This window comes from Procambarus clarkii, chromosome 30 (genome assembly GCF_040958095.1).
Source record: "Procambarus clarkii isolate CNS0578487 chromosome 30, FALCON_Pclarkii_2.0, whole genome shotgun sequence".
In the NCBI taxonomy this organism is placed as follows: Eukaryota; Metazoa; Arthropoda; class Malacostraca; order Decapoda; family Cambaridae; genus Procambarus; species Procambarus clarkii.
This window is the reverse complement of record NC_091179.1, coordinates 44145604-44289782: the sequence shown is the minus strand read 5'-3', so window position 1 is coordinate 44289782 and position 144179 is coordinate 44145604.

Here is a 144179-nt window from a genome sequence, read left to right as displayed (position 1 = left end):
CATTAGATAATAACCTTAAATACTTCATTTTCAATCATCTATTTGTTTGTCGTTAAAATACTGAGTAAGATATTGAAAAGGGGAGAAGTACGGTTTTTATTGCATATATCGACGTTTCAGCCGGATTAGAGCGGTTTTACGTTTACATCTTCCCTCGTTAATATAAACGGAAAATCAAGAACATTTTAGTTATTTCTAATGAAAACACATTGTTTTTTATCATTTGTATTGGAAACAACATTGTCATATGTCTTTTCTTGGAACTAAATAATACGAAACCTCGCTCTATGATTTGAAGGTAAAATCCTCAAATATGGTAAAATAGTGACTTTTTCACGTTAATCATGTAGTTTGATATTACGCAAATATATTTATTTTTACCAATATTTCGATACTATTTCATGTAGTATCACGATATGTGATTTGGCCTTCAAATCTCAGAATTTCGCATAATATTGCATTTTAAGCAAGTTTTCTTGCATTTTGTTTCGTACGAAAAATCATCGAATTTTGCAATATTTTGACGTTTATCATCCCCTTTTCCTTTATTTGATTTAAACAAAATATCATCGAATTAGGCAATATTTTGCCGTTTTTCCACGTTTTTGTGAATTTTCAGTCTATGGGTATTAATTCATTATATATACGATAAAAATGATGCAAACACATAATTGATTAGATAATAACCTTAAATACTTCATTTTCAATCAACTATTTGTTTCTCGTTAAAATACTGAGTAAGATATTGAAAAGGGGAGAAGTTCTGTTTTTATTGCATATATCGACGTTTCAGCCGGAATAGAGCGATTTTCGTGTACATCTTCCATCGGTAATATAAACGGAAAATCAGGAACATTTTAGTTAATTCTAATGAAAACACTTTGATTTTTATCATTTGTATTGGAAACAACATTGTCATATGTCTTTTCTTGGATCAAAATAATACGAAACCTCGCTCTATGATTTGAAGGTAAAATCCTCAAATATGGTAAAATAGTGACTTTTTCACGTTAATCATGTAGTTTGATATTACGCAAATATATTCATTTTTACCAATATTTCGATACTATTTCATGTAGTATCACGATATGTGATTTGGCTTTCAAATCTCATAATTTCGCATAATATTGCATTTTAAGCAAGTTTTCTTGCATTTTGTTTCGTACGAAAAATCATCGAATTTAGCAATATTTTGACGTTTATCATCTCCTTTTCCTTCATGTGATTTAAACAAAATATCATCGAATTAGGCAATATTTTGCCGTTTTCCACGTTTTTGTGAATTTTCAGTCCATGGGTATTAATTCATATATATACGATAATAATGATGCAAACACATAATTGATTAGATAATAACCTTAAATACTTCATTACCAATCATCTATTTGTTTGTCGTTAAAATACTGAGTAAGATATTGAAAAGGGGAGAAGTTCGGTTTTTATTGCATATATCGACGTTTCAGCCGGATTAGAGCGGTTTTGCGTGTACATCTTCCCTCGTTAATATAAACGGAAAATCAAGAACATTTTAGTTATTTCTAATGAAAACTCATTGTTTTTTATCATTTGTATTGGAAACAACATTGTCATATGTCTTTTCTTGGATCTAAATAATACGAAACCTCGCTCTATGATTTGAAGTTAAAATCCTCAAATATGGTTATATAGTGACTTTTTTCACGTTTTTCATGTAGTTTGATATTACGTAAATATATTCATTTGTACCAATATTTCGATACTATTTCATGTAGTATCACGATATGTGATTTGGCCTTCAAATCTCAATATTTCGCATAATATTGCATTTTAAGCAAGTTTTCTTGCATTTTGTTTCGTACGAAAAATCGTCGAATTTAGCAATATTTTGACGTTTATCATCCCCTTTTCCTTTATTTGATTTAAACAAAATATCATCGAATTAGGCAATATTTTGCCGTTTTTCAACGTTTTTGTGAATTTTCTGTCTATGGGTATTAATTCATTATATATACGATAAAAATGATGCAAACACATAATTGATTAAATAATAACCTTAAATACTTCATTTTCAATCAATTATTTGTTTCTCGTTAAAATACTGAGTAAGATATTGAAAAGGGGAGAAGTTCGGTTTTTATTGCATATATCGACGTTTCAGCCGGATTAGAGCGGTTTTACGTGTACATCTTGCATCGGTAATATAAACGGAAAATCAGGAACATTTTAGTTAATTCTAATGAAAACACATTGATTTTTATCATTTGTATTGGAAACAACATTGTCATATGTCTTTTCTTGGATCTAAATAATAAGAAACCTCGCTCTATGATTTGAAGTTAAAATCCTCAAATATGGTTAAATAGTGACTTTTTTCACGTTTTTCATGTAGTTTGATATTACGTAAATATATTCATTTTTACCAATATTTCGATACTATTTCATGTAGTATCACGATACGTGATTTGGCCTTCAAATCTCAATATTTCGCATAATATTGCATTTTAAGCAAGTTTTCTTGCATTTTGTTTCGTACGAAAAATCATCGAATTTTGCAATATTTTGACGTTTATCATCCCCTTTTCCTTTATTTGATTTAAACAAAATATCATCGAATTAGGCAATATTTTGCCGTTTTTCCACGCTTTTGTGAATTTTCAGTCTATGGGTATTAATTTATTATATATACGATAAAAATGATGCAAACACATAATTGATTAGATAATAACCTTAAATACTTCATTTTCAATCAACTATTTGTTTCTCGTTAAAATACTGAGTAAGGTATTGAAAAGGGGAGAAGTTCTGTTTTTATTGCATATATCGACGTTTCAGCCGGAATAGAGCGATTTTCGTGTACATCTTCCATCGGTAATATAAACGAAAAATCTGGAACATTTTAGTTAATTCTAATGAAAACACTTTGATTTTTATCATTTGTATTGGAAACAACATTGTCATATGTCTTTTCTTGGATCAAAATAATACGAAACCTCGCTCTATGATTTGAAGTTAAAATCCTCAAATATGGTTTAATAGTGACTTTTTTCACGTTTTTCATGTAGTTTGATATTACGTAAATATATTCATTTTTATCAATATTTCGATACCATTTCATGTAGTATCACGATATGTGATTTGGCCTTGAAATCTCAGAATTTCGCATAATATTGCATTTTAAGCAAGTTTTCTTGCATTTTGTTTCGTACGAAAAATCATCGAATTTAGCAATATTTTGACGTTTATCATCTCCTTTTCCTTCATGTGATTTAAACAAAATATCATCGAATTAGGCAATATTTTGCCGTTTTCCACGTTTTTGTGAATTTTCAGTCCATGGGTATTAATTCATATATATACGATAATAATGATGCAAACACATAATTCTTTAGATAATAACCTTAAATACTTCATTTCCAATCATCTATTTGTTTGTCGTTAAAATACTGAGTAAGATATTGAAAAGGGGAGAAGTACGGTTTTTATTGCATATATCGACGTTTCAGCCGGATTAGAGCGGTTTTACGTTTACATCTTCCCTCGTTAATATAAACGGAAAATCAAGAACATTTTAGTTATTTCTAATGAAAACACATTGTTTTTTATCATTTGTATTGGAAACAACATTGTCATATGTCTTTTCTTGGAACTAAATAATACGAAACCTCGCTCTATGATTTGAAGGTAAAATCCTCAAATATGGTAAAATAGTGACTTTTTCACGTTAATCATGTAGTTTGATATTACGCAAATATATTTATTTTTACCAATATTTCGATACTATTTCATGTAGTATCACGATATGTGATTTGGCCTTCAAATCTCAGAATTTCGCATAATATTGCATTTTAAGCAAGTTTTCTTGCATTTTGTTTCGTACGAAAAATCATCGAATTTTGCAATATTTTGACGTTTATCATCCCCTTTTCCTTTATTTGATTTAAACAAAATATCATCGAATTAGGCAATATTTTGCCGTTTTTCCACGTTTTTGTGAATTTTCAGTCTATGGGTATTAATTCATTATATATACGATAAAAATGATGCAAACACATAATTGATTAGATAATAACCTTAAATACTTCATTTTCAATCAACTATTTGTTTCTCGTTAAAATACTGAGTAAGATATTGAAAAGGGGAGAAGTTCTGTTTTTATTGCATATATCGACGTTTCAGCCGGAATAGAGCGATTTTCGTGTACATCTTCCATCGGTAATATAAACGGAAAATCAGGAACATTTTAGTTAATTCTAATGAAAACACTTTGATTTTTATCATTTGTATTGGAAACAACATTGTCATATGTCTTTTCTTGGATAAAAATAATACGAAACCTCGCTCTATGATTTGAAGGTAAAATCCTCAAATATGGTAAAATAGTGACTTTTTCACGTTAATCATGTAGTTTGATATTACGCAAATATATTCATTTTTACCAATATTTCGATACTATTTCATGTAGTATCACGATATGTGATTTGGCTTTCAAATCTCAGAATTTCGCATAATATTGCATTTTAAGCAAGTTTTCTTGCATTTTGTTTCGTACGAAAAATGATCGAATTTAGCAATATTTTGACGTTTATCATCTCCTTTTCCTTCATGTGATTTAAACAAAATATCATCGAATTAGGCAATATTTTGCCGTTTTCCACGTTTTTGTGAATTTTCAGTCCATGGGTATTAATTCATATATATACGATAATAATGATGCAAACACATAATTGATTAGATAATAACCTTAAATACTTCATTACCAATCATCTATTTGTTTGTCGTTAAAATACTGAGTAAGATATTGAAAAGGGGAGAAGTTCGGTTTTTATTGCATATATCGACGTTTCAGCCGGATTAGAGCGGTTTTGCGTGTACATCTTCCCTCGTTAATATAAACGGAAAATCAAGAACATTTTAGTTATTTCTAATGAAAACACATTGATTTTTATCATTTGTATTGGAAACAACATTGTCATATGTCTTTTCTTAGAACTAAATAATACGAAACCTCGCTCTATGATTTGAAGGTAAAATCCTCAAATATGGTAAAATAGTGACTTTTTCACGTTAATCATGTAGTTTGATATTACGCAAATATATTCATTTTTACCAATATTTCGATACTATTTCATGTAGTATCACGAAATGTGATTTGGCCTTCAAATCTCAGAATTTCGCATAATATTTCATTTTAAGCAAGTTTTCTTGCATTTTGTTTCGTACGAAAAATCGTCGAATTTAGCAATATTTTGACGTTTATCATCCCCTTTTCCTTTATTTGATTTAAACAAAATATCATCGAATTAGGCAATATATTGCCGTTTTTCAACGTTTTTGTGAATTTTCTGTCTATGGGTATTAATTCATTATATATACGATAAAAATGATGCAAACACATAATTGATTAAATAATAACCTTAAATACTTCATTTTCAATCAATTATTTGTTTCTCGTTAAAATACTGAGTAAGATATTGAAAAGGGGAGAAGTTCGGTTTTTATTGCATATATCGACGTTTCAGCCGGATTAGAGCGGTTTTACGTGTACATCTTCCCTCGTTAATATAAACGGAAAATCAAGAACATTTTAGTTATTTCTAATGAAAACTCATTGTTTTTTATCATTTGTATTGGAAACAACATTGTCATATGTCTTTTCTTGGATCTAAATAATACGAAACCTCGCTCTATGATTTGAAGTTAAAATCCTCAAATATGGTTATATAGTGACTTTTTTCACGTTTTTCATGTAGTTTGATATTACGTAAATATATTCATTTGTACCAATATTTCGATACTATTTCATGTAGTATCACGATATGTGATTTGGCCTTCAAATCTCAATATTTCGCATAATATTGCATTTTAAGCAAGTTTTCTTGCATTTTGTTTCGTACGAAAAATCGTCGAATTTAGCAATATTTTGACGTTTATCATCCCCTTTTCCTTTATTTGATTTAAACAAAATATCATCGAATTAAGCAATATTTTGCCGTTTTTCAACGTTTTTGTGAATTTTCTGTCTATGGGTATTAATTCATTATATATACGATAAAAATGATGCAAACACATAATTGATTAAATAATAACCTTAAATACTTCATTTTCAATCAATTATTTGTTTCTCGTTAAAATACTGAGTAAGATATTGAAAAGGGGAGAAGTTCGGTTTTTATTGCATATATCGACGTTTCAGCCGGATTAGAGCGGTTTTACGTGTACATCTTGCATCGGTAATATAAACGGAAAATCAGGAACATTTTAGTTAATTCTAATGAAAACACATTAATTTTTATCATTTGTATTGGAAACAACATTGTCATATGTCTTTTCTTGGATCTAAATAATAAGAAACCTCGCTCTATGATTTGAAGTTAAAATCCTCAAATATGGTTAAATAGTGACTTTTTTCACGTTTTTCATGTAGTTTGATATTACGTAAATATATTCATTTTTACCAATATTTCGATACTATTTCATGTAGTATCACGATACGTGATTTGGCCTTCAAATCTCAATATTTCGCATAATATTGCATTTTAAGCAAGTTTTCTTGCATTTTGTTTCGTACGAAAAATCATCGAATTTTGCAATATTTTGACGTTTATCATCCCCTTTTCCTTTATTTGATTTAAACAAAATATCATCGAATTAGGCAATATTTTGCCCTTTTTCCACGTTTATGTGAATTTTCAGTCTATGGGTATTAATTTATTATATATACGATAAAAATGATGCAAACACATAATTGATTAGATAATAACCTTAAATACTTCATTTTCAATCAACTATTTGTTTCTCGTTAAAATACTGAGTAAGATATTGAAAAGGGGAGAAGTTCTGTTTTTATTGCATATATCGACGTTTCAGCCGGAATAGAGCGATTTTCGTGTACATCTTCCATCGGTAATATAAACGGAAAATCAGGAACATTTTAGTTAATTCTAATGAAAACACTTTGATTTTTATCATTTGTATTGGAAACAACATTGTCATATGTCTTTTCTTGGATCAAAATTAATACGAAACCTCGCTCTATGATTTGAAGTTAAAATCCACAAATATGGTTAAATAGTGACTTTTTTCACGTTTTTCATGTAGTTTGATATTACGTAAATATATTCATTTATATCAATATTTCGATACCATTTCATGTAGTATCACGATATGTGATTTGGCCTTGAAATCTCAGAATTTCGCATAATATTGCATTTTAAGCAAGTTTTCTTGCATTTTGTTTCGTACGAAAAATCATCGAATTTAGCAATATTTTGACGTTTATCATCTCCTTTTCCTTCACGTGATTTAAACAAAATATCATCGAATTAGGCAATATTTTGCCGGTTTCCACGTTTTTGTGAATTTTCAGTTCATGGGTATTAATTCATATATATACGATAATAATGATGCAAACACATAATTCATTAGATAATAACCTTAAATTCTTCATTTTCCATCATCTATTTGTTTGTCGTTAAAATACTGAGTAAGATATTGAAAAGGGGAGAAGTACGGTTTTTATTGCATATATCGACGTTTCAGCCGGATTAGAGCGGTTTTACGTATACATCTTCCCTCGTTAATATAAACGGAAAATCAAGAACATTTTAGTTATTTCTAATGAAAACACATTGTTTTTTATCATTTTTATTGGAAACAACATTGCCATATGTCTTTTCTTGGATCTAAATAATACGAAACCTCGCTCTATGATTTGAAGTTAAAATCCTCAAATATGGTTAAATAGTGACATTTTTCACGTTTTTCATGTAGTTTGATAATACGTAAATATATTCATTTTTACCAATATTTCGATACTATTTCATGTAGTATCACGATATGTGATTTGGACTTCAAATCTCAGAATTTCGCATAATATTGCATTTTAAGCAAGTTTTCTTGCATTTTGTTTCGTACGAAAAATCATCGAATTTTGCAATATTTTGACGTTTATCATCCCCTTTTCCTTTATTTGATTTAAACAAAATATCATCGAATTAGGCAATATTTTGCCGTTTTTCCACGTTTTTGTGAATTTTCAGTCTATGGGTATTAATTCATTATATATACGATAAAAATGATGCAAACACATAATTGATTAGATAATAACCTTAAATACTTCATTTTCAATCAACTATTTGTTTCTCGTTAAAATACTGAGTAAGATATTGAAAAGGGGAGAAGTTCTGTTTTTATTGCATCTATCGACGTTTCAGCCGGAATAGAGCGATTTTCGTGTACATCTTCCATCGGTAATATAAACGGAAAATCAGGAACATTTTAGTTAATTCTAATGAAAACACTTTGATTTTTATCATTTGTATTGGAAACAACATTGTCATATGTCTTTTCTTGGATCAAAATAATACGAAACCTCGCTCTATGATTTGAAGTTAAAAACCTCAAATATGGTTAAATAGTGACTTTTTTCACGTTTTTCATGTAGTTTGATATTACGTAAATATATTCATTTTTATCAATATTTCGATACCATTTCATGTAGTATCACGATATGTGATTTGGCCTTGAAATCTCAGAATTTCGCATAATATTGCATTTTAAGCAAGTTTTCTTGCATTTTGTTTCGTACGAAAAATCATCGAATTTAGCAATATTTTGTCGTTTATCATCTCCTTTCCCTTCATGTGATTTAAACAAAATATCATCGAATTAGGCAATATTTTGCCGTTTTCCAGGTTTTTGTGAATTTTCAGTCCATGGGTATTAATTCATATATATACGATAATAATGATGCAAACACATAATTGATTAGATAATAACCTTAAATACTTCATTTTCAATCATCTATTTGTTTGTCGTTAAAATACTGAGTAAGATATTGAAATTGGGAGAAGTTCGGTTTTTATTGCATATATCGACGTTTCAGCCAGATTAGAGCGGTTTTACGTGTACATCTTCCCTCGTTAATATAAACGGAAAATCAAGAACATTTTAGTTATTTCTAATGAAAACACATTGATTTTTATCATTTGTATTGGAAACAACATTGTCATATGTCTTTTCTTGGAACTAAATAATACGAAACCTCGCTCTATGATTTGAAGGTAAAATCCTCAAATAAAGTAAAATAGTGACTTTCTCACGTTAATCATGTAGTTTGATATTACGCAAATATATTCATTTTTACCAATATTTCGATACTATTTCATGTAGTATCACGATATGTGATTTGGCCTTCAAATCTCAGAATTTCGCATAATATTGCATTTTAAGCAAGTTTTCTTGCATTTTGTTTCGTACGAAAAATCATCGAATTTAGCAATATTTGACGTTTATCATCCCCTTTTCCTTTACTTGATTTAAACAAAATATCATCGAATAAGGCAATATTTTGCCGTTTTTCAACGTTTTTGTGAATTTTCAGTCTATGGAAATAGACTGAAATATACGATATTTTCAGTCTATGGAAATATACGATAAAAATGATGCAAACACATAATTGATTAAATAATTACCATAAATACTTCATTTTCAATCATCGATTTGTTTGTCGTTAAAATACTGAGTAAGATATTGAAAAGGGGAGAAGTTCGGTTTTTATTGCATATATCGACGTTTCAGCCGGATTAGAGCGGTTTTACGTGTACATCTTCCCTCGTTAATATAAACGGAAAATTAAGAACATTTTAGTTATTTCTAATGAAAACACATTGTTTTTTATCATTTGTATTGGAAACAACATTGTCATATGTCTTTTCTTGGAACTAAATAATACGAAACCGCGCTCTATGATTTGAAGGTAAAATCCTCAAATATGGTAAAATAGTTACTTTTTCACGTTAATCATGTAGTTTGATATAACGCAAATATATTCATTTTTACCAATATTTCGATACTATTTCATGTAGTATCACGATATGTGATTTGGCCTTCAAATCTCAGAATTTCGCATAATATTGCATTTTAAGCAAGTTTTCTTGCATTTTGTTTCGTACGAAAAATCATCGAATTTAGCAATATTTTGACGTTTATCATCCCCTTTTCCTTTATTTGATTTAAACAAAATATCATCGAATTAGGCAATATTTTGCCGTTTTCCACGTTTTTGTTAATTTTCCGTCCATGGGTATTAATTCATATATATACGATAAAAATGATGCAAACACATAATTGATTAGATAATAACCTTAAATACTTAATTTTCAATCAACTATTTGTTTCTCGTTAAAATACTGAGTAAGATATTGAAAAGGGGAGAAGTTCTGTTTTTATTGCATATATCGACGTTTCAGTCGGAATAGAGCGGTTTTACGTGTACATCTTCCATCGGTAATATAAACGAAAAATCAGGAACATTTTAGTTAATTCTAATGAAAACTAATTTATTTTTATCATTTGTATTGGAAACAACATTGTCATATGTCTTTTCTTGGATCTAAATAATACGAAACCTCGCTCTATGATTTGAAGTTAAAATCCTCAAATATGGTTAAATATTGACTTTTTTCACGTTTTTCATGTAGTTTGATAATACGTAAATATATTCATTTGTACCAATATTTCGATACTATTTCATGTAGTATCACGATATGTGATTTGGCCTTCATATCTCAGAATTTCGCATAATATTGCATTTTAAGCAAGTTTTCTTGCATTTTGTTTCGTACGAAAAATCATCGAATTTAGCAATATTTTGACGTTTATCATCCCCTTTTCCTTCATGTGATGTAAACAAAATATCATCGAATTATTCAATATTTTTCCGTTTTTTCACGTTTTTGTGAATTTTCAGTCTATGGGTATTAATTCATTATATATACGATAAAAATGATGCAAACACATAATTGATTAGATAATAACCTTAAATAATTCATTTTCAATCAACTATTTGTTTCTCGTTAAAATACTGAGAAAGATATTGAAAAGGGGAGAAGTTCGGTTTTTATTGCATATATCGACGTTTCAGCCGGATTAGAGCGGTTTTACGTGTTCATCTTCCCTCGTTAATATACACGGAAAATCAAGAACATTATAGTTAATTCTAATGAAAACACATTGATTTTTATCATTTGTATTGGAAACAACATTGTCATATGTCTTTTCTTAGAACTAAATAATACGAAACCTCGCTCTATGATTTGAAGGTAAAATCCTCAAATATGGTAAAATAGTGACTTTTTCACGTTAATCATGTAGTTTGATATTACGCAAATATATTCATTTTTACCAATATTTCGATACTATTTCATGTAGTATCACGATATGTGATTTGGCTTTCAAATCTCAGAATTTCGCATAATATTGCATTTTAAGCAAGTTTTCTTGCATTTTGTTTCGTACGAAAAATCATTCGAATTTAGCAATATTTTGACGTTTATCATCCCCCTTTTCCTTCATGTGATTTAAAAAAAATATCATCGAATTAGGCAATATTTTGCCGTTTTGCACGTTGTTGTGAATTTTCAGTCCATGGGTATTAATTCATATATATACGATAAAAATGATGCAAACACATAATTGATTAGATAATAACCTTAAATAGTTCATTTTCAATCATCTATTTGTTTCTCGTTAAAATACTGAGTAAGATATTGAAAAAGGGAGAAGTTCGGTTTTTATTGCATATATCGACGTTTCAGCCGGATTAGAGCGGTTTTACGTGTACATCTTCCCTCTTTAATATAAACGGAAAATCAAGAACATTTTAGTTATTTCTAATGAAAACACATTGTTTTTTATCATTTGTATTGGAAACAACATTGTCATATGTCTTTTCTTGGAACTAAATAATACGAAACCTCGCTCTATGATTTGAAGGTAAAATCCTCAAATATGGTAAAGTAGTGACTTTTTCACGTTAATCTTGTAGTTTGATATTACGCAAATATATTCATTTTTACCAATATTTCGATACTATTTCATGTAGTATCACGATATGTGATTTGGCCTTCAAATTTCAGAATTTCGCATAATATTGCATTTTAAGCATGTTTTCTTGCATTTTGTTTCGTACGAAAAATCATCGAATTTAGCAATATTTTGACGTTTATCATCCCCTTTTCCTTTTTTTGATTTAAACAAAATATCATCGAATTAGGCAATATTTTGCCTTTTTCCACGTTTTTGTGAATTTTCAGTCTATGGGTATTAATTCATTATATATACGATAAAAATGATGCAAACACATAATTGATTAGATAATAACCTTAAATACTTCATTTTCAATCAACTATTTGTTTCTCGTTAAAATACTGAGTAAGATATTGAAAAGGGGAGAAGTTCTGTTTTTATTGCATATATCGACGTTTCAGCCGGAATAGAGCGGTTTTACGTGTACATCTTCCATCAGTAATATAAACGGAAAATCAGGAACATTTTAGTTAATTCTAATAGAAACACATTGATTTTTATCATTTGTATTGGAAACAACATTGTCATATGTCTTTTTTTGGATCTAAATAATACGAAACCTCGCTCTATGATTCAAAGTTAAAATCCTCAAATATGGTTAAATAGTGACTTTTTTCACGATTTTCATGTAGTTTGATATTACGTAAATATATTCATTTTTACCAATATTTCGATACTATTTCATGTAGTATCACGATATGTGATTTGGCCTTGAAATCTCAGAATTTCGCATAATATTGCATTTTAAGCAAGTTTTCTTGCATTTTGTTTCGTACGAAAAATCATCGAATTTAGCAATATTTTGACGTTTATCATATCCTTTTCCTTCATGTGATTTAAACAAAATATCATCGAATTAGGCAATTTTTTGCCGTTTTCCACGTTTTTGTGAATTTTCAGTCCATGGGTTTTAATTCAAATATATACGATAAAATGATTCAAACACATAATTGATTTGATAATAACCTTAAATACTTCATTTTCAATCAACTATTTGTTTCTCGTTAAAATACTGAGCAAGATATTGAAAAGGGGAGAAGTTCTGTTTTTATTCCATATATCGACGTTTCAGCCGGAATAGAGCGGTTTTACGTGTACATCTTCCATCAGTAATATAAACGGAAAATCAGGAACATTTTAGTTAATTCTAATGAAAACACATTGATTTTTATCATTTGTATTGGAAACAACATTGTCATATGTCTTTTTTTGGATCTAAATAATACGAAACCTCGCTCTATGATTCAAAGTTAAAATCCTCAAATATGTTTGAATAGTGACTTTTTTCACGATTTTCATGTAGTTTGATATTACGTAAATATATTCATTTTTACCAATATTTCGATACTATTTCATGTAGTATCACGATATGTGATTTGGCCTTGAAATCTCAGAATTTCGCATAATATTGCATTTTAAGCAAGTTTTCTTGCATTTTGTTTCGTACGAAAAATCATCGAATTTAGCAATATTTTGACCTTTATCATATCCTTTTCCTTCATGTGATTTAAACAAAATATCATCGAATTAGGCAATATTTTGCCGTTTTGCACGTTTTTGTGAATTTTCCGTCCATGGATATTAATTCATATATATACGATAAAAATGATGCAAACACATAATTGATTAGATAATAACCTTAAATACTTCATTTTCAATCATCTATTTGTTTCTCGTTAAAATACTGAGTAAGATATTGAAAAGGGGAGAAGTTCGGTTTTTATTGCATATATCGACGTTTCAGCCGGATTAGAGCGGTTTTACGTGTACATCTTCCCTCGTTAATATAAACGGAAAATCAAGAACATTTTAGTTATTTCTAATGAAAACACATTGTTTTTTATCATTTGTATTGGAAACAACATTGTCATTTGTCTTTTCTTGGATCTAAATAATACGAAACCTCGCTCTATGATTCTAAGTTATAATCCTCAAATATGGTTAAATAGTGACTTTTTTCACGATTTTCATGTAGTTTGATATTACGTAAATATATTCATTTTTACCAATATTTCGATACTATTTCATGTAGTATCACGATATGTGATTTGGCCTTGAAATCTCAGAATTTCGCATAATATTGCATTTTAAGCAAGTTTTCTTGCATTTTGTTTCGTACGAAAAATCATCGAAATTAGCAATATTTTAACGTTTATCATCTCCTTTTCCTTCATGTGATTTAAACAAAATATCATCGAATTAGGCAATATTTTGCCGTTTTTCCACGTTTTTGTGAATTTTCAGTCTATGGATATTAATTCATTATATATACGATAAAAATGATGCAAACACATAATTGATTAGATAATAACCTTAAATACTTCATTTTCAATCAACTATTTCTTTCTCGTTAAAATACTGAGTAAGAAATTGAAAGGGGGAGAAGTTCTGATTTTATTGCATATATCGACGTTTCAGCCGGAATAGAGCGGTTTTCGTGTACATCTTCCATCGGTAATATAAACGGAAAATCAGGAACATTTTAGTTAATTCTAATGAAAACACATTGATTTTTATCATTTGTATTGGAAACAACATTGTCATATGTCTTTTCTTGGATCTAAATAATACGAAACCTCGCTCTATGATTTGAAGGTAAAATCCTCAAATATGGTAAAATAGTAACTTTTTCACGTTAATCATGTAGTTTGATATTACGCAAATATATTCATTTTTACCAATATTCCGATACTATTTCATGTAGTATCACGATATGTGATTTGCCCTTCATATCTCAGAATTTCGCGTAATATTGCATTTTAAGCAAGTTTTCTTGCATTTTGTTTCGTACGAAAAATCATCGAATTTAGCAATATTTTGACGTTTATCATCCCCTTTTCGTTCATGTGATTTAAACAAAATATCATCGAATTAGGCAATATTTTGCCGTTTTTCCACGTTTTTGTGAATTTTCAGTCCATGGGTATTAATTCGTATATATACGATGAAAATGATGCAAACACATAATTGATTAGATAATAACCTTAAATACTTCATTTTCAATCAAATATTTGTTTCTCGTTAAAATACTGAGTAAGATATTTAAAAGGGGAGAAGTTCTGTTTTTATTGCATATATCGACGTTTCAGCCGGAATAGAGCGATTTTCGTGTACATCTTCCATCGGTAATATAAACGGAAAACCAGGAACATTTTAGTTAATTCTAATGAAATCACTTTGATTTTTATCATTTGTATTGGAAACAACATTGTCATATGTCTTTTCTTGGATCCAAATAATACGAAACCTCGCTCTATGATTTGAAGTTAAAATCCTCAAATATGGTTAAATAGTGACTTTTTTCACGTTTTTCATGTAGTTTGATATTACGTAAATATATTCATTTTTACCAATATATCGATATTATTTCATGTATTATGACGATATGTGATTTGGCCTTGAAATCTCTGAATTTCGCATAATATAGCATTTTAAGCAAGTTTTCTTGCATTTTGTTTCGTACGAAAAATCATCGAATTTAGCAATATTTTGACGTTTATCATCCCCTTTTCCTTCATGTGATTTAAACAAAATATCATCGAATTAGGCAATATTTTGCCGTTTTCCACGATTCTGTAAATTTTCAGTCCATGGGTATTAATTCATATATATACGATAAATTTATGCAAAAACATAATTGATTAGATAATAACCTTAAATACTAAACTCTCAATCATCTATTTGTTTCTCGTTAAAATACTGAGTAAGATATTGAAAAGGGGAGAAGTTCGGTTTTTATTGCATATATCGACGTTTCAGCCTGATTAGAGCGGTTTTACGTGTACATCTTCCCTCGTTAATATAAACGGAAAATCAAGAACATTTTAGCTATTTCTAATGAAAACACATTGTTTTTTATCATTTGTATTGGAAACAACATTGTCATATGTCTTCTCTTGGATCTAAATAATACGAAACCTCGCTCTATGATTTGAAGTTAAAATCCTCAAATATGGTTATATAGTGACTTTTTTCACGTTTTTCATGTAGTTTGATATTACGTAAATATATTCATATTTACCAATATTTCGATACTATTTCATGTAGCATCACGATATGTGATTTGGCCTTCAAATCTCAGAATTTCGCATAATATTGCATTTTAAGCAAGTTTTCTTGCATTTTGTTTCGTACGAAAAATCATCGAATATAGCAATATTTTGACGTTTATCATCCCCTTTTCCTTCATTTGATTTAAACAAAATATCATCGAATTAGGCAATATTTTGCCGTTTTCCACGTTTTTGTGAATTTTCAGTCCATGGGTTTTAATTAATATATATACGATAAAAATGATGCAAACACATAATTGATTAGATAATAACCTTAAATACTTAATTTTCAATCAACTCTTTCTTTCTCGTTAAAATACTGAGTAAGATATTGAAAGGGGGAGAAGTTCTGATTTTATTGCATATATCGAGGTTTCAGCCGGAACAGAGCGGTTTTCGTGTACATCTTCCATCGGTAATATAAACGGAAAATCGGGAACATTTTAGTTAATTCTAATGAAAACACATTGATTTTTATAATTTGTATTGGAAACAACATTGTCATATGTCTTTTCTTGGATCTAAATAATACAAAACCTCGCTCTATGATTTGAAGTTAAAATCCTCATATATGGTTATATAGTGACTTTTTCACGTTATCATGTAGTTTGATAATACGTAAATATATTCATTTTTACCAATATTTCGATACTATTTCATGTAGTATCACGATATGTGATTTGGCCTTCAAATCTCAGAATTTCGCATAATATTGCATTTTAAGCAAGTTTTCTTGCATTTTGTTTCGTACGAAAAATCATCGAATTTAGCAATATTTTGACGTTTATCATCCCCTTTTCCTTCATGTGATTTAAACAAAATATCATCGAATTAGGCAATATTTTGCCGTTTTTCCACGTTTTTGTGAATTTTCAGTCCATGGGTATTAATTCATATATATACGATAAAAAAGATGCAAACACATAATTGATTAGATAATAACCTTAAATACTTCATTTTCAATCAACTATTTGTTTCTCGTTAAAATACTGAGTAAGATATTGAAAAGGGGAGAAGTTCTGTTTTTATTGCATATATCGACGTTTCTGCCGGAATAGAGAGATTTTCGTGTACATCTTCCATCGGTAATATAAACGGAAAACCAGGAACATTTTAGTTAATTCTAATGAAAACACTTTGATTTTTATCATTTGTATTGGAAACAACATTGTCATATGTCTTTTCTTGGATCTAAATAATACAAAACCTCGCTCTATGATTTGAAGTTAAAATCCTCATATATGGTTATATAGTGACTTTTTCACGTTAATCATGTAGTTTGATAATACGTAAATATATTCATTTTTACCAATATTTCGATACTATTTCATGTAGTATCACGATATGTGATTTGGCCTTCAAATCTCAGAATTTCGCATAATATTGCATTTTAAGCATGTTTTCTTGCATTTTGTTTCGTACGAAAAATCATCGAATTTAGCAATATTTTGACGTTTATCATCCCCTTTTCCTTCATGTGATTTCAACAAAATATCATCGAATTAGGCAATATTTTGCCGTTTTCCACTTTTTTGTGAATTTTCAGTCCATGGGTATTAATTCATATATATACGATAAAAATGATGCAAACACATAATTGATTAGATAATAACCTTAAATACTTCATTTTCAATCAACTATTTCTTTCTCGATAAAATACTGAGTAAGATATTGAAAGAGGGGAGAAGTTCTGATTTTATTGCATATATCGACGTTTCAGGCGGAACAGAGCGGTTTTCGTGTACATCTTCCATCGGTAATATAAACGGAAAATCAGGAACATTTTAGTTAATTCTAATGAAAACATATTGATTTTTATAATTTGTATTGGAAACAACATTGTCATATGTCTTTTCTTGGATCTAAATAATACGAAACCTCGCTCTATGATTTGAAGGTAAAATCCTCAAATATGGTAAAAAGTAACTTTTTCACGTTAATCATGTAGTTTGATATTACGCAAATATATTCATTTTTACCAATATTCCGATACTATTTCATGTAGTATCACGATATGTGATTTGCCCTTCAAATCTCAGAATTTCGCGTTATATTGCATTTTAAGCAAGTTTTCTTGCATTTTGTTTCGTACGAAAAATCATCGAATTTAGCAATATTTTGACGTTTATCATCCCCTTTTCCTTCATGTGATTTAAACAAAATATCATCGAATTAGGCAATATTTTGCCGTTTTCCACGTTTTTGTGAATTTTCAGTCCATGGGTATTAATTCATATATATACGATAAAAATGATGCAAACACATAATTGATTAGATAATAACCTTAAATACTTCATTTTCAATCATCTACTTGTTTCTCGTTAAAATACTAAGTAAGATATTGAAAAGGGGAGAAGTTCGGTTTTTATTGCATATATCGACGTTTCGGCCGGATTAGAGCGGTTTTACGTGTACATTTCCCTCGTTAATATAAACGGAAAATCAAGAACATTTTAATTATTTCTAATGAAAACACATTGTTTTTTATCATTTGTATTGGAAACAACATTGTCATATGTCTTTTCTTGGATCTATATAATACGATACCTCGCTCTATGATTTGAAGTTAAAATCCTCAAATATGGTTATATAGTGACTTTTTTCACGTTTTTCATGTAGTTTGATATTACGTAAATATATTCATTTTTACCAATATTTCGATACTATTTCATGTAGTATCACGATATGTGATTTGGCCTTCAAATCTCGGAATTTCGCATAATATTGCATTTTAAGTAAGTTTTCTTGCATTTTGTTTCGTACGAAAAATCATCGAATTTAGCAATATTTTTACGTTTATCATCTCCTTTTCCATCATGTGATTTAAACAAAATATCATCGAATTAGGCAATATTTTGTCGTTTTCCACGTTTTTGTGAATTTTCCGTTCATGGGTATTAATTCATATATATACGATAAAAATTATGCAAACACATAATTGATTAGATAATAACCTTAAATACTTCATTTTCAATCAACTATTTCTTTCTCGTTAAAATACTGAGTAAGATATTGAAAAGGGGAGAAGTTCTGTTTTAATTGCATATATCGACGTTTCAGCCGGAATAGAGCGATTTTCGTGTACATTTTCCATCGGTAATATAAACGGAAAATCAGGAACATTTTAGTTAATTCTAATGAAAACTCATTGATTTTTATCATTTGTATTGGAAACAACATTGTCATATGTCTTTTCTTGGATCTAAATAATACGAAACCTCGCTCTATGATTTGAAGTTAAAATCCTCAAATATGGTTATATAGTGACTTTTTCACGTTAATCATGTAGTTTGATAATACGTAAATATATTCATTTTTACCAATATTTCGATACTATTTCATGTAGTATCACGATATGTGATTTGGCCTTCAAATCTCAGAATTTCGCATAATATTGCATTTTAAGCAAGTTTTCTTGCATTTTGTTTCGTACGAAAAATCATCGAATATAGCAATATTTTTTCGTTAATCATCTCCTTTTCCTTCATGTGATTTAAACAAAATATCATCGAATTAGGCAATATTTTGTCGTTTTCCACGTTTTTGTGAATTTTCCGTCCATGGGTATTAATTCATATATATACGATAAAAATTATGCAAACACATAATTGATTAGATAATAACCTTAAATACTTCATTTTCAATCAACTATTTCTTTCTCGTTAAAATACTGAGTAAGATATTGAAAAGGGGAGAAGTTCTGTTTTAATTGCATATATCGACGTTTCAGCCGGAATAGAGCGATTTTCGTGTACATTTTCCATCGGTAAAATAAACGGAAAATCAGGAACATTTTAGTTAATTCTAATGAAAACTCATTGATTTTTATCATTTGTATTGGAAACAACATTGTCATATGTCTTTTCTTGGATCTAAATAATACGAAACCTCGCTCTATGATTTGAAGTTAAAATCCTCAAATATGGTTATATAGTGACTTTTTCACGTTAATCATGTAGTTTGATAATACGTAAATATATTCATTTTTACCAATATTTCGATACTATTTCATGTAGTATCACGATATGTGATTTGGCCTTGAAATCTCAGAATTTCGCATAATATTGCATTTTAAGCAAGTTTTCTTGCATTTTGTTTCGTACGAAAAATCATCGAATTTAGCAATATTTTGACGTTTATCATCCCCTTTTCCTTCATGTGATTTAAACAAAATATCATCGAATTAGGCAATATTTTGCCGTTTTCCACGTTTTTGTGAATTTTCAGTCCATGGGTATTAATTCATATATATACGATAAAAATGATGCAAACACATAATTGATTAGATAATAACCTTAAATACTTCATTTTCAATCATCTATTTGATTCTTGTTAAAATACTGAGTAAGATATTGAAAAGGGGAGAAGTTCGGTTTTTATTGCATATATCGACGTTTCAGCCGGATTAGAGCGGTTTTACGTGTACATCTTCCCTTGTTAATATAAACGGAAAATCAAGAACATTTTAGTTATTTCTAATGAAAACACATTGTTTTTTATCATTTGTATTGGAAACAACATTGTCATATGTCTTTTCTTATATCTAAATAATACGAAACCTCGCTCTATGATTTGAAGGTAAAATCCTCAAATATGGTAAAAAAGTAACTTTTTCACGTTAATCATGTAGTTTGATATTACGCAAATATATTCATTTTTACCAATATTCCGATACTATTTCATGTAGTATCACGATATGTGATTTGCCCTTCAAATCTCAGAATTTCGCGTTATATTGCATTTTAAGCAAGTTTTCTTGCATTTTGTTTCGTACGAAAAATCATCGAATTTAGCAATATTTTGACGTTTATCATCCCCTTTTCCTTCATGTGATTTAAACAAAATATCATCGAATTAGGCAATATTTTGCCGTTTTCCACGTTTTTGTGAATTTTCAGTCCATGGGTATTAATTCATATATATACGATAAAAATGATGCAAACACATAATTGATTAGATAATAACCTTAAATACTTCATTTTCAATCATCTACTTGTTTCTCGTTAAAATACTAAGTAAGATATTGAAAAGGGGAGAAGTTCGGTTTTTATTGCATATATCGACGTTTCGGCCGGATTAGAGCGGTTTTACGTGTACATCTTCCCTCGTTAATATAAACGGAAAATCAAGAACATTTTAGTTATTTCTAATGAAAACACATTGTTTTTTATCATTTGTATTGGAAACAACATTGTCATATGTCTTTTCTTGGATCTAAATAATACGATACCTCGCTCTATGATTTGAAGTTAAAATCCTCAAATATGGTTATTTAGTGACTTTTTCACGTTAATCATGTAGTTTGATAATACGTAAATATATTCATGTTTACCAATATTGCGATACTATTTCATGTAGTATCACGATATGTGATTTGGCCTTCAAATCTCAGAATTTCGCATAATATTGCATTTTAAGCAAGTTTTCTTGCATTTTGTTTCGTACGAAAAATCATCGAATATAGCAATATTTTTTCGTTAATCATCTCCTTTTCCTTCATGTGATTTAAACAAAATATCATCGAAATAGGCAATATTTTGCCGTTTTCCACGTTTTTGTGAATTTTCAGTCCATGGGTTTTAATTCATACATATACGATAAAAATGATGCAGACACATAATTGATTAGATAATAACCTTAAATACTTCATTTTCAATCAACTATTTCTTTCTCGTTAAAATACTGAGTAAGATATTGAAAGGGGGGAGAAGTTCTGATTTTATTGCATATATCGACGTTTCAGCCGGAACAGAGCGGGTTTCGTGTACATCTTCCATCGGTAATATAAACGGAAAATCAGGAACATTTTAGTTAATTCTAATGAAAACACATTGATTTTTATAATTTGTATTGGAAACAACATTGTCATATGTCTTTTCTTGGATCTAAATAATACGAAACCTCGCTCTATGATTTGAAGGTAAAATCCTCAAATATGGTAAAATAGTAACTTTTTCACGTTAATCATGTAGTTTGATATTACGCAAATATATTCATTTTTACCAATATTCCGATACTATTTCATGTAGTATCACGATATGTGATTTGCCCTTCAAATCTCAGAATTTCGCGTTATATTGCATTTTAAGCAAGTTTTCTTGCATTTTGTTTCGTACGAAAAATCATCGAATTTAGCAATATTTGACGTTATCATCCCCCTTTTCCTTCATGTGATTTAAACAAAATATCATCGAATTAGACAATATTTTGCCGTTTTTCCACGTTTTTGTTAATTTTCAGTCCATGGGTATTAATTCATATATATACGATAAAAATGATGCAAACACATAATTGATTAGATAATAACCTTAAATACTTCATTTTCAATCAACTATTTGTTTCTCGTTAAAATACTGAGTAAGATATTGAAAAGGGGAGAAGTTCTGTTTTTATTGCATATATCGACGTTTCTGCCGGAATAGAGAGATTTTCGTGTACATCTTCCATCGGTAATATAAACGGAAAACCAGGAACATTTTAGTTAATTCTAATGAAAACACTTTGAATTTTATCATTTGTATTGGAAACAACATTGTCATATGTCTTTTCCTGGATCCAAATAATACGAAACCTCGCTCTATGATTTAAAGTTAAAATCCTCATATGTGGTTAAATAGTGACTTTTTCACGTTTTTCATGTAGTTTGATATTACGTAAATATATTCATATTTACCATTATTTCGATACTATTTCATGTAGTATCACGATATGTGATTTGGCCTTGAAATCTCAGAATTTCGCATAATATTGCATTTTAAGCAAGTTTTCTTGCATTTTGTTTCGTACGAAAAATCATCGAATTTAGCAATATTTTGACGTTTATCATCCCCTTTTCCTTCATGTGATTTAAACAAAATATCATCGAATTAGGCAATATTTTGCCGTTTTCCACGTTTTTGTGAATTTTCAGTCCATGGGTATTAATTCATATATATACGATAAAAATGATGCAAACACATAATTGATTAGATAATAACCTTAAATACTTCATTTTCAATCATCTATTTGATTATCGTTAAAATACTGAGTAAGATATTGAAAAGGGGAGAAGTTCGGTTTTTATTGCATATATCGACGTTTCAGCCGGATTAGAGCGGTTTTACGTGTACATCTTCCCTTGTTAATATAAACGGAAAATCAAGAACATTTTAGTTATTTCTAATGAAAACACATTGTTTTTTATCATTTGTATTGGAAACAACATTGTCATATGTCTTTTCTTGGATCTAAATAATACGAAACCTCGCTCTATGATTTGAAGTTAAAATCCTCAAATATGGTTATATAGTGACTTTTTTCACGTTTTTCATGTAGTTTGATATTACGTAAATATATTCATTTTTACCAATATTTCGATACTATTTCATGTAGTATCACGATATGTGATTTGGCCTTCAAATCTCGGAATTTTGCATAATATTGCATTTTAAGCAAGTTTTCTTGCATTTTGTTTCGTACGAAAAATCATCGAAATTAGCAATATTTTTACGTTTATCATCTCCTTTTCCTTCATGTGATTGAAACAAAATATCATCGAATTAGGCAATATTTTGCCGTTTTCCACGTTTTTGTGAATTTTCCGTCCATGGGTATTAATTCATATATATACGATAAAAATGATGCAAACACATAATTGATTAGATAATAACCTTAAATACTTCATTTTCAATCAACTATTTTTTTCTCGTTAAAATACTGAGTAACATATTGAAAAGGGAGAAGTTCTGTTTTTATTGCATATATCGACGTTTCTGCCGGAATAGAGCGATTTTCGTGTACATCTTCCATCGGTAATATAAACGGAAAACCAGGAACATTTTAGTTAATTCTAATGAAAACACTTTGATTTTTATCATTTGTATTGGAAACAACATTGTCATATGTCTTTTCTTGGATCCAAATAATACGAAACCTCGCTCTATGATTTAAAGGTAAAATCCTCAAATATGGTTAAATAGTGACTTTTTTCACGTTTTTCACGTATTTTGATATTACGTAAATATATTCATTTTTACCATTATTTCGATACTATTTCATGTAGTATCACGATATGTGATTTGGCCTTGAAATCTCAGAATTTCGCATAATATTGCATTTTAAGCAAGTTTTCTTGCATTTTGTTTCGTACGAAAAATCATCGAATTTAGCAATATTTTGACGTTTATCATCCCCCTTTTCCTTCATGTGATTTAAACAAAATATCATCGAATTAGGCAATATTTTGCCGTTTTCCACGTTTTTGTGAATTTTCAGTCCATGGGTATTAATTCATATATATACGATAAAAATGATGCAAACACATAATTGATTAGATAATAACCTTAAATACTTCATTTTCAATCAACTATTTTTTTCTCGTTAAAATACTGAGTAACATATTGAAAAGAGAGAAGTTCTGTTTTTATTGCAAATATCGACGTTTCTGCCGGAATAGAGCGATTTTCGTGTACATCTTCCATCGGTAATATAAACGGAAAACAAGGAACATTTTAGTTAATTCTAATGAAAACACTTTGATTTTTATCATTTGTATTGGAAACAGCATTGTCATATGTCTTTTCCTGGATCCAAATAATACGAAACCTCGCTCTATGATTTAAAGTTAAAATCCTCATATGTGGTTAAATAGTGACTTTTTTCACGTTTTTCATGTAGTTTGATATTACGTAAATATATTCATATTTACCATTATTTCGATACTATTTCATGTAGTATCACGATATGTGATTTGGCCTTGAAATCTCAGAATTTCGCATAATATTGCATTTTAAGCAAGTTTTCTTGCATTTTGTTACAAACGAAAAATCATCGAATTTAGCAATATTTTGACGTTTATCATCCCCTTTTCCTTCATGTGATTTAAACAAAATATCATCGAATTAGGCAATATTTTGCCGTTTTCCACGTTTTTGTGAATTTTCAGTCCATGGGTATTAATTCATATATATACGATAAAAATGATGCAAACACATAATTGATTAGATAATAACCTTAAATACTTCATTTTCAACCATCTATTTGATTCTCGTTAAAATACTGAGTAAGATATTGAAAAGGGGAGAAGTTCGGTTTTTATTGCATATATCGACGTTTCAGCCGGATTAGAGCGGTTTTACGTGTACATCTTCCCTCGTTAATATAAACGGAAAATCAAGAACATTTTAGTTATTTCTAATGAAAACACATTGTTTTTTTATCATTTGTATTTTAAACAACATTGTCATATGTCTTTTCTTGGATCTAAATAATACGAAACCTCGCTCTATGATTTGAAGTTAAAATTCTCAAATATGGTTATATAGTGACTTTTTTCAATTTTTTCATGTAGTTTGATATTACGTAAATATATTCATTTTTACCAATATTTCGATACTATTTCATGTAGTATCACGATATGTGATTTGGCCTTCAAATCTCGGAATTTTGCATAATATTGCATTTTAAGCAAGTTTTCTTGCATTTTGTTTCGTTCGAAAAATCATCGAATTTAGCAATATTTTTACGTTTATCATCTCCTTTTCCTTCATGTGATTTAAACAAAATATTATCGAATTAGGCAATATTTTGCCGTTTTCCACGTTTTTGTGAATTTTCAGTCCATGGGTTTTAATTCATACATATACGATAAAAATGATGCAAACACATAATTGATTAGATAATAACCTTAAATACTTCATTTTCAATCAACTATTTCTTTCTCGTTAAAATACTGAGTAAGATATATAAAGGGGGGAGATGTTCTGATTTTTTGCATATATCGACGTTTCAGCCGGAATATAGCGGTTTTCGTGTACATCTTCCATCGGTAATATAAACGGAAAATCAGGAACATTTTAGTTAATTCTAATGAAAACACATTGATTTTTATAATTTGTATTGGAAACAACATTGTCATATGTCTTTTCTTGGATCTAAATAATACGAAACTTCGCTCTATGATTTGAAGGTAAAATCCTCAAATATGGTAAAATAGTGACTTTTTCACGTTAATCATGTAGTTTGATATTAGGCAAATATATTCATTTTTACCAATATTTCGATACTATTTCATGTAGTATCACGATATGTGATTTGCCCTTCAAATCTCAGAATTTCGCGTTATATTGCATTTTAAGCAAGTTTTCTTGCATTTTGTTTCGTACGAAAAATCATCGAATTTAGCAATATTTTGACGTTTATCATCCCCCTTTTCCTTCATGTGATTTAAACAAAATATCATCGAATTAGGCAATATTTTGCCGTTTTTCCACGTTTTTGTGAATTTTCAGTCCATGGGTATTAATTCATATATATACGATAATAATGATGCAAACACATAATTGATTAGATAATAACCTTAAATACTTCATTTTCAATCAACTATTTGTTTCTCGTTAAAATACTGAGTAAGATATTGAAAAGGGGAGAAGTTCTGTTTTTATTGCATATATCGACGTTTCAGCCGGATTAGAGTGGTTTTACGTGTACATCTTCCCTCGTTAATATAAACGGAAAATCAAGAACATTTTAGTTATTTCTAAAGAAAACACATTGTTTTTTATCATTTGTATTGGAAACAACATTGTCATATGTCTTTTCTTGGATCTAAATAATACGAAACCTCGCTCTATGATTTGAAGTTAAAATCCTCAAATATGGTTATATAGTGACTTTTTTCACGTTTTTCATGTAGTTTGATATTACGTAAATATATTCATTTTTACCAATATATCGATACTATTTCATGTAGTATCACGATATGTGATTTGGCCTTCAAATCTCGGAATTTTGCATAATATTGCATTTTAAGCAAGTTTTCTTGCATTTTGTTTCGTACGAAAAATCATCGAATTTAGCAATATTTTTACGTTTATCATCTCCTTTTCCTTCATGTGATTTAAACAATATATCATCGAATTAGGCAATATTTTGCCGTTTTCCACGTTTTTGTGAATTTTCCGTCCATGGGTATTAATTCATACATATACGATAAAAATGATGCAAACATAATTGATTAGATAATAACCTTAAATACTTCATTTTCAATCAACTATTTGTTTCTTGTTAAAATACTGAGTAAGATATTGAAAAGGGGAGAGGTTCTGTTTTTATTGCATATATCGACGTTTCAGCCGGAATAGAGCGATTTTCGTGTACATCTTCCATCGGTAATATAAACGGAAAACCAGGAACATTTTAGTTAATTCTAATGAAAACACTTTGATTTTTATCATTTGTATTGGAAACAACATTGTCATATGTCTTTTCTTGGATCCAAATAATACGAAACCTCGCTCTATGATTTAAAGTTAAAATCCTCAAATATAGTTAAATAGTGACTTTTTTTACGTTTTTCATGTAGTTTGATATTACGTAAATATATTCATTTTTACCATTATTTCGATACTATTTCATGTAGTATCACGATATGTGATTTGGCCTTGAAATCTCAGAATTTCGCATAATATTGCATTTTAAGCAAGTTTTCTTACATTTTGTTTCGTACGAAAAATCATCGAATTTAGCAAGATTTTGACGTTTATCATCCCCTTTTCCTTCATGTGATTTAAACAAAATATCATCGAATTAGGCAATATTTTGCCGTTTTCCACGTTTTTGTGAATTTTCAGTCCATGGGTATTAATTCATATATATACGATAAAAATGATGCAAACACATAATTGATTAGATAATAACCTTAAATACTTCATTTTCAATAATCTATTTGTTTCTCGTTAAAATACTGAGTAAGATATGGAAAAGGGGAGAAGTTCGGTTTTTATTGCATATATCGACGTTTCAGCCGGATTAGAGCGGTTTTACGTGTACATCTTCCCTCGTTAATATAAACGGAAAATCAAGAACATTTTAGTTATTTCTAATGAAAACACATTGTTTTTTATCATTTGTATTGGAAACAACATTGTCATATGTCTTTTCTTGGATCTAAATAATACGATACCTCGCTCTATGATTTGAAGTTAAAATCCTCAAATATGGTTATATAGTGACTTTTTTCACGTTTTTCATGTAGTTTGATATTACGTAAATATATTCATTTTTACCAATATTTCGATACTATTTCATGCAGTATCACGATATGTGATTTGGCCTTCAAATCTCGGAATTTCGCATAATATTGCATTTTAAGCAAGTTTTCTTGCATTTTGTTTCGTACGAAAAATCATTGAATTTAGCAATATTTTGACGTTTATCATCCCCTTTTCCTTCATGTGATTTAAACAAATCATCATCGAATTAGGCAATATTTTGCCGTTTTCCACGTTTTTGTGAATTTTCAGTCCATGGGTATTAATTCATATATATACGATAAAAATGATGCAAACACATAATTGATTAGATAATAACCTTAAATACTTCATTTTCAATCATCTATTTGTTTCTCGTTAAAATACTGAGTAAGATATGGAAAAGGGGAGAAGTTCGGTTTTTATTGCATATATCGACGTTTCAGCCGGATTAGAGCGGTTTTACGTGTACATCTTCCCTCGTTAATATAAACGGAAAATCAAGAACATTTTAGTTATTTCTAATGAAAACACATTGTTTTTTATCATTTGTATTGGAAACAACATTGTCATATGTCTTTTCTTGGATCTAAATAATACGATACCTCGCTCTATGATTTGAAGTTAAAATCCTCAAATATGGTTATATAGTGACTTTTTTCACGTTTTTCATGTAGTTTGATATTACGTAAATAAATTCATTTTACCAATATTTCGAAACTATTTCATGTAGTATCACGATATGTGATTTGGCCTTCAAATCTCAGAATTTCGCATAATATTGCATTTTAAGCAAGTTTTCTTGCATTTTGTTTCGTACGAAAAATCATCGAATATAGCAATATTTTTACGTTAATCATCTCCTTTCCCTTCATGTGATTTAAACAAAATATCATCGAATTAGGCAATATTTTGCCGTTTTCCACGTTTTTGTGAATTTTCAGTCCATGGGTTTTAATTCATACATATACGATAAAAATGATGCAAACACATAATTGATTAGATAATAACCTTAAATACTTCATTTTCAATCAACTATTTCTTTCTCGTTAAAATACTGAGTAAGATATATAAAGGGGGGAGATGTTCTGATTTTTTGCATATATCGACGTTTCAGCCGGAATATAGCGGTTTTCGTGTACATCTTCCATCGGTAATATAAACGGAAAATCAGGAACATTTTAGTTAATTCTAATGAAAACACATTGATTTTTATAATTTGTATTGGAAACAACATTGTCATATGTCTTTTCTTGGATCTAAATAATACGAAACCTCGCTCTATGATTTGAAGGTAAAATCCTCAAATATGGTAAAATAGTGACTTTTTCACGTTAATCATGTAGTTTGATATTACGCAAATATATTCATTTTTACCAATATTTCGATACTATTTCATGTAGTATCACGATATGTGATTTGCCCTTCAAATCTCAGAATTTCGCGTTATATTGCATTTTAAGCAAGTTTTCTTGCATTTTGTTTCGTACGAAAAATCATCGAATTTAGCAATATTTTGACGTTTATCATCCCCCTTTTCCTTCATGTGATTTAAACAAAATATCATCGAATTAGGCAATATTTTGCCGTTTTTCCACGTTTTTGTGAATTTTCAGTCCATGGGTATTAATTCATATATATACGATAAAAATGATGCAAACACATAATTGATTAGATAATAACCTTAAATACTTCATTTTCAATCAACTATTTGTTTCTCGTTAAAATACTGAGTAAGATATTGAAAAGGGGAGAAGTTCTGTTTTTATTGCATATATCGACGTTTCAGCCGGATTAGAGTGGTTTTACGTGAACATCTTCCCTCGTTAATATAAACGGAAAATCAAGAACATTTTAGTTATTTCTAAAGAAAACACATTGTTTTTTATCATTTGTATTGGAAACAACATTGTCATATGTCTTTTCTTGGATCTAAATAATACGAAACCTCGCTCTATGATTTGAAGTTAAAATCCTCAAATATGGTTATATAGTGACTTTTTTCACGTTTTTCATGTAGTTTGATATTACGTAAATATATTCATTTTTACCAATATATCGATACTATTTCATGTAGTATCACGATATGTGATTTGGCCTTCAAATCTCGGAATTTTGCATAATATTGCATTTTAAGCAAGTTTTCTTGCATTTTGTTTCGTACGAAAAATCATCGAATTTAGCAATATTTTTACGTTTATCATCTCCTTTTCCTTCATGTGATTTAAACAATATATCATCGAATTAGGCAATATTTTGCCGTTTTCCACGTTTTTGTGAATTTTCCGTCCATGGGTATTAATTCATACATATACGATAAAAATGATGCAAACATAATTGATTAGATAATAACCTTAAATACTTCATTTTCAATCAACTATTTGTTTCTTGTTAAAATACTGAGTAAGATATTGAAAAGGGGAGAGGTTCTGTTTTTATTGCATATATCGACGTTTCAGCCGGATTAGAGCGGTTTTACGTGTACATCTTCCCTCGTTAATATAAACGGAAAATCAAGAACATTTTAGTTATTTCTAATGAAAACACATTGTTTTTTATCATTTGTATTGGAAACAACATTGTCATATGTCTTTTCTTGGATCTAAATAATACGATACCTCGCTCTATGATTTGAAGTTAAAATCCTCAAATATGGTTATATAGTGACTTTTTTCACTTTTTTCATGTAGTTTGATATTACGTAAATATATTCATTTTTACCAATATTTCGATACTATTTCATGCAGTATCACGATATGTGATTTGGCCTTCAAATCTCGGAATTTCGCATAATATTGCATTTTAAGCAAGTTTTCTTGCATTTTGTTTCGTACGAAAAATCATCGAATTTAGCAATATTTTGACGTTTATCATCCCCTTTTCCTTCATGTGATTTAAACAAATCATCATCGAATTAGGCAATATTTTGCCGTTTTCCACGTTTTTGTGAATTTTCAGTCCATGGGTATTAATTCATATATATACGATAAAAATGATGCAAACACATAATTGATTAGATAATAACCTTAAATACTTCATTTTCAATCATCTATTTGATTCTCGTTAAAATACTGAGTAAGATATTGAAAAGGGGAGAAGTTCGGTTTTTATTGCATATATCGACGTTTCAGCCGGATTAGAGCGGTTTTACGTGTACATCTTCCCTCGTTAATATAAACGGAAAATCAAGAACATTTTAGTTATTTCTAATGAAAACACATTGTTTTTTATCATTTGTATTGGAAACAACATTGTCATATGTCTTTTCTTGGATCTAAATAATACGAAACCTCGCTCTATGATTTGAAGTTAAAATCCTCAAATATGGTTATATAGTGACTTTTTTCACGTTTTTCATGTAGTTTGATATTACGTAAATATATTCATTTTTACCAATATTTCGATACTATTTCATGTAGTATCACGATATGTGATTTGGCCTTCAAATCTCGGAATTTTGCATAATATTGCATTTTAAGCAAGTTTTCTTACATTTTGTTTCGTACGAAAAATCATCGAATTTAGCAAGATTTTGACGTTTATCATCCCCTTTTCCTTCATGTGATTTAAACAAAACATCATCGAATTAGGCAATATTTTGCCGTTTTCCACGTTTTTGTGAATTTTCAGTCCATGGGTATTAATTCATATATATACGATAAAAATGATGCAAACACATAATTGATTAGATAATAACCTTAAATACTTCATTTTCAATCATCTATTTGTTTCTCGTTAAAATACTGAGTAAGATATGGAAAAGGGGAGAAGTTCGGTTTTTATTGCATATATCGACGTTTCAGCCGGAATATAGCGGTTTTCGTGTACATCTTCCATCGGTAATATAAACGGAAAATCAGGAACATTTTAGTTAATTCTAATGAAAACACATTGATTATTATAATTTGTATTGGAAACAACATTGTCATATGTCTTTTCTTGGATCTAAATAATACGAAACCTCGCTCTATGATTTGAAGGTAAAATCCTCAAATATGGTAAAATAGTGACTTTTTCACGTTAATCATGTAGTTTGATATTACGCAAATATATTCATTTTTACCAATATTTCGATACTATTTCATGTAGTATCACGATATGTGATTTGCCCTTCAAATCTCAGAATTTCGCGTTATATTGCATTTTAAGCAAGTTTTCTTGCATTTTGTTTCGTACGAAAAATCATCGAATTTAGCAATATTTTGACGTTTATCATCCCCCTTTTCCTTCATGTGATTTAAACAAAATATCATCGAATTAGGCAATATTTTGCCGTTTTTCCACGTTTTTATGAATTTTCCGTCCATGGGTATTAATTCATACATATACGATAAAAATGATGCAAACATAATTGATTAGATAATAACCTTAAATACTTCATTTTCATTCAACTATTTGTTTCTTGTTAAAATACTGAGTAAGATATTGAAAAGGGGAGAGGTTCTGTTTTTATTGCATATATCGACGTTTCAGCCGGAATAGAGCGATTTTCGTGTACATCTTCCATCGGTAATATAAACGGAAAACCAGGAACATTTTAGTTAATTCTAATGAAAACACTTTGATTTTTATCATTTGTATTGGAAACAACATTGTCATATGTCTTTTCTTGGATCCAAATAATACGAAACCTTGCTCTATGATTTAAAGTTAAAATCCTCAAATATGGTTAAATAGTGACTTTTTTTACGTTTTTCATGTAGTTTGATATTACGTAAATATATTCATTTTTACCATTATTTCGATACTATTTCATGTAGTATCACGATATGTGATTTGGCCTTGAAATCTCAGAATTTCGCATAATATTGCATTTTAAGCAAGTTTTCTTACATTTTGTTTCGTACGAAAAATCATCGAATTTAGCAAGATTTTGACGTTTATCATCCCCTTTTCCTTCATGTGATTTAAACAAAATATCATCGAATTAGGCAATATTTTGCCGTTTTCCACGTTTTTGTGAATTTTCAGTCCAGGGGTATTAATTCATATATATACGATAAAAATGATGCAAACTCATAATTGATTAGATAATAACCTTAAATACTTCATTTTCAATAATCTATTTGTTTCTCGTTAAAATACTGAGTAAGATATGGAAAAGGGGAGAAGTTCGGTTTTTATTGCATATATCGACGTTTCAGCCGGATTAGAGCGGTTTTACGTGTACATCTTCCCTCGTTAATATAAACGGAAAATCAAGAACATTTTAGTTATTTCTAATGAAAACACATTGTTTTTTATCATTTGTATTGGAAACAACATTGTCATATGTCTTTTCTTGGATCTAAATAATACGATACCTCGCTCTATGATTTGAAGTTAAAATCCTCAAATATGGTTATATAGTGACTTTTTTCACGTTTTTCATGTAGTTTGATATTACGTAAATATATTCATTTTTACCAATATTTCGATACTATTTCATGCAGTATCACGATGTAACGGGGGGTAGGGGAAATAGCTCTATCTTGTCCATTATTCCACCCCCCAGTTAACTAACGAGGCCGGGGGAAACAGCTCTCTCTAGTCCGTTATCCCGTCCCCAGTTAGCTAACTATTCTAGAGCACCTCCAGAGTTCCTAAGGCAACCTCTCTCGTTCAACACCTTGTAACCTAGGTATTTGACTACCTAGGTGCTAAGACTACAAGGTGCCGTAACTGGATCAGCTACCCGGAACTTTAGAGAGAACTCTAGAATACAGAATCATTGCCACAAACGTATAAGAGAAAACGAAAGGAAAGAAATGAATAGTGAAGTAATTAGTGAGGGTTTGGGGTAAGAGGTAGGGAGGTGGGAGGAGCGAAGAGGGTCATTAGCTGAAAGTGAGAGTTTAGAGAAGGGTGGAGGGAGAGGTGTAGATAGGTAGAAGGAGAAGAGTAGATAGTAGAAGTAGAAGAGTAGATAGTAGAAGACGAAATGCTGCCACCATCCATTCATGATCATTACATACAAGACAAGGAATGGAACTTGCCTGTATCACAAAATTCTCCAAGGATGTTATCATGAGTTCATTATTAGTATGTTCCCTCTGTACCATGTATCAACTCCAAACAAGTACTCATTAATATCTTGAATCTAGTAACCACCGAGGCTTTCTCACCTCAACTCAAAGCTCTAGGGAACAAAGTTAAACACAATTTAAATAATAAATTCATAATTATATTTCACATGAAGTATCATAATGTAGCAATTCAATTAAAATGTTAAAGAGAGTCATTATCCAAGAATTCGAGAACCCTACAACTTGACTGCCCCTGATCATCACACAACATACGTAAACACGACCAAGTCACCTTAATGTTCACTCACCGAGGACTGAGTCTAAGTTGAATAGAGAAGGGGGGGGGGTCTGTAGTTGACAGAGACTCCCGCCCTTGCCGGCCGACAGCCTCCCTGATAGGGACGTCTCTGCTCTCGTCTGCTGTTCTGTCTGTTAATGCTTCATGCTGGATAGCTCTCCGAGTTTATATTGGGGAACCTAGTAGCTAACTCCGCCCACAAGTAGATAGCCTCCGGCACTACCAAGCCACTCCTTAACCGTCGGCATGTTTGAAGGCTACCCGGCTCCAATTAAGAGCTTAGCGGAAGCAAGGTGAAATTCTCATGATCTGACCTCAGGTCACTTGAGGTCATTAACGCTTTGAGGTGTGAGATCTCAGGCAGACAACTGGCGCCTCTCAGATCCTTGTCTGTGACTCATGTACTCTATATATATTTTAAATAAACTAACTCAAACACTTTTACAGTGTTACATCTCCCCTTCTCCCCGAAATAAAGTTTTTGCAACACTGCTAAAGCAAGCTAGCTGTGTGCAACAACTTTATTAACGAAAAAAAAATACATCCTAGCTAAACAAATATACATCATCCTACTCTAAAAAATGAAATATATAGACAGACGTCCATTGTCTCTGGCTGGGCGACGTCACTGCTTGGTCTTGTAGATAATCCTGTACCACATTTCTTCAACACAACTGCCTCCGTCGCTTCTCCGTCGTTAACGCACAACAACACTTGGTCAACCCGAAAGCCGTTACTACTTGAACTGAGCACAGGACCGTGGAATTCGGTTGTCCCAGCTGATCTGTAATTGGCCCTACGTCAGTCACCATGAGAGACGTATATTGGGGTTCTTCACAGCTATAGGGACTACAAGTTTCGAGACCTTCATATAGTTGCCAACAGTAGAAATCCCATCCTACTCTTCTTCCTCCCTGTTGCTCCAGCACGCCTCCTTCAGAGAGCTACTTCTGACAGCCACATCAAGTCCGCATGACACAGGAAGAATCACTCAACAGAGCTACCTGCTTGCAGGAGGGGCGGCCAGTTAAGGCAAACGATCCTGTCTTGCAATTACGCTCCATGCAATGATGCTGACACCAGCAAGGGACACGAGGCATCGTGTCTCACTCAGCTTGTCTTATGTTCTTCTTCTTCTTTCTTCTTTCTTCTTTCTTCTCTCTTCCTTCTTCTCTCTTCTTTCTTCTCTTCCTCCTCCCATGGGTCTTTGACAAGCGACCTGGGGTACATTGGGGTCCGTCCTGGGTAGACCGATGTTGGTGGGACAGACTGGAGTCGTTGTTGCTCCTCTTCCATCTTTACTGGGTCGTCTGGGGTCGTCTGCAGAACGACCTGGGGTCCACTGGGGGTCCGTTAGTCTTGGGGTCCACTGGGGTCCGTCCGTCTTGGGGTCCAATGGGTAGACCAATGTTGACCGACCGAGAGGGCTGCATCTTGGGGTCCCCTGGGGTGGTGATGGTGGTGGAGCCATGACCTCCAGGTAGTGGGCTGGTCGTGGTGGTGGTGATAAACGCCCCTGAGTGTGGTACACAGCAGCCGTCTCCCTCTTCTGTATATGCGTCGCGCCTCTCCTCTGGCTCCCACCTGTGAATTGAACATAAAGGCGACAATACCCGTGTTCCATGCTGTTGTGTGACCCTGTAGTTTGTATAGGGTTACACAGTTATATCATAACGCTCTCCTCCTGGCAACAACTACACTTCAATTTTTTTTTTTTTTTAATAATCCAATTAACTCTGAATGATTGACTTGGTGGAACATAAAATAGTAACAGAGTAAAGTTAGAGAAGAGAGAATAAGGGCATCACTACTTTTAACTTGTCACACACAAAAAAATCAATACTAATAGACAAACACTAGCCTCACTTAACTGTACCTTTCCTAATCTTAAGTACATAATTAACCGTTACTCCCACCCTTAACCTACAGCCACCTACGTGACCCAGAGTGTTTTCCTAGCTTCTCCGCCGGTCAACAACTCCAAACTGTTGCCACCCCTGTGACCAGACTATCTAACGTCGAGCGTCCCCAACGTGAAGTCTACTGACATACTAAGCCTCCCCCTAGCATGCTGTACAATACCAGTACACCTCGGGTTATTGCGTTCAAATGGAGTAAAACAGTCGATCGCAATAATCTGAGCAGAACCACCACTTAAAAACTACACCTGCCACTCCCCCACTGACCTGGAGACCAGCGGTGGCTGGGTGTCCCCGTGGGACATGCGAGGTCACCTGTCACACTCAGCTGACCTGCACTACCAACACCGCTAAGTTCCCAAATCGCCAAATCTTATTACTAACATAAATCACTATACACGCAAGTTCTGGTGAACATTCCCTGAACACCACAAAACTCACAAAATCACTAAACCACAACACTAGAGAATCACTATCTCCTAGCCTGAAAAAACTCGCTAAATCGCGAAAGTAAAACACCTGTCAAGATCTCCCTGATAGCGCCTGAGCGGCAAAAAGACACGTGGGACTGAACAATGTTCAAAAGAACACCAATACCTTAAACATTGTTCAACACCGCTGCCATCATTGTAACGGGGGGTAGGGGAAATAGCTCTATCTTGTCCATTATTCCACCCCCCAGTTAACTAACGAGGCCGGGGGAAACAGCTCTCTCTAGTCCGTTATCCCGTCCCCAGTTAGCTAACTATTCTAGAGCACCTCCAGAGTTCCTAAGGCAACCTCTCTCGTTCAACACCTTGTAACCTAGGTATTTGACTACCTAGGTGCTAAGACTACAAGGTGCCGTAACTGGATCAGCTACCCGGAACTTTAGAGAGAACTCTAGAATACAGAATCATTGCCACAAACGTATAAGAGAAAACGAAAGGAAAGAAATGAATAGTGAAGTAATTAGTGAGGGTTTGGGGTAAGAGGTAGGGAGGTGGGAGGAGCGAAGAGGGTCATTAGCTGAAAGTGAGAGTTTAGAGAAGGGTGGAGGGAGAGGTGTAGATAGGTAGAAGGAGAAGAGTAGATAGTAGAAGTAGAAGAGTAGATAGTAGAAGACGAAATGCTGCCACCATCCATTCATGATCATTACATACAAGACAAGGAATGGAACTTGCCTGTATCACAAAATTCTCCAAGGATGTTATCATGAGTTCATTATTAGTATGTTCCCTCTGTACCATGTATCAACTCCAAACAAGTACTCATTAATATCTTGAATCTAGTAACCACCGAGGCTTTCTCACCTCAACTCAAAGCTCTAGGGAACAAAGTTAAACACAATTTAAATAATAAATTCATAATTATATTTCACATGAAGTATCATAATGTAGCAATTCAATTAAAATGTTAAAGAGAGTCATTATCCAAGAATTCGAGAACCCTACAACTTGACTGCCCCTGATCATCACACAACATACGTAAACACGACCAAGTCACCTTAATGTTCACTCACCGAGGACTGAGTCTAAGTTGAATAGAGAAGGGGGGGGGGTCTGTAGTTGACAGAGACTCCCGCCCTTGCCGGCCGACAGCCTCCCTGATAGGGACGTCTCTGCTCTCGTCTGCTGTTCTGTCTGTTAATGCTTCATGCTGGATAGCTCTCCGAGTTTATATTGGGGAACCTAGTAGCTAACTCCGCCCACAAGTAGATAGCCTCCGGCACTACCAAGCCACTCCTTAACCGTCGGCATGTTTGAAGGCTACCCGGCTCCAATTAAGAGCTTAGCGGAAGCAAGGTGAAATTCTCATGATCTGACCTCAGGTCACTTGAGGTCATTAACGCTTTGAGGTGTGAGATCTCAGGCAGACAACTGGCGCCTCTCAGATCCTTGTCTGTGACTCATGTACTCTATATATATTTTAAATAAACTAACTCAAACACTTTTACAGTGTTACAACGATATGTGATTTGGCCTTCAAATCTCGGAATTTCCCATAATATTGCATTTTAAGCAAGTTTTCTTGCATTTTGTTTCGTACGAAAAATCATCGAATTTAGCAATATTTTGACGTTTATCATCCCCTTTTCCTTCATGTGATTTAAACAAATCATCATCGAATTAGGCAATATTTTGCCGTTTTCCACGTTTTTGTGAATTTTCAGTCAATGGGTATTAATTCATATATATACGATAAAAATGATGCAAACACATAATTGATTAGATAATAACCTTAAATACTTCATTTTCAATCATCTATTTGATTCTCGTTAAAATACTGAGTAAGATATTGAAAAGGGTTGAAGTTCGGTTTTTATTGAATATATCGACGTTTCAGCCGGATTAGAGCGGTTTTACGTGTACATCTTCCCTCGTTAATATAAACGGAAAATCAAGAACATTTTAGTTATTTCTAATGAAAACACATTGTTTTTTATCATTTGTATTGGAAACAACATTGTCATAAGTCTTTTCTTGGATCTAAATAATACGAAACCTCGCTCTATGACTTGAAGGTAAAATCCTCAAATATGGTAAAATAGAAACTTTTTCACGTTAATCATGTAGTTTGATATTACGCAAATATATTCATTTTTACCAATATTCCGATACTATTTCATGTAGTATCACGATATGTGATTTGCCCTTCAAATCTCAGAATTTCGCGTTATATTGCATTTTAAGCAAGTTTTCTTGCATTTTGTTTCGTACGAAAAATCATCGAATTTAGCAATATTTTGACGTTTATCATCCCCTTTTCCTTCATGTGATTTAAACAAAATATCATCGAATTAGGCAATATTTTGCCGTTTTTCCACGTTTTTGTGAATTTTCAGTCCATGGGTATTAATTCATATATATACGATAAAAATGATGCAAACACATAATTGATTAGATAATAACCTTAAATACTTCATTTTCAATCAACTATTTGTTTCTCGTTAAAATACTGAGTAAGATATTGAAAAGGGGAGAAGTTCTGTTTTTATTGCATATATCGACGTTTCTGCCGGAATAGAGAGATTTTCGTGTACATCTTCCATCGGTAATATAAACGGAAAACCAGGAACATTTTAGTTAATTCTAATGAAAACACTTTGATTTTTATCATTTGTATTGGAAACAACATTGTCATATGTCTTTTCTTGGATCCAAATAATACGAAACCTCGCTCTATGATTTAAAGTTAAAATCCTCAAATATGGTTAAATAGTGAATTTTTTCACGTTTTTCATGTAGTTTGATATTACGTAAATATATTCATTTTTACCATTATTTCGATACTATTTCATGTAGTATCACGATATGTGATTTGGCCTTGAAATCTCAGAATTTCGCATAATATTGCATTTTAAGCAAGTTTTCTTGCATTTTGTTTCGTACGAAAAATCTTCGAATTTAGCAATATTTTGACGTTTATCATCCCCTTTTCCTTCATGTGATTTAAACAAAATATCATCGAATTAGGCAATATTTTGCCGTTTTCCACGTTTTTGTGAATTTTCAGTCCATGGGTATTAATTCATATATATACGATAAAAATGATGCAAACACATAATTGATTAGATAATAACCTTAAATACTTCATTTTCAATCATCTATTTGTTTCTCGTTAAAATACTGAGTAAGATATTGAAAAGGGGAGAAGTTCGGTTTTTATTGCATATATCGACGTTTCAGCCGGATTAGAGCGGTTTTACGTGTACATCTTCCCTCGTTAATATAAACGGAAAATCAAGAACATTTTAGTTATTTCTAATGAAAACACATTGTTTTTTATCATTTGTATTGGAAACAACATTGTCATATGTCTTTTCTTGGATCTAAATAATACGAAACCTCGCTCTATGATTTGAAGTTAAAATCCTCAAATATGGTTATATAGTGACTTTTTCACGTTAATCATGTAGTTTGATATTACGTAAATATATTCATTTTTACCAATATTTCGATACTATTTCATGTAGTATCACGATATGTGATTTGGCCTTCAAATCTCAGAATTTCGCATAATATTGCATTTTAAGCAAGTTTTCTTGCATTTTGTTTCGTACGAAAAATCATCGAATATAGCAATATTTTTTCGTTAATCATCTCCTTTTCCTTCATGTGATTTAAACAAAATATCATCGAATTAGGCAATATTTTGCCGTTTTCCACGTTTATGTGAATTTTCAGTCCATGGGTTTTAATTCATACATATACGATACAAATGATGCAGACAAATAATTGATTAGATAATAACCTTAAATACTTCATTTTCAAACAATTATTTCTTTCTCGTTAAAATACTGAGTAAGATATTGAAAGGGGGGAGAAGTTCTGATTTTATTGCATATATCGACGTTTCAGCCGGAATAGAGCGGTTTTCGTGTACATCTTCCATCGGTAATATAAACGGAAAATCAGGAACATTTTAGTTAATTCTAATGAAAACACATTGATTTTTATAATTTGTATTGGAAACAACATTGTCATATGTCTTTTCTTGGATCTAAATAATACGAAACCTCGCTCTATGATTTGAAGGTAAAATCCTCAAATATGTTAAATAGTAACTTTTTCACGTTAATCATGTAGTTTGATATTACGCAAATATATTCATTTTTACCAATATTCCGATACTATTTCATGTAGTATCACGATATGTGATTTGCCCTTCAAATCTCAGAATTTCGCGTTATATTGCATTTTAAGCAAGTTTTCTTGCATTTTGTTTCGTACGAAAAATCATCGATTTTAGCAATATTTTGACGTTTATCATCCCCTTTTCCTTCATGTGATTTAAACAAAATATCATCGAATTAGGCAATATTTTGCCGTTTTTCCACGTTTTTGTGAATTTTCAGTCCATGGGTATTAATTCATATATATACGATAAAAATGATGCAAACACATAATTGATTAGATAATAACCTTAAATACTTCATTTTCAATCAACTATTTGTTTCTCGTTAAAATACTGAGTAAGATATTAAAAAGGGGAGAAGTTCGGTTTATATTGCATATATCGACGTTTCTCCCGGAATAGAGAGATTTTCGTGTACATCTTCCATCGGTAATATAAACGGAAAACCAGGAACATTTTAGTTAATTCTAATGAAAACACTTTGATTTTTATCATTTGTATTGGAAACAACATTGTCATATGTCTTTTCTTCGATCTAAATAATACGAAACCTCGCTCTATGATTTGAAGTTAAAATCCTCAAATATGGTTATATAGTGACTTTTTCACGTTAATCATGTAGTTTGATATTACGTAAATATATTCATTTTTACCAATATTTCGATACTATTTCATGTAGTATCACGATATGTGATTTGGCCTTCATATCTCACAATTTCGCATAATATTGCATTTTAAGCAAGTTTTCTTGCATTTTGTTTCGTAAGAAAAATCATCGAATATAGCAATATTTTTTCGCTAATCATCTCCTTTTCCTTCATGTGATTTAAACAAAATATCATCGAATTAGGCAATATTTTGCCGTTTTCCACGTTTTTGTGAATTTTCAGTCCATGGGTTTTAATTCATACATATACGATAAAAATGATGCAGACACATATTTGATTAGATAATAACCTTAAATACTTCATTTTCAATCAACTATTTCTTTCTCGTTAAAATACTGAGTAAGATATTGAAAGGGGGGAGAAGTTCTGATTTTATTGCATATATCGACGTTTCAGCCGGAACAGAGCGGGTTTCGTGTACATCTTCCATCGGTAATATAAACGGAAAATCAGGAACATTTTAGTTAATTCTAATGAAAACACATTGATTTTTATAATTTGTATTGGAAACAACATTGTAATATGTCTTTTCTTGGATCTAAATAATACGAAACTTCGCTCTATGATTTGAAGTTAAAATCCTCAAATATGGTTATATAGTGACTTTTTTCACGTTTTTCATGTAGTTTGATATTACGTAAATATATTCATTTTACCAATATTTCGATACTATTTCATGTAGTATCATGATATGTGATTTGGCCTCCAAATCTCGGAATTTCGCATAATATTGCATTTTAAGCAAGTTTTCTTGCATTTCGTTTCGTACGAAAAATCATCGAATTTAGCAATATTTTTACGTTTATCATCTCCTTTTCCTTCATGTGATTTAAACAAAATATCATCGAATTAGGCAATATTTTGCCGTTTTCCAAGTTTTTGTGAATTTTCCGTCCATGGGTATTAATTCATATATATACGATAAAAATGATGCAAACACATAATTGATTAGATAATAACCTTAAATACTTCATTTTCAATCAACTATTTCTTTCTCGTTAAAATACAGAGTAAGATATTGAAAAGGGGAGAAGTTCTGTTTTAATTGCATATATCGACGTTTCAGCCGGAATAGAGCGATTTTCGTGTACATTTTCCATCGGTAATATAAACGGAAAATCAGGAACATTTTAGTTAATTCTAATGAAAACTCATTGATTTTTATCATTTGTATTGGAAACAACATTGTCATATGTCTTTTCTTGGATCTAAATAATACGAAACCTCGCTCTATGATTTGAAGGTAAAATCCTCAAATATGGTAAAATAGTAACTTTTTCACGTTAATCATGTAGTTTGATATTACGTAAATATATTCATTTTTACAATTATTTCGATACTATTTCATGTAGTATCACGATATGTGATTTGCCCTTCAAATCTCAGAATTTCGCGTTATATTGCATTTTAAGCAAGTTTTCTTGCATTTTGTTTCGTACGAAAAATCATCGAATTTAGCAATATTTTGACGTTTATCATCCCCTTTTCCTTCATGTGATTTAAACAAAATATCATCGAATTAGGCAATATTTTGCCGTTTTTCCACGTTTTTGTGAATTTTCAGTCCATGGGTATTAATTCATATATATACGATAAAAATGATGCAAACACATAATTGATTAGATAATAACCTTAAATACTTCATTTTCAATCAACTATTTGTTTCTCGTTAAAATACTGAGTAAGATATTGAAAAGGGGAGAAGTTCTGTTTTTATTGCATATATCGACGTTTCTGCCGGAAAAGAGAGATTTTCGTGTACATCTTCCATCGGTAATATAAACGGAAAACCAGGAACATTTTAGTTATTTCTAATGAAAACACATTGTTTTTTATCATTTGTATTGGAAACAACATTGTCATATGTCTTTTCTTGGATCCAAATAATACGAAACCTCGCTCTATGATTTAAAGTTAAAATCCTCAAATATGGTTAAATAGTGACTTTTTTCACGTTTTTCATGTAGTTTGATATTACGTAAATATATTCATTTTTACCATTATTTCGATACTATTTCATGTAGTATCACGATATGTGATTTGGCCTTCATATCTCAGAATTTCGCATAATATTGCATTTTAAGCAAGTTTTCTTGCATTTTGTTTCGTACGAAAAATCATCGAATATAGCAATATTTTTTCGTTAATCATCTCCTTTTCCTTCATGTGATTTAAACAAAATATCATCGAATTAGGCAATATTTTGCCGTTTTCCACGTTTTTGTGAATTTTCAGTCCATGGGTTTTAATTCATACATATACGATAAAAATGATGCAGACACATAATTGATTAGATAATAACCTTAAATACTTCATTTTCAATCAACTATTTCTTTCTCGTTAAAATACTGAGTAAGATATTGAAAGGGGGGAGAAGTTCTGATTTTATTGCATATATCGACGTTTCAGCCGGAATAGAGCGGTTTTCGTGTACATCTTCCATCGGTAATATAAACGGAAAATCAGGAACATTTTAGTTAATTCTAATGAAAACACACTGATTTTTATAATTTGTATTGGAAACAACATTGTCATATGTCTTTTCTTGGATCTAAATAATACGAAACCTCGCTCTATGATTTGAAGGTAAAATCCTCAAATATGGTAAAATAGTAACTTTTTCACGTTAATCATGTAGTTTGATATTACGTAAATATGTTCATTTTTACAATTATGTCGATACTATTTCATGTAGTATCACGATATGTGATTTGCCCTTAAAATCTCAGAATTTCGCGTTATATTGCATTTTAAGCAAGTTTTCTTGCATTTTGTTTCGTACGAAAAATCATCGAATTTAGCAATATTTTGACGTTTATCATCCCCTTTTCCTTCATGTGATTTAAACAAAATATCATCGAATTAGGCAATATTTTGCCGTTTTTCCACGTTCTTGTGAATTTTCAGTCCATGGGTATTAATTCATATATATACGATAAAAATGATGCAAACACATAATTGATTAGATAATAACCTTAAATACTTCATTTTCAATCAACTATTTGTTTCTCGTTAAAATACTGAGTAAGATATTGAAAAGGGGAGAAGTTCTGTTTTTATTGCATATATCGACGTTTCTGCCGGAAAAGAGAGATTTTCGTGTACATCTTCCATCGGTAATATAAACGGAAAACCAGGAACATTTTAGTTAATTCTAATGAAAACACTTTGATTTTTATCATTTGTATTGGAAACAACATTGTCATATGTCTTTTCTTGGATCCAAATAATACGAAACCTCGCTCTATGATTTAAAGTTAAAATCCTCAAATATGGTTAAAAAGTGACTTTTTTCACGTTTTTCATGTAGTTTGATATTACGTAAATATATTCATTTTTACCATTATTTCGATACTATTTCATGTAGTATCACGATATGTGATTTGGCCTTGAAATCTCAGAATTTCGCATAATATTGCATTTTAAGCAAGTTTTCTTGCATTTTCATTCGTACGAAAAATCATCGAATTTAGCAATATTTTGACGTTTATCATCCCCTTTTCCTTCATGTGATTTAAACAAAATATCATCGAATTAGGCAATATTTTGCCGTTTTCCACGTTTTTGTGAATTTTCAGTCCATGGGTATTAATTCATATATATACGATAAAAATGGTGCAAACACATAATTGATTAGATAATAACCTTAAATACTTCATTTTCAATCATCTATTTGTTTCTCGTTAAAATACTGAGTAAGATATTGAAAAGGGGAGAAGTTTGGTTTTTATTGCATATATCGACGTTTCAGCCGGATTAGAGCGGTTTTACGTGTACATCTTCCCTCGTTAATATAAACGGAAAATCAAGAACATTTTAGTTATTTCTAATGAAAACACATTGTTTTTTATTATTTGTATTGGAAACAACATTGTCATATGTCTTTTCTTGGATCTAAATAATACGAAACCTCGCTCTATGATTTGAAGTTAAAATCCTCAAATATGGTTATATAGTGACTTTTTTCACGTTTTTCATGTAGTTTGATATTACGTAAATATATTCATTTTACCAATATTTCGATACTATTTCATTTAGTATCATGATATGTGATTTGGCCTTCAAATCTCGGAATTTCGCATAATATTGCATTTTAAGCAAGTTTTCTTGCATTTTGTTTCGTACGAAAAATCATCGAATTTAGCAATATTTTTACGTTTATCATCTCCTTTTCCTTCATGTGATTTAAACAAAATATCATCGAATTAGGCAATATTTTGCCGTTTTCCAAGTTTTTGTGAATTTTCCGTCCATGGGTATTAATTCATATATATACGATAAAAATGATGCAAACACATAATTGATTAGATAATAACCTTAAATACTTCATTTTCAATCAACTATTTCTTTCTCGTTAAAATACTGAGTAAGATATTGAAAAGGGGAGAAGTTCTGTTTTAATTGCATATATCGACGTTTCAGCCGGAATAGAGCGATTTTCGTGTACATTTTCCATCGGTAATATAAACGGAAAATCAGGAACATTTTAGTTAATTCTAATGAAAACTCATTGATTTTTATCATTTGTATTGGAAACAACATTGTCATATGTCTTTTCTTGGATCTAAATAATACGAAACCTCGCTCTATGATTTGAAGGTAAAATCCTCAAATATGGTAAAATAGTAACTTTTTCACGTTAATCATGTAGTTTGATATTACGTAAATATATTCATTTTTACAATTATTTCGATACTATTTCATGTAGTATCACGATATGTGATTTGCATTCAAATCTCAGAATTTCGCGTTATATTGCATTTTAAGCAAGTTTTCTTGCATTTTGTTTCGTACGAAAAATCATCGAATTTAGCAATATTTTGACGTTTATCATCCCCTTTTCCTTCATGTGATTTAAACAAAATATCATCGAATTAGGCAATATTTTGCCGTTTTTCCACGTTTTTGTGAATTTTCAGTCCATGGGTATTAATTCATATATATACGATAAAAATGATGCAAACACATAATTGATTAGATAATAACCTTAAATACTTCATTTTCAATCAACTATTTCTTTCTCGTTAAAATACTGAGTAAGATATTGAAAAGGGGAGAAGTTCTGTTTTAATTGCATATATCGACGTTTCAGCCGGAATAGAGCGATTTTCGTGTACATTTTCCATCGGTAATATAAACGGAAAATCAGGAACATTTTAGTTAATTCTAATGAAAACTCATTGATTTTTATCATTTGTATTGGAAACAACATTGTCATATGTCTTTTCTTCGATCTAAATAATACGAAACCTCGCTCTAAGATTTGAAGTTAAAATCCTCAAATATGGTTATATAGTGACTTTTTCACGTTAATCATGTAGTTTGATATTACGTAAATATATTAATTTTTACCAATATTTCGATACTATTTCATGTAGTATCACGATATGTGATTTGGCCTTCATATCTCAGAATTTCGCATAATCTTGCATTTTAAGCAAGTTTTCTTGCATTTTGTTTCGTAAGAAAAATCGTCGAATATAGCAATATTTTGACGTTTATCATCCCCTTTTCCTTCATGTGATTTAAACAAAATATCATCGAATTAGGCAATATTTTGCCGTTTTCCACGTTTTTGTGAATTTTCAGTCCATGGGTATTAATTCATATATATACGATAAAAATGATGCAAACACATAATTGATTAGATAATAACCTTAAATACTTAATTTTCAATCATCTATTTGTTTCTCGTTAAAATACTGAGTAAGATATTGAAAAGGGGAGAAGTTCGGTTTTTATTGCATATATCGACGTTTCAGCCGGATTAGAGCGGTTTTACGTGTACATCTTCCCTCGTTAATATAAACGGAAAATCAAGAACATTTTAGTTATTTCTAATGAAAACACATTGTTTTTTATCATTTGTATTGGAAACAACATTGTCATATGTCTTTTCTTGGATCTAAATAATACGAAACCTCGCTCTATGATTTGAAGTTAAAATCCTCAAATATGGTTATATAGTGACTTTTTCACGTTAATCATGTAGTTTGATATTATGTAAATATATTCATTTTTACCAATATTTCGATACTATTTCATGTAGTATCACGATATGTGATTTGGCCTTCAAATCTCAGAATTTCGCATAATATTGCATTTTAAGCAAGTTTTCTTGCATTTTGTTTCGTACGAAAAATCATCGAATATAGCAATATTTTTTCGTTAATCATCTCCTTTTCCTTCATGTGATTTAAACAAAATATCATCGAATTAGGCAATATTTTGCCGTTTTCCACGTTTTTGTGAATTTTCAGTCCATGGGTTTTAATTCATACATATACGATACAAATGATGCAGACAAATAATTGATTAGATAATAACCTTAAATACTTCATTTTCAAACAATTATTTCTTTCTCGTTAAAATACTGAGTAAGATATTGAAAGGGGGGAGAAGTTCTGATTTTATTGCATATATCGACGTTTCAGCCGGAATAGAGCGGTTTTCGTGTACATCTTCCATCGGTAATATAAACGGAAAATCAGGAACATTTTAGTTAATTCTAATGAAAACACATTGATTTTTATAATTTGTATTGGAAACAACATTGTCATATGTCTTTTCTTGGATCTAAATAATACGAAACCTCGCTCTATGATTTGAAGGTAAAATCCTCAAATATGGTAAAATAGTAACTTTTTCACGTTAATCATGTAGTTTGATATTACGCAAATATATTCATTTTTACCAATATTCCGATACTATTTCATGTAGTATCACGATATGTGATTTGCCCTTCAAATCTCAGAATTTCGCGTTATATTGCATTTTAAGCAAGTTTTCTTGCATTTTGTTTCGTACGAAAAATCATCGATTTTAGCCAAATTTTGACGTTTATCATCCCTTTTCTTTCATGTGATTTAAACAAAATATCATCGAATTAGGCAATATTTTGCCGTTTTTCCACGTTTTTGTGAATTTTCAGTCCATGGGTATTAATTCATATATATACGATAAAAATGATGCAAACACATAATTGATTAGATAATAACCTTAAATACTTCATTTTCAATCAACTATTTGTTTCTCGTTAAAATACTGAGTAAGATATTAAAAAGGGGAGAAGTTCTGTTTATATTGCATATATCGACGTTTCTCCCGGAATAGAGAGATTTTCGTGTACATCTTCCATCGGTAATATAAACGGAAAACCAGGAACATTTTAGTTAATTCTAATGAAAACACTTTGATTTTTATCATTTGTATTGGAAACAACATTGTCATATGTCTTTTCTTCGATCTAAATAATACGAAACCTCGCTCTATGATTTGAAGTTAAAATCCTCAAATATGGTTATATAGTGACTTTTTCACGTTAATCATGTAGTTTGATATTACGTAAATATATTCATTTTTACCAATATTTCGATACTATTTCATGTAGTATCACGATATGTGATTTGGCCTTCATATCTCAGAATTTCGCATAATATTGCATTTTAAGCAAGTTTTCTTGCATTTTGTTTCGTAAGAAAAATCATCGAATATAGCAATATTTTTTCGCTAATCATCTCCTTTTCCTTCATGTGATTTAAACAAAATATCATCGAATTAGGCAATATTTTGCCGTTTTCCACGTTTTTGTGAATTTTCAGTCGATGGGTTTTAATTCATACATATACGATAAAAATGATGCAGACACATAATTGATTAGATAATAACCTTAAATACTTCATTTTCAATCAACTATTTCTTTCTCGTTAAAATACTGAGTAAGATATTGAAAGGGGGGAGAAGTTCTGATTTTATTGCATATATCGACGTTTCAGCCGGAACAGAGCGGGTTTCGTGTACATCTTTCATCGGTAATATAAACGGAAAATCAGGAACATTTTAGTTAATTCTAATGAAAACACATTGATTTTTATAATTTGTATTGGAAACAACATTGTCATATGTCTTTTCTTGGATCTAAATAATACGAAACCTCGCTCTATGATTTGAAGTTAAAATCCTCAAATATGGTTATATAGTGACTTTTTTCACGTTTTTCATGTAGTTTGATATTACGTAAATATATTCATTTTACCAATATTTCGATACTATTTCATGTAGTATCATGATATGTGATTTGGCCTTCAAATCTCGGAATTTCGCATAATATTGCATTTTAAGCAAGTTTTCTTGCATTTCGTTTCGTACGAAAAATCATCGAATTTAGCAATATTTTTACGTTTATCATCTCCTTTTCCTTCATGTGATTTAAACAAAATATCATCGAATTAGGCAATATTTTGCCGTTTTCCAAGTTTTTGTGAATTGTCCGTCCATGGGTATTAATTCATATATATACGATAAAAATGATGCAAACACATAATTGATTAGATAATAACCTTAAATACTTCATTTTCAATCAACTATTTCTTTCTCGTTAAAATACTGAGTAAGATATTGAAAAGGGGAGAAGTTCTGTTTTAATTGCATATATCGACGTTTCAGCCGGAATAGAGCGATTTTCGTGTACATTTTCCATCGGTAATATAAACGGAAAATCAGGAACATTTTAGTTAATTCTAATGAAAACTCATTGATTTTAATCATTTGTATTGGAAACAACATTGTCATATGTCTTTTCTTGGATCTAAATAATACGAAACCTCGCTCTATGATTTGAAGGTAAAATCCTCAAATATGGTAAAATAGTAACTTTTTCACGTTAATCATGTAGTTTGATATTACGTAAATATATTCATTTTTACAATTATTTCGATACTATTTCCTGTAGTATCACGATATGTGATTTGCCCTTCAAATCTCAGAATTTCGCGTTATATTGCATTTTAAGCAAGTTTTCTTGCATTTTGTTTCGTACGAAAAATCATCGAATTTAGCAATATTTTGACGTTTATCATCCCCTTTTCCTTCATGTGATTTAAACAAAATATCATCGAATTAGGCAATATTTTGCCGTTTTTCCACGTTTTTGTGAATTTTCAGTCCATGGGTATTGTTTCATATATATACGATAAAAATGATGCAAACACATAATTGATTAGATAATAACCTTAAATACTTCATTTTCAATCAACTATTTGTTTCTCGTTAAAATACTGAGTAAGATATTGAAAAGGGGAGAAGTTCTGTTTTTATTGCATATATCGACGTTTCTGCCGGAAAAGAGAGATTTTCGTGTACATCTTCCATCGGTAATATAAACGGAAAACCAGGAACATTTTAGTTAATTCTAATGAAAACACTTTGATTTTTATCATTTGTATTGGAAACAACATTGTCATATGTCTTTTCTTGGATCCAAATAATACGAAACCTCGCTCTATGATTTAAAGTTAAAATCCTCAAATATGGTTAAAAAGTGACTTTTTTCACGTTTTTCATGTAGTTTGATATTACGTAAATATATTCATTTTTACCATTATTTCGATACTATTTCATGTAGTATCACGATATGTGATTTGGCCTTGAAATCTCAGAATTTCGCATAATATTGCATTTTAAGCAAGTTTTCTTGCATTTTGTTTCGTACGAAAAATCATCGAATTTAGCAATATTTTGACGTTTATCATCCCCTTTTCCTTCATGTGATTTAAACAAAATATCATCGAATTAGGCAATATTTTGCCGTTTTTCCACGTTTTTGTGAATTTTCAGTCCATGGGTATTAATTCATATATATATGATAAAAATGGTGCAAACACATAATTGATTAGATAATAACCTTAAATACTTCATTTTCAATCATCTATTTGTTTCTCGTTAAAATGCTGAGTAAGATATTGAAAAGGGGAGAAGTTTGGTTTTTATTGCATATATCGACGTTTCAGCCGGATTAGAGCGGTTTTACGTGTACATCTTCCCTCGTTAATATAAACGGAAAATCAAGAACATTTTAGTTATTTCTAATGAAAACACATTGTTTTTTATCATTTGTATTGGAAACAACATTGTCATATGTCTTTTCTTGGATCCAAATAATACGAAACCTCGCTCTATGATTTAAAGTTAAAATCCTCAAATATGGTTAAATAGTGACTTTTTTCACGTTTTTCATGTAGTTTGATATTACGTAAATATATTCATTTTTACCATTATTTCGATACTATTTCATGTAGTATCACGATATGTGATTTGGCCTTGAAATCTCAGAATTTCGCATAATATTGCATTTTAAGCAAGTTTTCTTGCATTTTGTTTCGTACGAAAAATCTTCGAATTTAGCAATATTTTGACGTTTATCATCCCCTTTTCCTTCATGTGATTTAAACAAAATATCATCGAATTAGGCAATATTTTGCCGTTTTCCACGTTTTTGTGAATTTTCAGTCCATGGGTATTAATTCATATATATACGATAAAAATGATGCAAACACATAATTGATTAGATAATAACCTTAAATACTTCATTTTCAATCATCTATTTGTTTCTCGTTAAAATACTGAGTAAGATATTGAAAAGGGGAGAAGTTCGGTTTTTATTGCATATATCGACGTTTCAGCCGGATTAGAGCGGTTTTACGTGTACATGTTCCCTCGTTAATATAAACGGAAAATCAAGAACATTTTAGTTATTTCTAATGAAAACACATTGTTTTTTATCATTTGTATTGGAAACAACATTGTCATATGTCTTTTCTTGGATCTAAATAATACGAAACCTCGCTCTATGATTTGAAGTTAAAATTCTCAAATATGGTTATATAGTGACTTTTTCACGTTAATCATGTAGTTTGATATTACGTAAATATATTCATTTTTACCAATATTTCAAAACTATTTCATGTAGTATCACGATATGTGATTTGGCCTTCATATCTCAGAATTTCGCATAATATTGCATTTTAAGCAAGTTTTCTTGCATTTTGTTTCGTACGAAAAATCATCGAATATAGCAATATTTTTTCGTTAATCATCTCCTCTTCCTTCATGTGATTTAAACAAAATATCATCGAATTAGGCAATATTTTGCCGTTTTCCACGTTTTTGTGAATTTTCAGTCCATGGGTTTTAATTCATACATATACGATAAAAATGATGCAGACACATAATTGATTAGATAATAACCTTAAATACTTCATTTTCAATCAACTATTTCTTTCTCGTTAAAATACTGAGTAAGATATTGAAAGGGGGGAGAAGTTCTGATTTTATTGCATATATCGACGTTTCAGCCGGAATAGAGCGGTTTTCGTGTACATCTTCCATCGGTAATATAAACGGAAAATCAGGAACATTTTAGTTAATTCTAATGAAAACACACTGATTTTTATAATTTGTATTGGAAACAACATTGTCATATGTCTTTTCTTGGATCTAAATAATACGAAACCTCGCTCTATGATTTGAATGTAAAATCCTCAAATATGGTAAAATTGTAACTTTTTCACGTTAATCATGTAGTTTGATATTACGCAAATATATTCATTTTTACCAATATTCCGATACTATTTCATGTAGTATCACGATATGTGATTGGCCCTTCAAATTTCAGAATTTCGCGTTATATTGCATTTTAAGCAAGTTTTCTTGCATTTTGTTTCGTACGAAAAATCATCGATTTTAGCAATATTTTGACGTTTATCATCCCCTTTTCCTTCATGTGATTTAAACAAAATATCATCGAATTAGGCAATATTTTGCCGTTTTTCCACGTTTTTGTGAATTTTCAGTCCATGGGTATTAATTCATATATATACGATAAAAATGATGCAAACACATAATTGATTAAATAATAACCTTAAATACTTCATTTTCAATCAACTATTTGTTTCTCGTTAAAATACTGAGTAAGATATTAAAAAGGGGAGAAGTTCTGTTTTTATTGCATATATCGACGTTTCTCCCGGAATAGAGAGATTTTCGTGTACATCTTCCATCGGTAATATAAACGGAAAACCAGGAACATTTTAGTTAATTCTAATGAAAACACTTTGATTTTTATCATTTGTATTGGAAACAACATTGTCATATGTCTTTTCTTCGATCTAAATAATACGAAACCTCGCTCTATGATTTGAAGTTAAAATCCTCAAATATGGTTATATAGTGACTTTTTCACGTTAATCATGTAGTTTGATATTACGTAAATATATTCATTTTTACCAATATTTCGATACTATTTCATGTAGTATCACGATATGTGATTTGGCCTTCATATCTCAGAATTTCGCATAATATTGCATTTTAAGCAAGTTTTCTTGCATTTTGTTTCGTAAGAAAAATCATCGAATATAGCAATATTTTTTCGCTAATCATCTCCTTTTCCTTCATGTGATTTAAACAAAATATCATCGAATTAGGCAATATTTTGGCGTTTTCCACGTTTTTGTGAATTTTCAGTCCATGGGTTTTAATTCATACATATACGATAAAAATGATGCAGACACATAATTGATTAGATAATAACCTTAAATACTTCATTTTCAATCAACTATTTCTTTCTCGTTAAAATACTGAGTAAGATATTGAAAGGGGGGAGAAGTTCTGATTTTATTGCATATATCGACGTTTCAGCCGGAATAGAGCGGTTTTCGTGTACATCTTCCATCGGTAATATAAACGGAAAATCAGGAACATTTTAGTTAATTGTAATGAAAACACATTGATTTTTATAATTTGTATTGGAAACAACATTGTCATATGTCTTTTCTTGGATCTAAATAATACGAAACCTCGCTCTATGATTTGAAGGTAAAATCCTCAAATATGGTAAAATAGTAACTTTTTCACGTTAATCATGTAGTTTGATATTACGTAAATATATTCATTTTTACAATTATTTCGATACTATTTCATGTAGTATCACGATATGTGATTTGCCCTTAAAATCTCAGAATTTCGCGTTACATTGCATTTTAAGCAAGTTTTCTTGCATTTTGTTTCGTACGAAAAATCATCGAATTTAGCAATATTTTGACGTTTATCATCCCCTTTTCCTTCATGTGATTTAAACAAAATATCATCGAATTAGGCAATATTTTGCCGTTTTTCCACGTTCTTGTGAATTTTCAGTCCATGGGTATTAATTCATATATATACGATAAAAATGATGCAAACACATAATTGATTAGATAATAACCTTAAATACTTCATTTTCAATCAACTATTTGTTTCTCGTTAAAATACTGAGTAAGATATTGAAAAGGGGAGAAGTTCTGTTTTTATTGCATATATCGACGTTTCTGCCGGAAAAGAGAGATTTTCGTGTACATCTTCCATCGGTAATATAAACGGAAAACCAGGAACATTTTAGTTAATTCTAATGAAAACACTTTGATTTTTATCATTTGTATTGGAAACAACATTGTCATATGTCTTTTCTTGGATCCAAATAATACGAAACCTCGCTCTATGATTTAAAGTTAAAATCCCCAAATATGGTTAAAAAGTGACTTTTTTCACGTTTTTCATGTAGTTTGATATTACGTAAATATATTCATTTTTACCATTATTTCGATACTATTTCATGTAGTATCACGATATGTGATTTGGCCTTGAAATCTCAGAATTTCGCATAATATTGCATTTTAAGCAAGTTTTCTTGCATTTTGTTTCGTAAGAAAAATCATCGAATATAGCAATATTTTTTCGCTAATCATCTCCTTTTCCTTCATGTGATTTAAACAAAATATCATCGAATTAGGCAATATTTTGGCGTTTTCCACGTTTTTGTGAATTTTCAGTCCATGGGTTTTAATTCATACATATACGATAAAAATGATGCAGACACATAATTTATTAGATAATAACCTTAAATACTTCATTTTCAATCAACTATTTCTTTCTCGTTAAAATACTGAGTAAGATATTGAAAGGGGGGAGAAGTTCTGATTTTATTGCATATATCGACGTTTCAGCCGGAATAGAGCGGTTTTCGTGTACATCTTCCATCGGTAATATAAACGGAAAATCAGGAACATTTTAGTTAATTGTAATGAAAACACATTGATTTTTATAATTTGTATTGGAAACAACATTGTCATATGTCTTTTCTTGGATCTAAATAATACGAAACCTCGCTCTATGATTTGAAGGTAAAATCCTCAAATATGGTAAAATAGTAACTTTTTCACGTTAATCATGTAGTTTGATATTACGTAAATATATTCATTTTTACAATTATTTCGATACTATTTCATGTAGTATCACGATATGTGATTTGCCCTTAAAATCTCAGAATTTCGCGTTATATTGCATTTTAAGCAAGTTTTCTTGCATTTTGTTTCGTACGAAAAATCATCGAATTTAGCAATATTTTGACGTTTATCATCCCCTTTTCCTTCATGTGATTTAAACAAAATATCATCGAATTAGGCAATATTTTGCCGTTTTTCCACGTTCTTGTGAATTTTCAGTCCATGGGTATTAATTCATATATATACGATAAAAATGATGCAAACACATAATTGATTAGATAATAACCTTAAATACTTCATTTTCAATCAACTATTTGTTTCTCGTTAAAATACTGAGTAAGATATTGAAAAGGGGAGAAGTTCTGTTTTTATTGCATATATCGACGTTTCTGCCGGAAAAGAGAGATTTTCGTGTACATCTTCCATCGGTAATATAAACGGAAAACCAGGAACATTTTAGTTAATTCTAATGAAAACACTTTGATTTTTATCATTTGTATTGGAAACAACATTGTCATATGTCTTTTCTTGGATCCAAATAATACGAAACCTCGCTCTATGATTTAAAGTTAAAATCCCCAAATATGGTTAAAAAGTGACTTTTTTCACGTTTTTCATGTAGTTTGATATTACGTAAATATATTCATTTTTACCATTATTTCGATACTATTTCATGTAGTATCACGATATGTGATTTGGCCTTGAAATCTCAGAATTTCGCATAATATTGCATTTTAAGCAAGTTTTCTTGCATTTTCTTTCGTACGAAAAATCATCGAATTTAGCAATATTTTGACGTTTATCATCCCCTTTTCCTTCATGTGATTTAAACAAAATATCATCGAATTAGGCAATATTTTGCCGTTTTCCACGTTTTTGTGAATTTTCAGTCCATGGGTATTAATTCATATATATACGATAAAAATGATGCAAACACATAATTGATTAGATAATAACCTTAAATACTTCATTTTAAATCATCTATTTGTTTCTCGTTAAAATACTGAGTAAGATATTGAAAAGGGGAGAAGTTCGGTTTTTATTGCATATATCGACGTTTCAGCCGGATTAGAGCGGTTTTACGTGTACATCTTCCCTCGTTAATATAAATGGAAAATCAAGAACATTTTAGTTATTTCTAATGAAAACACATTGTTTTTTATCATTTGTATTCGAAACAACATTGTCATATGTCTTTTCTTGGATCTAAATAATACGAAACCTCGCTCTATGATTTGAAGTTAAAATCCTCAAATATGGTTATATAGTGACTTTTTCACGTTAATCATGTAGTTTGATATTACGTAAATATATTCATTTTTACCAATATTTCGATACTATTTCATGTAGTATCACGATATGTGATTTGGCCTTCATATCTCAGAATTTCGCATAATATTGCATTTTAAGCAAGTTTTCTTGCATTTTGTTTCGTACGAAAAATCATCGAATATAGCAATATTTTTTCGTTAATCATCTCCTTTTCCTTCATGTGATTTAAACAAAATATCATCGAATTAGGCAATATTTTGCCGTTTTCCACGTTTTTGTGAATTTTCAGTCCATGGGTTTTAATTCATACATATACGATAAAAATGATGCAAACACATAATTGATTAGATAATAACCTTAAATACTTAATTTTCAATCATCTATTTGTTTCTCGTTAAAATACTGAGTAAGATATTGAAAAGGGGAGAAGTTCGTTTTTTATTGCATATATCGACGTTTCAGCCGGATTAGAGCGGTTTTACGTGTACATCTTCCCTCGTTAATATAAATGGAAAATCAAGAACATTTTAGTTATTTCTAATGAAAACACATTGTTTTTTATCATTTGTATTGGAAACAACATTGTCATATGTCTTTTTCTTGGATCTAAATAATACGAAACCTCGCTCTATGATTTGAAGTTAAAATCCTCAAATATGGTTATATAGTGACTTTTTCACGTTAATCATGTAGTTTGATATTACGTAAATATATTCATTTTTACCAATATTTCGATACTATTTCATGTAGTATCACGATATGTGATTTGGCCTTCATATCTCAGTATTTCGCATAATATTGCATTTTAAGCAAGTTTTCTTGCATTTTGTTTCGTACGAAAAATCATCGAATATAGCAATATTTTTTCGTTAATCATCTCCTTTTCCTTCATGTGATTTAAACAAAATATCATCGAATTAGGCAATATTTTGCCGTTTTCCACGTTTTTGTGAATTTTCAGTCCATGGGTTTTAATTCATACATATACGATAAAAATGATGCAGACACATAATTGATTAGATAATAACCTTAAATACTTCATTTTCAATCAACTATTTCTTTCTCGTTAAAATACTGAGTAAGATATTGAAAGGGGGGAAAAGTTCTGATTTTATTGCATATATCGACGTTTCAGCCGGAATAGAGCGGTTTTCGTGTACATCTTCCATCGGTAATATAAACGGAAAATCAGGAACATTTTAGTTAATTCTAATGAAAACACATTCATTTTTATAATTTGTATTGGAAACAACATTGTCATATGTCTTTTCTTGGATTTAAATAATACGAAACCTCGCTCTATGATTTGAAGGTAAAATCCTCAAATATGGTAAAATAGTAACTTTTTCACGTTAATCATGTAGTTTGATATTACGTAAATATATTCATTTTTACAATTATTTCGATACTATTTCATGTAGTATCACGATATGTGATTTGCCCTTCAAATCTCAGAATTTCGCGTTATATTGCATTTTAAGCAAGTTTTCTTGCATTTTGTTTCGTACGAAAAATCATCGAATTTAGCAATATTTTGACGTTTATCATCCCCTTTTCCTTCATGTGATTTAAACAAAATATCATCGAATTAGGCAATATTTTGCCGTTTTTCCACGTTTTTGTGAATTTTCAGTCCATGGGTATTAATTCATATATATACGATAAAAATGATGCAAACACATAATTGATTAGATAATAACCTTAAATAATTCATTTTCACTCAACTATTTCTTTCTCGTTAAAATACTGAGTAAGATATTGAAAGGGGGGAGAAGTTCTGATTTTATTGCATATATCGACGTTTCAGCCGGAATAGAGCGGTTTTCGTGTACATCTTCCATCGGTAATATAAACGGAAAATCCGGAACATTTTAGTTAATTCTAATGAAAACACATTGATTTTTTATAATTTGTATTGGAAACAACATTGTCATACGTCCTTTCTTGGATCTAAATAATACGAAACCTCGCTCTATGATTTGAAGGTAAAATCCTCAAATATGGTAAAATAGTAACTTTTTCACGTTAATCATGTAGTTTGATATTACGTAAATATATTCATTTTTACAATTATTTCGATACTATTTCATGTAGTATCACGATATGTGATTTGCCCTTCAAATCTCAGATTTTCGGGTTATATTGCATTTTAAGCAAGTTTTCTTGCATTTTGTTTCGTACGAAAAATCATCGAATTTAGCAATATTTTGACGTTTATCATCCCCTTTTCCTTCATGTGATTTAAACAAAATATCATCGAATTAGGCAATATTTTGCCGTTTTTCCCCGTTTTTGTGAATTTTCAGTCCGTGGGTATTAATTCATATATATACGATAAAAATGATGCAAACACATAATTGATTAGATAATAACCTTAAATACTTCATTTTCAATCAACTATTTGTTTCTCGTTAAAATCCTGAGTAAGATATTGAAAAGGGGAGAAGTTCTGTTTTTATTGCATATATCGACGTTTCTGCCGGAATAGAGAGATTTTCGTGTACATCTTTCATCGGTAATATAAACGGAAAACCAGGAACATTTTAGTTAATTCTAATGAAAACACTTTAATTTTTATCATTTGTATTGGAAACAACATTGTCATATGTCTTTTCTTGGATCCAAATAATACGAAACCTCGCTCTATGATTTAAAGTTAAAATCCTCAAATATGGTTAAATAGTGACTTTTTTCACGTTTTTCATGTAGTTTGATATTACATAAATATATTCATTTTTACCATTATTTCGATACTATTTCACGTAGTATCACGATATGTGATTTGGCCTTGAAATCTCAGAATTTCGCATAATATTGCATTTTAAGCAAGTTTTCTTGCATTTTGTTTCGTACGAAAAATCATCGAATTTAGCAATATTTTGACGTTTATCATCCCCTTTTCCTTCATGTGATTTAAACAAAATATCATCGAATTAGGCAATATTTTGCCGTTATTCCACGTTTTTGTGAATTTTCAGTCCATTGGTATTAATTCATATATATACGATAAAAATGATGCAAACACATAATTGATTAGATAATAACCTTAAATACTTCATTTTCAATCAACTATTTCTTTCTCGTTAAAATACTGAGTAAGATATTGAAAAGGGGAGAAGTTCTGTTTTAATTGCATATATCGACGTTTCAGCCGGAATAGAGCGATTTTCGTGTACATTTTTCATTGGTAATATAAACGGAAAATCAGGAACATTTTAGTTAATTCTAATGAAAACTCATTGATTTTTATCATTTGTATTGGAAACAACATTGTCATATGTCTTTTCTTCGATCTAAATAATACGAAACCTCGCTCTATGATTTGAATTTAAAATCCTCAAATATGGTTATATAGTGACTTTTTCACGTTAATCATGTAGTTTGATATTACGTAAATATATTCATTTTTACCAATATTTCGATACTATTTCATGTAGTATCACGATATGTGATTTGGCCTTCATATCTCAGAATTTCGCATAATATTGCATTTTAAGCAAGTTTTCTTGCATTTTGTTTCGTAAGAAAAATCATCGAATATAGCAATATTTTTTCGCTAATCATCTCCTTTTCCTTCATGTGATTTAAACAAAATATCATCGAATTAGGCAATATTTTGCCGTTTTCCACGTTTTTGTGAATTTTCAGTCCATGGGTTTTAATTCATACATATACGATAAAAATGATGCAGACACATAATTGATTAGATAATAACCTTAAATACTTCATTTTCAATCAACTATTTCTTTCTCGTTAAAATACTGAGTAAGATATTGAAAGGGGGGAGAAGTTCTGATTTTATTGCATATATCGACGTTTCAGCCGGAATAGAGCGGTTTTCGTGTACATCTTCCATCGGTAATATAAACGGAAAATCAGGAACATTTTAGTTAATTCTAATGAAAACACATTGATTTTTATAATTTGTATTGGAAACAACATTGTCATAAGTCTTTTCTTGGATCTAAATAATACGAAACCTCGCTCTATGATTTGAAGTTAAAATCCTCAAATATGGTTATATAGTGACTTTTTTCACGTTTTTCATGTAGTTTGATATTACGTAAATATATTCATTTTTACCATTATTTCGATACTATTTCATGTAGTATCACGATATGTGATTTGGCCTTCATATCTCAGAATTTCGCGTTATATTGCATTTTAAGCAAGTTTTCTTGCATTTTGTTTCGTACGAAAAATCATCGAATTTAGCAATATTTTGACGTTTATCATCCCCTTTTCCTTCATGTGATTTAAACAAAATATCATCGAATTAAGCAATATTTTGCCGTTTTCAACGTTTTTGTGAATTTTCAGTCCATGGGTATTAATTCATATATATACGATAAAAATGATGCAAACACATAATTGATTAGATAATAACCTTAAATACTTCATTTTCAATCAACTATTTCTTTCTCGTTAAAATACTGAGTAAGATATTGAAAGGGGGGAGAAGTTCTGATTTTATTGCATATATCGACGTTTCAGCCGGAATAGAGCGGTTTTCGTGTACATCTTCCATCGGTAATATAAACGGAAAATCAGGAACATTTTAGTTAATTTTAATGAAAACACATTGATTTTTTATAATTTGTATTGGAAACAACATTGTCATACGTCCTTTCTTGGATCTAAATAATACGAAACCTCGCTCTATGATTTGAAGGTAAAATCCTCAAATATGGTAAAATAGTAACTTTTTCACGTTAATCATGTAGTTTGATATTACGTAAATATATTCATTTTTACAATTATTTCGATACTATTTCATGTAGTATCACGATATGTGATTTGCCCTTCAAATCTCAGAATTTCGGGTTATATTGCATTTTAAGCAAGTTTTCTTGCATTTTGTTTCGTACGAAAAATCATCGAATTTAGCAATATTTTGACGTTTATCATCCCTTTTCCTTCATGTGATTTAAACAAAATATCATCGAATTAGGCAATATTTTGCCGTTTTTCCCCGTTTTTGTGAATTTTCAGTCCGTGGGTATTAATTCATATATATACGATAAAAATGATGCAAACACATAATTGATTAGATAATAACCTTAAATACTTCATTTTCAATCAACTATTTGTTTCTCGTTAAAATACTGAGTAAGATATTGAAAAGGGGAGAAGTTCTGTTTTTATTGCATATATCGACGTTTCTGCCGGAAAAGAGAGATTTTCGTGTACATCTTCCATCGGTAATATAAACGGAAAACCAGGAACATTTTAGTTAATTCTAATGAAAACACTTTGATTTTTATCATTTGTATTGGAAACAACATTGTCATATGTCTTTTCTTGGATCCAAATAATACGAAACCTCGCTCTATGATTTAAAGTTAAAATCCTCGAATATGGTTAAAAAGTGACTTTTTTCACGTTTTTCATGTAGTTTGATATTACGTAAATATATTCATTTTTACCATTATTTCGATACTATTTCATGTAGTATCACGATATGTGATTTGGCCTTGAAATCTCAGAATTTCGCATAATATTGCATTTTAAGCAAGTTTTCTTGCATTTTCTTTCGTACGAAAAATCATCGAATTTAGCAATATTTTGACGTTTATCATCCCCTTTTCCTTCATGTGATTTAAACAAAATATCATCGAATTAGGCAATATTTTGCCGTTTTCCACGTTTTTGTGAATTTTCAGTCCATGGGTATTAATTCATATATATACGATAAAAATGGTGCAAACACATAATTGATTAGATAATAACCTTAAATACTTCATTTTCAATCATCTATTTGTTTTCCTTAAAATACTGAGTAAGATATTGAAAAGGGGAGAAGTTTGGTTTTTATTGCATATATCGACGTTTCAGCCGGATTAGAGCGGTTTTACGTGTACATCTTCCCTCGTTAATATAAACGGAAAATCAAGAACATTGTAGTTATTTCTAATGAAAACACATTGTTTTTTATCATTTGTATTGGAAACAACATTGTCATATGTCTTTTCTTGGATCTAAATAATACGAAACCTCGCTCTATGATTTGAAGTTAAAATCCTCAAATATGGTTATATAGTGACTTTTTTCACGTTTTTCATGTAGTTTGATATTACGTAAATATATTCATTTTACCAATATTTCGATACTATTTCATGTAGTATCATGATATGTGATTTGGCCTTCAAATCTCGGAATTTCGCATAATATTGCATTTTAAGCAAGTTTTCTTGCATTTTGTTTCGTACGAAAAATCATCGAATTTAGCAATATTTTTACGTTTATCATCTCCTTTTCCTTCATGTGATTTAAACAAAATATCATCGAATTAGGCAATATTTTGCCGTTTTCCAAGTTTTTGTGAATTTTCCGTCCATGGGTATTAATTCATATATATACGATAAAAATGATGCAAACACATAATTGATTAGATAATAACCTTAAATACTTCATTTTCAATCAACTATTTCTTTCTCGTTAAAATACTGAGTAAGATATTGAAAAGGGGAGAAGTTCTGTTTTAATTGCATATATCGACGTTTCAGCCGGAATAGAGCGATTTTCGTGTACATTTTCCATCGGTAATATAAACGGAAAATCAGGAACATTTTAGTTAATTCTAATGAAAACTCATTGATTTTTATCATTTGTATTGGAAACAACATTGTCATATGTATTTTCTTGGATCTAAATAATACGAAACCTCGCTCTATGATTTGAAGGTAAAATCCTCAAATATGGTAAAATAGTAACTTTTTCACGTTAATCATGTAGTTTGATATTACGTAAATATATTCATTTTTACCAATATTTCGATACTATTTCATGTAGTATCACGATATGTGATTTGCCCTTCATATCTCAGAATTTCGCGTTATATTGCATTTTAAGCAAGTTTTCTTGCATTTTGTTTCGTAAGAAAAATCATCGAATATAGCAATATTTTTTCGCTAATCATCTCCTTTTCCTTCATGTGATTTAAACAAAATATCATCGAATTAGGCAATATTTTGCCGTTTTCCACGTTTTTGTGAATTTTCAGTCCATGGGTATTAATTCATATATATACGATAAAAATGATGCAAACACATAATTGATTAGATAATAGCCTTAAATACTTCTTTTTAAATCATCTATTTGTTTCTCGTTAAAATACTGAGTAAGATATTGAAAAGGGGAGAAGTTCGTTTTTTATTGCATATATCGACGTTTCAGCCGGATTAGAGCGGTTTTACGTGTACATCTTCCCTCGTTAATATAAATGGAAAATCAAGAACATTTTAGTTATTTCTAATGAAAACACATTGTTTTTTATCATTTGTATTCGAAACAACATTGTCATATGTCTTTTCTTGGATCTAAATAATACGAAACCTCGCTCTATGATTTGAAGTTAAAATCCTCAAATATGGTTATATAGTGACTTTTTCACGTTAATCATGTAGTTTGATATTACGTAAATATATTCATTTTTACCAATATTTCGATACTATTTCATGTAGTATCACGATATGTGATTTGGCCTTCATATCTCAGAATTTCGCATAATATTGCATTTTAAGCAAGTTTTCTTGCATTTTGTTTCGTACGAAAAATCATCGAATATAGCAATATTTTTTCGTTAATCATCTCCTTTTCCTTCATGTGATTTAAACAAAATATCATCGAATTAGGCAATATTTTGCCGTTTTCCACGTTTTTGTGAATTTTCAGTCCATGGGTTTTAATTCATACATATTCGATAAAAATGATGCAAACACATAATTGATTAGATAATAACCTTAAATACTTCATTTTCAATCATCTATTTGTTTCTCGTTAAAATACTGAGTAAGATATTGAAAAGGGGAGAAGTTCGTTTTTATTGCATATATCGACGTTTCAGCCGGATTAGAGCGGTTTTACGTGTACATCTTCCCTCGTTAATATAAATGGAAAATCAAGAACATTTTAGTTATTTCTAATGAAAACACATTGTTTTTTATCATTTGTATTGGAAACAACATTGTCATATGTCTTTTTCTTGGATCTAAATAATACGAAACCTCGCTCTATGATTTGAAGTTAAAATCCTCAAATATGGTTATATAGTGACTTTTTCACGTTAATCATGTAGTTTGATATTACGTAAATATATTCATTTTTACCAATATTTCGATACTATTTCATGTAGTATCACGATATGTGATTTGGCCTTCATATCTCAGTATTTCGCATAATATTGCATTTTAAGCAAGTTTTCTTGCATTTTGTTTCGTACGAAAAATCATCGAATATAGCAATATTTTTTCGTTAATCATCTCCTTTTCCTTCATGTGATTTAAACAAAATATCATCGAATTAGGCAATATTTTGCCGTTTTCCACGTTTTTGTGAATTTTCAGTCCATGGGTTTTAATTCATACATATACGATAAAAATGATGCAGACACATAATTGATTAGATAATAACCTTAAATACTTCATTTTCAATCAACTATTTCTTTCTCGTTAAAATACTGAGTAAGATATTGAAAGGGGGGAAAAGTTCTGATTTTATTGCATATATCGACGTTTCAGCCGGAATAGAGCGGTTTTCGTGTACATCTTCCATCGGTAATATAAACGGAAAATCAGGAACATTTTAGTTAATTCTAATGAAAACACATTCATTTTTATAATTTGTATTGGAAACAACATTGTCATATGTCTTTTCTTGGATCTAAATAATACGAAACCTCGCTCTATGATTTGAAGGTAAAATCCTCAAATATGGTAAAATAGTAACTTTTTCACGTTAATCATGTAGTTTGATATTACGTAAATATATTCATTTTTACAATTATTTCGATACTATTTCATGTAGTATCACGATATGTGATTTGCCCTTCAAATCTCAGAATTTCGCGTTATATTGCATTTTAAGCAAGTTTTCTTGCATTTTGTTTCGTACGAAAAATCATCGAATTTAGCAATATTTTGACGTTTATCATCCCCTTTTCCTTCATGTGATTTAAACAAAATATCATCGAATTAGGCAATATTTTGCCGTTTTTCCACGTTTTTGTGAATTTTCAGTCCATGGGTATTAATTCATATATATACGATAAAAATGATGCAAACACATAATTGATTAGATAATAACCATAAATAATTCATTTTCAATCAACTATTTCTTTCTCGTTAAAATACTGAGTAAGATATTGAAAGGGGGGAGAAGTTCTGATTTTATTGCATATATCGACGTTTCAGCCGGAATAGAGCGGTTTTCGTGTACATCTTCCATCGGTAATATAAACGGAAAATCAGGAACATTTTAGTTAATTCTAATGAAAACACATTGATTTTTATAATTTGTATTGGAAACAACATTGTCATAAGTCTTTTCTTGGATCTAAATAATACGAAACCTCGCTCTATGATTTGAAGTTAAAATCCTCAAATATGGTTATATAGTGACTTTTTTCACGTTTTTCATGTAGTTTGATATTACGTAAATATATTCATTTTTACCATTATTTCGATACTATTTCATGTAGTATCACGATATGTGATTTGGATTTGAAATCTCAGAATTTCGCATAATATTGCATTTTAAGCAAGTTTTCTTGCATTTTGTTTCGTACGAAAAATCATCGAATTTAGCAATATTTTGACGTTTATCATCCCCTTTTCCTTCATGTGATTTAAACAAAATATCATCGAATTAAGCAATATTTTGCCGTTTTCAACGTTTTTGTGAATTTTCAGTCCATGGGTATTAATTCATATATATACGATAAAAATGATGCAAACACATAATTGATTAGATAATAACCTTAAATACTTCATTTTCAATCAACTATTTCTTTCTCGTTAAAATACTGAGTAAGATATTGAAAGGGGGGAGAAGTTCTGATTTTATTGCATATATCGACGTTTCAGCCGGAATAGAGCGGTTTTCGTGTACATCTTCCATCGGTAATATAAACGGAAAATCAGGAACATTTTAGTTAATTCTAATGAAAACACATTGATTTTTTATAATTTGTATTGGAAACAACATTGTCATACGTCCTTTCTTGGATCTAAATAATACGAAACCTCGCTCTATGATTTGAAGGTAAAATCCTCAAATATGGTAAAATAGTAACTTTTTCACGTTAATCATGTAGTTTGATATTACGTAAATATATTCATTTTTACAATTATTTCGATACTATTTCATGTAGTATCACGATATGTGATTTGCCCTTCAAATCTCAGAATTTCGGGTTATATTGCATTTTAAGCAAGTTTTCTTGCATTTTGTTTCGTACGAAAAATCATCGAATTTAGCAATATTTTGACGTTTATCATCCCTTTTCCTTCATGTGATTTAAACAAAATATCATCGAATTAGGCAATATTTTGCCGTTTTTCCCCGTTTTTGTGAATTTTCAGTCCGTGGGTATTAATTCATATATATACGATAAAAATGATGCAAACACATAATTGATTAGATAATAACCTTAAATACTTCATTTTCAATCAACTATTTGTTTCTCGTTAAAATACTGAGTAAGATATTGAAAAGGGGAGAAGTTCTGTTTTTATTGCATATATCGACGTTTCTGCCGGAATAGAGAGATTTTCGTGTACATCTTCCATCGGTAATATAAACGGAAAACCAGGAACATTTTAGTTAATTCTAATGAAAACACTTTAATTTTTATCATTTGTATTGGAAACAACATTGTCATATGTCTTATCTTGGATCCAAATAATACGAAACCTCGCTCTATGATTTAAAGTTAAAATCCTCAAATATGGTTAAATAGTGACTTTTTCACGTTTTTCATGTAGTTTGATATTACGTAAATATATTCATTTTTACCATTATTTCGATACTATTTCATGTAGTATCACGATATGTGATTTGGCCTTGAAATCTCAGAATTTCGCATAATATTGCATTTTAAGCAAGTTTTCTTGCATTTTGTTTCGTACGAAAAATCATCGAATTTAGCAATATTTTGACGTTTATCATCCCCTTTTCCTTCATGTGATTTAAACAAAATATCATCGAATTAGGCAATATTTTGCCGTTATTCCACGTTTTTGTGAATTTTCAGTCCATTGGTATTAATTCATATATATACGATAAAAATGATGCAAACACATAATTGATTAGATAATAACCTTAAATACTTCATTTTCAATCAACTATTTCTTTCTCGTTAAAATACTGAGTAAGATATTGAAAAGGGGAGAAGTTCTGTTTTAATTGCATATATCGACGTTTCAGCCGGAATAGAGCGATTTTCGTGTACATTTTTCATCGGTAATATAAACGGAAAATCAGGAACATTTTAGTTAATTCTAATGAAAACTCATTGATTTTTATCATTTGTATTGGAAACAACATTGTCATATGTCTTTTCTTCGATCTAAATAATACGAAACCTCGCTCTATGATTTGAAGTTAAAATCTTCAAATATGGTTATATAGTGACTTTTTCACGTTAATCATGTAGTTTGATATTACGTAAATATATTCATTTTTACCAATATTTCGATACTATTTCATGTAGTATCACGATATGTGATTTGGCCTTCATATCTCAGAATTTCGCATAATATTGCATTTTAAGCAAGTTTTCTTGCATTTTGTTTCGTAAGAAAAATCATCGAATATAGCAATATTTTTTCGCTAATCATCTCCTTTTCCTTCATGTGATTTAAACAAAATATCATCGAATTAGGCAATATTTTGCCGTTTTCCACGTTTTTGTGAATTTTCAGTCCATGGGTTTTAATTCATACATATACGATAAAAATGATGCAGACACATAATTGATTAGATAATAACCTTAAATACTTCATTTTCAATCAACTATTTCTTTCTCGTTAAAATACTGAGTAAGATATTGAAAGGGGGGAGAAGTTCTGATTTTATTGCATATATCGACGTTTCAGCCGGAATAGAGCGGTTTTCGTGTACATCTTCCATCGGTAATATAAACGGAAAATCAGGAACATTTTAGTTAATTCTAATGAAAACACATTGATTTTTTATAATTTGTATTATAAACAACATTTTCATACGTCCTTTCTTGGATCTAAATAATACGAAACCTCGCTCTATGATTTGAAGGTAAAATCCTCAAATATGGTAAAATAGTAACTTTTTCACGTTAATCATGTAGTTTGATATTACGTAAATATATTCATTTTTACAATTATTTCGATACTATTTCATGTAGTATCACGATATGTGATTTGCCCTTCAAATCTCAGAATTTCGGGTTATATTGCATTTTAAGCAAGTTTTCTTGCATTTTGTTTCGTACGAAAAATCATCGAATTTAGCAATATTTTGACGTTTATCATCCCCTTTTCCTTCATGTGATTTAAACAAAATATCATCGAATTAGGCAATATTTTGCCGTTTTTCCCCGTTTTTGTGAATTTTCAGTCCGTGGGTATTAATTCATATATATACGATAAAAATGATGCAAACACATAATTGATTAGATAATAACCTTAAATACTTCATTTTCAATCAACTATTTGTTTCTCGTTAAAATACTGAGTAAGATATTGAAAAGGGGAGAAGTTCTGTTTTTATTGCATATATCGACGTTTCTGCCGGAATAGAGAGATTTTCGTGTACATCTTCCATCGAAAGTATAAACGGAAAACCAGGAACATTTTAGTTAATTCTAATGAAAACACTTTAATTTTTATCATTTGTATTGGAAACAACATTGTCATATGTCTTATCTTGGATCCAAATAATACGAAACCTCGCTCTATGATTTAAAGTTAAAATCCTCAAATATGGTTAAATAGTTACTTTTTTCACGTTTTTCATGTAGTTTGATATTACGTAAATATATTCATTTTTACCATTATTTCGATACTATTTCATGTAGTATCACGATATGTGATTTGGCCTTGAAATCTCAGAATTTCGCATAATATTGCATTTTAAGCAAGTTTTCTTGCATTTTGTTTCGTACGAAAAATCATCGAATTTAGCAATATTTTGACGTTTATCATCCCCTTTTCCTTCATGTGATTTAAACAAAATATCATCGAATTAGGCAATATTTTGCCGTTATTCCACGTTTTTGTGAATTTTCAGTCCATTGGTATTAATTCATATATATACGATAAAAATGATGCAAACACATAATTGATTAGATAATAACCTTAAATACTTCATTTTCAATCAACTATTTCTTTCTCGTTAAAATACTGAGTAAGATATTGAAAAGGGGAGAAGTTCTGTTTTAATTGCATATATCGACGTTTCAGCCGGAATAGAGCGATTTTCGTGTACATTTTTCATCGGTAATATAAACGGAAAATCAGGAACATTTTAGTTAATTCTAATGAAAACTCATTGATTTTTATCATTTGTATTGGAAACAACATTGTCATATGTCTTTTCTTCGATCTAAATAATACGAAACCTCGCTCTATGATTTGAAGTTAAAATCCTCAAATATGGTTATATAGTGACTTTTTCACGTTAATCATGTAGTTTGATATTACGTAAATATATTCATTTTTACCAATATTTCGATACTATTTCATGTAGTATCACGATATGTGATTTGGCCTTCATATTTCAGAATTTCGCATAATATTGCATTTTAAGCAAGTTTTCTTGCATTTTGTTTCGTAAGAAAAATCATCGAATATAGCAATATTTTTTCGCTAATCATCTCCTTTTCCTTCATGTGATTTAAACAAAATATCATCGAATAAGGCAATATTTTGCCGTTTTCCACGTTTTTGTGAATTTTCAGTCCATGGGTTTTAATTCATACATATACGATAAAAATGATGCAGACACATAATTGATTAGATAATAACCTTAAATACTTCATTTTCAATCAACTATTTCTTTCTCGTTAAAATACTGAGTAAGATATTGAAAGGGGGGAGAAGTTCTGATTTTATTGCATATATCGACGTTTCAGCCGGAATAGAGCGGTTTTCGTGTACATCTTCCATCGGTAATATAAACGGAAAATCAGGAACATTTTAGTTAATTCTAATGAAAACACATTGATTTTTATAATTTGTATTGGAAACAACATTGTCATAAGTCTTTTCTTGGATCTAAATAATACGAAACCTCGCTCTATGATTTGAAGTTAAAATCCTCAAATATGGTTATATAGTGACTTTTTTCACGTTTTTCATGTAGTTTGATATTACGTAAATATATTCATTTTTACCATTATTTCAATACTATTTCATGTAGTATCACGATATGTGATTTGGATTTGAAATCTCAGAATTTCGCATAATATTGCATTTTAAGCAAGTTTTCTTGCATTTTGTTTCGTACGAAAAATCATCGAATTTAGCAATATTTTGACGTTTATCATCCCCTTTTCCTTCATGTGATTTAAACAAAATATCATCGAATTAAGCAATATTTTGCCGTTTTCAACGTTTTTGTGAATTTTGAGTCCATGGGTATTAATTCATATATATACGATAAAAATGATGCAAACACATAATTGATTAGATAATAACCTTGAATACTTCATTTTCAATCAACTATTTTTTTCTCGTTAAAATACTGAGTAAGATATTGAAAGGGGGGAGAAGTTCTGATTTTATTGCATATATCGACGTTTCAGCCGGAATAGAGCGGTTTTCGTGTACATCTTCCATCGGTAATATAAACGGAAAATCAGGAACATTTTAGTTAATTCTAATGAAAACACATTGATTTTTTATAATTTGTATTGGAAACAACATTGTCATACGTCCTTTCTTGGATCTAAATAATACGAAACCTCGCTCTATGATTTGAAGGTAAAATCCTCAAATATGGTAAAATTGTAACTTTTTCACGTTAATCATGTAGTTTGATATTACGTAAATATATTCATTTTTACAATTATTTCGATACTATTTCATGTAGTATCACGATATGTGATTTGCCCTTCAAATCTCAGAATTTCGGGTTATATTGCATTTTAAGCAAGTTTTCTTGCATTTTGTTTCGTACGAAAAATCATCGAATTTAGCAATATTTTGACGTTTATCATCCCTTTTCCTTCATGTGATTTAAACAAAATATCATCGAATTAGGCAATATTTTGCCGTTTTTCCCCGTTTTTGTGAATTTTCAGTCCGTGGGTATTAATTCATATATATACGATAAAAATGATGCAAACACATAATTGATTAGATAATAACCTTAAATACTTCATTTTCAATCAACTATTTGTTTCTCGTTAAAATACTGAGTAAGATATTGAAAAGGGGAGAAGTTCTGTTTTTATTGCATATATCGACGTTTCTGCCGGAATAGAGAGATTTTCGTGTACATCTTCCATCGGTAATATAAACGGAAAACCAGGAACATTTTAGTTAATTCTAATGAAAACACTTTAATTTTTATCATTTGTATTGGAAACAACATTGTCATATGTCTTATCTTGGATCCAAATAATACGAAACCTCGCTCTATGATTTAAAGTTAAAATCCTCAAATATGGTTAAATAGTGACTTTTTCACGTTTTTCATGTAGTTTGATATTACGTAAATATATTCATTTTTACCATTATTTCGATACTATTTCATGTAGTATCACGATATGTGATTTGGCCTTGAAATCTCAGAATTTCGCATAATATTGCATTTTAAGCAAGTTTTCTTGCATTTTGTTTCGTACGAAAAATCATCGAATTTAGCAATATTTTGACGTTTATCATCCCCTTTTCCTTCATGTGATTTAAACAAAATATCATCGAATTAGGCAATATTTTGCCGTTATTCCACGTTTTTGTGAATTTTCAGTCCATTGGTATTAATTCATATATATACGATAAAAATGATGCAAACACATAATTGATTAGATAATAACCTTAAATACTTCATTTTCAATCAACTATTTCTTTCTCGTTAAAATACTGAGTAAGATATTGAAAAGGGGAGAAGTTCTGTTTTAATTGCATATATCGACGTTTCAGCCGGAATAGAGCGATTTTCGTGTACATTTTTCATCGGTAATATAAACGGAAAATCAGGAACATTTTAGTTAATTCTAATGAAAACTCATTGATTTTTATCATTTGTATTGGAAACAACATTGTCATATGTCTTTTCTTCGATCTAAATAATACGAAACCTCGCTCTATGATTTGAAGTTAAAATCTTCAAATATGGTTATATAGTGACTTTTTCACGTTAATCATGTAGTTTGATATTACGTAAATATATTCATTTTTACCAATATTTCGATACTATTTCATGTAGTATCACGATATGTGATTTGGCCTTCATATCTCAGAATTTCGCATAATATTGCATTTTAAGCAAGTTTTCTTGCATTTTATTTCGTAAGAAAAATCATCGAATATAGCAATATTTTTTCGCTAATCATCTCCTTTTCCTTCATGTGATTTAAACAAAATATCATCGAATTAGGCAATATTTTGCCGTTATTCCACGTTTTTGTGAATTTTCAGTCCATGGGTTTTAATTCATACATATACGATAAAAATGATGCAGACACAAAATTGATTAGATAATAACCTTAAATACTTCATTTTCAATCAACTATTTCTTTCTCGTTAAAATACTGAGTAAGATATTGAAAGGGGGGAGAAGTTCTGATTTTATTGCATATATCGACGTTTCAGCCGGAATAGAGCGGTTTTCGTGTACATCTTCCATCGGTAATATAAACGGAAAATCAGGAACATTTTAGTTAATTCTAATGAAAACACATTGATTTTTTATAATTTGTATTGGAAACAACATTTTCATACGTCCTTTCTTGGATCTAAATAATACGAAACCTCGCTCTATGATTTGAAGGTAAAATCCTCAAATATGGTAAAATAGTAACTTTTTCACGTTAATCATGTAGTTTGATATTACGTAAATGTATTCATTTTTACAATTATTTCGATACTATTTCATGTAGTATCACGATATGTGATTTGCCCTTCAAATCTCAGAATTTCGGGTTATATTGCATTTTAAGCAAGTTTTCTTGCATTTTGTTTCGTACGAAAAATCATCGAATTTAGCAATATTTTGACGTTTATCATCCCCTTTTCCTTCATGTGATTTAAACAAAATATCATCGAATTAGGCAATATTTTGCCGTTTTTCCCCGTTTTTGTGAATTTTCAGTCCGTGGGTATTAATTCATATATATACGATAAAAATGATGCAAACACATAATTGATTAGATAATAACCTTAAATACTTAATTTTCAATCAACTATTTGTTTCTCGTTAAAATACTGAGTAAGATATTGAAAAGGGGAGAAGTTCTGTTTTTATTGCATATATCGACGTTTCTGCCGGAATAGAGAGATTTTCGTGTACATCTTCCATCGGTAGTATAAACGGAAAACCAGGAACATTTTAGTTAATTCTAATGAAAACACTTGAATTTTTATCATTTGTATTGGAAACAACATTGTCATATGTCTTATCTTGGATCCAAATAATACGAAACCTCGCTCTATGATTTAAAGTTAAAATCCTCAAATATGGTTAAATAGTTACTTTTTTCACGTTTTTCATGTAGTTTGATATTACGTAAATATATTCATTTTTACCATTATTTCGATACTATTTCATGTAGTATCACGATATGTGATTTGGCCTTGAAATCTCAGAATTTCGCATAATATTGCATTTTAAGCAAGTTTTCTTGCATTTTGTTTCGTACGAAAAATCATCGAATTTAGCAATATTTTGACGTTTATCATCCCCTTTTCCTTCATGTGATTTAAACAAAATATCATCGAATTAGGCAATATTTTGCCGTTATTCCACGTTTTTGTGAATTTTCAGTCCATTGGTATTAATTCATATATATACGATAAAAATGATGCAAACACATAATTGATTAGATAATAACCTTAAATACTTCATTTTCAATCAACTATTTCTTTCTCGTTAAAATACTGAGTAAGATATTGAAAAGGGGAGAAGTTCTGTTTTAATTGCATATATCGACGTTTCAGCCGGAATAGAGCGATTTTCGTGTACATTTTTCATCGGTAATATAAACTGAAAATCAGGAACATTTTAGTTAATTCTAATGAAAACTCATTGATTTTTATCATTTGTATTGGAAACAACATTGTCATATGTCTTTTCTTCGATCTAAATAATACGAAACCTCGCTCTATGATTTGAAGTTAAAATCCTCAAATATGGTTATATAGTGACTTTTTCACGTTAATCATGTAGTTTGATATTACGTAAATATATTCATTTTTACCAATATTTCGATACTATTTCATGTAGTATCACGATATGTGATTTGGCCTTCATATCTCAGAATTTCGCATAATATTGCATTTTAAGCAAGTTTTCTTGCATTTTGTTTCGTAAGAAAAATCATCGAATATAGCAATATTTTTTCGCTAATCATCTCCTTTTCCTTCATGTGATTTAAACAAAATATCATCGAATAAGGCAATATTTTGCCGTTTTCCACGTTTTTGTGAATTTTCAGTCCATGGGTTTTAATTCATACATATACGATAAAAATGATGCAGACACATAATTGATTAGATAATAACCTTAAATACTTCATTTTCAATCAACTATTTCTTTCTCGTTAAAATACTGAGTAAGATATTGAAAGGGGGGAGAAGTTCTGATTTTATTGCATATATCGACGTTTCAGCCGGAATAGAGCGGTTTTCGTGTACATCTTCCATCGGTAATATAAACGGAAAATCAGGAACATTTTAGTTAATTCTAATGAAAACACATTGATTTTCATAATTTGTATTGGAAACAACATTGTCATAAGTCTTTTCTTGGATCTAAATAATACGAAACCTCGCTCTATGATTTGAAGTTAAAATCCTCAAATATGGTTATATAGTGACTTTTTTCACGTTTTTCATGTAGTTTGATATTACGTAAATATATTCATTTTTACCATTATTTCGATACTATTTCATGTAGTATCACGATATGTGATTTGGATTTGAAATCTCAGAATTTCGCATAATATTGCATTTTAAGCAAGTTTTCTTGCATTTTGTTTCGTACGAAAAATCATCGAATTTAGCAATATTTTGACGTTTATCATCCCCTTTTCCTTCATGTGATTTAAACAAAATATCATCGAATTAAGCAATATTTTGCCGTTTTCAACGTTTTTGTGAATTTTCAGTCCATGGGTATTAATTCATATATATACGATAAAAATGATGCAAACACATAATTGATTAGATAATAACCTTGAATACTTCATTTTCAATCAACTATTTTTTTCTCGTTAAAATACTGAGTAACATATTGAAAAGGGGAGAAGTTCTGTTTTTATTGCATATATCGACGTTTCTGCCGGAATAGAGCGATTTTCGTGTACATCTCCTATCGCTAATATATACGGAAAACCAAAAACATTTTAGTTAATTCTAATGAAAACACTTTGATTTTTATCATTTGTATTGGAAACAACATTGTCATATGTCTTTTCTTGGATCCAAATAATACGAAACCTCGCTCTATGATTTAAAGTTAAAATCCTCAAATATGGTTAAATAGTGACTTTTTTTCACGTTTTTCATGTAGTTTGATATTACGTAAATATATTCATTTTTACCATTATTTCGATACTATTTCATGTAGTATCACGATATGTGATTTGGCCTTGAAATCTCTGAACTTCGCATAATATTGCATTTTAAGCAAGTTTTCTTGCATTTTGTTTCGTACGAAAAATCATCGAATTTAGCAATATTTTTACGTTTATCATCCCCTTTTCCTTCATGTGATTTAAACAAAATATCATCGAATTAGGCAATATTTTGCCGTTTTTCCACGTTTTTGTGAATTTTCAGTCCATGGGTATTAATTCATATATATAGGATAAAAATGATGCAAACACATAATTGATTAGATAATAACCTTAAATACTTCATTTTCAATCAACTATTTGTTTCTCGTTAAAATACTGAGTAAGATATTGAAAAGGGGAGAAGTTCGGTTTTTCTTGCATATATCGACGTCTCAACCGGATTAGAGCGGTTTTACGTGTACATCTTCCCTCGTTAATATAAACGGAAAATCAAGATCATTTTAGTTATTTCTAATGAAAACACATTGTTTTTTATCATTTGTATTGGAAACAACATTGTCATATGTCTTTTCTTGGATCTAAATAATACGAAACCTCGCTCTATGATTTGAAGTTAAAATCCTCAAATATGGTTATATAGTGACTTTTTTCACGTTTTTCATGTAGTTTGATATTACGTAAATATATTCATTTTTACCTATATTTTGATACTATTTCATGTAGTATCACGATATGTGATTTGGCCTTCAAATCTCAGAATTTCGCATTATATTGCATTTTAAGCAAGTTTTCTTGCATTTTGTTTCGGACGAAAAATCATCGAATATAGGAATATTTTTACGTTAATCATCTCCTTTTCCTTCATGTGATTTAAACAAAATATCATCGAATTAGGCAATATTTTGCCGTTTTCCACGTTTTTGTGAATTTTCAGTCCATGGGTTTTAATTCATACATATACGATAAAAATGATGCAAACACATAATTGATTAGATAATAACCTTAAATACTTCATTTTCAATCATCTATTTGTTTCTCGTTAAAATACTGAGTAAATTATTGAAAAGGGGAGAAGTTCGGTTTTTATTTCATATATCGACGTTTCAGCCGGATTAGAGTGGTTTTACGTGTACATCTTCCATCGTTAATATAAACGGAAAATCAAGAACATTATAGTTAATTCTAATGAAAACACATTGTTTTTTATCATTTGTATTGGAAACAACATTGTCATATGTCTTTTCTTGGATCTAAATAATACGAAACCTCGCTCTATGATTTGTAGGTAAAATCCTCAAATATGGTAAAATAGTAACTTTTTAACGTTAATCATGTAGTTTGATATTACGCAAATATATTCATTTTTACCAATATTCCGATACTATTTCATGTAGTATCACGATATGTGATTTGCCCTTCAAATCTCAGAATTTCGCGTAATATTGCATTTTAAGCAAGTTTTCTTGCATTTTGTTTCATACGAAAAATCATCGAATTTAGCAATATTTTGACGTTTATCATCCCCTTTTCCTTCATGTGATTTAAACAAAATATCATCGAATTAGGCAATATTTTGCCGTTTTTCCACGTTTTTGTGAATTTTCAGTCCATGGGTATTAATTCATATATATACGATAAAAATGATGCAAACACATAATTGATTAGATAATAACCTTAAATACTTCATTTTCAATCAACTATTTGTTTCTCGTTAAAATACTGAGTAAGATATTGAAAAGGGGAGAAGTTCTGTTTTTATTGCATATATCGACGTTTCAGTAGGAATAGAGCGATTTTCGTGTACATTTTCTATCGGTAATATAAACGGAAAATCAGGAACATTTTAGTTAATTTTAATGAAAACTCATTGATTTTTATCATTTGTATTGGAAACAACATTGCCATATGTCTTTTCTTGGATCTAAATAATACGAAACCTCGCTCTATGATTTTAAGTTAAAATCCTCAAATATGGTTATATAGTGACTTTTTCACGTTAATCATGTAGTTTATATATTACGCAAATATATTCATTTTTACCAATATTTCGATACTATTTCATGTAGTATCACGATATGTGATTTGGCCTTCAAATCTCAGAATTTCGCATAATATTGCATTTTAAGCAAGTTTTCTTGCATTTTGTTTCGTACGAAAAATCATCGAATTTAGCAATATTTTGACGTTTATCATCCCCTTTTCCTTTATTTGATTTAAACAAAATATCATCGAATTAGGCAATATTTTGCCGTTTTCCACGTTTTTGTGAATTTTCAGTCCATGGGTTTTAATTCATACATATACGATAAAAATGATGCAAACACATAATTGATTAGATAATAACCTTAAATACTTCATTTTTAATCAACTATTTCTTTCTCGTTAAAATACTGAGTAAGAAATATAAAGGGGGGAGATGTTCTGATTTTATTGCATATATCGACGTTTCAGCCGGAATAGAGCGGTTTTCGTGTACATCTTCCATCGGTAATATAAACGGAAAATCAGGAACATTTTAGTTAATTCTAATGAAAACACATTGATTTTTTATAATTTGTATTGGAAACAACATTGTCATACGTCCTTTCTTGGATCTAAATAATACGAAACCTCGCTCTATGATTTGAAGGTAAAATCCTCAAATATGGTAAAATAGTAACTTTTTCACGTTAATCATGTAGTTTGATATTACGTAAATATATTCATTTTTACAATTATTTCGATACTATTTCATGTAGTATCACGATATGTGATTTGCCCTTCAAATCTCAGAATTTCGGGTTATATTGCATTTTAAGCAAGTTTTCTTGCATTTTGTTTCGTACGAAAAATCATCGAATTTAGCAATATTTTGACGTTTATCATCCCCTTTTCCTTCATGTGATTTAAACAAAATATCATCGAATTAGGCAATATTTTGCCGTTTTTCCCCGTTTTTGTGAATTTTCAGTCCGTGGGTATTAATTCATATATATACGATAAAAATGATGCAAACACATAATTGATTAGATAATAACCTTAAATACTTCATTTTCAATCAACTATTTGTTTCTCGTTAAAATACTGAGTAAGATATTGAAAAGGGGAGAAGTTCTGTTTTTATTGCATATATCGACGTTTCTGCCGGAATAGAGAGATTTTCGTGTACATCTTCCATCGGTAATATAAACGGAAAACCAGGAACATTTTAGTTAATTCTAATGAAAACACTTTAATTTTTATCATTTGTATTGGAAACAACATTGTCATATGTCTTTTCTTGGATCCAAATAATACGAAACCTCGCTCTATGATTTATAGTTAAAATCCTCAAATATGGTTAAATAGTGACTTTTTTCACGTTTTTCATGTAGTTTGATATTACGTAAATATATTCATTTTTACCATTATTTCGATACTATTTCATGTAGTATCACGATATGTGATTTGGCCTTGAAATCTCAGAATTTCGCATAATATTGCATTTTAAGCAAGTTTTCTTGCATTTTGTTTCGTACGAAAAATCATCGAATTTAGCAATATTTTGACGTTTATCATCCCCTTTTCCTTCATGTGATTTAAACAAAATATCATCGAATTAGGCAATATTTTGCCGTTATTCCACGTTTTTGTGAATTTTCAGTCCATTGGTATTAATTCATATATATACGATAAAAATGATGCAAACACATAATTGATTAGATAATAACCTTAAATACTTCATTTTCAATCAACTATTTCTTTCTCGTTAAAATACTGAGTAAGATATTGAAAAGGGGAGAAGTTCTGTTTTAATTGCATATATCGACGTTTCAGCCGGAATAGAGCGATTTTCGTGTACATTTTTCATCGGTAATATAAACGGAAAATCAGGAACATTTTAGTTAATTCTAATGAAAACTCATTGATTTTTATCATTTGTATTGGAAACAACATTGTCATATGTCTTTTCTTCGATCTAAATAATACGCAACCTCGCTCTATGATTTGAAGTTAAAATCCTCAAATATGGTTATATAGTGACTTTTTCACGTTAATCATGTAGTTTGATATTACGTAAATATATTCATTTTTACCAATATTTCGATACTATTTCATGTAGTATCACGATATGTGATTTGGCCTTCATATCTCAGAATTTCGCATAATATTGCATTTTAAGCAAGTTTTCTTGCATTTTGTTTCGTAAGAAAAATCATCGAATATAGCAATATTTTTTCGCTAATCATCTCCTTTTCCTTCATGTGATTTAAACAAAATATCATCGAATTAGGCAATATTTTGCCGTTTTCCACGTTTTTGTGAATTTTCAGTCCATGGGTTTTAATTCATACATATACGATAAAAATGATGCAGACACATAATTGATTAGATAATAACCTTAAATACTTCATTTTCAATCAACTATTTCTTTCTCGTTAAAATACTGAGTAAGATATTGAAAGGGGGGAGAAGTTCTGATTTTATTGCATATATCGACGTTTCAGCCGGAATAGAGCGGTTTTCGTGTACATCTTCCATCGGTAATATAAACGGAAAATCAGGAACATTTTAGTTAATTCTAATGAAAACACATTGATTTTTATAATTTGTATTGGAAACAACATTGTCATAAGTCTTTTCTTGGATCTAAATAATACGAAACCTCGCTCTATGATTTGAAGTTAAAATCCTCAAATATGGTTATATAGTGACTTTTTTCACGTTTTTCATGTAGTTTGATATTACGTAAATATATTCATTTTTACCATTATTTCGATACTATTTCATGTAGTATCACGATATGTGATTTGGATTTGAAATCTCAGAATTTCGCATAATATTGCATTTTAAGCAAGTTTTCTTGCATTTTGTTTCGTACGAAAAATCATCGAATTTAGCAATATTTTTACGTTTATCATCCCCTTTTCCTTCATGTGATTTAAACAAAATATCATCGAATTAAGCAATATTTTGCCGTTTTCAACGTTTTTGTGAATTTTCAGTCCATGGGTATTAATTCATATATATACGATAAAAATGATGCAAACACATAATTGATTAGATAATAACCTTAAATACTTCATTTTCAATCAACTATTTGTTTCTCGTTAAAATACTGAGTAAGATATTGAAAAGGGGAGAAGTTCGGTTTTTATTGCATATATCGACGTCTCAGCCGGATTAGAGCGGTTTTACGTGTACATCTTCCCTCGTTAATATAAACGGAAAATCAAGAACATTTTAGTTATTTCTAATGAAAACACATTGTTTTTTATCATTTGTATTGGAAACAACATTGTCATATGTCTTTTCTTGGATCTAAATAATACGAAACCTCGCTCTATGATTTGAAGTTAAAATCCTCAAATATGGTTATATAGTGACTTTTTTCACGTTTTTCATGTAGTTTGATATTACGTAAATATATTCATTTTTACCAATATTTTGATACTATTTCATGTAGTATCACGATATGTGATTTGGCCTTCAAATCTCAGAATTTCGCATAATATTGCATTTTAAGCAAGTTTTCTTGCATTTTGTTTCGGACGAAAAATCATCGCATATAGGAATATTTTTACGTTAATCATCTCCTTTTCCTTCATGTGATTTAAACAAAATATCATCGAATTAGGCAATATTTTGCCGTTTTCCACGTTTTTGTGAATTTTCAGTCCATGGGTTTTAATTCATACATATACGATAAAAATGATGCAAACACATAATTGATTAGATAATAACCTTAAATACTTCATTTTCAATCATCTATTTGTTTCTCGTTAAAATACTGAGTAAATTATTGAAAAGGGGAGAAGTTCGGTTTTTATTTCATATATCGACGTTTCAGCCGGATTAGAGCGGTTTTACGTGTACATCTTCCATCGTTAATATAAACGGAAAATCAAGAACATTATAGTTAATTCTAATGAAAACACATTGTTTTTTATCATTTGTATTGGAAACAACATTGTCATATGTCTTTTCTTGGATCTAAATAATACGAAACCTCGCTCTATGATTTGTAGGTAAAATCCTCAAATATGGTAAAATAGTAACTTTTTAACGTTAATCATGTAGTTTGATATTACGCAAATATATTCATTTTTACCAATATTCCGATACTATTTCATGTAGTATCACGATATGTGATTTGCCCTTCAAATCTCAGAATTTCGCGTAATATTGCATTTTAAGCAAGTTTTCTTGCATTTTGTTTCATACGAAAAATCATCGAATTTAGCAATATTTTGACGTTTATCATCCCCTTTTCCTTCATGTGATTTAAACAAAATATCATCGAATTAGGCAATATTTTGCCGTTTTTCCACGTTTTTGTGAATTTTCAGTCCATGGGTATTAATTCATATATATACGATAAAAATGATGCATACACATAATTGATTAGATAATAAACTTAAATACTTCATTTTCAATCAACTATTTGTTTCTCGTTAAAATACTGAGTAAGATATTGAAAAGGGGAGAAGTTCTGTTTTTATTGCATATATCGACGTTTCAGCCGGAATAGAGCGGTTTTACGTGTACATCTTCCCTCGTTAATATAAACGGAAAATCAAGAACATTTTAGTTATTTCTAATGAAAACACATTGTTTTTTATCATTTGTATTGGAAACAACATTGTCATATGTCTTTTCTTGGATCTAAATAATACGAAACCTCGCTCTATGATTTGAAGTTAAAATCCTCAAATATGGTTATATAGTGACTTTTTTCACGTTTTTCATGTAGTTTGATATTACGTAAATATATTCATTTTTACCAATATTTTGATACTATTTCATGTAGTATCACGATATGTGATTTGGCCTTCAAATCTCAGAATTTCGCATAATATTGCATTTTAAGCAAGTTTTCTTGCATTTTGTTTCGGACGAAAAATCATCGCATATAGGAATATTTTAACGTTAATCATCTCCTTTTCCTTCATGTGATTTAAACAAAATATCATCGAATTAGGCAATATTTTGCCGTTTTCCACGTTTTTGTGAATTTTCAGTCCATGGGTTTTAATTCATACATATACGATAAAAATGATGCAAACACATAATTGATTAGATAATAACCTTAAATACTTCATTTTCAATCATCTATTTGTTTCTCGTTAAAATACTGAGTAAATTATTGAAAAGGGGAGAAGTTCGGTTTTTATTTCATATATCGACGTTTCAGCCGGATTAGAGCGGTTTTACGTGTACATCTTCCATCGTTAATATAAACGGAAAATCAAGAACATTATAGTTAATTCTAATGAAAACACATTGTTTTTTATCATTTGTATTGGAAACAACATTGTCATATGTCTTTTCTTGGATCTAAATAATACGAAACCTCGCTCTATGATTTGAAGTTAAAATCCTCAAATATGGTTATATAGTAGCTTTTTTCACGTTTTTCATGAAGTTTGATATTACGTAAATATATTCATTTTTACCAATATTTCGATACTATTTCATGTAGTATCACGATATGTGATTTGGCCTTCAAATCTCGGAATTTCGCATAATTTTGCATTTTAAGCAAGTTTTCTTGCATTTTGTTTCGTACGAAAAATCATCGAATTTAGCAATATTTTTACGTTTATCATCTCCTTTTTCATCATGTGATTTAAACAAAATGTCATCGAATTAGGCAATATTTTGCCGTTTTCCACGTTTTTGTGAATTTTCCGTCCATGGGTATTAATTCATATATATACGATAAAAATGATTCAAACACATAATTGATTAGATAATAACCTTAAATACTTCATATTCAATCAACTATTTCTTTCTCGTTAAAATACTGAGTAAGATATTGAAAAGGGGAGAAGTTCTGTTTTAATTGCATATATCGACGTTTCAGCCGGAATAGAGCGATTTTAGTGTACATTTTCCATCGGTAGTATAAACGGAAAATCAGGAACATTTTAGTTAATTCTAATGAAAACTCATTGATTTTTATCATTTGTATTGGAAACAACATTGTCATATGTCTTTTCTTCGATCTAAATAATACGAAACCTCGCTCTATGATTTGAAGTTAAAATCCTCAAATATGGTTATATAGTGACTTTTTTCACGTTTTTCATGTAGTTTGATATTACGTAAATATACTCATTTTTACCAATATTTCGATACTATTTCATGTAGTATCACAGTATGTGATTTGGCCTTCAAATCTCGGAATTTTGCATAATATTGCATTTTAAGCAAGTTTTCTTGCATTTTGTTTCGTACGAAAAATCATCGAATTTAGCAATATTTGGACGTTTATCATCCCCATTCCCTTCATGTGATTTAAACAAAATATCATCGAATTAGGCAATATTTTGCCGTTTTTCCACGTTTTTGTGAATTTTCAGTCCATGGGTATTAATTCATATATATACGATAAAAATGATGCAAACACATAATTGATTAGATAATAACCTTAAATACTTCATTTTCAATCAACTATTTCTTTCTCGTTAAAATACTGAGTAAGATATTGAAAAGGGGAGAAGTTCTGTTTTAATTGCATATATCGACGTTTCAGCCGGAATAGAGCGATTTTCGTGTACATTTTTCATCGGTAATATAAACGGAAAATCAGGAACATTTTAGTTAATTCTAATGAAAACTCATTGATTTTTATCATTTGTATTGGAAACAACATTGTCATATGTCTTTTCTTCGATCTAAATAATACGCAACCTCGCTCTATGATTTGAAGTTAAAATCCTCAAATATGGTTATATAGTGACTTTTTCACGTTAATCATGTAGTTTGATATTACGTAAATATATTCATTTTTACCAATATTTCGATACTATTTCATGTAGTATCACGATATGTGATTTGGCCTTCATATCTCAGAATTTCGCATAATATTGCATTTTAAGCAAGTTTTCTTGCATTTTGTTTCGTAAGACAAATCATCATCGAATATAGCAATATTTTTTCGCTAATCATCTCCTTTTCCTTCATGTGATTTAAACAAAATATCATCGAATTAGGCAATATTTTGCCGTTTTCCACGTTTTTGTGAATTTTCAGTCCATGGGTTTTAATTCATACATATACGATAAAAATGATGCAGACACATAATTGATTAGATAATAACCTTAAATACTTCATTTTCAATCAACTATTTCTTTCTCGTTAAAATACTGAGTAAGATATTGAAAGGGGGGAGAAGTTCTGATTTTATTGCATATATCGACGTTTCAGCCGGAATAGAGCGGTTTTCGTGTACATCTTCCATCGGTAATATAAACGGAAAATCAGGAACATTTTAGTTAATTCTAATGAAAACACATTGATTTTTATAATTTGTATTGGAAACAACATTGTCATAAGTCTTTTCTTGGATCTAAATAATACGAAACCTCGCTCTATGATTTGAAGTTAAAATCCTCAAATATGGTTATATAGTGACTTTTTTCACGTTTTTCATGTAGTTTGATATTACGTAAATATATTCATTTTTACCATTATTTCGATACTATTTCATGTAGTATCACGATATGTGATTTGGATTTGAAATCTCAGAATTTCGCATAATATTGCATTTTAAGCAAGTTTTCTTGCATTTTGTTTCGTACGAAAAATCATCGAATTTAGCAATATTTTTACGTTTATCATCCCCTTTTCCTTCATGTGATTTAAACAAAATATCATCGAATTAAGCAATATTTTGCCGTTTTCAACGTTTTTGTGAATTTTCAGTCCATGGGTATTAATTCATATATATACGATAAAAATGATGCAAACACATAATTGATTAGATAATAACCTTAAATACTTCATTTTCAATCAACTATTTGTTTCTCGTTAAAATACTGAGTAAGATATTGAAAAGGGGAGAAGTTCGGTTTTTATTGCATATATCGACGTCTCAGCCGGATTAGAGCGGTTTTACGTGTACATCTTCCCTCGTTAATATAAACGGAAAATCAAGAACATTTTAGTTATTTCTAATGAAAACACATTGTTTTTTATCATTTGTATTGGAAACAACATTGTCATATGTCTTTTCTTGGATCTAAATAATACGAAACCTCGCTCTATGATTTGAAGTTAAAATCCTCAAATATGGTTATATAGTGACTTTTTTCACGTTTTTCATGTAGTTTGATATTACGTAAATATATTCATTTTTACCAATATTTTGATACTATTTCATGTAGTATCACGATATGTGATTTGGCCTTCAAATCTCAGAATTTCGCATAATATTGCATTTTAAGCAAGTTTTCTTGCATTTTGTTTCGGACGAAAAATCATCGCATATAGGAATATTTTTACGTTAATCATCTCCTTTTCCTTCATGTGATTTAAACAAAATATCATCGAATTAGGCAATATTTTGCCGTTTTCCACGTTTTTGTGAATTTTCAGTCCATGGGTTTTAATTCATACATATACGATAAAAATGATGCAAACACATAATTGATTAGATAATAACCTTAAATACTTCATTTTCAATCATCTATTTGTTTCTCGTTAAAATACTGAGTAAATTATTGAAAAGGGGAGAAGTTCGGTTTTTATTTCATATATCGACGTTTCAGCCGGATTAGAGCGGTTTTACGTGTACATCTTCCATCGTTAATATAAACGGAAAATCAAGAACATTATAGTTAATTCTAATGAAAACACATTGTTTTTTATCATTTGTATTGGAAACAACATTGTCATATGTCTTTTCTTGGATCTAAATAATACGAAACCTCGCTCTATGATTTGTAGGTAAAATCCTCAAATATGGTAAAATAGTAACTTTTTAACGTTAATCATGTAGTTTGATATTACGCAAATATATTCATTTTTACCAATATTCCGATACTATTTCATGTAGTATCACGATATGTGATTTGCCCTTCAAATCTCAGAATTTCGCGTAATATTGCATTTTAAGCAAGTTTTCTTGCATTTTGTTTCATACGAAAAATCATCGAATTTAGCAATATTTTGACGTTTATCATCCCCTTTTCCTTCATGTGATTTAAACAAAATATCATCGAATTAGGCAATATTTTGCCGTTTTTCCACGTTTTTGTGAATTTTCAGTCCATGGGTATTAATTCATATATATACGATAAAAATGATGCATACACATAATTGATTAGATAATAAACTTAAATACTTCATTTTCAATCAACTATTTGTTTCTCGTTAAAATACTGAGTAAGATATTGAAAAGGGGAGAAGTTCTGTTTTTATTGCATATATCGACGTTTCAGCCGGAATAGAGCGGTTTTACGTGTACATCTTCCCTCGTTAATATAAACGGAAAATCAAGAACATTTTAGTTATTTCTAATGAAAACACATTGTTTTTTATCATTTGTATTGGAAACAACATTGTCATATGTCTTTTCTTGGATCTAAATAATACGAAACCTCGCTCTATGATTTGAAGTTAAAATCCTCAAATATGGTTATATAGTGACTTTTTTCACGTTTTTCATGTAGTTTGATATTACGTAAATATATTCATTTTTACCAATATTTTGATACTATTTCATGTAGTATCACGATATGTGATTTGGCCTTCAAATCTCAGAATTTCGCATAATATTGCATTTTAAGCAAGTTTTCTTGCATTTTGTTTCGGACGAAAAATCATCGCATATAGGAATATTTTAACGTTAATCATCTCCTTTTCCTTCATGTGATTTAAACAAAATATCATCGAATTAGGCAATATTTTGCCGTTTTCCACGTTTTTGTGAATTTTCAGTCCATGGGTTTTAATTCATACATATACGATAAAAATGATGCAAACACATAATTGATTAGATAATAACCTTAAATACTTCATTTTCAATCATCTATTTGTTTCTCGTTAAAATACTGAGTAAATTATTGAAAAGGGGAGAAGTTCGGTTTTTATTTCATATATCGACGTTTCAGCCGGATTAGAGCGGTTTTACGTGTACATCTTCCATCGTTAATATAAACGGAAAATCAAGAACATTATAGTTAATTCTAATGAAAACACATTGTTTTTTATCATTTGTATTGGAAACAACATTGTCATATGTCTTTTCTTGGATCTAAATAATACGAAACCTCGCTCTATGATTTGAAGTTAAAATCCTCAAATATGGTTATATAGTAGCTTTTTTCACGTTTTTCATGAAGTTTGATATTACGTAAATATATTCATTTTTACCAATATTTCGATACTATTTCATGTAGTATCACGATATGTGATTTGGCCTTCAAATCTCGGAATTTCGCATAATTTTGCATTTTAAGCAAGTTTTCTTGCATTTTGTTTCGTACGAAAAATCATCGAATTTAGCAATATTTTTACGTTTATCATCTCCTTTTTCATCATGTGATTTAAACAAAATGTCATCGAATTAGGCAATATTTTGCCGTTTTCCACGTTTTTGTGAATTTTCCGTCCATGGGTATTAATTCATATATATACGATAAAAATGATTCAAACACATAATTGATTAGATAATAACCTTAAATACTTCATATTCAATCAACTATTTCTTTCTCGTTAAAATACTGAGTAAGATATTGAAAAGGGGAGAAGTTCTGTTTTAATTGCATATATCGACGTTTCAGCCGGAATAGAGCGATTTTAGTGTACATTTTCCATCGGTAGTATAAACGGAAAATCAGGAACATTTTAGTTAATTCTAATGAAAACTCATTGATTTTTATCATTTGTATTGGAAACAACATTGTCATATGTCTTTTCTTCGATCTAAATAATACGAAACCTCGCTCTATGATTTGAAGTTAAAATCCTCAAATATGGTTATATAGTGACTTTTTTCACGTTTTTCATGTAGTTTGATATTACGTAAATATACTCATTTTTACCAATATTTCGATACTATTTCATGTAGTATCACAGTATGTGATTTGGCCTTCAAATCTCGGAATTTTGCATAATATTGCATTTTAAGCAAGTTTTCTTGCATTTTGTTTCGTACGAAAAATCATCGAATTTAGCAATATTTGGACGTTTATCATCCCCATTCCCTTCATGTGATTTAAACAAAATATCATCGAATTAGGCAATATTTTGCCGTTTTTCCACGTTTTTGTGAATTTTCAGTCCATGGGTATTAATTCATATATATACGATAGAAATGATGCAAACACATAATTGATTAGATAATAACCTTATATACTTCATTTTCAATCAACTATTTTTTTCTCGTTAAAATACTGAGTAACATATTAAAAAGGGGGAGAAGTTCTGTTTTTATTGCATATATCGACGTTTCTGCCGGAATAGAGCGATTTTCGTGTACATCTCCTATCGCTAATATAAACGGAAAACCAAAAACATTTTAGCTAATTCTAATGAAAACACTTTGATTTTTATCATTTGTATTGGAAACAACATTGTCATATGTCTTTTCTTGGATCCAAATAATACGAAACCTCGCTCTATGATTTGAAGTTAAAATCCTCAAATATGGTTATATAGTGACTTTTTTCACGTTTTTCATGTAGTTTGATATTACGTAAATATATTCATTTTTACCAATATTTTGATACTATTTCATGTAGTATCACGATATGTGATTTGGCCTTCAAATCTCAGAATTTCGCATAATATTGCATTTTAAGCAAGTTTTCTTGCATTTTGTTTCGTACGAAAAATCATCGAATATAGCAATATTTTTATGTTAATCATCTCCTTTTCCTTCATGTGATTTAAACAAAATATCATCGAATTAGGCAATATTTTGCCGTTTTCCACGTTTTTGTGAATTTTCAGTCCATGGGTTTTAATTCATACATATACGATAAAAATGATGCAAACACATAATTGATTAGATAATAACCTTAAATACTTCATTTTCAATCATCTATTTGTTTCTCGTTAAAATACTGAGTAAATTATTGAAAAGGGGAGAAGTTCGGTTTTTATTTCATATATCGACGTTTCAGCCGGATTAGAGCGGTTTTACGTGTACATCTTCCATCGTTAATATAAACGGAAAATCAAGAACATTATAGTTAATTCTAATGAAAACACATTGTTTTTTATCAATTGTATTGGAAACAACATTGTCATATGTATTTTCTTGGATCTAAATAATACGAAACCTCGCTCTATGATTTGTAGGTAAAATCCTCAAATATGGTTAAATAGTAACTTTTTAACGTTAATCATGTAGTTTGATATTACGCAAATATATTCATTTTTACCAATATTCCGATACTATTTCATGTAGTATCACGATATGTGATTTGCCCTTCAAATTTCAGAATTTCGCGTAATATTGCATTTTAAGCAAGTTTTCTTGCATTTTGTTTCATACGAAAAATCATCGAATTTAGCAATATTTTGACGTTTATCATCCCCTTTTCCTTCATGTGATTTAAACAAAATATCATCGAATTAGGCAATATTTTGCCGTTTTTCCACGTTTTTGTGAATTTTCAGTCCATGGGTATTAATTCATATATATACGATAAAAATGATGCAAACACATAATTGATTAGATAATAACCTTAAATACTTCATTTTCAATCAACTATTTGTTTCTCGTTAAAATACTGAGTAAGATATTGAAAAGGGGAGAAGTTCTGTTTTTATTGCATATATCGACGTTTCAGCCGGAATAGAGCGATTTTCGTGTACATTTTCCATCGGTAATATAAACGGAAAATCAGGAACATTTTAGTTAATTCTAATGAAAACTCATTGATTTTTATCATTTGTATTGGAAACAACATTGTCATATGTCTTTTCTTGGATCTAAATAATACGAAACCTCGCTCTATGATTTGAAGTTAAAATCCTCAAATATGGTTATATAGTGACTTTTTCACGTTAATCATGTAGTTTGATATTACGCAAATATATTCATTTTTACCAATATTTCGATACTATTTCATGTAGTATCACGATATGTGATTTGGCCTTCAAATCTCAGAATTTCGCATAATATTGCATTTTAAGCAAGTTTTCTTGCATTTTGTTTCGTACGAAAAATCATCGAATTTAGCAATATTTTGACGTTTATCATCCCCTTTTCCTTTATTTGATTTAAACAAAATATCATCGGATTAGGCAATATTTTGCCGTTTTCCACGTTTTTGTGAATTTTCAGTCCATGGGTTTTAATTCATACATATACGATAAAAATGATGCAAACACATAATTGATTAGATAATAACCTTAAATACTTCATTTTTAATCAACTATTTCTTTCTCGTTAAAATACTGAGTAAGATATATAAACGGGGGAGATGTTCTGATTTTATTGCATATATCTACGTTTCAGCCGGAATAGAGCGATTTTCGTGTACATCTTCCATCGGTAATATAAACGGAAAACCAGGAACATTTTAGTTAATTCTAATGAAAACACTTTGATTTTTATCATTTGTATTGGAAACAACATTGTCATATGTCTTTTCTTGGATCCAAATAATACGAAACCTCGCTCTATGATTTAAAGTTAAAATCCTCAAATATGGTTAAATAGTGACGTTTTTCACGTTTTTCATGTAGTTTGATATTACGTAAATATATTCATTTTTACCATTATATCGATACTATTTCATGTAGTATCACGATATCTGATTTGGCCTTGAAATCTCTGAATTTCGCGTAATATTGCATTTTAAGCAAGTTTTCTTGCATTTTGTTTCGTACGAAAAATCATCGAATTTAGCAATATTTTGACGTTTATCATCCCCTTTTCCTTCATGTGATTTAAACAAAATATCGTCGAATTAGGCAATATTTTGCCGTTTTTCCACGTTTTTGTGAATTTTCAGTCCATGGGTATTAATTCATATATATACGATAAAAATGATGCAAACACATAATTGATTAGATAATAAACTTAAATACTTCATTTTCAATCAACTATTTGTTTCTCGTTAAAATACTGAGTAAGATATTGAAAAGGGGAGAAGTTCTGTTTTTATTGCATATATATACGTTTCAGCCGGAATAGAGCGATTTGCGTGTACATCTTCCATCGGTAATATAAACGGAAAACCAGGAACATTTTAGTTAATTCTAATGAAAACACATTGATTTTTATCATTTGTATTGGAAACAACATTGTCATATGTCTTTTCTTGGATCCAAATAATACGAAACCTCGCTCTATGATTTAAAGTTAAAATCCTCAAATATGGTTAAATAGTGACTTTTTTCACGTTTTTCATGTAGTTTGATATTACGTAAATATATTCATTTTTACCATTATTTCGATACTATTTCATGTAGTATCACGATATGTGATTTGGCCTTGAAATCTCTGAACTTCGCATAATATTGCATTTTAAGCAAGTTTTCTTGCATTTTGTTTCGTACGAAAAATCATCGAATTTAGCAATATTTTTACGTTTATCATCCCCTTTTCCTTCATGTGATTTAAACAAAATATCATCGAATTAGGCAATATTTTGCCGTTTTTCCACGTTTTTATGAATTTTCAGTCCATGGGTATTAATTCATATATATACGATAAAAATGATGCAAACACATAATTGATTAGATAATAACCTTAAATACTTCATTTTCAATCAACTATTTGTTTCTCGTTAAAATACTGAGTAAGATATAGAAAAGGGGAGAAGTTCTGTTTTTATTGCATATATCGACGTTTCAGCCGGAATAGAGCGATTTTCGTGTACATTTTCCATCGGTAATATAAACGGAAAATCAGGAACATTTTAGTTAATTCTAATGAAAACTCATTGATTTTTATCATTTGTATTGGAAACAACATTGTCATATGTCTTTTCTTGGATCTAAATAATACGAAACCTCGCTCTATGATTTGAAGTTAAAATCCTCAAATATGGTTATATAGTGACTTTTTCACGTTAATAATCATGTAGTTTGATATTACGCAAATATATTCATTTTTACCAATATTTCGATACTATTTCATGTAGTATCACGATATGTGATTTGGCCTTCAAATCTCAGAATTTCGCATAATATTGCATTTTAAGCAAGTTTTCTTGCATTTTGTTTCGTACGAAAAATCATCGAATTTAGCAATATTTTGACGTTTATCATCCCCTTTTCCTTTATTTGATTTAAACAAAATATCATCGAATTAGTCAATATTTTGCCGTTTTCCACGTTTTTGTGAATTTTCAGTCAATGGGTTTTAATTCATACATATACGATAAAAATGATGCAAACACATAATTGATTAGATAATAACCTTAAATACTTCATTTTTAATCAACCATTTCTTTCTCGTTAAAATACTGAGTAAGATATATAAAGGGGGGAGATGTTCTGATTTTATTGCATATATCGACGTTTCAGCCGGAATAGAGCGGTTTTCGTGTACATCTTCCATCGGTAATATAAACGGAAAATCAGGAACATTTTAGTTAATTCTAATGAAAACTCATTGATTTTTATAATTTGTATTGGAAACAACATTGTCATATGTCTTTTCTTGGATCCAAATAATACGAAACCTCGCTCTATGATTTAAAGTTAAAATTTTCAAATATGGTTAAATAGTGACTTTTTTCACGTTTTTCATGTAGTTTGATATTACGTAAATATATTCATTTTTACCATTATTTCGATACTATTTCATGTAGTATCACGATATGTGATTTGGCCTTGAAATCTCTGAACTTCGCATAATATTGCATTTTAAGCAAGTTTTCTTGCATTTTGTTTCGTACGAAAAATCATCGAATTTAGCAATATTTTTACGTTTATCATCCCCTTTTCCTTCATGTGATTTAAACAAAATATCATCGAATTAGGCAATATTTTGCCGTTTTTCCACGTTTTTGTGAATTTTCAGTCCATGGGTATTAATTCATATATATACGATAAAAATGATGCAAACACATAATTGATTAGATAATAACCTTAAATACTTCATTTTCAATCAACTATTTGTTTCTCGTTAAAATACTGAGTAAGATATTGAAAAGGGGAGAAGTTCGGTTTTTATTGCATATATCGACGTCTCAGCCGGATTAGAGAGGTTTTACGTGTACATCTTCCCTCGTTAATATAAACGGAAAATCAAGAACATTTTAGTTATTTCTAATGAAAACACATTGTTTTTTATCATTTGTATTGGAAACAACATTGTCATATGTCTTTTCTTGGATCTAAATAATACGAAACCTCGCTCTATGATTTGAAGTTAAAATCCTCAAATATGGTTATATAGTGACTTTTTTCACGTTTTTCATGTAGTTTGATATTACGTAAATATATTCATTTGTACCAATATTTTGATACTATTTCATGTAGTATCACGATATGTGATTTGGCCTTCAAATCTCAGAATTTCGCATAATATTGCATTTTAAGCAAGTTTTCTTGCATTTTGTTTCGTACGAAAAATCATCGAATATAGGAATATTTTTACGTTAATCATCTCCTTTTCCTTCATGTGATTTAAACAAAATATCATCGAATTAGGCAATATTTTGCCGTTTTCCACGTTTTTGTGAATTTTCAGTCCATGGGTATTAATATATATACGATAAAAATGATGCAAACACATAATTGATTAGATAATAACCTTAAATACTTCATATTCAATCAACTATTTCTTTCTCGTTAAAATACTGAGTAAGATATTGAAAAGGGGAGAAGTTCTGTTTTAATTGCATATATCGACGTTTCAGCCGGAATAGAACGATTTTAGTGTACATTTTCCATCGGTAATATAAACGGAAAATCAGGAACATTTTAGTTAATTCTAATGAAAACTCATTGATTTTTATCATTTGTATTGGAAACAACATTGTCATATGTCTTTTCTTGGATCTAAATAATACGAAACCTCGCTCTATGATTTGAAGTTAAAATCCTCAAATATGGTTATATAGTGACTTGTTCACGTTTTTCATGTAGTTTGATATTACGTAAATATATTCATTTTTACCAATATTTCGATACTATTTCATGTAGTATCACGATATGTGATTTGGCCTTCAAATCTCAGAATTTCGCATAATATTGCATTTTAAGCAAGTTTTCTTGCATTTTGTTTCGTACGAAAAATCATCGAAATTAGCAATATTTTAACGTTTATCATCTCCTTTTCCTTCATGTGATTTAAACAAAATATCATCGAATTAGGCAATATTTTGCCGTTTTTCCACGTTTTTGTGAATTTTCAGTCTATGGGTATTAATTCATTATATATACGATAAAAATGATGCAAACACATAATTGATTAGATATTAACCTTAAATACTTCATTTTCAATCAACTATTTGTTTCTCGTTAAAATACTGAGTAAGATATTGAAAAGGGGAGAAGTTCTGTTTTTATTGCATATATCGACGTTTCAGCCGGAATAGAGCGATTTTCGTGTACATCTTCCATCGGTAATATAAACGGAAAATCAGGAACATTTTAGTTAATTCTAATGAAAACACATTGATTTTTATAATTTGTATTGGAAACAACATTGTCATATGTCTTTTCTTGGATCTAAATAATACGAAACCTCGCTCTATGATTTGTAGGTAAAATCCTCAAATATGGTAAAATAGTAACTTTTTAACGTTAATCATGTAGTTTGATATTACGCAAATATATTCATTTTTACCAATATTCCGATACTATTTCATTTAGTATCACGATATGTGATTTGCCCTTCAAATCTCAGAATTTCGCGTAATATTGCATTTTAAGCAAGTTTTCTTGCATTTTGTTTCATACGAAAAATCATCGAATTTAGCAATATTTTGACGTTTATCATCCCCTTTTCCTTCATGTGATTTAAACAAAATAACATCGAATTAGGCAATATTTTGCCGTTTTTCCACGTTTTTGTGAATTTTCAGTCCATGGGTATTAATTCATATATATACGATAAAAATGATGCAAACACATAATTGATTAGATAATAACCTTAAATACTTCATTTTCAATCAACTATTTGTTTCTCGTTAAAATACTGAGTAAGATATTGAAAAGGGGAGAAGTTCTGTTTTTATTGCATATATCGACGTTTCAGCCGGAATAGAGCGATTTTCGTGTACATTTTCCATCGGTAATATAAACGGAAAATCAGGAACATTTTAGTTAATTCTAATGAAAACTCATTGATGTTTATCATTTGTATTGGAAACAACATTGTCATATGTCTTTTCTTGGATCTAAATAATACGAAACCTCGCTCTATGATTTGAAGTTAAAATCCTCAAATATGATTATATAGTGACTTTTTCACGTTATTCATGTAGTTTGATATTACGCAAATATATTCATTTTTACCAATATTTCGATACTATTTCATGTAGTATCACGATATGTGATTTGGCCTACAAATCTCAGAATTTCGCATAATATTGCATTTTAAGCAAGTTTTCTTGCATTTTGTTTCGTACGAAAAATCATCGAATTTAGCAATATTTTGACGTTTATCATCCCCTTTTCCTTTATTTGATTTAAACAAAATATCATCGAATTAGGCAATATTTTGCCGTTTTCCACGTTTTTGTGAATTTTCAGTCCATGGGTTTTAATTCATACATATACGATAAAAATGATGCAAACACATAATTGATTAGATAATAACCTTAAATACTTCATTTATATTCAACTATTTCTTTCTCGTTAAAATACTGAGTAAGATATATAAAGGGGGGAGATGTTCTGATTTTATTGCATATATCGACGTTTCAGCCGGAATAGAGCGGTTTTCGTGTACATCTTCCATCGGTAATATAAACGGAAAATCAGGAACATTTTAGTTAATTCTAATGAAAACTCATTGATTTTTATAATTTGTATTGGAAAGAACATTGTCATATGTCTTTTCTTGGATCTAAATAATACGAAACCTCGCTCTATGATTTGAAGGTAAAATCCTCAAATATGGTAAAATAGTAACTTTTTCACGTTAATCATGTAGTTTGAAATTACGCAAATATATTCATTTTTACCAATATTCCAATACTATTTCATGTAGTATCACGATATGTGATTTGCCTTTCAAATCTCAGAATTTCGCGTAATATTGCATTTTAAGCAAGTTTTCTTGCATTTTGTTTCGTACGAAAAATCATCGAATTTAGCAATATTTTGACGTTTATCATCCCCTTTTCCTTCATGTGATTTAAACAAAATATCGTCGAATTAGGCAATAATTTGCCGTTTTTCCACGTTTTTGTGAATTTTCAGTCCATGGGTATTAATTCATATATATACGATAAAAATGATGCAAACACATAATTGATTAGATAATAAACTTAAATACTTCATTTTCAATCAACTATTTGTTTCTCGTTAAAATACTGAGTAAGATATTGAAAAGGGGAGAAGTTCTGTTTTTATTGCATATATCGACGTTTCAGCCGGAATAGAGCGGTTTTCGTGTACATCTTCCATCGGTAATATAAACGGAAAATCAGGAACATTTTAGTTAATTCTAATGAAAACACATTGATTTTTATAATTTGTATTGGAAACAACATTGTCATATGTCTTTTCTTGGATCTAAATAATACGAAACCTCGCTCTATGATTTGAAGGTAAAATCCTCAAATATGGTAAAATAGTAACTTTTTCACGTTAATCATGTAGTTTGATATTACGTAAATATATTCATTTTTACAATTATTTCGATACTATTTCATGTAGTATCACGATATGTGATTTGCCCTTCAAATCTCAGAATTTCGCGTTATATTGCATTTTAAGCAAGTTTTCTTGCATTTTGTTTCGTACGAAAAATCATCGAATTTAGCAATATTTTGACGTTTATCATCCCCTTTTCCTTCATGTGATTTAAACAAAATATCATCGAATTAGGCAATATTATGCCGTTTTTCCACGTTTTTGTGAATTTTCAGTCCATGGGTATTAATTCATATATATATACGATAAAAATGATGCAAACACATAATTGATTAGATAATAACCTTAAATACTTCATTTTCAATCAACTATTTGTTTCTCGTTAAAATACTGAGTAAGATATTGAAAAGGGGAGAAGTTCTGTTTTTATTGCATATATCGACGTTTCTGCCGGAATAGAGAGATTTTCGTGTACATCTTCCATCGGTAATATAAACGGAAAACCAGGAACATTTTAGTTAATTCTAATGAAAACACTTTGATTTTTATCATTTGTATTGGAAACAACATTGTCATATGTCTTTTCTTGGATCTAAATAATACGAAACCTCGCTCTATGATTTGAAGGTAAAATCCTCAAATATGGTAAAATAGTAACTTTTTCACGTTAATCATGTAGTTTGATATTACGTAAATATATTCATTTTTACAATTATTTCGATACTATTTCATGTAGTATCACGATATGTGATTTGCCCTTCAAATCTCAGAATTTCGCGTTATATTGCATTTTAAGCAAGTTTTCTTGCATTTTGTTTCGTACGAAAAATCATCGAATTTAGCAATATTTTGACGTTTATCATCCCCTTTTCCTTCATGTGATTTAAACAAAATATCATCGAATTAGGCAATATTATGCCGTTTTTCCACGTTTTTGTGAATTTTCAGTCCATGGGTATTAATTCATATATATATACGATAAAAATGATGCAAACACATAATTGATTAGATAATAACCTTAAATACTTCATTTTCAATCAACTATTTGTTTCTCGTTAAAATACTGAGTAAGATATTGAAAAGGGGAGAAGTTCTGTTTTTATTGCATATATCGACGTTTCTGCCGGAATAGAGAGATTTTCGTGTACATCTTCCATCGGTAATATAAACGGAAAACCAGGAACATTTTAGTTAATTCTAATGAAAACACTTTGATTTTTATCATTTGTATTGGAAACAACATTGTCATATGTCTTTTCTTGGATCCAAATACTACGAAATCTCGCTCTATGATTTAAAGTTAAAATCCTCAAATATGGTTAAATAATGACTTTTTTCACGTTTTTCATGTAGTTTGATATTACGTAAATATATTCATTTTTACCATTATTTCGATACTATTTCATGTAGTATCACGATATGTGATTTGGCCTTGAAATCTCAGAATTTCGCATAATATTGCATTTTAAGCAAGTTTTCTTGCATTTTGTTTCGTACGAAAAATCATCGAATTTAGCAATATTTTGACGTTTATCATCCCCTTTTCCTTCATGTGATTTAAACAAAATATCATCGAATTAGGCAATATTTTGCCGTTTTCCACGTTTTTGTGAATTTTCAGTCCATGGGTATTAATTCATATATATACGATAAAAATGATGCAAACACATAATTGATTAGATAATAAACTTAAATACTTCATTTTCAATCAACTATTTGTTTCTCGTTAAAATACTGAGTAAGATATTGAAAAGGGGAGAAGTTCTGTTTTTATTGCATATATCGACGTTTCAGCCGGAATAGAGCGATTTTCGTGTACATCTTCCATCGGTAATATAAACGGAAAACCAGGAACATTTTAGTTAATTCTAATGAAAACACATTGATTTTTATAATTTGTATTGGAAACAACATTGTCATATGTCTTTTCTTGGATCTAAATAATACGAAACCTCGCTCTATGATTTGAAGGTAAAATCCTCAAATATGGTTAAATAGTGACTTTTTTCACGTTTTTTATGTAGTTTGATATTACGTAAATATATTCATTTTTACCATTATTTCGATACTATTTCATGTAGTATCACGATATGTGATTTGGCCTTGAAATCTCTGAACTTCGCATAATATTGCATTTTAAGCAAGTTTTCTTGCATTTTGTTTCGTACGAAAAGTCATCGAATTTAGCAATATTTTTACGTTTATCATCCCCTTTTCCTTCATGTGATTTAAACAAAATATCATCGAATTAGGCAATATTTTGCCGTTTTTCCACGTTTTTGTGAATTTTCAGTCCATGGGTATTAATTCATATATATACGATAAAAATGATGCAAACACATAATTGATTAGATAATAACCTAAAATACTTCATTTTCAATCAACTATTTGTTTCTCGTTAAAATACTGAGTAAGATATTGAAAAGGGGAGAAGTTCGGTTTTTATTGCATATATCGACGTTTCAGCCGGAACAGAGCAATTTTCGTGTACATTTTCCATCGGTAATATAAACGGAAAATCAGGAACATTTTAGTTAATTCTAATGAAAACTCATTGATTTTTATCATTTGTATTGGAAAGAACATTGTCATATGTCTTTTCTTGGATCTAAATAAGGGGCCATCTCCCCCGAAATATAAAGTTGTTGTAGGGTATTCATTATTTATTATCCTGATACATGTGAAAGGTGCTGCACATAGGCCAAGTTTCAGCATCTCAGCCTAAATAGAGACGGAGAAAAAAACAAAAACAAAAAAAAAGACGAATTTTTCAACCATGTTCAAAAAATTTCACAGCCCACAATTGTGAACCAAAATCATTTATAAGACACTCAGCTATGACCTTACTATATAATAAAGATTTGCATGTCACATTATTTTCCTAGATGTATTTAGTGCAATAATACAGATTTTATAAAAGTTTCTCAAAAACGTATGCAACAAAATGAGGTGTATCATAATTTATAAAATCAATTAATCTACGTAGATAAGAATAATGACATGCGTTTATAGAGGCGTATTTTCTACATATAATGTGCAAGTTTCATGTAAATAGAATAATAAATAAAGGCTGTGAAATTTTATCTAGTTTTAAAAGTTGGAGTTGCGTAGCGCGCTCTCAAAGTTTCTCTACCTGCGGTCACTCGTGAGTGGTGATTTACGCATTGCGGCCAGCTCGTATGGAGAGCTCGCATGCATCTAGCTGTCAATGCTTCTCTCTTGTTCGTTTGGTAAGTCATATTGCAGTACAAATAGCTAAAAATCCAAAAATAGCATGTTCTGGGAGATATTGTGTGAGCGCGTCAGCATACATCCTCTCTCCATGAGAGACACGCAGTCACTGACTGCACCACCCTCGTGTCAGATCATATGTTGTGTTGCCATATGGTTAGTTTATATTCATTTTATGCATAACATGTTATTTGCAACGCTATTACGAAAAATAAGACATCTACAACGTAAGATACAATACCCCGCGGCGTACTCACGGCGCGAGGACCAGATTCACGAAAGTTGCAGCGGGAAATTTGACTCTAATTACGTTATTTTTCAAGATATCATTAAACGGTTTGGACCACAGTGTTGCCAGAACGTTGTAGTATTTTTCGTAATTTTTCGTAAATATTCCATTTTTCATCGGATTTTCGGTGACATGGCCCCTAATACGAAACCTCGCTCTATGATTTGAAGTTAAAATCCTCAAATATGGTTATATAGTGACTTTTTCACGTTAATCATGTAGTTTGATATTACGCAAATATATTAATTTTTACCAATATTTCGATACTATTTCATGTAGTATCACGATATGTGATTTGGCCTTCAAATCTCAGAATTTCGCATAATACTGCATTTTAATCAAGTTTTATTGCATTTTGTTTCGTACAAAAAATCATCAAATTTAGCAATATTTTGACGTTTATCATCCCCTTTTTCTTCATGTGATTTAAACAAAATATCATCGAATTAGGCAATATTTTGCCGTTTTTCCACGTTTTGTGAATTTTCCGTCCATGGGTTTTAATTCATATATATACGATAAAAATGATGCAAACACATAATTGATTAGATAATAACCTTAAATACTTCTTTTTCAATCAACTATTTGTTTCTCGTTAAAATACTGAGTAAGATATTGTAAAGGGGAGAAGTTCTGTTTTTATTGCATATATCGACGTTTCAGCCGGAATAGAGCGATTTTCGTGTACATTTTCCATCGGTAATATAAACGGAAAATCAGGAACATTTTAGTTAATTCTAATGAAAACTCATTGATTTTTATAATTTGTATTGGAAACAACATTGTCATATGTCTTTTCTTGGATCTAAATAATACGAAACCTCGCTCTATGATTTGAAGGTAAAATCATCAAATATGGTAAAATAGTAATTTTTCACGTTAATCATGTAGTTTGATATTACGCAAATATATTCATTTTTACCAATATTTCGATACTATTTCATGTAGTATCACGATATGTGGTTTGGCCTTCAAATCTCAGAATTTCGCATAATATTGCATTTTAAGCAAGTTTTCTTGCATTTTGTTTCGTACGAAAAATCATCGAATTTAGCAATATTTTGACGTTTATCATCCCCTTTTTCTTTATTTGATTTAAACAAAATATCATCGAATTAGGCAATATTTTGCCGTTTTTCCACGTTTTTGTGAATTTTCAGTCCATGGGTATTAACTCATATATATACGATAAAAATGATGCAAACACATAATTGATTAGATAATAACCTTAAATACTTCATTTTCAATCAACTATTTGTTTCTCGTTAAAATACTGAGTAAGATATTAAAAAGGGGAGAAGTTCTGTTTTTATTGCATATATCGACGTTTCAGCCGGAATAGAGCGATTTTCGTGTACATCTTTCATCGGTAATATAAACGGAAAACCAGGAACATTTTAGTTAATTCTAATGAAAACACTTTGATTTTTATCATTTGTATTGGAAACAACATTGTCATATGTCTTTTCTTGGATCCAAATAATACGAAACCTCGCTCTATGATTTAAAGTTAAAATCCTCAAATATGGTTAAATAGTGACTTTTTTCACGTTTTTCATGTAGTTTGATATTACGTAAATATATTCATTTTTACCATTATTTCGATACTATTTCATGTAGTATCACGATATGTGATTTGGCCTTCAAATCTCAGAATTTCGAATAATATTGCATTTTAAGCAAGTTTTCTTGCACTTTGTTTCGTACGAAAAATCATCGAATTTAGCAATATTTTGACGTTTATCATCCCCTTTTCCTTCGTGTGATTTAAACAAAATATCATCGAATTAGGCAATATTTTGCCGTTTTTCCACGTTTTTGTGAATTTTCAGTATATGGGTATTAATTCATTATATATACGATGAAAATGATGCAAACACGTAATTGATTAGATAATAACCTTAAATACCTAATTTGCAATCAACTATTTGTTTCTCGTTAAAATACTGAGTAAGATATTGAAAAGGGGAGAAGTTCAGTTTTTATTGCATATATCGACGTTTCAGCCGGAATAGAGCGGTTTTACGTGTAAATCTTCCATCAGTAATATAAACGGAAAATCAAGAACATTTTAGTTATTTCTAATGAAAACACATTGTTTTTTATCATTTGTATTGGAAACAACATTGTCATATGTCTTTTCTTGGATCTAAATAATACGAAACCTCGCTCTATGATTTGAAGTTAAAATCCTCAAATATGGTTAAATAGTGACTTTTATCACGTTTTTCATGTAGTTTGATATTACGTAAACATATTCATTTTTACCAATATTTCGATACTATTTCATGTAGTATCACGATATGTGATTTGCCCTTCAAATCTCAGAATTTCGCGTAATATTGCATTTTAAGCAAGTTTTCTTGCATTTTGTTTCGTACGAAAAATCATCGAATTTAGCAATATTTTGACGTTTATCATCCCCTTTTCCTTCATGTGATTTAAACAAAATATCATCGAATTAGGCAATATTTTGCCGTTTTTCCACGTTTTTGTGAATTTTCAGTCCATGGGTATTAATTCATATATATACGATAAAAATGATGCAAACACATAATTGATTAGATAATAACCTTAAATACTTCATTTTCAATCAACTATTTGTTTCTCGTTAAAATACTGAGTAAGATATTGAAAAGGGGAGAAGTTCTGTTTTTATTGCATATATCGACGTTTCAGCCGGAATAGAGCGATTTTCGTGTACATTTTCCATCGGTAATATAAACGGAAAATCAGCAACATTTTAGTTAATTCTAATGAAAACTCATTGATTTTTATAATTTGTATTGGAAACAACATTGTCATATGTCTTTTCTTGGATCTAAATAATACGAAACCTCGCTCTATGATTTGAAGGTAAAATCCTCAAATATGGTAAAATAGTAACTTTTTCACGTTAATCATGTAGTTTGATATTACGCAAATATATTCATTTTTACCAATATTCCGATACTATTTCATGTAGTATCACGATATGTGATTTGCCTTTCAAATCTCAGAATTTCGCGTAATATTGCATTTTAAGCAAGTTTTCTTGCATTTTGTTTCGTACGAAAAATCATCGAATTTAGCAATATTTTTACGTTTATCATCCCCTTTTCCTTCATGTGATTTAAACAAAATATCATCGAATTAGGCAATATTTTGCCGTTTTTCCACGTTTTTGTGAATTTTCAGTCCATGGGTATTAATTCATATATATACGATAAAAATGATGCAAACACATAATTGATTAGATAATAACCTTAAATACTTCATTTTCAATCAACTATTTGTTTCTCGTTAAAATACTGAGTAAGATATTGAAAAGGGGAGAAGTTCTGTTTTTATTGCATATATCGACGTTTCAGCCGGAATAGAGCGATTTTCGTGTACATCTTTCATCGGTAATATAAACGGAAAACCAGGAACATTTTAGTTAATTCTAATGAAAACACTTTGATTTTTATCATTTGTATTGGAAACAACATTGTCATATGTCTTTTCTTGGATCCAAATAATACGAAACCTCGCTCTATGATTTAAAGTTAAAATCCTCAAATATGGTTAAATAGTGACTTTTTTCACGTTTTTCATGTAGTTTGATATTACGTAAATATATTCATTTTTACCATTATTTCGATACTATTTCATGTAGTATCACGATATGTGATTTGGCCTTCAAATCTCAGAATTTGGAATAATATTGCATTTTAAGCAAGTTTTCTTGCACTTTGTTTCGTACGAAAAATCATCGAATTTAGCAATATTTTGACGTTTATCATCCCCTTTTCCTTCATGTGATTTAAACAAAATATCATCGAATTAGGCAATATTTTGCCGTTTTTCCACGTTTTTGTGAATTTTCAGTCTATGGGTATTAATTCATTATATATACGATGAAAATGATGCAAACACGTAATTGATTAGATAATAACCTTAAATACCTAATTTGCAATCAACTATTTGTTTCTCGTTAAAATACTGAGTAAGATATTGAAAAGGGGAGAAGTTCAGTTTTTATTGCATATATCGACGTTTCAGCCGGAATAGAGCGGTGTTACGTGTAAATCTTCCATCAGTAATATAAACGGAAAATCAAGAACATTTTAGTTATTTCTAATGAAAACACATTGTTTTTTATCATTTGTATTGGAAACAACATTGTCATATGTCTTTTCTTGGATCTAAATAATACGAAACCTCGCTCTATGATTTGAAGTTAAAATCCTCAAATATGGTTAAATAGTGACTTTTTTCACGTTTTTCATGTAGTTTGATATTACGTAAACATATTCATTTTTACCAATATTTCGATACTATTTCATGTAGTATCACGATATGTGATTTGCCCTTCAAATCTCAGAATTTCGCGTAATATTGCATTTTAAGCAAGTTTTCTTGCATTTTGTTTCGTTCGAAAAATCATCGAATTTAGCAATATTTTGACTTTTATCATCCCCTTTTCCTTCATGTGATTTAAACAAAATATCATCGAATTAGGCAATATTTTGCCGTTTTTCCACGTTTTTGTGAATTTTCAGTCCATGGGTATTAATTCATATATATACGATAAAAATGATGCAAACACATAATTGATTAGATAATAACCTTAAATACTTCATTTTCAATCAACTATTTGTTTCTCGTTAAAATACTGAGTAAGATATTGAAAAGGGGAGAAGTTCTGTTTTTATTGCATATATCGACGTTTCAGCCGGAATAGAGCGATTTTCGTGTACATTTTCCATCGGTAATATAAACGGAAAATCAGGAACATTTTAGTTAATTCTAATGAAAACTCAATGATTTTTATAATTTGTATTGGAAACAACATTGTCATATGTCTTTTCTTGGATCTAAATAATACGAAACCTCGCTCTATGATTTGAAGTTAAAATCTTCAAATATGGTTAAATAGTGACTTTTATCACGTTTTTCATGTAGTTTGATATTACGTAAACATATTCATTTTTACCAATATTTCGATACTATTTCATGTAGTATCACGATATGTGATTTGCCTTTCAAATCTCAGAATTTCGCGTAATATTGCATTTTAAGCAAGTTTTCTTGCATTTTGTTTCGTACGAAAAATCATCGAATTTAGCAATATTTTGACGTTTATCATCCCCTTTTCCTTCATGTGATTTAAACAAAATATCGTCGAATTAGGCAATATTTTGCCGTTTTTCCACGTTTTTGTGAATTTTCAGTCCATGGGTATTAATTCATATATATACGATAAAAATGATGCAAACACATAATTGATTAGATATTAAACTTAAACACTTCTTTTTCAATCAACTATTTGTTTCTCGTTAAAATACTGAGTAAGATATTGAAAAGGGGAGAAGTTCTGTTTTTATTGCATATATCGACGTTTCAGTCGGAATAGAGCGATTTTCGTGTACATTTTCCATCGGTAATATAAACGGAAAATCAGGAACATTTTAGTTAATTCTAATGAAAACTCATTGATTTTTATAATTTGTATTGGAAACAACATTGTCATATGTCTTTTCTTGGATCTAAATAATACGAAACCTCGCTCTATGATTTGAAGGTAAAATCCTCAAATATGGTAAAATAGTAACTTTTTCACGTTAATCATGTAGTTTGATATTACGCAAATATATTCATTTTTACCAATATTCCGATACTATTTCATGTAGTATCACGATATGTGATTTGCCTTTCAAATCTCAGAATTTCGCGTAATATTGCATTTTAAGCAAGTTTTCTTGCATTTTGTTTCGTACGAAAAATCATCGAATTTAGCAATATTTTTACTTTTATCATCCCCTTTTCCTTCATGTGATTTAAACAAAATATCATCGAATTAGGCAATATTTTGCCGTTTTTCCACGTTTTTGTGAATTTTCAGTCCATGGGTATTAATTCATATATATACGATAAAAATGATGCAAACACATAATTGATTAGATAATAACCTTAAATACTTCATTTTCAATCAACTATTTGTTTCTCGTTAAAATACTGAGTAAGATATTGAAAAGGGGAGAAGTTCTGTTTTTATTGCATATATCGACGTTTCAGCCGGAATAGAGCGATTTTCGTGTACATCTTTCATCGGTAATATAAACGGAAAACCAGGAACATTTTAGTTAATTCTAATGAAAACACTTTGATTTTTATCATTTGTATTGGAAACAACATTGTCATATGTCTTTTCTTGGATCCAAATAATACGAAACCTCGCTCTATGATTTAAAGTTAAAATCCTCAAATATGGTTAAATAGTGACTTTTTTCACGTTTTTCATGTAGTTTGATATTACGTAAATATATTCATTTTTACCATTATTTCGATACTATTTCATGTAGTATCACGATATGTGATTTGGCCTTCAAATCTCAGAATTTCGAATAATATTGCATTTTAAGCAAGTTTTCTTGCACTTTGTTTCGTACGAAAAATCATCGAATTTAGCAATATTTTGACGTTTATCATCCCCTTTTCCTTCATGTGATTTAAACAAAATATCATCGAATTAGGCAATATTTTGCCGTTTTTCCACGTTTTTGTGAATTTTCAGTCTATGGGTATTAATTCATTATATATACGATGAAAATGATGCAAACACGTAATTGATTAGATAATAACCTTAAATACCTAATTTGCAATCAACTATTTGTTTCTCGTTAAAATACTGAGTAAGATATTGAAAAGGGGAGAAGTTCAGTTTTTATTGCATATATCGACGTTTCAGCCGGAATAGAGCGGTGTTACGTGTAAATCTTCCATCAGTAATATAAACGGAAAATCAAGAACATTTTAGTTATATCTAATGAAAACACATTGTTTTTTATCATTTGTATTGGAAACAACATTGTCATATGTCTTTTCTTGGATCTAAATAATACGAAACCTCGCTCTATGATTTGAAGTTAAAATCCTCAAATATGGTTAAATAGTGACTTTTTTCACGTTTTTCATGTAGTTTGATATTACGTAAACATATTCATTTTTACCAATATTTCGATACTATTTCATGTAGTATCACGATATGTGATTTGCCCTTCAAATCTCAGAATTTCGCGTAATATTGCATTTTAAGCAAGTTTTCTTGCATTTTGTTTCGTTCGAAAAATCATCGAATTTAGCAATATTTTGACTTTTATCATCCCCTTTTCCTTCATGTGATTTAAACAAAATATCATCGAATTAGGCAATATTTTGCCGTTTTTCCACGTTTTTGTGAATTTTCAGTCCATGGGTATTAATTCATATATATACGATAAAAATGATGCAAACACATAATTGATTAGATAATAACCTTAAATACTTCATTTTCAATCAACTATTTGTTTCTCGTTAAAATACTGAGTAAGATATTGAAAAGGGGAGAAGTTCTGTTTTTATTGCATATATCGACGTTTCAGCCGGAATAGAGCGATTTTCGTGTACATTTTCCATCGGTAATATAAACGGAAAATCAGCAACATTTTAGTTAATTCTAATGAAAACTCATTGATTTTTATAATTTGTATTGGAAACAACATTGTCATATGTCTTTTCTTGGATCTAAATAATACGAAACCATGCTCTATGATTTGAAGGTAAAATCCTCAAATATGGTAAAATAGTAACTTTTTCACGTTAATCATGTAGTTTGATAATACGCAAATATATTAATTTTTACCAATATTCCGATACTATTTCATGTAGTATCACGATTTGTGATTTGCCTTTCAAATCTCAGAATTTCGAGTAATATTGCATTTTAAGCAAGTTTTCTTGCATTTTGTTTCGTACGAAAAATCATCGAATTTAGCAATATTTTGACGTTTATCATCCCCTTTTCCTTCATGTGATTTAAACAAAATATCGTCGAATTAGGCAATATTTTGCCGTTTTTCCACGTTTTTGTGAATTTTCAGTCCATGGGTATTAATTCATATATATACGATAAAAATGATGCAAACACATAATTGATTAGATAATAACCTTAAATACTTCATTTTCAATCAACTATTTGTTTCTCGTTAAAATACTGAGTAAGATATTGAAAAGGGGAGAAGTTCGGTTTTTATTGCATATATCGACGTCTCAGCCGGATTAGAGCGGTTTTACGTGTACATCTTCCCTCGTTAATATAAACGGAAAATCAAGAACATTATAGTTATTTCTAATGAAAACACATTGTTTTTTATCATTTGTATTGGAAACAACATTGTCATATGTCTTTTCTTGGATCTAAATAATACGAAACCTCGCTCTATGATTTGAAGTTAAAATCCTCAAATATGGTTATATAGTGACTTTTTTCACGTTTTTCATGTAGTTTGATATTACGTAAATATATTCATTTTTACCAATATTTTGATACTATTTCATGTAGTATCACGATATGTGATTTGGCCTTCAAATCTCAGAATTTCGCATAATATTGCATTTTAAGCAAGTTTTCTTGCATTTTATTTCGTACGAAAAATCATCGAATATAGCAAAATTTTTACGTTAATCATCTCCTTTTCCTTCATGTGATTTAAACAAAATATCATCGACTTAGGCAATATTTTGCCGTTTTCCACGTTTTTGTGAATTTTCAGTCCATGGGTTTTAATTCATACATATACGATAAAAATGATGCAAACACATAATTGATTAGATAATAACCTTAAATACTTCATTTTCAATCATCTATTTGTTTCTCGTTAAAATACTGTGTAAATTATTGAAAAGGGGAGAAGTTCGGTTTTTATTTCATATCGACGTTTCAGCCGGATTAGAGCGGTTTTACGTGTACATCTTCCATCGTTAATATAAACGGAAAATCAAGAACATTATAGTTAATTCTAATGAAAACACATTGTTTTTTATCATTTGTATTGGAAACAACATTGTCATGTCTTTTCTTTGATCTAAATAATACGAAACCTCGCTCTATGATTTGTAGGTAAAATCCTCAAATATGGTAAAATAGTAACTTTTTAACGTTAATCATGTAGTTTGATATTACGCAAATATATTAATTTTTACTAATATTCCGATACTATTTCATGTAGTATCACGATATGTGATTTGCCCTTCAAATCTCAGAATTTCGCGTAATATTGCATTTTAAGCAAGTTTTCTTGCATTTTGTTTCGTACGAAAAATCATCGAATTTAGCAATATTTTGACGTTTATCATCCCCTTTTCCTTCAAGTGATTTAAACAAAATATCATCGAATTAGGTAATATTTTGCCGTTTTTCCACGTTTTTGTGAATTTTCCGTCCATGGGTATTAATTCATATATATACGATAAAAATGATGCAAACACATAATTGATTAGATAATAACCTTAAATACTTCATTTTCAATCAACTATTTGTTTCTCGTTAAAATACTGAGTAAGATATTGAAAAGGGGAGAAGTTCTGTTTTTATTGCATATATCAACGTTTCAGCCGGAATAGAGCGATTTTCGTGTACATTTTCCATCGGTAATATAAACGGAAAATCAGGAACATTTTAGTTAATTCTAATGAAAACTCATTGATTTTTATAATTTGTATTGGAAACAACATTGTCATATGTCTTTTCTTGGATCTAAATAATACGAAACCTCGCTCTATGATTTGAAGGTAAAATCCTCAAATATGGTAAAATAGTAACTTTTTCACGTTAATCATGTAGTTTGATATTACGCAAATATATTCATTTTTACCAATATTCCGATACTATTTCATGTAGTATCACGATGTGTGATTTGCCTTTCAAATCTCAGAATTTCGCGTAATATTGCATTTTAAGCAAGTTTTCTTGCATTTTGTTTCGTACGAAAAATCATCGAATTTAGCAATATTTTGACGTTTATCATCCCCTTTTCCTTCATGTGATTTAAACAAAATATCGTCGAATTAGGCAATATTTTGCCGTTTTTCCACGTTTTTGTGAATTTTCAGTCCATGGGTATTAATTCATATATATACGATAAAAATGATGCAAACACATAATTGATTAGATAATAAACTTAAATACTTCATTTTCAATCAACTATTTGTTTCTCGTTAAAATACTGAGTAAGATATTGAAAAGGGGAGAAGTTCTGTTTTTATTGCATATATCGACGTTTCAGCCGTAATACAGCGATTTTCTTGTACATCTTCCATCGGTAATATAAACGGAAAACCAGGAACATTTTAGTTAATTCTAATGAAAACACTTTGATTTTCATCATTTGTATTGGAAACAACATTGTCATATGTCTTTTCTTGGATCCAAATAATACGAAACCTCGCTCTATGATTTAAAGTTAAAATCCTCAAATATGGTTAAATAGTGACTTTTTTCACGTTTTTCATGTAGTTTGATATTACGTAAATATATTCATTTTTACCATTATTTCGATACTATTTCATGTAGTATCACGATATGTGATTTGGCCTTGAAATCTCTGAACTTCGCATAATATTGCATTTTAAGCAAGTTTTCTTGCATTTTGTTTCGTACGAAAAATCATCGAATTTAGCAATATTTTGACGTTTATCATCCCCTTTTCCTTCATGTGATTTAAACAAAATATCGTCGAATTAGGCAATATTTTGCCGTTTTTCCACGTTTTTGTGAATTTTCAGTCCATGGGTATTAATTCATATATATACGATAAAAATGATGCAAACACATAATTGATTAGATAATAACCTTAAATACTTCATTTTCAATCAACTATTTGTTTCTCGTTAAAATACTGAGTAAGATATTGAAAAGGGGAGAAGTTCGGTTTTTATTGCATATATCGACGTCTCAGCCGGATTAGAGCGGTTTTACGTGTACATCTTCCCTCGTTAATATAAACGGAAAATCAAGAACATTATAGTTATTTCTAATGAAAACACATTGTTTTTTATCATTTGTATTGGAAACAACATTGTCATATGTCTTTTCTTGGATCTAAATAATACGAAACCTCGCTCTATGATTTGAAGTTAAAATCCTCAAATATGGTTATATAGTGACTTTTTTCACGTTTTTCATGTAGTTTGATATTACGTAAATATATTCATTTTTACCAATATTTTGATACTATTTCATGTAGTATCACGATATGTGATTTGGCCTTCAAATCTCAGAATTTCGCATAATATTGCATTTTAAGCAAGTTTTCTTGCATTTTATTTCGTACGAAAAATCATCGAATATAGCAAAATTTTTACGTTAATCATCTCCTTTTCCTTCATGTGATTTAAACAAAATATCATCGACTTAGGCAATATTTTGCCGTTTTCCACGTTTTTGTGAATTTTCAGTCCATGGGTTTTAATTCATACATATACGATAAAAATGATGCAAACACATAATTGATTAGATAATAACCTTAAATACTTCATTTTCAATCATCTATTTGTTTCGCGTTAAAATACTGTGTAAATTATTGAAAAGGGGAGAAGTTCGGTTTTTATTTCATTTCGACGTTTCAGCCGGATTAGAGCGGTTTTACGTGTACATCTTCCATCGTTAATATAAACGGAAAATCAAGAACATTATAGTTAATTCTAATGAAAACACATAGTTTTTTATCATTTGTATTGGAAACAACATTGTCATATGTCTTTTCTTTGATCTAAATAATACGAAACCTCGCTCTATGATTTGTAGGTAAAATCCTCAAATATGGTAAAATAGTAACTTTTTAACGTTAATCATGTAGTTTGATATTACGCAAATATATTCATTTTTACCAATATTCCGATACTATTTCATGTAGTATCACGATATGTGATTTGCCCTTCAAATCTCAGAATTTCGCGTAATATTGCATTTTAAGCAAGTTTTCTTGCATTTTGTTTCGTACGAAAAATCATCGAATTTAGCAATATTTTGACGTTTATCATCCCCTTTTCCTTCATGTGATTTAAACAAAATATCATCGAATTAGGCAATATTTTGCCGTTTTTCCACGTTTTTGTGAATTTTCCGTCCATGGGTATTAATTCATATATATACGATAAAAATGATGCAAACACATAATTGATTAGATAATAACCTTAAATACTTCATTTTCAATCAACTATTTGTTTCTCGTTAAAATACTGAGTAAGATATTGAAAAGGGGAGAAGTTCTGTTTTTATTGCTTATATCAACGTTTCAGCCGGAATAGAGCGATTTTCGTGTACATTTTCCATCGGTAATATAAACGGAAAATCAGGAACATTTTAGTTAATTCTAATGAAAACTCATTGATTTTTATAATTTGTATTGGAAACAACATTGTCATATGTCTTTTCTTGGATCTAAATAATACGAAACCTCGCTCTATGATTTGAAGGTAAAATCCTCAAATATGGTAAAATAGTAACTTTTTCACGTTAATCATGTAGTTTGATATTACGCAAATATATTCATTTTTACCAATATTCCGATACTATTTCATGTAGTATCACGATGTGTGATTTGCCTTTCAAATCTCAGAATTTCGCGTAATATTGCATTTTAAGCAAGTTTTCTTGCATTTTGTTTCGTACGAAAAATCATCGAATTTAGCAATATTTTGACGTTTATCATCCCCTTTTCCTTCATGTGATTTAAACAAAATATCGTCGAATTAGGCAATATTTTGCCGTTTTTCCACGTTTTTGTGAATTTTCAGTCCATGGGTATTAATTCATATATATATACGATAAAAATGATGCAAACACATAATTGATTAGATAATAAACTTAAATACTTCATTTTCAATCAATTATTTGTTTCTCGTTAAAATACTGAGTAAGATATTGAAAAGGGGAGAAGTTCTGTTTTTATTGCATATATCGACGTTTCAGCCGGAATAGAGCGATTTTCGTGTACATCTTCCATCGGTAATATAAACGGAAAACCAGGAACATTTTAGTTAATTCTAATGAAAACACTTTGATTTTCATCATTTGTATTGGAAACAACATTGTCATATGTCTTTTCTTGGATCCAAATAATACGAAACCTCGCTCTATGATTTAAAGTTAAAATCCTCAAATAAGGTTAAATAGTGACTTTTTTCACGTTTTTCATGTAGTTTGATATTACGTAAATATATTCATTTTTACCATTATTTCGATACTATTTCATGTAGTATCACGATATGTGATTTGGCCTTGAAATCTCTGAACTTAGCATAATATTGCATTTTAAGCAAGTTTTCTTGCATTTTGTTTCGTACGAAAAATCATCGAATTTAGCAATATTTTTACGTTTATCATCCCCTTTTCCTTCATGTGATTTAAACAAAATATCATCGAATTAGGCAATATTTTGCCGTTTTTCCACGTTTTTGTGAATTTTCAGTCCATGGGTATTAATTCATATATATACGATAAAAATGATGCAAACACATAATTGATTAGATAATAACCTTAAATACTTCATTTTCAATCAACTATTTGTTTCTCGTTAAAATACTGAGTAAGATATTGAAAAAGGGAGAAGTTCTGTTTTTATTGCATATATCGACGTTTCAGCCGGAACAGAGCGATTTTCGTGTACATTTTCCATCGGTAATATAAACGGAAAATCAGGAACATTTTAGTTAATTCTAATGAAAACTCATTGATTTTTATCATTTGTATTGGAAACAACATTGTCATATGTCTTTTCATGGATCTAAATAATACGAAACCTCGCTCTATGATTTGAAGTTAAAATCCTCAAATATGGTTATATAGTGACTTTTTCACGTTAATCATGTAGTTTGATATTACGCAAATATAATAATTTTTACCAAAATTTCGATACTATTTCATGTAGTATCACGATATGTGATTTGGCCTTCAAATCTCAGAATTTCGCATAATATTGCATTTTAAGCAAGTTTTCTTGCATTTTGTTTCGTACAAAAAATCATCGAATTTAGCAATATTTTGACGTTTATCATCCCCTTTTCCTTCATGTGATTTAAACAAAATATCATCGAATTAGGCAATATTTTGCCGTTTTTCCACGTTTTTGTGAATTTTCCGTCCATGGGTATTAATTCATATATATACGATAAAAATGATGCAAACACATAATTGATTAGATAATAACCTTAAATACTTCTTTTTCAATCAACTATTTGTTTCTCGTTAAAATACTGAGTAAGATATTGTAAAGGGGAGAAGTTCTGTTTTTATTGCATATATCGACGTTTCAGCCGGAATAGAGCGATTTTCGTGTACATTTTCCATCGGTAATATAAACGGAAAATCAGGAACATTTTAGTTAATTCTAATGAAAACTCATTGATTTTTATATTTTGTATTGGAAACAACATTGTCATATGTCTTTTCTTGGATCCAAATAATACGAAACCTCGCTCTATGATTTAAAGTTAAAATCCTCAAATATGGTTAAATAGTGACTTTTTTCACGTTTTTCATGTAGTTTGATATTACGTAAATATATTCATTTTTACCATTATTTCGATACTATTTCATGTAGTATCACGATATGTGATTTGGCCTTCAAATCTCAGAATTTCGAATAATATTGCATTTTAAGCAAGTTTTCTTGCACTTTGTTTCGTTCGAAAAATCATCGAATTTAGCAATATTTTGACGTTTATCATCCCCTTTTCCTTCATGTGATTTAAACAAAATATCATCGAATTAGGCAATATTTTGCCGTTTTTCCACGTTTTTGTGAATTTTCAGTCTATGGGTATTAATTCATTATATATACGATGAAAATGATGCAAACACGTAATTGATTAGATAATAACCTTAAATACCTAATTTGCAATCAACTATTTGTTTCTCGTTAAAATACTGAGTAAGATATTGAAAAGGGGAGAAGTTCAGTTTTTATTGCATATATCGACGTTTCAGCCGGAATAGAGCGGTTTTACGTGTAAATCTTCCATCAGTAATATAAACGGAAAATCAAGAACATTTTAGTTATTTCTAATGAAAACACATTGTTTTTTATCATTTGTATTGGAAACAACATTGTCATATGTCTTTTCTTGGATCTAAATAATACGAAACCTCGCTCTATGATTTGAAGTTAAAATCCTCAAATATGGTTAAATAGTGACTTTTTTCACGTTTTTCATGTAGTTTGATATTACGTAAACATATTCATTTTTACCAATATTTCGATACTATTTCATGTAGTATCACGATATGTGATTTGCCCTTCAAATCTCAGAATTTCGCGTAATATTGCATTTTAAGCAAGTTTTCTTGCATTTTGTTTCGTTCGAAAAATCATCGAATTTAGCAATATTTTGACTTTTATCATCCCCTTTTCCTTCATGTGATTTAAACAAAATATCATCGAATTAGGCAATATTTTGCCGTTTTTCCACGTTTTTGTGAATTTTCAGTCCATGGGTATTAATTCATATATATATGATAAAAATGATGCAAACACATAATTGATTAGATAATAACCTTAAGGGGCCATATCACCCGGTTTAAAAAATTGTTGTAGGGTATTCATAATTTATTATCCTAATACATGTGAAAGGTGCTGCACCTAGGCCTAGTTTCAGCATCTCAGCCTAAATAGAGACGGAGAAAAAAACAAAAACCAAAAAAAAGACGAATTTTTCAACCATGTTCAAAAAATTTCACAGCCCACAATTGTGAACCAAAATCATTTATACGACACTCAGCTATGACCTTACTATATAATAAAGATTTGAATGTCACATTATTATCCCAGATGTATTTAGTGTAATAATACAGATTTTATAAAAGTTTCCCTAAAACGTATGCAACAAAATGAGGTGTATCATTATTTATAAAATCAATAAATCTACGTAGATAAGAATAATGACATGCGTTTATAGAGGCGTATTTTCTACATATAATGTGCAAGTTTCATGTAAATAGAATAATAAATAAAGGCTGTGAAGTTTTATCTAGTTTTAAATACTTCATTTTCAATCATCTATTTGTTTCTCGTTAAAATGCTGAGTAAGATATTGAAAAGGGGAGAAGTTCTGTTTTTATTGCATATATCGACGTTTCAGCTGGATTAGAACGGTTTTACGTGTACATCTTCCATCGGTAATATAACCCGAAAATCAGGAACATTTTAGTTAATTTTAATGAAAACACATTGATTTTAATCATTTGTATTGGAAGCAACATCTTTATACGTGTTTTTTAGGGTCTAAAAAATACGAAACGTAGCTCTGATTCGAAGTTAAAATCCTCAAATTTGGTATAATAATGACTTTTGTCACGTTTTTCTGTAGTTTGATATTACGTATATATATTCTTTTTTACCAATATTTCGATACTATTTCATGTTGAATCACGATATGTGATTTTGCCTTCAAATCTCAGATTTTCGCATAATATTGCATTTTAAGCAAGTTTTCTCGCATTTTGTTTCGTACTAAAAATCATCGAATTCAGCAATATTTTGACGTTAAAAAGTCGTAATTTCAAACTGCGAATACGTGCAGAGTGCCAGAATTTGGCTCCAAAATATGACTCAAGCGTCGAATTTGGGATATTTGGGATATTTTGAAAACTGCAGGGAGTGTTTGGGCAAAATGTGATCCATCGCCGCTCTCAGAAATTGGTATATTTTCGGTATAAAAAGTCGTAATTTCAAACTGCGAATACGTGCAGAGAGCCATAATTCGGCTCCAAAATATGGCTCAAGGGTCGAATTTGGGATGTATTCGATATTTTGAAAACTGCAGGGAGGGTTTGGGCAAAATGTGATCCATCGTCGCTCTCAGTAATTGGCATATTTTCGGTATAAAAAATCGTAATTTCAAACTACGAATACGTGCAGAGAGCCAGAATTTGCCTACAAAATATTGCCCAAGGGTCGAATTTAGGATGTTTGGGATATTTTGAAAACTGCAAAGGGGTTTGGGCAAAATGTGACCTATCGCTGCTTTTAGTTATTGGCATATTTTCAGTATAAAAATTCGTAATTTCAAACTGCGAATACGTGCAGAGAGTCAGAATTTGGCTCCAAAATTAGGATCAAGGGTCGAATTTGGGATGTTTGGGGTATTTTGAAAACTGCAGGGAGGGTTTGGGTAAAATGTGATACATTGCTGCTCTCAGTAATTGGAATTTTTTCGGTATAAAAAGTCGTAATTTCAAACTGCGAATACGTGCAGACAGCCAGAATTTGGCTCCAAAATATAGCTCAAGGATCGAATTTGGGATGTTTGGGATATTTTGAAATCTGAAGAGGGGGTTTTGGCAAAATGTGACCCATCGCCGCTCTCAGTAATTGGCATATTGTCGGTATAAAATGAAATAATTTCAAACTGCGAATACGTGCAGAGAGCCCGAATTTGACTCCAAAATATGTCTCAAGCGTCGAATTTGGGATGTTTGGGACATTTTGAAAACTGCAGGGGGTGTTTGGGCAAAATGTGACCCATCGCTGCTTTCAGTGATTGGCATATTTTCAGTATAAAAATTCGTAATTTCAAACTGGGAATAAGTACAGAGAGCCAGAATTTGGCTCCAAAATATAGCTCAAGGGTCGAATTTGAGATGTCTGTGATATTTTGAAAACTGCAGGGAGGGTTTGGGCAAAATGTGATCCATCGCCGCTTTCAGTAATTGGCATATTTTCGGTATAAAAAGTCGTAATTTCAAACTGCGAACACGTTCAGAAAGCCATAATTTGGCTCCAAAATATGGCTCAAGCGTGGAATTTAGGATGTTTAGGATATTTTGAAAACAGCAGGAAGGGTTAGGGCAAAATGTGATCCATCGCTGATTTCAGTAATTGTCATATTTTCGGTATAAAAAGTCGTAATTTCAAACTCCGAGTACGTGGAGAAAGCCAGAATTTGGCTCCAAAATATGACTCAAGCGTCGAATTTGGGATATTTGGGATATTTTGAAAACTGCAGGGAGTGTTTGGGCAAAATGTGATCCATCACTGCTCTCAGAAATTGGTATATTTTCGGTATAAAAAGTCGTAATTTCAAACTGCGAATACGTGCAGAGAGCCAGAATTCGGCTCCAAAATATGTCTCAAGGGTCGAATTTGGGATGTTTTCGATATTTTGAAAACTGCAGGGAGGGTTTTGGCAAAATGTGATCCATCGTCGCTCTCAGTAATTGGCATATTTTCGGTATAAAAAATCGTAATTTCAAACTACGAATACGTGCAGAGAGCCAGAATTTGGCTACAAAATATTGCTCAAGGGTCGAATTTGGGATGTTTGGGATATTTTGAAAACTGCAGGGGGGTTTGGGGAAAATGTGACCTATCGCTGCTTTCAGTTATTGGCATATTTTCAGTATAAAAATTCGTAATTTCAAACTGCGAATACGTGCAGAGAGTCAGAATTTGGCTCCAAAATTAGGATCACGGGTCGAATTTGGGATGTTTGGGGTATTTTGAAAACTGCAGGGAGGGTTTGGGTAAAATGTGATACATTGCCGCTCTCAGTAATTGGAATTTTTTCGGAATAAAAAGTCGTAATTTCAAACTGCGAATACGTGCAGACAGCCAGAATTTGGCTCCAAAATATAGCTCAAGGATCGAATTTTGGATGTTTGGGATATTTTGCAAACTGCAGGGAGGGTTTGGGCAAAATGTGATCCATCGCAGCTCTCAGATACTAGCATATTTTTGGTATAAAAAGTCGTAATTTCAAACGGCGAATACGTGCAGAGAGCCAGAATTCGGCTCCAAAATATGGCTCAAGGATCGAATTTGGGAATGTTTGGGATATTATGAAAACTGCATGGGGGTTTGGGCAAAATGTGACCCATCGCTGCTTTCAGTAATTGGCATATTTTCAGTATAAAAAGTCGTAATTTCAAACTGCGAATACGTGCAGAGAGCCAGAATTCGGCTCCAAAATATGTCTCAAGGGTCGAATTTGGGATGTTTTCGATATTTTGAAAACTGCAGGGAGGGTTTTGGCAAAATGTGATCCATCGTCGCTCTCAGTAATTGGCATATTTTCGGTATAAAAAATCGTAATTTCAAACTACGAATACGTGCAGAGAGCCAGAATTTGGCTACAAAATATTGCTCAAGGGTCGAATTTGGGATGTTTGGGATATTTTGAAAACTGCAGGGGGGTTTGGGGAAAATGTGACCTATCGCTGCTTTCAGATATTGGCATATTTTAAGTATAAAAATTCGTAATTTCAAACTGCGAATACGTGCAGAGAGTCAGAATTTGGCTCCAAAATTAGGATCAAGGGTCGAATTTGGGATGTTTGGGTATTTTGAAAACTGCAGGGAGGGTTTGGGTAAAATGTGATACATTGCCGCTCTCAGTAATTGGAATTTTTTCGGTATAAAAAGTCGTAATTTCAAACTGCGAATACGTGCAGACAGCCAGAATTTGGCTCCAAAATATAGCTCAAGGATCGAATTTTGGATGTTTGGGATATTTTGCAAACTGCAGGGAGGGTTTGGGCAAAATGTGATCCATCGCAGCTCTCAGATACTAGCATATTTTTGGTATAAAAAGTCGTAATTTCAAACGGCGAATACGTGCAGAGAGCCAGAATTCGGCTCCAAAATATGGCTCAAGGATCGAATTTGGGATGTTTGGGATATTATGAAAACTGCATGGGGGTTTCGGCAAAATGTGACCCATCGCTGCTTTCAGTAATTGGCATATTTTCAGTATAAAAAGTCGTAATTTCAAACTGCGAATACGTGCAGAGAGCCAGAATTTGGCTCCAAAAAGAGGCTGAAGGTTCGAATTTGGGATGTTTGCGATATTTTGAAAACTGCAGGGAGGGTTTGGGAAAAATGTGATCCATCGTCGCTCTCAGTAATTAACATATTTTCGGTATAAAAAGGCGTAATTTCAAACTGCGAATACGTGCAGAGAGCCAGAATTTGGCTACAAAATATGACTCAAGCGTCGAATTTGGGATGTTTGGGATATTATGAAAACTGCAGGGAGTGTTTGGGCAAAATGTGATCCATCGCCGCTTTCAGTAATATGTATATTTTCGGTATAAAAAGTCGTAATTTCAAACTGCGAATACGTGAAAAGAGTCAGAATTTGGCTCCAAAATTAGGATCAAAGGTCGAATTTGGGATGATTTGGATATTTGGCAAGCTGCAGGGAGGGTTTGGGCAAAATGTGATCCATCGCCGCTCTCAGTAATTGGCATATTTTCAGTAAAAAAAATCCTAATTTCAAACTGCGAATACGTGCAGAGAACCAGAATTTGGCTCCTAAATATGACTCAAGCGTCGAATTTGGGATTTTTGGGATATTTTGAAAACTGCAGGGAGTGTTTGGGCAAAATGTGATCCATCGCCGCTTTAAGTAATTGGTATATTTTCGGTATAAAAAGTCGTAATTTTAAACTGCGAATACGTGCTGAGAGCCAGAATTTGGCTAAAAAATATTGCTCAAGCGTCAAATTTGTTATGTTTTGGATATTTTGAAAATTGCAGTTAGGGTTTGGGTAAAAGGTGATCCATCGCCGCTCTCAGTAATTGGCATTTTTTCGGTATAAAAAGTCGTAATTTCAAACTGCGAATACGTGCAGACTGCCAGAATTTGGCTCCAAAATTCAGCCTCTGCATCATTCTCTTCAGCCTCTGCATTCCTCTCTTGAACTCCTGCATCCCCTCTCATGAGCCTCTGCATCCCTCTCTTGAGCCTTTAAAACACTCTCTTAAGCCTCTGCATCCCTCTCTTGAGCCTCTGCATCACTATCAAGAGCCTCTGCATCCCTCTCTTGAGCCTCTGCATCCTTCTCTTGAGCCTCTGCATCCCTCTCTTGAGCCTCTGCATCCCTCTCTTGAACCTCTGCATCCCTCTCTTAAGCCTCTGCATCACTCTCTTCAGCCTCTGCATCACTCTCTTCAAAATGTGATCCTTCGCCGCGTTCAATAATTGGCTTATTTTCCGTATAAAAAGTAGTCATTTCAAACTGCGAATACGTGCAGAGTGTCAGAATTTGGTTACAAAATATAGCTCAAGGGTCGAATTTGGGATGTTTGGGAAATTTTGAAAACTGCAAGGGGGTTTTGGCAAAATGTGACCTATCGCTGCTTTTAATTATTGACATATTTTCAATATAAAAATTCGTAATTTCAAACTGCGAATACGTGCAGAGAGTCAGAATTTAGCTCTAAAATTACGATCAAGGGTCGAATTTGGGATGTTTGGGGTATTTTGAAAACTGCAGGGAGGGTTTGGGCAAAATGTGATTCATAGCTGCTCTCAGTAATTGGCATTCTTTCGGTATAAAAGTCGTAATTTCAAACTGCGAATACTTGCAGACAGCCAGAATTTGGCTCCAAAATATAGCTCAAAGGTCGAATTTGGGATGTTTGAGATATTTCGAAAAGTGCAGGGAGGGTTTGGGCAAAATGTGATCCATCGCCGCTTTCAGTAATTGGCATATTTTCCGTATAAAAATTCGTAATTTCAAACTGGGAATACGTGCAGAGAGCCAGAATTTGGCTCCAAAATATAGCTCAATGGTCGAATTTGGGATGTTTGGGATATTTTGAAAACTGCAGGGAGGGTTTGGGCAAAATGTGATCCATCGCCGCTTTCAGTAATTGGCATATTTTCGGTATAAAAAGTCGTAATTTCAAACTGGGAATACGTGCAGAGAGCAGGAATTTGGCTTCAAAATATGGCTCAAGGGTCGACTTTTGGATGTTTTGGATATTTTGAAAAGTGCAGGGAGGGTTTGGACAAAATGTGATCCATCGCCGCTCTTAGTAATTGGCATATTTTCAATATAAAAAGTCGTAATTTCAAACTGCGAATACGTGCAGAGTGCCAGAATTTGGGTCCAAAATATGACTCAAGCGTCGAATTTGGGATATTTGGGATATTTTGAAAACTGCAGGGAGTGTTTGGGCAAAATGTGATCCATCGCCGCTCTCAGAAATTGGTATATTTTCGGTATAAAAAGTCGTAATTTCAAACTGCGAATACGTGCAGAGAGCCATAATTCGGCTCCAAAATATGGCTCAAGGGTCGAATTTGGGATGTATTCGATATTTTGAAAACTGCAGGGAGGGTTTGGGCAAAATGTGATCCATCGTCGCTCTCAGTAATTGGCATATTTTCGGTATAAAAAATCGTAATTTCAAACTACGAATACGTGCAGAGAGCCAGAATTTGCCTACAAAATATTGCCCAAGGGTCGAATTTAGGATGTTTGGGATATTTTGAAAACTGCAAAGGGGTTTGGGCAAAATGTGACCTATCGCTGCTTTTAGTTATTGGCATATTTTCAGTATAAAAATTCGTAATTTCAAACTGCGAATACGTGCAGAGAGTCAGAATTTGGCTCCAAAATTAGGATCAAGGGTCGAATTTGGGATGTTTGGGGTATTTTGAAAACTGCAGGGAGGGTTTGGGTAAAATGTGATACATTGCTGCTCTCAGTAATTGGAATTTTTTCGGTATAAAAAGTCGTAATTTCAAACTGCGAATACGTGCAGACAGCCAGAATTTGGTTCCAAAATATAGCTCAAGGATCGAATTTGGGATGTTTGGGATATTTTGAAATCTGAAGAGGGGGTTTTGGCAAAATGTGACCCATCGCCGCTCTCAGTAATTGGCATATTGTCGGTATAAAATGAAATAATTTCAAACTGCGAATACGTGCAGAGAGCCCGAATTTGACTCCAAAATATGTCTCAAGCGTCGAATTTGGGATGTTTGGGACATTTTGAAAACTGCAGGGGGTGTTTGGGCAAAATGTGACCCATCGCTGCTTTCAGTGATTGGCATATTTTCAGTATAAAAATTCGTAATTTCAAACTGGGAATAAGTACAGAGAGCCAGAATTTGGCTCCAAAATATAGCTCAAGGGTCGAATTTGAGATGTCTGTGATATTTTGAAAACTGCAGGGAGGGTTTGGGCAAAATGTGATCCATCGCCGCTTTCAGTAATTGGCATATTTTCGGTATAAAAAGTCGTAATTTCAAACTGCGAACACGTTCAGAAAGCCATAATTTGGCTCCAAAATATGGCTCAAGCGTGGAATTTAGGATGTTTAGGATATTTTGAAAACAGCAGGAAGGGTTAGGGCAAAATGTGATCCATCGCTGATTTCAGTAATTGTCATATTTTCGGTATAAAAAGTCGTAATTTCAAACTCCGAGTACGTGGAGAAAGCCAGAATTTGGTTCCAAAGTATAGCTCAAGGGTCGAATTTTGGATGTTTGGGATATTTTGTAAACTGCAGGGAGTGTTTGGGCAAAATGTGATCCATCGCAGCTCTCAGATACTAGCATATTTTTGGTATAAAAATTCGTAATTTCAAACGGCGAATACGTGCAGAGAGCCAGAATTCGGCTCCAAAATATGGCTCAAGGATCGAATTTGGGATGTTTGGGATATTATGAAAACTGCATGGGGGTTTGGGCAAAATGTGACCCATCGCTGCTTTCAGTAATTGGCATATTTTCAGTATAAAAAGTCGTAATTTCAAACTGCAAATACGTGCAGAGAGCCAAAATTTGGCTCCAAAATGAGGCTGAAGGTTCGAATTTGGGGTGTTTGCGATATTTTGAAAACTGCAGGGAGGGTTTGGGAAAAATGTGATCCATCGTCGCTCTCAGTAATTAACATATTTTCGATATGAAAAGTAGTAATTTCAAACTGAGAATACGTGCAGAGAGCCAGAATTTGGCTACAAAATATGACTCAAGCGTCGAATTTGGGATGTTTGGGATATTTTGAAAACTGCAGGGAGTGTTTGGGCAAAATGTGATCCATCGCCGCTTTCAGTAATTGGTATATTTTCGGTATAAAAAGTCGTAATTTCAAACTGCGAATACGTGAAGAGAGTCAGAATTTGGCTCCAAAATTAGGATCAAAGGTCTAATTTGGGATGATTTGGATATTTGGCAAGCTGCAGGGAGGGTTTGGGCAAAATGTGATCCATCGCCGCTCTCAGTAATTGGCATATTTTCAGTAAAAAAAGTCGTAATTTCAAACTGCGAATACGTGCAGAGAACCAGAATTTGGCTCCAAAATATGACTCAAGCGTCGAATTTCGGATTTTTGGGATATTTTGAAAACTGCAGGGAGTGTTTGGGCAATATGTGATCCATCGCCGCTTTCAGTAATTGGTATATTTTCGGTATAAAAAGTCGTAATTTTAAACTGCGAATACGTGCTGAGAGCCAGAATTTGGCTAAAAAATATTGCTCAAGCGTCAAATTTGTTATGTTTTGGATATTTTGAAAATTGCAGTTAGGGTTTGGGTAAAAGGTGATCCATCGCCGCGTTCAGTAATTGGCATTTTTTCGGTATAAAAAGTCGTAATTTCAAACTGCGAATACGTGCAGACAGCCAGAATTTGGCTCCAAAATTCAGCCTCTGCATCATTCTCTTCAGCCTCTGCATTCCTCTCTTGAACTCCTGCATCCCTCCCATGAGCCTCTGCATCCCTCTCTTGAGCCTTTGCAACACTCTCTTAAGCCTCTGCATCCCTCTCTTGAGCCTCTGCATCACTATCAAGAGCCTCTGCATCCCTCTCTTGAGCCTCTGCATCCTTCTCTTGAGCCTCTGCATCCCTCTCTTGAGCCTCTGCATCACTATCAAGAGCCTCTGCATCCCTCTCTTGAGCCTCTGCATCCTTCTCTTGAGCCTCTGCATCCCTCTCTTGAGCCTCTGCATCCCTCTCTTGAACCTCTGCATCCCTCTCTTAAGCCTCTGCATCACTCTCTTCAGCCTCTGCATCACTCTCTTCAAAATGTGATCCTTCGCCGCGCTCAATAATTGGCTTATTTTCCGTATAAAAAGTAGTCATTTCAAACTGCGAATACGTGCAGAGAGTTAGAATTTGGTTACAAAATATAGCTCAAGGGTCGAATTCGGGATATTTGGGAAATTTTGAAAACTGCAAGGGGGTTTTGGCAAAATGTGACCTATCGCTGCTTTTAATTATTGACATATTTTCAGTATAAAAATTCGTAATTTCAAACTGCGAATACGTGCAGAGAGTCAGAATTTGGCTCCAAAATATAGCTCAAAGGTCGAATTTGGGATGTTTGAGATATTTTGAAAAGTGCAGGGACGGTTTGGGCAAAATGTGATCCATCGCCGCTTTCAGTAATTGGCATATTTTCCGTATAAAAAGTCGTAATTTCAAACTGGGAATACGTGCAGAGAGCCAGAATTTGGCTCCAAAATATAGCTCAAAGGTCGAATTTGGGATGTTTGAGATATTTTGAAAAGTGCAGGGACGGTTTGGGCAAAATGTGATCCATCGCCGCTTTCAGTAATTGGCATATTTTCCGTATAAAAATTCGTAATTTCAAACTGGGAATACGTGCAGAGAGCCAGAATTTGGCTCCAAAATATAGCTCAATGGTCGAATTTGGGATGTTTGGGATATTTTGAAAAGTGCAGGGAGGGTTTGGGCAAAATGTGATCCATCGCCGCTTTCAGTAATTGGCATATTTTCGGTATAAAAAGTCGTAATTTCAAACTGGGAATACGTGCAGAGAGCAGGAATTTGGCTTCAAAATATGGCTCAAGGGTCGACTTTTGGATGTTTTGGATATTTTGAAAAGTGCAGGGAGGGTTTGGACAAAATGTGATCCATCGCCGCTCTTAGTAATTGGCATATTTTCAGTATAAAAAGTCGTAATTTCAAACTGCGAATACGTGCAGAGTGCCAGAATTTGGCCCCAAAATATGACTCAAGCGTCGAATTTGGGATATTTGGAATATTTTGAAAACTGCAGGGAGTGTTTGGGCCAAATGTGATCCATCGCCGCTCTCAGAAATTGGTATATTTTCGGTATAAAAAGTCGTAATTTCAAACTGCGAATACGTGCAGAGAGCCAGAATTCGGCTCCAAAATATGGCTCAAGGGTCGAATTTGGGATGTTTTCGATATTATGAAAACTGCAGGGAGGGTTTGGGCAAAATGTGATCCATCGTCGCTCTCAGTAATTGGCATATTTTCGGTATAAAAAATCGTAATTTCAAACTGGGAATACGTGCAGAGAGCCAGAAATTGGCTTCAACATATGGCTCAAGGGTCGAATTTGGGATGTTTTCGATATTTTGAAAACTGCAGGGAGGGTTTGGGCAAAATGTGATCCATCGTCGCTCTCAGTAATTGGCATATTTTCGGTATAAAAAATCGTAATTTCAAACTACGAATACGTGCAGAGAGCCAGAATTTGGCTACAAAATATTGCTCAAGGGTCGAATTTGGGATGTTTGGGATATTTTGAAAACTGCAGGGGGGTTTGGGCAAAATGTGACCTATCACTGCTTTTAGTTATTGGCATATTTTCAGTATAAAAAGTCGTAATTTCAAACTGCGAATACGTGCAGAGAGTCAGAATTTGGCTCCAAAATTAGGAATAAGGGATGTTTGGGGTATTTTGAAAACTGCAGGGAGGGTTTGGGTAAAATGTGATACATTGCCGCTCTCAGTAATTGGCATTTTTTCGGTATAAAAAGTCGTAATTTCAAACTGCGAATACGTGCAGACAGCCAGAATTTGGCTCCAAAATATAGCTCAAGGATCGAATTTGGGATGTTTGGGATATTTTGAAATCTGCAGAGGAGGTTTTGGCAAAATGTGACCCATCGCCGCTCTCAGTAATTGGCATATTTTCGGTATAAAATGAAATAATTTCAAACTGCGAATACGTGCAGAGAGCCCGAATTTGACTCCAAAATATGTCTCAAGCGTCGAATTTAGGATGTTTGGGACATTTTGAAAACTGCAGGGGGTGTTTGGACAAAATGTGACCCATCGCTGCTTTCAGTGATTGGCCTATTTTCAGTATAAAAATTCGTAATTTCAAACTGGGAATACGTACAGAGAGCCAGAATTTGGCTCCAAAATATAGCTCAAGGGTCGAATTTGAGATGTCTGTGATATTTTGAAAACTGCAGGGCAGGAAGGGTTTGGGCAAAATGTGATCCATCGCCGCTTTCAGTAATTGGCATATTTTCGGTATAAAAAGTCGTAATTTCAAAATGGGAATACGTGCAGAGAGCCAGAAATTGGCTTCAACATATGGCTCAAGGATCGACTTTTGGATGTTTTGTATATTTTGGAAACTGCAGGGAGGGTTTGGGCAAAATGTGATCCATCGTCGCTCTCAGTAATTGGCATATTTTCGGTATAAAAAATCGTAATTTCAAACTACGAATACGTGCAGAGAGCCAGAATTTGGCTACAAAATATTGCTCAAGGGTCGAATTTGGAATGTTTGGGATATTTTGAAAACTGCAGGGGGGTTTGGGCAAAAAGTGACCTATCGCTGCTTTTAGTTATTGGCAGATTTTCAGTATAAAAATTCGTAATTTCAAACTGCGAATACGTGCAGAGAGTCAGAATTTGGCTCCAATATTAGGATCAAGGGTCGTATTTGGGATGTTTGGGGTATTTTGAAAACTGCAGGGAGGGTTTGGGTAAAATGTGATACATTGCCGCTCTCAGTAATTGGCATTTTTGTCGGTATAAAAATTCGTAATTTCAAACTGCGAATACGTGCAGACAGACAGAATTTGGCTCCAAAATATAGCTCAAGGATCGAATTTCGGATGTTTGGGATATTTTGAAATCTGCAGAGGGGGTTTTGGCAAAATGTGACCCTTCGCCGCTCTCAGTAATTGGCATGTTGTCGGTATAAAATGAAATAATTTCAGACTGCGAATACGTGCAGAGAGCCCAAATTTGACTCCAAAATATTTCTCAAGCGTCGAATTTAGGATGTTTGGGACATTTTGAAAACTGCAGGGGGGGTTTGGGCAAAATGTGACCCATCGCTGCTTTCAGTGATTGGAATATTTTCAGTATAAAAATTCGTAATTTCAAACTGGGAATACGTACAGAGAGCCAGAATTTGGCTCCAAAATATAGCTCAAGGGTCGAATTTGGGATGTTTGGGATATTTTTAAAACTGCAGGGAGGGTTTGGGCAAAATGTGATAAATCGCCGCTTTCAGTAATTGTCATATTTTCGGTGTAAAAAGTCGTAATTTCAAACTGCGAATACGTGCAGAGAGCCAGAATTTGGCTCCAGAATATGGCTCAAGGGTCGAATTTGGGATGCTGGGGATATTTTGAAATCTGCAGGGAGGGTTTGGGCAAAATGTGATCCATCGCTGCTCTCAGTAATTAGCATATTCTTTGTATATGAATTTTGGATTTACAGTCTCCGTTGTGTAGTGGTAAGATACTCGCCTGGCGTTCCGTTAGCGCTATGTCATGGGTTCGTATCCTGGACTGGGAGGATTTACTGGGCGCAATTCCTTAACTGTAGCCTCTGTTTAACGCAACAGTAAAATGTGTACTTGGATGAAAAAACAATTCTTCGCGGCAGGGAATCGTATTCCAGGGACCTGCCCGAAACGCTACGCGTAGAAGTGGCTGTAATTGAATGTAACAACTCTTGTGTATATCTCAAAGAAAAAAAGTATAAACATTCGTAATTTCAAACTGCGAATACGTGCAGAGAGCCAGAATTTGGCTCCAAAATATGGCTCAAGAGTCGAATTTGGGATGTTTGGGATATTTTGCAAACTGCAGGGGGGTTTGGGCAAAATGTGACCCATCGCTGCTTGCAGTAATTGGCATATTTTCAGTATAAAATGAAATAATATCAAACTGCGAATACGTTCAGAAAGCCTGAATTTCGCTCCAAAATATGGCTCGAGCGTGGAATTTAGGATGTTTGGGATATTTTGAAAACTGCAGGAAGAGTTAGGGCAAAATGTGATCCATCGCCGACTTCAGTAATTGTCATATTTTCGGTATAAAAAGTCGTAATTTCAAACGGCGAGTACGTTTAGAAAGCCAGAATTTGGTTCAAAAATATAGCTCAAGGGTCGAATTTGGGATGTTTTTGATATTTTGAAAAGTGTAGGGAGGGTTTGGGCAAAATGTGATCCATCGCCGCTCTCAGTAAATGGCATTTTTTCGGTATAAGAAGTCGTAATTTCAAACAGCGAATACGTGCAGAGAGCCAGAATTTGGCTCCAAAATATGGCTCAAGGGTCGAATTTGGGATGCTGGGGTTTTTTTGAAATCTGTAGGGAGGGTTTGGGCAAAATGTGATCCATCGCTGCTCTCAGTAATTAGCATATTTTTTGTATATGGATTTTGGATTTACAGTCTCCGTGGTGTAGTGGTAAGATACTCGCCTGGCGTTCCGTTAGCGCTATGTCATGGGTTCGTATCCTGGACTGGGAGGATTTACTGGGCGCAATTCCTTAACTGTAGCCTCTGTTTAACGCAACAGTAAAATGTGTACTTGGATGAAAAAACGTTTCCTCGCGCAGGGGATCGTATTCTAGGGACCTGCCCGAAACGCTACGCGTACTAGTGGCTGTAATAGAATGTAACAACTCTTGTATATATCTCAAAAATATATCTATGCATCATTCTCTTGAGCCTCTGCATCCCTCTCTTGAGCCTCTGCAACACTCTCTTCAGCCTCGGCATCACTCTCTTGAGCCTCTGCATCACTCTCTTCGGCCTCTGCATCACTCTCTTAAGCCTCTGTTTACCTCTTTTGATCCTCTGCATCACTCTCTTGAGCCTCTGCATCACTCTCATGATCCTCTGCATCACTCTCTTGAGCCTCTGCATCACTCTCATGAGCCTTTACATCACACTCTTGAGCCTCTGCATCACTCTCTTGAGCCTCTGCATCACACTCTTAAGCCTTTGCATCCCTCTCTTGATCCTCTGCATCACGCTCTTGAGCCTCTGCATCATTCTCTTGAGCCTCTGCTTCCCTCTCTTTAGCCTCTACATCATTCTCTTGAGCCTCTGCATCACTCGCTTGAGCCACTGCATCCCTCTCTTAAGCCTCTGCATCACTCTTGAGCCACTGCATCACTTTCTTGAGCCTCTGCATCACTCTCTTGAGCCTCCTCATCAATCTCTTGAGCCTCTGCATCCCTATCTTAAGCCTATGCAACACTCTCTTCAGCCTCTGCAACACTCTCTTAAGCCTCTACATCCCGCAATTGATTCTCTGCATTACTCTCGTAAGCCTCTGCATCAGTCTCTTGAGCCTCTGCACATCACTTTTTAGCCTCTGCATCACTTTCTTGAGCCTCTTCATCTCTCTCCTGAGCCTCTGCAACACTCTCTTCAGCCTCTGTATCACTCTCTTAAGCCTCTGCATCACTCTCTTCGGCCTCTGCATCACTCTCTTAAGCATCTGCTTACCTCTCTTGATCCTCTGCGTCACTCTCGTGAGCCTCTTCATCACTCTCATGATCTTATGCATCACTCTCTTGAGCCTCTGCATCACTCTCTTGAGCCTTTACATCACACTCTTGAGCCTCAGCATCACTCTCTTGAGCCTCTGCATCACTCTCTTAAGCCTCGGCATCCCTCCCTTGATCCTCTGCATTACTCTCTTGAGCCTCTGCATCATTCTCTTGAGCCTCTGCATCTCTCTCTTAAGCCTCTACATCATTCTCTTGAGCCTCTGCATTACTGTTTTGAGCCTCTGCATCACTCTCTTAAACCTCGGCATCTCTCTTAAGCCTCTGCATCTCTCTCTTCACTTTCTGCAACACTCTTTTTAGCCTCTGCATCCCTCTCTTTAGCCTCAGCATCCCTCTCTTGAGCCTATGCATCATTCTCTTGAGCCTCTGCACCCCTCTCTAGAGCTTCTGCATCACTCTCTTCATCCTCTGCATCCCTCTCTTGAGCATCTGCATCACTCACTTGGCCCCCTGCATCCCTCTCTTTAGCCTCTCCATCATTCTCTTGAGCCTCTGCATGACCCTCTTCAGCCTCTGCATCCCTATTTTGAGCCTCTGCATCACTTTCTTAAGCCTCTACATCACTTTCTTGAGCCTCTGCATCACTCTCTTGAACTCCTGCATCCCTCTCATGAGCCTCTGCATCCCTCTCCTGACCCTTTGCATCACTCTCGTAAGCCTCTGCATCTCTCTCTTGAGCCTGTGCTTTACTCTCGTAAGCCTCTGCATCACTCTACTGAGCCTCTGCATAACACTCTTCAGTCTCTGCATCACTCTCTTGAGCCTCTGCATCCCTCTCTTGAGCCTCTGCAACACTCTCTTGAGCCTCTGCATCACTCTCGTGAGCCTCTGCATCACTCTCTTGAGCCTCTGCATAACTCTCTTGATTCTCTGCATCACTCGCTTGAGGCTCTGCATCTCTCTCTCTTGAGCCTCTGCAACACTCTCTTCAGCCTCTGCATCACTTTCTTAAGCCTCTGCATCCCTCTCTTGAACTCCTGCATCCCTCTCATGGGCCTCTGCATCGCTCTCCTGAGCCTTTGCATCACTCTCTTAAGCCTCTGCATCCCTCTCTTGAGCCTCTGCATCACTCTCGTAAGCCTCTGCATCACTCTAATGAGCCTATGCATAACTCTCTTGAGTCTCTGCATCACTCTCTTGAGCCTCTGCATCCCTCTCTTAAACCTCTGCATCACTCTCTTGAGCTTCTGCATCCATCTCTTGAGCCTCTGAATCCCTCTCTTGAGCCTCTGCACCACTCTCTCGAGCCTCTGCATCACTCTCTTCATCCTCTGCATCCCTCTCTTGAGCATCTGCATCACTCACTTGGCCCCCTGCATCCCTCTCTTTAGCCTCTCCATCACTCTCTTGAGCCTCTGCATGACCCTCTTAAGCCTCTGCATCCCTATTTTGAGCCTCTGCATCACTTTCTTAAGCCTCTACATCACACTCTTGAGCCTCTGCATCACTCTCTTGAGCCTCTGCATCACTCTCTTGAGCCTCTGCATCACTCTCTTCGGCCTCTGCATCACTCTCTTAAGCCTCTGTTTACCTCTTTTGATCCTCTGCATCACTCTCTTGAGCCTCTGCATCACTCTCATGATCCTCTGCATCACTCTCTTGAGCCTCTGCATCACTCTCATGAGCCTTTACATCACACTCTTGAGCCTCTGCATCACTCTCTTGAGCCTCTGCATCACACTCTTAAGCCTTTGCATCCCTCTCTTGATCCTCTGCATCACGCTCTTGAGCCTCTGCATCATTCTCTTGAGCCTCTGCTTCCCTCTCTTTAGCCTCTACATCATTCTCTTGAGCCTCTGCATCACTCGCTTGAGCCACTGCATCCCTCTCTTAAGCCTCTGCATCACTCTTGAGCCACTGCATCACTTTCTTGAGCCTCTGCATCACTCTCTTGAGCCTCCTCATCAATCTCTTGAGCCTCTGCATCCCTATCTTAAGCCTATGCAACACTCTCTTCAGCCTCTGCAACACTCTCTTAAGCCTCTACATCCCGCAATTGATTCTCTGCATTACTCTCGTAAGCCTCTGCATCAGTCTCTTGAGCCTCTGCACATCACTTTTTAGCCTCTGCATCACTTTCTTGAGCCTCTTCATCTCTCTCCTGAGCCTCTGCAACACTCTCTTCAGCCTCTGTATCACTCTCTTAAGCCTCTGCATCACTCTCTTCGGCCTCTGCATCACTCTCTTAAGCATCTGCTTACCTCTCTTGATCCTCTGCGTCACTCTCGTGAGCCTCTTCATCACTCTCATGATCTTATGCATCACTCTCTTGAGCCTCTGCATCACTCTCTTGAGCCTTTACATCACACTCTTGAGCCTCAGCATCACTCTCTTGAGCCTCTGCATCACTCTCTTAAGCCTCGGCATCCCTCCCTTGATCCTCTGCATTACTCTCTTGAGCCTCTGCATCATTCTCTTGAGCCTCTGCATCTCTCTCTTAAGCCTCTACATCATTCTCTTGAGCCTCTGCATTACTGTTTTGAGCCTCTGCATCACTCTCTTAAACCTCGGCATCTCTCTTAAGCCTCTGCATCTCTCTCTTCACTTTCTGCAACACTCTTTTTAGCCTCTGCATCCCTCTCTGGAGCCTCAGCATCCCTCTCTTGAGCCTATGCATCATTCTCTTGAGCCTCTGCACCCCTCTCTTGAGCTTCTGCATCACTCTCTTCATCCTCTGCATCCCTCTCTTGAGCATCTGCATCACTCACTTGGCCCCCTGCATCCCTCTCTTTAGCCTCTCCATCATTCTCTTGAGCCTCTGCATGACCCTCTTCAGCCTCTGCATCCCTATTTTGAGCCTCTGCATCACTTTCTTAAGCCTCTACATCACTTTCTTGAGCCTCTGCATCACTCTCTTGAACTCCTGCATCCCTCTCATGAGCCTCTGCATCCCTCTCCTGACCCTTTGCATCACTCTCGTAAGCCTCTGCATCTCTCTCTTGAGCCTGTGCTTTACTCTCGTAAGCCTCTGCATCACTCTACTGAGCCTCTGCATAACACTCTTCAGTCTCTGCATCACTCTCTTGAGCCTCTGCATCCCTCTCTTGAGCCTCTGCAACACTCTCTTGAGCCTCTGCATCACTCTCGTGAGCCTCTGCATCACTCTCTTGAGCCTCTGCATAACTCTCTTGATTCTCTGCATCACTCGCTTGAGGCTCTGCATCTCTCTCTCTTGAGCCTCTGCAACACTCTCTTCAGCCTCTGCATCACTTTCTTAAGCCTCTGCATCCCTCTCTTGAACTCCTGCATCCCTCTCATGGGCCTCTGCATCGCTCTCCTGAGCCTTTGCATCACTCTCTTAAGCCTCTGCATCCCTCTCTTGAGCCTCTGCATCACTCTCGTAAGCCTCTGCATCACTCTAATGAGCCTCTGCATAACTCTCTTGAGTCTCTGCATCACTCTCTTGAGCCTCTGCATCCCTCTCTTAAACCTCTGCATCACTCTCTTGAGCTTCTGCATCCATCTCTTGAGCCTCTGAATCCCTCTCTTGAGCCTCTGCACCACTCTCTCGAGCCTCTGCATCACTCTCTTCATCCTCTGCATCCCTCTCTTGAGCATCTGCATCACTCACTTGGCCCCCTGCATCCCTCTCTTTAGCCTCTCCATCACTCTCTTGAGCCTCTGCATGACCCTCTTAAGCCTCTGCATCCCTATTTTGAGCCTCTGCATCACTTTCTTAAGCCTCTACATCACACTCTTGAGCCTCTGCATCACTCTCTTGAGCCTCTGCATCACTCTCTTGAGCCTCTGCATCTCTCTCTTAAGCCTCTACATCATTCTCTTGAGCCTCTGCATTACTGTTTTAAGCCTCTGCATCACTCTCTTAAGCCTCGGCATCTCTCTTAAGCCTCTGCATCTCTCTCTTCACTTTCTGCATCACTCTCTTTAGCCTCTGCATCCCTCTCTGGAGCCTCAGCATCCCTCTCTTGAGCCTCTGCATCATTCTCTTGAGCCTCTGCACCCCTCTCTTGAGCTCCTGCATCCCTCTCATGAGCCTCTGCATACTTCTCTTGAACTCCTGCATCCCTCTCATGAGCCTCTGCATCCCTCTATTCAGCCTTTGCATCACTTCTTAAGCCTCTGCATCACTCTCTTGGGCCCCTGCATCCCTCTCTTGATCCTCTCCATCACTTTCTTCATCCTCTGCATCCCTCTCTTGAGCATCTGCATCACTCTCTTGGGCCCCTGCATCGCTCTTTTAGCCTCTCCATCACTTTCTTGAGCCTCTGCATCAACCTCTTAAGCCTCTGCATCCCTCTTTTGAGCCTCTGCATCACTTTCCTAAACCTCTGCATCCCTTTCTTGAGCCTCTGCATCTCTCTCTTGAACTCCTGCATCCCTCTCATGAGCCTCTGCATCCCTCTCCTGAGCCTTTGCATCACTCTCTTATGCCTCTGCATCCCTCTATTGAGCCTCTGCATCCCTCTCTTTAGCCCCTGCATCCCTCTCTTGAGCCTCTGAATCCCTCTCTTAAGCCTCTGCATCACTCTCTTCAGCCTCTGCATCACTCTCTTCAGCCTCTGCATCACTCTCTTGAGCTTCTGCATCACTCTCTTGAGCCTCTACATCCCACTCTTGAGCCTCTGCATCACTCTCTTCAGCCTCTGCATCACTCTCTTGAGCTTCTGCATCACTCTCTTGAGCCTCCACATCCCTCTCATGAGCCTCTGCCTCAGTCTCGTAAGCCTCTGCATCACTCTCTTGAGTCTCTGCATCACTCTCCTGAGCCTCTGTATCCGTCTCTTGAGCCTCTGCAACACTCTCTTCAGCCTCGGCATCACTCTCGTAAACCTTTGAATCACTCTCTTGAGCCTCTCCATCAATCTCTTTAGCCCCTGCATCCCTCTATTGAGCCTCTGCATCCCTCTCTTGAGCCCCTGCATCCCTCTCTTGAGCCTCTGCATCCCTCTCTTAAACCTCTGCATCACTCTCTTGAGCTTCTGCATCACTCTCTTCATCCTCTGCATCCCTCTCTTGAGCATCTGCATCACTCACTTGGCCCCCTGCATCCCTCTCTTTAGCCTCTCCATCACTCTCTTGAGCCTCTGCATGACCCTCTTAAGCCTCTGCATCCCTATTTTGAGCCTCTGCATCACTTTCTTAAGCCTCTACATCACTTTCTTGAGCCTCTGCATCACTCTCTTGAACTCCTGCATCCCTCTCATGAGCCTCTGCATCCCTCTCCTGACCCTTTGCATCACTCTCGTAAGCCTCTGCATCCCTCTCTTGAGCCTCTGCTTCACTCTCGTAAGACTCTGCATCACTCTACTGAGCCTCTGCATAACACTCTTGAGTCTCTGCATCACTCTCTTGAGCCTCTGCATCCCTCTCTTGAGCCTCTGCAACACTCTCTTGAGCCTCTGCATCTCTCTCTTGAGCCTCTGCAACACTCTCTTGAGCCTCTGCATCACTTTCTTAAGCCTCTGCATCCCTCTCTTGAACTCCTGCATCCCTCTCATGGGCCTCTGCATCGCTCTCCTGAGCCTTTGCATCACTCTCTTAAGCCTCTGCATCCCTCTCTTGAGCCTCTGCATCACTCTCGTAAGCCTCTGCATCACTCTAATGAGCCTCTGCATAACTCTCTTGAGTCTCTGCATCACTCTCTTGAGCCTCTGCATCCCTCTCTTAAACCTCTGCATCACTCTCTTGAGCCTCTACATCCCTCTCTTGAGCCTCTGCATCACTCTCGTAAGCCTCTGCATCACTCTCTTGAGCCTCTGCATAACTCTCTTGAGTCTCTGCATCACTCTCTTGAGCCTCTGCATCCGTCTTTTGAGCCTCTGCAACACTCTCTTCAGCCTCTGCATCACTCTCTTAAGCCTCTGCATCCATCTCTTGAGCCTCTGAATCCCTCTCTTGAGCCTCTGCACCACTCTCTCGAGCCTCTGCATCACTCTCTTCATCCTCTGCATCCCTCTCTTGAGCATCTGCATCACTCACTTGGCCCCCTGCATCCCTCTCTTTAGCCTCTCCATCACTCTCTTGAGCCTCTGCATGACCCTCTTAAGCCTCTGCATCCCTATTTTGAGCCTCTGCATCACTTTCTTGAGCCTCTACATCACTTTCTTGAGCCTCTGCATCACTCTCTTGAACTCCTGCATCCCTCTCATGAGCCTCTGCATCCCTCGCCTGACCCTTTGCATCACTCTCGTAAGCCTCTGCATCCCTCTCTTGAGCCTCTGCATCACTCTCGTAAGCCTCTGCATCACTCTACTGAGCCTCTGCATAACACTCTTGAGTCTCTGCATCACTCTCTTGAGCCTCTTTATCCCTCTCTTGATTCTCTGCAACACTCTCTTGATTCTCTGCATCACTCGCTTGAGGCTCTGCATCTCTCTCTTGAGCCTCTGCAACACTCTCTTCAGCCTCTACATCACTTTCTTGAGCCTCTGCATCACTCTCTTGAACTCCTGCATCCCTCTCATGAGCCTCTGCATCCCTCGCCTGACCCTTTGCATCGCTCTCCTGAGCCTTTGCATCACTCTCTTAAGCCTCTGCATCACTCTCTTGAGCCTCTGCATCACTCTCGTAAGCCTCTGCATAACTCTCTTGAGTCTCTGCATCACTCTCTTGAGCCTCTGTATCCCTCTCTTGAGCCTCTGCAACACTCTCTTCAGCCTCTGCATCACTCTCGTAAGCCTCTGCATCAGTCTCTTGAGCCTCAGCACAACTCTTTTTAGCCTCTGCATCACTCTCTTGAGCCTCTGCATCTCTCTCTTGAGCCTCTGCAACACTCTCTTCAGCCTCTGCATCACTCTCTTAAGCCTCTGCATCACTCTCTTCGGCCTCTGCATCACTCTCTTAAGCCTCTGCTTACCTCTCTTGATCCTCTGCATCACTCTCTTGCGCCTCTGCATCACTCTCATGATCCTCTGCATCACTCGCTTGAGCCTCTGCATCACTCTCTTGAACCTCTACATCACACTCTTGAGCCTCTGCATCATTCTCTTGAGCCTCTGCATCCCTCTCTTAAGCCTCTACATCATTCTCTTGAGCCTCTGCATTACTCTTTTGAGCTTCTGCATCACTCTCTTAAGCCACTGCATCTCTCTCTTCACCCTCTGCATCACTCTCTTTAGCCTCTGCATCCCTCTCTGGAGCCTCAGCATCCCTCTCTTAAGCCTCTGCATCACTCTCTTGAGCCTCTGCATCCCTCTCTTGAACTCCTGCATCCCTCTCATGAGCCTCTGCATCCCTCTCTTGAACTCCTGCATCCCTCTCATGAGCCTCTGCATCACTCTATTCAGTCTTTGCATCACTCTCCTAAGCCTCTGCATCACTCTCTTGGGCCCCTGCATCCCTCTCTTGAGCCTCTCCATCACTCTCTTCATCCTCTGCATCCCTCTCTTGAGCATCTGCATCACTCTCCTGGGCCCCTGCATCCCTCTCCTAGCCTCTCCATCACTTTCCTGAGCCTCTGCATCAACCTCTTAAGCCTCTGCTTCACTATTTTGAGAGTCTGCATCACTTTCTTAAGCCTCTGCATCCCTTTCTTGAGCCTCTGCATCCCTCTCATGAACTCTTGCATCCCTCTCATGAGCCTCTGCATCCCTCTCCTGAGCCTTTGCATCCCTCTCTTGAGCCTCTGCATCCCTCTCTTGAGCCTCTGCATCCCTCTCTTAAGCCTCTGCATCACTCTCTTCAGCCTCTGCATCACTCTCCTTAGCTTCTGAATCACTCTCTTCAGCCTCTACATCCCTCTCTTGAGCCTCTGCATCACTCTCGTAAGGCTCTGCATCATTCTCTTGAGTCTCTGCATAACTCTCTTGAGTCTTTGCATCACTCTCTTGAGCCTCTGCATCCCTCTCTTGAGCCTCTGCATCACTTCTTAAGCCTCTGCATCACTCTCTTGGGCCCCTGCATCGCTCTCTTAGCCTCTCCATCACTTTCTTAGCCTCTCCATCACTTTCTTGAGCCTCTGCATCACCCTCTTAAGCCTCTGCATCCCTCTTTTGAGCCTCTGCATCACTTTCCTAAGCCTCTGCATCCCTTTCTTGAGCCTCTGCATCCCTCTCTTGAACTCCTGCATCCCTCTCATGAGCCTCTGCATCCCTCTCCTGAGCCTTTGCATCACTCTCTTATGCCTCTGCATCCCTCTATTGAGCCTCTGCATCCCTCTCTTCAGCCCCTGCATCCCTCTCTTGAGCCTCTGAATCCCTCTCTTAAGCCTCTGCATCACTCTCTTGAGCCTCTGTATCCGTCTCTTGAGCCTCTGCAACACTCTCTTCAGCCTCTGCATCACTCTCGTAAACCTCTGAATCTCTCTCTTGAGCCTCTCCATCAATCTCTTTAGCCCCTGCATCCCTCTATTGAGCCTCTGCATCCCTCTCTTGAGCCCCTGCATCCCTCTCTTGAGCCTCTGCATCCCTCTCTTAAACCTCTGCATCACTCTCTTGAGCTTCTGCATCACTCTCTTCATCCTCTGCATCCCTCTCTTGAGCATCTGCATCACTCACTTGGCCCCCTGCATCCCTCTCTTTAGCCTCTCCATCACTCTCTTGAGCCTCTGCATGACCCTCTTCAGCCTCTGCATCCCTATTTTGAGCCTCTGCATCACTTTCTTAAGCCTCTACATCACTTTCTTGAGCCTCTGCATCACTCTCTTGAACTCCTGCATCCCTCTCATTAGCCTCTGCATCCCTCTCCTGACCCTTTGCATCACTCTCGTAAGCCTCTGCATCCCTCTCTTGAGCCTCTGCTTCACTCTCGTAAGCCTCTGCATCACTCTACTGAGCCTCTGCATAACACTCTTCAGTCTCTGCATCACTCTCTTGAGCCTCTGCATCCCTCTCTTGAGCCTCTGCAACACTCTCTTGAGCCTCTGCATCACTCTCGTAAGCCTCTGCATCACTCTCTTGAGCCTCTGCATAACTCTCTTGATTCTCTGCATCACTCGCTTGAGGCTCTGCATCTCTCTCTCTTGAGCCTCTGCAACACTCTCTTCAGCCTCTGCATCACTTTCTTAAGCCTCTGCATCCCTCTCTTGAACTCCTGCATCCCTCTCATGGGCCTCTGCATCGCTCTCCTGAGCCTTTGCATCACTCTCTTAAGCCTCTGCATCCCTCTCTTGAGCCTCTGCATCACTCTCGTAAGCCTCTGCATCACTCTAATGAGCCTCTGCATAACTCTCTTGAGTCTCTGCATCACTCTCTTGAGCCTCTGCATCCCTCACTTAAACCTCTGCATCACTCTCTTGAGCTTCTGCATCCATCTCTTGAGCCTCTGAATCCCTCTCTTGAGCCACTGCACCACTCTCTCGAGCCTCTGCATCACTCTCTTCATCCTCTGCATCCCTCTCTTGAGCATCTGCATCACTCACTTTGCCCCCTGCATCCCTCTCTTTAGCCTCTCCATCACTCTCTTGAGCCTCTGCATGACCCTCTTAAGCCTCTGCATCCCTATTTTGAGCCTCTGCATTACTTTCTTAAGCCTCTATATCACACTCTTGAGCCTCTGCATCACTCTCTTGAGGCTCTGCATCACTCTCTTAAGCCTGTGCATCCCTCCCTTGATCCTCTGCATTCCTCTCTTGAGCCTCTATATCATTCTCTTGAGCCTCTGCATCTCTCTCTTAAGCCTCTACATCATTCTCTTGAGCCTCTGCATTACTGTTTTGAGCCTCTGCATCACTCTCTTAAGCCTCGGCATCTCTCTTAAGCCTCTGCATCTCTCTCTTCACTTTCTGCATCACTCTCTTTAGCCTCTGCATCCCTCTCTGGAGCCTCAGCATCCCTCTCTTGAGCCTCTGCATCATTCTCTTGAGCCTCTGCACCCCTCTCTTGAGCTCCTGCATCCCTCTCATGAGCCTCTGCATACTTCTCTTGAACTCCTGCATCCCTCTCATGAGCCTCTGCATCCCTCTATTCAGCCTTTGCATCACTTCTTAAGCCTCTGCATCACTCTCTTGGGCCCCTGCATCCCTCTCTTGATCCTCTCCATCACTTTCTTCATCCTCTGCATCCCTCTCTTGAGAATCTGCATCACTCTCTTGGGCCCCTGCATCGCTCTCTTAGCCTCTCCATCACTTTCTTGAGCCTCTGCATCACCCTCTTAAGCCTCTGCATCCCTCTTTTGAGCCTCTGCATCACTTTCCTAAACCTCTGCATCCCTTTCTTGAGCCTCTGCATCCCTCTCTTGAACTCCTGCATCCCTCTCATGAGCCTCTGCATCCCTCTCCTGAGCCTTTGCATCACTCTCTTATGCCTCTGCATCCCTCTATTGATCCTCTGCATCCCTCTCTTCAGCCCCTGCATCCCTCTCTTGAGCCTCTGCATCACTCTCGTAAGCCTCTGCATCACTCTAATGAGCCTCTGCATAACTCTCTTGAGTCTCTGCATCACTCTCTTGAGCTCTGCATCCCTCTCTTAAACCTCTGCATCACTCTCTTGAGCCTCTACATCCCTCTCTTGAGCCTCTGCATCACTCTCGTAAGCCTCTGCATCACTCTCTTGAGCCTCTGCATGACCCTCTTAAGCCTCTGCATCCCTATTTTGAGCCTCTGCATCACTTTCTTAAGCCTCTACATCACTTTCTTGAGCCTCTGCATCACTCTCTTGAACTCCTGCATCCCTCTCATGAGCCTCTGCATCCCTCTCCAGACCCTTTGCATCACTCTCGTAAGCCTCTGCATCCCTCTCTTGAGCCTCTGCTTCACTCTCGTAAGCTTCTGCATCACTCTACTGAGCCTCTGCATAACACTCTTGAGTCTCTGCATCACTCTCTTGAGCCTCTGCATCCCTCTCTTGAGCCTCTGCAACACTCTCTTGAGCCTCTGCATCACTCTCGTAAGCCTCTGCATCACTCTCTTGAGCCTCTGCATAACTCTCTTGATTCTCTGCATCACTCGCTTGAGGCTTTGCATCTCTCTCTTGAGCCTCTGCAACACTCTCTTCAGCCTCTGCATCACTTTCTTAAGCCTCTGCATCCCTCTCTTGAACTCCTGCTTCCCTCTCATGGGCCTCTGCATCGCTCTCCTGAGCCTTTGCATCACTCTCTTAAGCCTCTGCATCCCTCTCTTGAGCCTCTGCATCACTCTCGTAAGCCTCTGCATCACTCTAATGAGCCTCTGCATAACTCTCTTGAGTCTCTGCATCACTCTCTTGAGCTCTGCATCCCTCTCTTAAACCTCTGCATCACTCTCTTGAGCCTCTACATCCCTCTCTTGAGCCTCTGCATCACTCTCGTAAGCCTCTGCATCACTCTCTTGAGCCTCTGCATAACTCTCTTGAGTCTCTGCATCACTCTCTTGAGCCTCTGCATCCGTCTTTTGAGCCTCTGCAACACTCTCTTCAGCCTCTGCATCACTCTCTTAAGCCTCTGCATCCATCTCTTGAGCCTCTGCACCACTCTCTCGAGCCTCTGCATCACTCTCTTCATCCTCTGCATCCCTCTCTTGAGCATCTGCATCACTCACTTGGCCCCCTGCATCCCTCTCTTTAGCCTCTTCATCACTCTCTTGAGCCTCTGCATGACCCTCTTAAGCCTCTGCATCCCTATTTTGAGCCTCTGCATCACTTTCTTAAGCCTCTACATCACTTTCTTGAGCCTCTGCATCACTCTCTTGAACTTCTGCATCCCTCTCATGAGCCTCTGCATCCCTCGCCTGACCCTTTGCATCACTCTCGTAAGCCTCTGCATCCCTCTCTTGAGCCTCTGCATCACTCTCGTAAGCCTCTGCATCACTCTACTGAGCCTCTGCATAACACTCTTGAGTCTCTGCATCACTCTCTTGAGCCTCTTTATCCCTCTCTTGATTCTCTGCAACACTCTCTTGAGCCTCTGCATCACTCTCGTAAGCCTCTGCATCACTCTCTTGAGCCTCTGCATAACTCTCTTGATTCTCTGCATCACTCGCTTGAGGCTCTGCATCTCTCTCTTGAGCCTCTGCAACACTCTCTGCATCCTCTGCATCACTTTCTTAAGCCTCTGCATCACTCTCTTGAACTCCTGCATCCCTCTCATGAGCCTCTGCATCGCTCTCCTGAGCCTTTGCATCACTCTCTTAAGCCTCTGCATCACTCTCTTGAGCCTCTGCATCACTCTCGTAAGCCTCTGCATAACTCTCTTGAGTCTCTGCATCACTCTCTTGAGCCTCTGTATCCCTCTCTTGAGCCTCTGCAACACTCTCTTCAGCCTCTGCATCACTCTCGTAAGCCTCTGCATCACTCTCTTCGGCCTCTGCATCACTCTCTTAAGCCTCTGCTTACCTCTCTTGATCCTCTGCATCACTCTCTTGAGCCTCTGCATCACTCTCATGATCCTCTGCATCACTCGCTTGAGCCTCTGCATCACTCTCTTGAACCTCTACATCACACTCTTGAGCCTCTGCATCATTCTCTTGAGCCTCTGCATCCCTCTCTTAAGCCTCTACATCATTCTCTTGAGCCTCTGCATTACTCTTTTGAGCTTCTGCATCACTCTCTTAAGCCACTGCATCTCTCTCTTCACCCTGTGCATCACTCTCTTTAGCCTCTGCATCCCTCTCTGGAGCCTCAGCATCCCTCTCCTAGCCTCTGCATCACTTTCTTGAGCCTCTGCATCAACCTCTTAAGCCTCTGCATCACTATTTTGAGAGTCTGCATCACTTTCTTAAGCCTCTGCATCCCTTTCTTGAGCCTCTGCATCCCTCTCATGAACTCTTGCATCCCTCTCATGAGCCTCTGCATCCCTCTCCTGAGCCTTTGCATCCCTCTCTTGAGCCTCTGCATCTCTCTCTTGAGCCTCTGCATCCCTCTCTTAAGCCTCTGCATCACTCTCTTTAGCCTCTGCAT